Raw genomic sequence first — 144,179 nt, forward strand, 5'->3', positions numbered from 1 at the left:
CTAGGAGGGCTCTGTTATAGATTTTGCACTGGGGCCCAGAATCTTCAAGTTACACCTCTGGCTGGAGGGAAGGGGTTAGGTCAAGAATTTGGCATGGGGGAGTGCTATTTCAATTATTACCTCAGGCAGCAGGAGGGCTATGTGCTCCCCTGCCTCTTGCCACAAAGCGCTGAAGGATGGGGGCGCAAGTTGAACTCTTGCACGAGGGACCATGAGCCTTTAGCTACTCCCCTGGCAGAAAGTATGTGAAAGGACCATAAATCACATTTCCATTGCACTAGCACTTATTACACAGTACAGTTATTCCAATGGAAAAGCAACTATTTATGGCCACTGAGTTAGTGAGGGTACGGCCACACATGCAGATTGTATGGATTATAAAAGGAGAAAAAATATAAGACCCCTTGCAGATGAACGTGTCTGGATTAGGTCCGGATGCTTTGCGTCTGTGTTCAGTGAAAACAGTTTTGCCTGCGTTCTCATTTAGTTTTTATCGCACGGATGCAATGCAAAAACTGAATGTGGTACCCAGACCCGAACCCGGACTTCTTCACTAAAGTTCGGGTTTGGTGTTCTGTAGATTTTATTACTTTCCATTATAACATGGTTATAATGGAAAATAATAGCATTCTTTAATACAGAATGCTAAGTATAATGTCAATTGTGGGTAAAAACATAATAAAAACATTACTCACCCCATCCACTTGATCTCGCAGCCGGGATCCTCTTCTTTGATCTTCTTGAAGAACCTTCTTCATTCATCAGGACCTGCGCTGACGTCACCTGGTGGTGAGCTCAATGATGTCAGAGAAGGTCCTTTTGCAGGTCCTTCAAGAAGAACAAAGAACAGGATCCCAACTGCGCGATCAAGTGGATGGGGTGAGTAATGCTTTTATAATTTTTTTACCCTCAATTGACATTTGACTTAGCATTCTGTTTTAAAGAATGCTATTATTTTCCATTATAACCATGTTATAATGGAAAATAACAAAGTAATTGGGGTCCTGGGTCGCTCATCCCTCGTCTCCTTAGCAACCAGGCGAGCCTCCTTCTCTCAGAGCGCCTGCGCCGAATCAACACAGGCGCGCGATTTTTGAAATGCTGACAGGGCCGGCCGGAAGAGGAGACCGCTGCTGGCCCTGTCAATCAACACACGGAGGGGGTGGTTTTCTGCGGCTGCTACCAGCAAGTAGACGCCCTACTTGCTGGTAGAAAGGTAATTAAATGGAATAAATTGAAATGATATATTGAATATACGCCTATAAATACAATAGAGCAAATAACATGGGGATAGGCGCTAAAACAAAATAATAATGTCTTTATTAATTGTCTGATTAAGAAATAAGGGGTATCAACCGTCAGTATAATGTGCAAAACTGACTTTAACAATTGTGAAAACACTGATACATACCAAATAGCACCACCATCTGGATTGCCAGTGTAGTCTCACAAGCTACTAGCATAAGGGGCTCATTCAACCACAGGGTTCAAGATGTGTATCCCAGGGTGAAAGGTATCAAGGGGATGTATTGGTATGGGAATTTCACCAAACACCACTCCAAAACAGTGAGAGCCAGCGCGCAGACTCTCACTGCACTAATAATCACAGGTGCTGGACTATGGCAGAGCAATAGCATTCACTCCAGGTGGATTAAAGGAGCAATGGTTGCCCTGACATGTCCCTTATTTGCAACAGCTCAACGCTGCGTTTCCATGCATTGGGAATGCATTTCATCAGGAGCTATGTGCACCAGGTTAATACTAGAGCCCAGAGCCTCAGTGTTGTTTTAATAACCGAGGTAATGGACAAACAAACAGTCAGTGATAGAGATCCCTGCCTAGCACCGTTTTCCTCTAGTGTGAGGTACGGAGCTTTACAAACAGTCACTATCCTGCCTGAGCTAGCAACCTCTAGGCTGAGGTGCTGCGTGCTAGTGTGCATGTAATCCGGCACTGTGATGGCCGCAAAGCGGCCCACAGAACACCGAGCTTTACAGGGTGAAACCCCGCCCTGTTAGACACGCCTCCGTCAATCAGCCAATCCGGCCAGGAGGCACGGCACAAGGCAAACTAAAGGCTGAAGGGTGGAGGAACAAGGTGAGTCACAGGGAAAGCGCAGCAAGCGCCACATAAACAAAGCAAGGAATTTACAAAGCGGCTTTATATATTTATCGCAGCATGGACATCTTTATTGTAATATACAGTGAAGGAGAGTCACTCCAAGAGAAGTGTGTAAAAACGGACAGACACATAGATTCATGTGTGTAGCCACTTGTATCAATGATCACACACATGAATCCACTTCTCATAGTGCATTGTACAGTAACACAAAGAAATCAGCCTGGTCACTAGATGAACGGGACGTATGAGATCGCATCATTGAGGCCGGATGGTTTGATGGTATTCAGAGAAAAAATCCATCTCGCCTCTTTTTGCAACAATATGCGATCATAATCACCGCCCCTTGGTGACAGCTTCACAGAGTCGATCACTTGAAATTTGACCGAAGATGTATCCCCCCTGTGAAGGTCAAGAACATGACGAGCAATTGGCGTATCTTTGAGATTGGTAATATCCAAAATATGCTCCCCAATCCGTCTTCTTAGCTCTCTGATGGTTTTACCCACATATTTGATGCTGCATATACATGTCATTAAATACACAACACCAACTGACTTGCAATTGTGGAAAGACTTAATGAAGAACGTTTTATCCGCAGTGCTGTTAGTGAAGCTTTTGGATTTTTTAATGAACCCACAAAATTTACAGGATCCACAAGGAAACGTACCTGTAAGTGGGTTTCGCAGCCATGACTGCGGACGGGGGCTGATTATCAATTGCAAAACGTTCTTCATTAAGTCTTTCCACAATTGCAAGTCAGTTGGTGTTGTGTATTTAATGACATGTATATGCAGCATCAAATATGTGGGTAAAACCATCAGAGAGCTAAGAAGACGGATTGGGGAGCATATTTTGGATATTACCAATCTCAAAGATACGCCAATTGCTCGTCATGTTCTTGACCTTCACAGGGGGGATACATCTTCAGGTCAAATTTCAAGTGATCGACTCTGTGAAGCTGTCACCAAGGGGCGGTGATTATGATCGCATATTGTTGCAAAAAGAGGCGAGATGGATTTTTTCTCTGAATACCATCAAACCATCCGGCCTCAATGATGCGATCTCATACGTCCCGTTCATCTAGTGACCAGGCTGATTTCTTTGTGTTACTGTACAATGCACTATGAGAAGTGGATTCATGTGTGTGATCATTGATACAAGTGGCTACACACATGAATCTATGTGTCTGTCCGTTTTTACACACTTCTCTTGGAGTGACTCTCCTTCACTGTATATTACAATAAAGATGTCCATGCTGCGATAAATATATAAAGCCGCTTTGTAAATTCCTTGCTTTGTTTATGTGGCGCTTGCTGCGCTTTCCCTGTGACTCACCTTGTTCCTCCACCCTTCAGCCTTTAGTTTGCCTTGTGCCGTGCCTCCTGGCCGGATTGGCTGATTGACGGAGGCGTGTCTAACAGGGCGGGGTTTCACCCTGTAAAGCTCGGTGTTCTGTGGGCCGCTTTGCGGCCATCACAGTGCCGGATTACATGCACACTAGCACGCAGCACCTCAGCCTAGAGGTTGCTAGCTCAGGCAGGATAGTGACTGTTTGTAAAGCTCCGTACCTCACACTAGAGGAAAACGGTGCTAGGCAGGGATCTCTATCACTGACTGTTTGTTTGTCCATTACCTCGGTTATTAAAACAACACTGAGGCTCTGGGCTCTAGTATTAACCTGGTGCACATAGCTCCTGATGAAATGCATTCCCAATGCATGGAAACGCAGCGTTGAGCTGTTGCAAATAAGGGACATGTCAGGGCAACCATTGCTCCTTTAATCCACCTGGAGTGAATGCTATTGCTCTGCCATAGTCCAGCACCTGTGATTATTAGTGCAGTGAGAGTCTGCGCGCTGGCTCTCACTGTTTTGGAGTGGTGTTTGGTGAAATTCCCATACCAATACATCCCCTTGATACCTTTCACCCTGGGATACACATCTTGAACCCTGTGGTTGAATGAGCCCCTTATGCTAGTAGCTTGTGAGACTACACTGGCAATCCAGATGGTGGTGCTATTTGGTATGTATCAGTGTTTTCACAATTGTTAAAGTCAGTTTTGCACATTATACTGACGGTTGATACCCCTTATTTCTTAATCAGACAATTAATAAAGACATTATTATTTTGTTTTAGCGCCTATCCCCATGTTATTTGCTAGAAAGGTAATTAGCCTATCATAAAAGTACGTTTTTGGCTAAATCTACTGAACGAAAATTATTACTAACATAATGTATGGCAATATGGCAGGATAGGGATTATAAATAGACAAAAAAAAAAAATGCGTTTAGTGGGGTGACAGAAGCCCTTTAACACCAGCCAGGCTGGAAGCAAGCTCCTTTGACAGGACGACTACCTGCGGGGAGGCTGAGCTTCTTACCTACAACAAAAGAACCCCCCCAGACATTATGGAACCGTGAGTTTATGAGGAATTATGAAATGAACGCACATCTTGGCCATACACACCGGTCACCTTTCTGAGACCCTGGGTCTGAGATGGACGTTCTCATGGACTTTGCACTTTTGTGTGACGTAGGGAAGGGGAGATACGGAGAACTCCTAGTAGGAACCAAATAGCAACGCAGTTTTTGTTCTCCAAATACACCAGATATCCGGGCGGATCCGTTGGCACCAGAACCATCTCTCTATAACCTTCCTGTGAGGAGCTATGATCCATAATTGGTTTATGGATTTTTGGCAACCAGGCCAAAGGCAGGGGGAGTGGGATCCTTCCAGGGGGAGGAAGGGACATGACTAACTAAAGGTTAACTGTCCTTGCAAGGCAGTGGCCATGGTCTTTCTCTGAAGGGAGGTCACGCCAGGTATTGTGTTTGGAGGGTCCTGGAAATCCTGCTTACATCGCTGCCTCCCATGTGACTATAGCATCCAAGACTATAGTCTCCAATATTACAGCCTCCACGACTACAGCATATCCAGTAACTGATTTTAATCTGTTAACTTTGACTGTACCATCACCTGTATTTGCATATCTGACCATTGTATACAGTATATCCTGTGTGTGTATAATGTTGTGTCTAGTGTGACCTTAAGGCAATTAAATATATACTTTAATCTTGCGTTGTTCTTTTGTCTCAATCCATGAATCCACACGTCCCCGTTAATCGACCAGACTTATATCTAACGAGGAACTGGTGGCAGTCTACCAGGCTACTATGGCAGTGAAAGGGCTCTCTCAGCGTGTCAGGGTTGTGAGCGAGTGTTGTGCCATGTCAAAGGTTGCTTGGGTCACCCTCTCTCACTCCCAGTGCATCACTGTGCCTGTGTGGTCTGTGTACAATTGTGCCAAGCTGACAATACATACTCCCAGGAAGTGCTGAACGTCTCATCTTGGTAACCAGTGACGAAACCACACCGCGTGAGCCCGACCTACAGTGATGTCAGGCCGGTCTAAAAGGTGTGGTTCCTCACATGAGCTATAGCATTTTATACTATATATGATCTGTGTGTGTTATACATTTACTGTATATATACAGTACACACATGGAAAGGAGAAGTTATTTGTTAGATCATGGAAGAGTAAGTGATATATGTCACGTGTATGTCAAAAGGCAATCCCCGTTACACCACTTAGTGCCTATTTCATGATGGGTACACCTAGTGTGGTGCAGATGATTAATAATTACAGTAATTAGGTTTGTCCGACAATTGTTAACCTTCACGTGCCAGATTAATGGCTTTTACTATAAATTCTTTATTTAATCACCAACAGTAAAGCAACCCAACGGGTTACCATTTTCATATGACGTCATCATAAAGAGAATGAACAATATAAAACATGTGAAGGGACATTTAGCGAAAAAGTTGTCCCATATAAGTGTTTTCGTAAACATGACACCATAAAGTACAAGCGCTAGGCGTGTTCCATCGAAACAGATCAGATATACTATTAGGAGCGCTCCATCAATATTTGACAGTATTTGGATTAACCAAACAAACAGAAGAAGCAGACAAAGACAGAACAACAAGGGGGAAGATTAGACAGAAGGGGGGGAGGAAGGGTCAGTGGGGGGAAAAAGTGCCTATTGTGTCAGTAGGTCTTGGTACTCCTGTGTACCTTGGAAGGTAAGCCACGAGATTCATGACTTGACATGGGCAATAGTAGTATGCCATAAAGCCGACGTGAGCTCCTCCATTCTCCGTATTTCCTCAACCTTCTGAATCCAGTAACTAATCTGTGGGGGTGAGGACAACTTCCATCTCGCCGGGATGCAGGCCCTTGCGGCTATGACTAGGGAGCGCAAACAGGATTTACGCAACACCGTCAGCGGGAGTTCTGAGTAAAATAGCAAGAAGAATCCCGGTGTATTCGGTATAGCGATTCATGGCTTTTAATGAGTTATGACTAACATAACTAGATTACTGCCTTCGCAAAGTATATACACACTTCCTGTACCGGTATGAAAACCTCTAGTGAATTCTGACTGGTTTTGTTATACATTTGTTTTATACATTTGCATACTGCAGTTGTACAGTTGGCTTTCAGAATATTAACAAGGCAAAAATAGTGGATGTGGACTAATGGACTAAAAAGCTGTGGTGCCCTTAATGGAGTAGGTTCAAGACTCCTTAATGCAAAATAGAACAAGGTACGGATACCGCGCTAAAACTAGAGCGATGTATGGAAGTGATTATTACTAAGAACCAAAAAGACAAGGAGCCAAATTTACTTATGATAGCCATTTTGTAGCAGACTATAAATTTGGCTCCTTGTCTTTTTGGTTCTTAGTAATAATCACTTCCATACATCGCTCTAGTTTTAGCGTGGTATCCGTACCTTGTTCTATTCAGAATATTGATGACCTATCCTTAGGATACCAGCGCCCCTGATGCTGTTTGAAGATGAGCAGTTGTTTTTACACTGCATTGCCGCTGGTGCAGCATCCACATGAGTGCGATAACACCTTCAGCATATTTTTTGTATCTCACAAAAGTGTACTCACTTTTGTGACATATTGTATATTTAATAGGTAACTTATATAAATATAAAAATTAATATATCCCCACAACTATTATAGAGAAAATAAATATATAGTTTTTCTCATCATGATCAATCCTACCAGACAGTATGTCTGGTTTAATAGAGTTGATTATGTTGACAGATGATCATTAAGCCATCATAGAATCAATCAAATTGATATGAATATGTACTTTATGAGAGACTATAGTTGATACCTTGACTTGGTTTCAACACACTTAAAGGGAGTCTGTCACCACATTTTAGCATGTTAGACCGTTAAAATAGGGTTATGTGATCCAGCCAGAACATAAAAACGGTACCTTTATGGTAGAAAACTGACTTTTCAATTTGCAGAAAACGAACTTATAAGATTATCTTCTGAGCCCTCTCAAGTGCCCAGGGCGGTCTCTCAATCCTCGGAGCCCAGGCAGGCACCTCCTAAATGGCTGATAACTCCGCCCTCCGTGCGCCTCTGCCCGCCCGTTTACTCCCCTCCCCTGTCCCTTTCCACTGCGGCTGTGCGTTACAAATCGTAGCGGGCGCATGCGCAATGCGATGCCCGCTCCTGGCAGGGCATCGCAATACCTATTGCGCATGCGCCGGCTAAACGGCGCGAAATCTGCAGGATTAGCCGGCGCATGCGCAATAGGTATTGCGATGCCCTGCCAGGAGCGGGCATCGCATTGCGCATGCGCCCGCTACGATTTGTAACGCACAGCCGCAGTGGAAAGGGACAGGGAGGGGAGTAAACGGGCGGGCAGAGGCGCACGGAGGGCGGAGTTATCAGCCGTTTAGGAGGTGCCTGCCTGAGCTCCGAGGATTGAGAGACCGCTCTGGGCACTTGAGAGGGCTCAGAAGATAATCTTATAAGTTTGTTTTCTGCAAATTGAAAAGTCAGTTTTCTACCACAAAGGTACCGTTTTTATGTTCTGGCTGGATCACATAACCCTATTTTAACGGTCTAACATGCTAAAATGTGGTGACAGACTCCCTTTAAAGGAAATGTGTCACCAAAAATATTATCTGCCAGTTAAAACCAGATAACTGGTAAGTGGCTGAGGGACAGACAACAGAGGGTTGTAGTCAATGGAGTATATTCAGACCATGGTCTTGTTACCAGTGGGGTACCTCAGGGATCTGTTCTGGGACCCATATAGTTTAATATCTTTATCAGCGAAATTGCAGAAGGCCTCGATGGTAAGGTGTGTCTTTTTGCTGATGACACCAAGATTTGTAACTAGAGGAATAGTCAAAAATCTGGAAACTAAAATTTAATGTTGATAAGTGCAAGATAATGCACCTGGGACGTAAAAACCCAAGAGCAGAATATAAAATCTGTGATACAGTCCTAACCTCAGTATCTGAGGAAAAGGTCAATATAAGAAGACTTAAAGGTAGACAGACAATGTCATAGAGCAGCAGGAAATGCTAGCAGAATGCTTGGGTGTATAGGGAGAGGAATTACCAGTAGAAAGAGGGAGGTGCTCATGCCGCTCTACAGAGCACTAGTGAGACCTCATTTGGAGTATTGTGCTCAGTACTGGAGACCATATCTCCAGAAGGATATTGATACTTTGGAGAGAGTTCAGAGAAGAGCTACTAAACTAGTACATGGATTGCAGGATAAAACTTACCAGGAAAGATTAAAGGACCTTAAAGGGAATCTGTCACCACTAGCATATTAGCAAAAAAAATTTTTTTTATGAATTCATGTGTAATAAAGTACCTTATTTCCATATGTCTTGTTCTTTTTATTCTGTGTCTTGTAATTTCTTTAAAAAAAACGCTTTTTATGATATTCAAATGAAGCTGTAAGGAGCCCAGAGGAGCGTTATTCTTTGTCCACGGTGCACAGGAACGCCCCTCTGACGTGCCGTGCCTGCCTAAATTTGAAAACTAAGAACTCCTGCAAGATCGCCTAAATCGCCTCCCAGAGGCGAGGCTAAGCCCCCCCCCCCCCCCCCAGCGCCGTGCTCTGCGGCAAACACCCCTGATCCTCCTCTCGCCCGCATCCGAAAACCCGCGCAGGAGCAGTGCCGGCGATTGCCTGCGCAATGATAAGACGACTAAGGGGAACAGCTTCAACAGCGTCACCGGCACTGCGCCTGCGCGGGATTTCAAATGCGGGCGAGAGGCGGATCGGGGGTGTTTGCCACAGAGCACGGCGCTGGGGGGGGGGGCACTTAGCCTTGCCTCTGGGAGGCGATTTAGGTGATCTTGGAGGAGTTCTTAGTTTTCAAATTTAGGCGGGCACGGTACTTCAGAGGGGCGTTCCTGGGCACCGTGGACAAAGAATAAAGCCCCTCTGGGCTCCTTACAGCTTCATTTGAATATCATAAAAAGCGTTTTCTTGAAGAAATGACAAGACACAGAATAAAAAGAACAAGACATATGGAAATAAGGTACTTTATTACACATGGATTCATAAAAAAAAAAATTTGCTAATATGCTAGTGACAGATTCCCTTTAACATGTATAGCTTGGAAGAAAGACGAGACAGAGGGGCTATGATAGAAACTTTTAAATACATAAAGAGAATCAACAAGGTAAAATAGGAGATAATATTTAAAAGAAGAAAAACTGCTACAGGAGGACATCGTTTTAAATTAGAGGGGCAAAGGTTTAAAAGTAATATCAGGAAGTATTACTTTACTGAGAGAGTAGTGGACGCATGGAATAGCCTTCCTGCAGAAGTGGTAGCTGCAAATACAGTGAAGGAGTTAAAGCATGCATGGGATAGTCATAAGGCCATCCTTCATATAAGATAGGGCCAGGGGCTATCCATAGTATTCAGTATATTGGGCCAAATGGTTCTTATCTGCCGACACATTCTATGTTTCTATGTAACACATCTCCTTTTTAAGAATGTTTTTATTTGCTGATTGCAGATTTTTTAAAATGGGAAATATGTTAAACATAAATAAGTGATTTAACCCATTAACGCCCAGCGCCCTAAGCGCCATACATGTATGGCGCAACCGGAAGTGACTTAACGCCCAGCACCGAACATGTACGGCACGCTGATTGAGTGGGTGCAGGAGCTGTGCCCACCTGATCAGCAGCAGGGGTCTGGCAGCAGGGCCGGACTGGCCTACCGGGATACCGAGAAAATTCCCGTTAGGCCGATAGGCTTGACTGCCGCACGGCCGGCCATGCCGACAGCGAGGAGGCTCCTTGGCTGGTGCAGTATTATGCAGAGTGAGGAGCCCATCCCCGCCCCCAAAAGTAGGCTGCGGCACAGACATTGCCCGGAGCCTGACTCATCCCACACATGTGACTGATCACATGATCATGACATCACGGAGGGTCCTTTAGCCTGGTAGCTGCTGTTTGTGCAGAGCTGTCGTCCGGCTGTTCAGGGCTGTGTGTCAGGTAGGAGGCTGAGTACAGAGAGGCTGGTGATTTTCAATATCAATAGGAGTTTCAATAGGAGAGAGATTGTTTCAGCAGTAAAGAAAGACTTTGCATACAAAGACAGTTATGTGTGCTGTTTAGGACACATGAGGGGACATTAATAAAGTAATTCTGTGACACATAGGGCCATGAGATGGGCCAGCATAATATGCTATATGTGTGTCATTCACACATATAGCATCTTATGCTGGTCCCCCTCGTGGCCCTATGTGTCATAGCACACATCCCCCATAACAGTGCATCATCCATAGGTCCCCCATAACAGTGCAATCTACAGATCCTCATAACAGTGCCATCCACAGATCCCCATAACAGTGCCACTCACAGATCCCCTCCATAACAGTGCCATCCACAGATCCCCCATAACAGTGCCACCCACAGATCCCCTCCATAACAGTGTCATCCACAGATCCCCTCCATAACAGTGTCATCCACAGATCCCCTCCATAGCAGTGTCATCCACAGATCCCCTCCATAGCAGTGTCATCCACAGATCCCCTCCATAACAGTGTTATCCAACAGATCCCCTCCATAACAGTGCCATCCACAGATCCTTCATAACAGTGCCATCCACAGATCCCCCATAACAGTGCCATCCACATATCCTCCATAAGAGTGTCATCCACAGATCCCCTCCAGACCAGTGTCATCCACAGATCCCCCATAACAGTGTCATCCACAGATCCCCTCCATAACAGTGTCATTCACAGGTCTCCTCCATAACAGTGTCATCCACAGATCCCCTCCATAACAGTGTCATCCACAGATCCCCTCCATACCAGTGTCATCCACAGATCCCCTCCATACCAGTGTCATCCACAGATCCCCATAACAGTGCCATCCACAGATCCTTCATAACAGTGCCAACCACAGATCCCCATAACAGTGCCATCGACAGATCCTTCATAACAGTGCCATCCACAGATCCCCTCCATAACAGTGCCATCCACAGATCCCCTCCATAACAGTGCCATCCACAGATCCCCTCCATAACAGTGCCATCCACAGATCCCCCATAACAGTGCCATCCACAGATCCGCCATACCAGTGTCATCCATAGATCCCTTACATAACAGTGTCATCCACGGATCCCCTCCATAACAGTGTCATCCACAGATCCCCCATAACAGTGCCATTTACAGATGCCCAATAACAGTGCCATCCACAGATCCCCCATAACAGTGCAAATAGACATCTAACACAATTCCCATTAAATATTGCATTGCATATCGTTATCGCATCCTGGTTGGGAAAAACTGGTCTACTGTGATAATATAAACAATGGGGTTTCTACAAAAGAGCTATTGTGGGGCAAAATTCATATTCGTGTTTACACACGTGTTTTAAAATTAATGCTTTAGCCTTTTATAAACAAGTAAATAATGACGCAATGATGTGGGGCTGGTATGCAACTTTTTCCACGGCTGTTTTTTATCCCCAGTCCGGCCCTGTCCGGCAGTCACTGATAGCCGGACCGCTGCTGTATGCGCTGGCATCAGTGAAAACACCGCTGCCGGTGCATTAACCCTTGATATGCCGCTGTCAGCACTGGCTGTGGCATGAGCGATGTCCTTGTGGGGATCAGAGCTTCCATTGGGTCCCCGTGCTACTGTGATGGGGACCCGATGGCAGGGAAGGCAGCCTGATGCCTTCCTTAGGCATTGTAGCTGCCTTCCGGGAGAGCCTGTGAGAGTCTGTAATACCCTTACAGCCAATACATCACAATAAAGAAGTATTGTGATGCATTGTAAAGGGGATCAGACCCCCAAAAGTTGAAGTCCCAGAGTGGGACAAAAAGAAAAGTGTAAAAAAAAGTTTAAAAAATTAAAAGTTTTACAAAAAAATAAAAGTTTTAGGTAAAAAAAAAGCGTCCTTTTCCCAAAATAAAGTAAAAAATTAAATGTTACAAAAGTATCAGATGACCTAACCTCAGGTGAACACTATAAAAAAATAAAAATAACAACTGTGCTAAAAAAAACATTTTTTGGGCACTTTACATCACTAAAAGTGCAACACCAAGCGATCAAAAAGACGGATGCCCCCCAAAATAGTACCAATCTAACCGTCCCCTCATCCTGCAAAAAATGAGCCCCTACCTAAGACAATCGACCAAAAAATGTTATAATGGAAAATAATAGCATTCTTTAATTCAGAATGCTAAGTAAAAGGTCCCTTCTGGGGTTTAAAAAAATATATAAATGTAACTCACCTCACCCACTTGATCACGCAGCCGGGCTCGTCTTCTTTCTTCTTCTTCTTGAAGGACCTGGCTGGAGAAGGACCTTCGGTGACGTCATCGCGCTCACCAAGATATTTTTTGTTACCTTACATCATAAAAAGTGCAATAGCAAGCGATCAAAAGGTCATACGCACCCCAAAATTGTAACAATAAAACAGTCATCCTAAGACAATCGCCCAAAAACTAAAAAAAACTATGGTTCTCAGACTATGGAGACACTAAAACATGATTTTTTTTGTTGCAAAAATGAAATTATTGTGTAAAACTTACATAAATAAAAAAAGGATACATATTAGGTATTGCCACGTCCGTAACGACCTGCTCTATAAAAATACCACATGACCTAACCCCTCATGTGAATACCATAAAAAAAAGTGTCAAAAAAGGCATTTTTTGTCACTTTACATCACAAAGTGTAATACCAAGCAATCAAAAAGTCATATGCACCCTAAAATAGGAACAATCAAACCTTCATCTCATACCGCAAATAAACAGGAGAAATGTATTTTGGGGTTCAAGAAATATTATATCTCAGGTATGTTCTCACTCCTCACGCTTTTAAAATGGATCCTAGCAAGGTATTAGCAATTATGGATTGGGTAAGGCCATCTTCCTTAAAGACCTTACAATGCTTTTTGGGGTTCGCAAATTATTACCGTAGATTTATAAATAATTTTTCAGTAATTGCTAGACTCTTGACTGACCTCACCAAAAAAGGGGCGGACCTGGATAACTGGTCTGTTGAAGCTACTGAAGCATTTGAAACTCTTAAAAAGGCCTTTAGTAGCGGTCCTGTTTTGATTCAGCCGGATCAAGAAAGACCTTTCATTGTGGAGGTGGATGCCTCCGAAGACGGAGTAGGGTCGGTCCTCTCACAAGGCCCTGCTACTCTTACCAATTTAAGGCCTTGCGCCTTCTTTTCCAGAAAATTTTCTCCCACCGAGAGAGATTATGATGTGGGGTATCGGGAATTGCTGCCCATTAAATGGGCGTTTGAGGAGTGGAGACATTTTCTTGAAGGGACTAAACATTGTGTCACTGTTGTCACCGATCACAAAAATCTAATGTTTCTTGATTCTGCTAAGAGGTTGAATCCCCGTCAAGCCAGATGGGCGTTGTTTTTTACGAGTTTTAATTTCTCCATCAATTTCAGACCAGGAAGTAAGAATGTGAAGGCCGATGCCTTATCTCTGAGTTTTTGCGCGTTTTAGCCTACGGACGCACCGCCTGAAACCATACTGCCAGCTAATGTCTTTTTAGCAGCTTTGTCTGAAGATCTTACGGCCCTTATTAAGGCAGAACAATATTTGGCCCCGACACCCACATCAACAGATAAGTTGTTTGTTCCCGAACAATTCCGTCTCCAGCTGTTGGGTGAGTGTCATGATTCTGTTTTGTGTGGACATCCTGGTATCGAGAGTTTTAAAGAGTGTGTATTAAGGTCTTTTTGGTGGCCCACACTATTCAAGGATGTCAAGTCCTATGTGTCAGCCTGCGAGGTTTGTGCAAAGTCTAAATCCCCTAGAACTCGTCCTGCTGGTGAGTTGCGACCCCTACCCATTTCCAGTAGACCCTGGTCTCATATTTAGATGGATTTCATCATGGATCTGCCACCTGCGGAGGGTAAAACTGTGGTTTGGGTAGTGGTCGATAGGTTCAGCAAGATGGTACATTTTGTTCCTCTTTCTAAGCTTGCCAATGCTAAGACTCTGGCTTCTGTATTTGTAGAACAAATTGTACGTTTTGCACGGTATTCCTGAGAACATTGTATCCGATAGGGGGGTCCAGTTTGTGTCTAGATTTTGGAGAGCCTTCTGTCTGAGGTGTCAAATCTCTTTGTCTTTCTCGTCTGCCAATCATCCTGAGAGTAATGGGCAGACTGAACGACTTAATCAGTCTGTGGAACAGTTTCTCAGGTCATACGTCTCTGATGATCAACAATTATGGGTTAAGTACCTTCCTTTGGCAGAATTTGCTATAAACAACCTCTTCTAAAATTTGCATCTTAAGGTGGCCTCCAAAACCAGTATCTTTTAGGTTGAAACTGCCTGAGTCTTTCCACATCCATGATGTCTTCCACAAATCTCTGCTTAAGAGACATTTGTGGTTTCCAAGATATTAGATGTTAGGAGAGTCTGTAACTCTTTACAGTACCTGGTGCACTGGAAAGGTTATGGACTGGAGGAAAGGTCTTGGGTACCAGCTTGGGATGTTCATGCCTCTAGACTGAGAAGCTGTCATCTGGGGCCTTGGGTCCAGTGGCCACGCATAAAAAGGGGGGTACTGTCACGGTGCGGGGACAGCCGGGACACGCTCACATCCTCAGCACGCCCGGCGTCATTAGTTTCCGTGGCAACCACATGGTTACGGGGCGCTCTGTGCGGGGACGGCCAGTGTGCGCTCGCATAATCAGCGCGCCCGGCGTCGCCCGTTCCCGGGGCAACCACGATGGGACTGAGCACCGAGCTGCTCACTTGGCGCTCGGCTGTATTGGTATTCTGTAGTCATGTGACGCTGGCCACGTCACCTGACCCCTCTAGCGCCCTATTTAAAAATTAGAAGATGGAGAAGGAGGACCACATGACCCCATCCCTGTGGACTTGAGCATCATGCCTTGCCTCAGCCAATCATGAGGGATCTGCAATATTTTTCTGGGCTTGTACATTGGAGGGATAGCACATCAGTTACAATAGAGGAAAGAAAGCTTAAAGCACAGAATAGGCTATTTTGACATATGCAATTTGAACTCCTGCAGCCTGATTCAGCAGAGGTATAGACTGCTGGATGGAGTTCACTGTATCAGGCATAGCTGAAACCACTGGATCCCTATTGATTACAATGGGATTTGAAGGGGATCTGGCAGCTTTCCAGCATAAACATTGGTTTCCAGACAGACATAAAAGTCATGCATGCAGGACTTTTTGTCTAAAGGAAATCTAACATTTATGCTGGAAGGCATCCAGATTCCATTCAAAACCAATTGTAGTTAATGGGGATCCGATAGTGCAGGTCTGCATGGTCTGCAAATGAAATAAGTGTTAACTGGTTGCTGATTGTTCATCGCTACATTAACATAATTCATCAGCAAACCTTGTGGACTTTAGGCTTTTGGCCGCACCACAACCCTAATGTAATGGCTTGGCCTTACAGGGGCCGCTACATAGGACACTGCCTGTATAGTTTAATGGCATTCCTAATATGGAAAAGGCATCTTACATTACAACTCAAGATGAGATCTATATTTTGCAACGTGAATTCCTAAGGGTACTTTCACACTAGCATTTTTCTGTTCCGGCGCTGAGTTCCGTCCTAGGGGCTCAAATCCGGAAAAGAACTGATCAGTTTTATTCTAATGCATTCTGAATGGAGAGTAATCCGTTCAGGATGCATCAGGATGTCTTCAGTTCAGTCTTTTCGACTGATCAGGCTTTTCAGAAAACTGTAGCATGTTGTATTTTTACCTCCGGCCAAAAATCCGGAACACTTTGACTGAACGCTGGATCCGGCCTTTTTACCATTGACTTGCATTAACGCCGGCGCCGTGTGTTCAGTCAAACCGGATACAGCTTTTGCATGTTAAACCCGAAAAATGTGAAAACAAAGTTAAAGTCCATAAATGGTGGATCCGTTTTTTCCAATGCATTTTTTCATTGTGATCAAAATCCTGATCAGGATTCAAATGTAATCCGTTTTCACACGTTTTTTCCGGATCCGGCGGGCAGTTTCGGTGTCGGAATTGAACGCCGGATTTAAACAACGCTAGTGTGAAAGTAGCCTAATAGTTCAATGTGAAATATTTATAGAAAATTGTGAATGTTATTATGCAATTATTAAATAAGATGTATAAATAAATGGTACCATAATGCAGGGCAATAAAAGTACTGGGCATGATGAAAATATACCAGTTTGTAAACTTCCCTTTTTAACCAAATAAAATGTTCAGATAGCACAAGACATCTGTCAGAGATCCTACAACTTCCTGTTTAAGTGTTAACCTCCTGTATGAACATGCGACCATGTTGTTAGACTTTATGAGGAAGAAAGTTTAACCTTCATTCTCTTCATTATTGCTGTCCATTGCACGGTAAAAGTAGCACTGGTCTGAATTCCACCATAGCTCAGAGGTGCCTCAGATATGGTAAGTCACTTTTAAGTCTTTTTAATATATTGTTTAGACTGTGTTATGTATAAACTAATATACTAGTATACTTTTGTGGTAATAGTAAATTAGGTAATTTCCATGTGACAATGTGATAGGAAAACCATTCTTATATTGGTGTTTCTTCTTGTAGTAAACTACATGCAGTTATTAATAGTCCAAAGTTACTACACGTGCTTTATCATTCAGCGATGAGAGTGACAGTGATTTAGCAGATATTTTATTTAGAAAATAATATCTAGATTTATAATATCTCATGTATAGGCACTTGATGTTTTTGTCTAATGCGCTCATAAAGCTGTATTGACCACATAAATTTGATATATACAGGTGAAACTCGAAAAATTTGAATATTGTGCAAAAGTTCATTTATTTCAGTAAAGCAACTTAAAAGCAGTTGCATTAATGCAACTTAAAATTAGAATATTGTGAAAAGGTTCAATATTCTAGGCTCAAAGTGTCACACTCTAGTCAGCTAATTAATCCATACCCCCTGAGCAAAGGGGACCTGAGATTGAGACTTTGGGGTTTCATAAACTGTAAGCCATAATCATCCAAATTATAGCAAATAAAGGCTTGAAATATCTCGCTTTGCATGTAATGAGTCTCTCATATGTTAGTTTCACCTTTTAAGTTGCATTACTGGAATAAATTAACTTTGCACAATATTCTAATTTTTCAAGTTTCACCTGTATATGTTTGGTTGGTATATATTTGTGTATCTTTTTTCAGAAGTACTAAAAATCATAGCCTGCTGCAATGTTTGATTTTATCTGGATGCCAAATAAATATTCAGTGTTCATTTTCTACAGTGGGAGTCAATGGCAGATGTATGCAACTGTATAGGCACCCACTAGCATATGCCTTAGGCATAATGTAGTTCTCAGACATAACGTTAACAGTGTCTACTGTATGTGCTGTTTCAGATTTTTTCAGTATTTTCATCTCGTAGCAAAGATATATTATATACCTTCTATGTTTAACCTATTAAGGACACAGCATGGTTTGGTACTTAAGGGCACATCAGTTATTTCATTTTATGTGCACATTTCAAAAGCCATAACTTTTTTTGTTTTGCTCTCAGCATAGCCATATTAAGGCCTGTTTTTACGATAAAAACTTTTACTTGAAAACATTTTTTGTATCACTGCGTTCAAAGACCCATAACATTTTAATAATTTGAGATGTGGAATGCTAAAAAAAAGACAATAATTTTGTCTTTTTTCTGTTCACCATATAGAATAAGAAAATGTGATCATTTTATTGTATGGGTCATTACGGACAAGGTAATACCAGTTACGTAAATGTTTTAAAATATTTTTGCCTAAATAAACCTGCAAGTGATGGCTCAGGCTTAGCTTCTAAGCCCATGCCATCCCAGTATCTGTAATAGTATGTCGCTGAGTCTTTACTATATACTTGCAACAACGTACTTTGCTGTGGCTTAAAAGGGATAAACAATATTTTTGAGAAATGTTAAAAAGGGTGCATATGCTGTCTGTACATTACTTTACATGACTAATTAATTGAATTATGTTTATTACAACCACTGATCATGAAAATACAATACCACATGGTTTTTCTTTTTTATTGTATATATTGTAGATTCCTATTAACCTCTTTAGGACCCTGCCATTTTTCACCTTAAGGACAAGGCAATTTTTTGAAAATCTGACATGTGTCACTGTATGCGGTTATAACTTTAAAACGCTTTTATTCATTCAAGCCATTCTGAGATTCTTTTCTTGTCACATATTGTACTTCATGACAGTGGTAAATTATTTCATTTTTATTTATAAAAAATACAAAATTTACCCAAAATTTGGAAAAATGCGCAATTTTCAAAATTTCTTTGCTTTTAAACAGATAGTGACACCTAATAAAATAGTTTTTACTTTACATTTCCCATATGTCTACTTCATGTTTGGATCATTTTGTAAATTACATTTTCTTTTTTGGGACGTTAGAAGGCTTAGAAGTTTAGAAGCAAATCAAAACCCAATTTTTAAAGACAAGTTCAGGTCTGAAGTCACTTTGTGGGGCCTACATAATAGAAACCACCCATAAATGGTCCCATTTTAGAAACTACAGAAAACTGATTTTACAAACGTTGTTAACCCTTTAGGTGCTCCACAAGAATTAAAGGAAAATGTAGATGAAATTTCTGAATTTCAGAACATGTTCTATCTTTTTTGCGGGGCTACAGAATGGACATATAGATGTGGACAGCACATGGTGTGAATGGGTCCACATCCTATCCGCAAAAAAAATGGAACGGACAGTGACATAAAAAGCTGCACAGAGAGAATGCCCCTAAAAATAAAAATAAACAAGTTAGTTAATACACTATATGTACAGTGCCTTGCAAAAGTATTCACCCCCTTGACTTTTTTCATATTTTGTTACATTACAGCCTTAAGTTCAATGTTTTGTTAATCTGAATTTTATGTGATGGATTAGAACACAATAGTCTAAGTTTGTGAAGTGAAATGAGAAAAATATATAAATAAAACTATTGTTTAGAAATAGAAAATTGCCACGTGCGTATGTATTCACCCTCTTTGTTAGGAAGCCAGAAAAAGCTCTGGTGCAACCTATTACCTTCAGAAGTCAAATTATTAGCGAATTGATGTCCACCTGTGTGCAATCTAAGTATCACATGATCTGCCATTACATATACGTACCTGTTTTGAAAGGCCCCAGAGGCTGCAACACCTAAGCAAGAGGCATCACTAACCAAACACTGCCATGAAGACCAAGGAACTCTCCAAACAAGTAAGGGACAATGTTTTTGAGAAGTACAAGTCAGGGTTAGGTTATAAAAAAAAAAATCAAAATCTTTGATGATCCCCAGGAGCACCATCAAATCTATCATAACCAAATGGAAAAGAACATGGCACAACAGCAAACCTGCCAAGTGATGGCTGCCCATTAATCAGAGAGGCAGCACAGAGACCTAAGGTAACCCTGGAGTAGCTGCAGAGTTCCACAGCAGAGACTGGCGTATCTGTACATAGGACAACAGTAAGCCGTACGCTCCATAGAGTTGGGCTTTATGGCAGAGTGGCTAGAAAAAAAGCCATAACTTTCAGCTAAAAACAAAAAGGCACATTGTGAGTTGGCGAAAAGGCATGTGGGAGACTCCAAAATATATGGAGGAAGGTGTTCTGGTCTCATGAGACTAAAATTGAACTTTTCGGCCATCAAAGAAAACGTTATGTCTGGCGCAAACCCAACACATCACATCAGCCAAAGACCACCATCCCTACAGTGAAACATGGTGGTGGCAGCATCATGCTGTGGGGATGTTTTTCGGCAGCTGGGACTGGGAATCTGGTCAAAGTTGAGGAAAAGATGGATGGTGCTAAATACAGGGATATTCTTGAGCACAACCTGTAGCACTCTGCGCGTGAATTGAGGCTAGGACGGAGGTTCACCTTCCAGCAGGACAATGACCCCAAACACACTGCTAAAGCAACACTTGAGTGATTTATGGGGAAACATGTAAATGTGTTGGAATGGCCTAGTCAAAGCCCAGATCTTAATCCAATAGAAAATCTGTGTTGGCTAAAAGCAGAGAAAAAAAAGTATGCATATCAGATAAAGTACAATAATGGCATACACGTATCACAAAAAAAAATTATAGTGCCAATTCTGCGCTTATTTATAAAGTAAGTTGCTTGGCAAATGCATTTTGTACAAAACCATCTGAGCCCATCTGCCGAACATCAAGGCAATCTCTGTAATACAGGTCCTAACATTAAATACTACTTATTATGCGCCATAATGGCCGCCATAAAGTTCAGGAAGTGTTGGATCCACATGCATGCTGGGTCCATTCTGCCTTTTACCATTTTTGGTGCCATAATGGCCTCCATTACTTCCAAGGGATGCAGGTACCAACATGCATGCTGAGCCCCCCCCCATCTTTCCTTGTGCCAGACGGCTTCCAATGAATGTAATGAATTCCCACTAATCTGATATATATTGTACCACTAATCTGATGTGCAGGGTGCTGTTGCATTGCCCATTTTTTTCTTTTGAGCTGTGATTGCCACAAAAGGTGGCTCTACAAAGTACTGACTTTAGGGAGGTGAATAGTTATGCACATTGACTTTTTCTGTAATTTTTATCCTATTTGTTTTTTGCTTCACAATAAAAAAAAAAACTACTTCATAGTTGTGGGCATTTTCTGTACATTAAATGATGCAAATCCTCAAACAATCCATGTTAATTCCAGGTTGTGAGGCACCAAAATACGAAAAAAAGTCAAGGTGGTTGAATACTTTTGCAAGGCACTGTACCTCAAAATGGTTCCTAAAAAACTGCAACTCTCCCCATAAAATTCAAGGTCTCATACAGCTAAATAAAAAATATAAAAAAGTTATCACTGTTGGAGCAAAAAGGGGGAAAAAGGTAGCATTTTTGTGAGAGTTTTTCATAATTTAAAGGTAATCTGTTACCAGCAGCCTCCTACATAACTAATTACATAGACTCATAGCTCGAGTTCACCTGATTAAAACTGCGGAAACCAACTCCATCCACTACACAGTGGGTGAAGCTGTGTCATTCTGGTGCCTACTTCTGGCAGGTGGGGGTGCGTGCTGTTGAATCCCCACTAATCTGATATAATACTAAATTTTTAATATAGTGTAGGGACAAGGATGTTAAACATTTTTGTAATATACTTTATTAAAGAAAGATTTTTCTTTCTACTAGAAAACAGCATGTAAGGTGTCTTTTTAGCAAAGCTCTAACCTTTCGCTAAGGAGAATCTGTGTTTAGTCTTCATTCTACAGAAGATGCCTGTGTGTAACATGCAGGAGCTTCCAGTCGCCTCTTGTCACTACCCCAATGCCTGACTATGGACATGGGGCCTATCACTGTCCTTCACCCTGCCTATCTGACTTGTTACACACAGGCATATTTAGTGCTCAGTAAACCACAGAAAACTGAATACAGACACTCCTTAGTAACGTGCAGTCATAGCTTTGATAGAAGACTCTTTAAACCGAAACAACAGTTACACTTTAATGCTTATATTTAAATAACCATGGGGAGATAATGGTCACTCTTAATAACCAACAAATGGGTACCCAATTATAAATACAAGAAAAACTAAATTCATGGGTGACCTCAATTAAGACTTAACTTTTAATACATCATTAAAATAATATGACCAAAAAAGAAGCGGAAGACCGCCCGCCAGGGTGTAACACACATCACAAATCTCTCAGTGGTGAATAAATACAGTATTGTTACAAACCGGATTCCCAAAAAGTTGGGACACTATACAAATCGTGAATAAAAACTGAACGCAATGATGTGGAGGTGCCAAATTCTAATATTTTATTCAGAATAGAACATAAATCACGGAACAAAAGTTTAAACTGAGAAAATGTACAATTTTAAGGGAAAAATATGTTGAATCAGAATTTCATGGTGTCAACAAATCCCCAAAAAGTTGGGACAAGGCCATTTTCACCACTGTGTGGCATCTCCCCTTCTTCTTACAACACTCAACAGACGTCTGGGGACCGAGGAGACCAGTTTCTCAAGTTTAGAAATAGGAATGCTCTCCCATTCTTGTCTAATACAGGCCTCTAACTGTTCAATCGTCTTGGGCCTTCTTTGTTGCACCTTCCTCTTTATGATGCGCCAAATGTCCTCTATAGGTGAAAGATCTGGACTGCAGACTGGCCATTTCAGTACCCGGATCCTTCTCCTACGCAGCCATGATGTTGTGTTTGATGCAGAATGTGGTCTGGCATTATCTTGTTGAAAAATGCAGGGTCTTCCCTGAAAGAGATGACGTCTGGATGGGAGCATATGTTCTAGAACCTGAATATATTTTTCTGCATTGATGGTGCCTTTCCAGACATGCAAGCTGCCCACGCCACACGCACTCATGCAACCCCATACCATCAGAGATGCAGGCTTCTGAACTGAGCGTTGATAACAACTTGGGTTGTCCTTGTCTTCTTTGGTCCGGATGACATGGCGTCCCAGATTTCCAAAAAGAACTTTGAATCGTGACTCGTCTGACCACAGAACAGTCTTCCATTTTGCCACACTCCATTTTAAATGATCCCCGGCCCAGTGAAAACGCCTGAGCTTGTGGATCTTGCTTAGAAATGGCTTCTTCTTTGCACTGTAGAGTTTCCGCTGGCAACGGCAGATTGCACGGTGGATTGTGTTCACTGACAATGGTTTCTGGAAGTATTCCTGAGCCCATTCTGTGATTTCCTTTACAGTAGCATTCCTGTTTGTGGTGCAGTGTCGTTTAAGGGCCCGGAGATCACGGACATCCAGTATGGTTTTACGGCCTTGACCCTTACGCACAGAGATTGTTCCAGATTCTCTGAATCTTCGGATGATGTTATGCACAGTTGATGATGATAGATGCAAAGTGTTTGCAATTTTTCGCTGGGTAACACCTTTCTGATATTGCTCCACTATCTTTCTGCGCAACATTGTGGGAATTGGTGATCCTCTACCCATCTTGGCTTCTGAGAGACACTGCCACTCTGAGAAGCTCTTTTTATACTCAATCAAGTTGCCAATTGACCTAATTAGTGTTGATTGGTCTTCCAGCTCTTCGTTATGTTCAAATTTACTTTTTCTAGCCTCTTATTGCTAACTGTCCCAACTGTTTTGGGATTTGTTGACACCGTGAAAATTTGAATCAATGTATTTTTCCTTTAAAATGATACATTTACTCGGATTAAACGTTTGATCTGTCATCTACATTCTATTACAAATAAAATATTGACATTGGCCATCTCCACATCATTTCATTCAGTTTTTATTCACAATTTGTTTAGTGTCCCAACTTTTTGGGAATCCGGTTTGTATATTAGTGCAAGGAGACATACAGAGGGAATGGGGGGTTATGGAGGGGAATGGAAAACGGGATCTCTTCTTCCTAGTAAGCCCTCCTCTAATGATCCTAAATGCTGGGGATCAACAAGCTCACCCTAAACAGAGCGATCCCACTGCGTGTCTCCTTCCTCCTAGTATAACCCTTAATGTCCCTATGCAGTGCCAATTGACTGCCCAGCTTCGTCAGGGAAAAGGAGCAAGGGGAGGAACTGACAACTGGCACAATAGAAGAAAACACAAAGATATACTATTATGGGGGATCTGTTGAGGACACTGCTATGGGGGATCTGTGGGTGACACTGTTATGGGGGATCTGTGGATGACACTGTTATGGGGGGGATTTGTAGATGACACATATATAGCATATGTGTCATCCACAGATCCCCTCCATAACAGTGTCCCTGTAGTGTGAATGACCCCTTATACAGGGGGTGGCATCTGGTTTTATAATGACAGCAGGGCCCGTGCAGTGACTGTATTCTACTACACAGGCCCAACTCACTGTATATAATCGTATCTGTAATTGTAGGCATTGTTAATGTCTACAAATTCTGGGTATCAGCGCCTGTATTACGGTACTTACAAGTGCTCGGTAGCAGAGAGGAGGGAGGAGGCAGGCCGGGAGGACGGGCGCTGGCAGCGTGAGTCACTACTTCATGCACCCACGTCGGCTGCTTCATTCATAAAGTGGGCGGCGCAGGCGCGTGACGTAGTGACTCACGCTGCCAGCGCCTGTCCTCCCGGCCTGCCTCCTCCCTCCTCTCTGCTACCGAGCGCTTGTAAGTACCGTAATACAGGTGCTGATACCCAGAATTTGTAGACATTAACAATGCCTACAATTACAGATACGATTATATACAGTGAGTTGAGCCTGTGTAGTAGAATACAGTCACTGCACGGGCCCTGCTGTCATTATAAAACCAGATGCCGGCCCCCAGCCCCTCCTCCCTCTCAGCTGATACACCCGCAGCGCGGCGTATCATTGAAAAGTGGGCAAAATGCAGCATTCACCCCATAAGACGCACTGCTATTTTCCCCCCACTTTCAGGGGGGAAGGGAAAGTGCGTCTTATAGGGTGAAAAATACGGTATCTACATAAACCAAATACGCAGGTATATGATGTACTTCCCAGGCATCAACATGTAATTATGCACAGAAAATCAAGCAGTATATAGCTATGTCCCAATATCACTCTTCCCTACGTGTTTCCCTAAGCTAATAGTCATCCAGCCAGGCTTGTGGCGGCCACCACAAGCCTGGCCGGATGACTAAAAGCTTCAGAGAAAGTAGAGGGCTGTGCTTTGAGGGCAAAGTACTCCATTAGATGGACCAGATGGAGCTTCTGCCATTGCTGTTAAGCTAAGTTTTACCTGTTATTTGCACTTTATTTATTGCTTAATCTTTTATTTTGTTACTCTAAGTCCCCTGAATGAGTTGGCCTCAAGCCAATGAAACGCGTTCATTAACAAAGCCGGGTTCAGATACAGCAATCCGAACCCGATTAGTTTAACCCAAATTATAATGATGTAATGAATCAGCTAGTAAGTTGAGTCCCAGGTGATAGTGTGGATGGCTCAGTCACACCTTCAATTCCACAGAACCTAAATGATGACAAATTGTCTTGTTGACAGGATGCACAATGTCTAGCTGGCCGTGAAACATTCCAATACATAACTTTGGATTTATTTGTGATGTACTCTAATATTGTTACTTTTAATTTTCTAATGTGCACAAATTTATTTTCACAATATAATGAGGTTACTGATGTTGCAATTATGCATACTGAAATTGTATCTGTAGTGTATTTGTTCTGCAAAAGGGTTGCAGTGAAGTAACAAATTTGTCAATCCACCAAGACATTAAAAAAATCTGTAAGAGAAGGAGAGAATCTCACACACATGAGGTTCCCTAAATCTGAAAAAATGAATTCTCCATGTAAAGAAAAATAATTGGATTTCAGGAGACATCTAGTGACATTTATATTGTATTCATACAAGCCCTCAGTACAATATTTGTAAAGATGATATGTCAAGGCCATAAGTGCCATCATGTAAAATGTGAGTAAAGAGTACAAATATGGCAGATTACCCAGTGTCAGCCCAGCGGTCCGCTCCGGCGCTGCTGCCCCTACCCGCGGGCACGGATGCCGGGCTCCCTCTTACTCTCCTGCTGCCATGCACCGTGCTGACAAGCGCAGGCATCAGGTAGCTTAACTGTTGCATCTGAGTTCCATGCCAGAGTTTACTTCCTGCTGAAGACCTGTACTGTTGTTAGGGCTTGCATGGGTGTGTCTCTCCTCACTTGTGAGGCAGCACGTACACGCCCTCTGTCTCACCAGCCTATGGCTGGATTGCAGGAAGTATTTAAAGGCGCTTCTTACTACAGGAGGATGCCTGAGCAACTCATGGTCACTAGCTTGCCTAGTTCCAAGTGTGAAGTTGTTTTTCAAGTTCTGCTTTGCTGTGTGTGTACCGAACCCTGCTTTTGGAATTATCGGATTTTGCCTGTTTGCTGCCTGCCTCTCACCTCGGACTTCGTTTACGGACCTTGCTTGTTTGCCGCCTGCCTCTGACCTCGGACTTCGTTTACGGACTTCGCTTCCACTGACTCTGGGACTGCTCTGGAGTGGCGCTTCGCAACTACCATAACAGCCCAAGCCTATCCTCACCATCAGAGGCTGAAGACCAGGTAGTTGCTTAGTCACGCCCCTCCAGAGTATAGCCAGTAAGTGGCGCACTGGGTCCACACCTGCTTGCATAACACCCAGGGAAAGCTACAAAGAATTCTCATGTATATAAACTAATGTTGAAATGACTACTGGCTGGCTAATAGGGCATTTTGAGGCATATTTGTTTGTTGAGTTAGGAGACAAAAGTAGAGAGTAGTGGGGACCCATGCAGTATCAGAACAGTAGCAGCAGAGGACTGGTGGAGGTGAGTATATCTTATTTCTATGCTTTCATAAACCTCTGACCCCACTGCCAACTTTTTTTATTTATTAGCTGGAACAATCACTTAAGCCCTTATAGGGTGTCACTGATGATCTAGATTTTAGAATACAAAAAGATCCTACTTTGGCTAATTTTAGGTGTGACGTGTGTTTGTGTGTATGTCTGACACTGTCAATTGTGTAAGGTAATATGTGTGAGACTGACATACATGGTGTGGGCAAACATGCAGCTAAGGCTACTTTCACATCTGCGCTTTACCTTTCCGCTACTGAGATCCGTCATAGGATCTCAAAAGCGGATAGAAACACTTGCGTTTTGTCCCCATTCATTGTCAACGGGGACAAAACTGAACTGAATGAAATGGAATACATCAGAGTGCATTCCGTTCTGTTTGGCTGCGTCCCCATCGTGGACAGAATAACGCTGCAAGCAGTGTTTTACTGTCTGCGATGTGGTGCAGAGCAAGACTGATCCGTCCTGACACACAATGTAAGTCAATGGGGACGGATCCGTTTTCTCAGACACAATAGAAAACGGATCCGTCCCCCATTGACTTTGAATGCTGTTCATGACTGATCTGTCATGGCTACTGTATTTTAAAGATAATACAACTGGATCCGTTCAGAACGGATGCAGGCAGTTGTATTATCATGACGAAAGTGTTTTTGCTGATCCATGACGGATCCAGCAAAAACACTAGTGTGAAAGTAGCCTTAAATGTAGAAACCATACTTTAACATTAAATATGAAATGCAGAAAGCTTTTACAATGTGTAATTATAGAACACACTGTATTATAGCTGAACTTTTAAAAATATTATTTTTTTTTTTTATGGGTTTTCCAGGAGTACAGTATTGGTGGCCTGTCCTCAGGATTGGTCATTAAGCTCTGATCAGTAGGAGTCAGACTCCCGGCACCCACACGATCAGCGTTTTGAAGAGGTTGTGGCACTCTGTTGAATGCTGTGGTCTCCTCACAGCTTACCAAGCACAGCACCATACATTATATACTGTAGTTGCTGTGTTTAGTTTTGATTTAGTTTTGGTTTAAAAGTTGCGCATAGACCATGTTACCGATGAATGTTCTATTAATGACCTAGGAAGCGGCCTCTTCAAACAGCTAATTGGAGGAGTTGCCAGGATTTGGACCCCCACTGATCAGATATTGATGACTAGTGTTGAGCAAAGCAAGCTTTGGATCAAACTTGTTTTGAATGTTGTACTAAGATCCGTATGGGCTCCTGCAAGGTGAAAATTGTTATCTCCGAACTCTCGCGAGACTTCTGTGAACAACTTGGGCATTCGGTTTGACAATTTGGAAACAGTTTTAAAACTTGAATCCGAAGTCAGCTTCAGTACTGAGTTATCTCTGACTTTGGCTATAATCAATTCCACCTCATACATAATACATTTGATCGCTGTACAGCATTCAAACAAAGTTTTGACTGTAGCCACTTCAGATCTATGATCCGAAAGTCAGTTTGCTCAACACTATTAATGACCTAGAAAATAGAAGAAAATAGTTCCAGCACTTGAAATAAAACTCAGTTGCTTCTTGTAGCAGATGACTCACATAGACACAAACCTTCACCCGAGCATGGTCAACACGTTTCGAACACAGGTGTGTTCTCTTCAGCCTAAGAATCCAGAATGCCTCTCTCTGTAGAATATTTTTTTTAATATCTCCACCTCTAGGGGGGCCACCACTTTTTCTATTGCAAATGTTTGGAAGCTCTTCAAACTGCGGTCATGTAAAGATATAAAGTGTTTTTCTGCGTTCAATGTACCCAGGCAGGAAGGATTAGTTATATAATTAATAGGTTTGAATATTCTGGTTTTAAATTTCCTAGAACTGCCTACGTACATCAGATCGCAGACAACATACCGTATAATATTGACTATGCCCATTGTATTACAATTGATGTAACTTTTAATTGGAAACTCCAAGGTATGTTTTGAATCATGAAAACTTTTGACAGTCACACTATATTTACATGCTTTACATGGATGACTTCCACATCTTGAAAAACCCATGTATTTCAACCAAATATTGGTTGTGGTTTTGGTCACATTAGAGAAAAATGAGGGGGAATGAGTATTAGATAATTGTGTTTGTGTCTGTATTTCGCCATAGCAATCTGCACCTGCTAGGGGTTGTGCGGGCTGAATCCCCCAATATTTTTTCTTTGTAGTATATATTGGAGGCGTGGCGATCTCCAAGCAGTTATGCACACCTGACCAGCTAGTATGCCCTGGAGGCTGGTTTTAAAGTCAGTATAAAACTGAGTCTGCTTATATAGCACCTACCAGTAGCCATTAGGCTCCAGGAGAAGTATATAGTGGGCTCAGCATGCATGTTGGTACTTGGCATCCCTGGATCCGATGAAAGCTGTAATGGCACCGGATGGGGTTAAAAGCAGATTGTGCTTGGCGTGCATGCTGTACCTGCGCTCCCTGGACTTTGTGTGGCTGTCATGGCCCATAAAAGGTAGGAACTAGTGTTAGGGACCACTCATTAAGGCGACCTTGACGTGGTGAGTGGCTTATTACGCTTTGGCCAAAATGTACACCAATGCCTTATTCAACATCCAGCATAAAGGCAGGGCAGAGTGCTGGTTGCGTTTTTGAGTATTAGATAATGTTTGTGAACGTCTTGGTTGGTGTTGATCGAGCACCAAAGTGCTCGGGCCGAACACATTGGTATGCCCGTGTGCTCTACCGAGCACCAGAGCACAATGGAAGTCAATGGGAGAACCCCAGGCACCCCCTGCTTGGAAGAGAAGAGGGTGTCTGGTTCATAAAAAAAGATTAGAAATTGATGGAAACCCCATCAAAATGGTTTGAAAACAGCATTAAGAGGATGGCTGGATGCGTCTGGGACTCCTATTATCTATGACATACAATAGACAACCACACAAAGGCTATATACCAAAAGCCAGGTAAGTGGAAGCCAACAATCTATCCATGAGACAGATAACAGCATATCTTACAATGGTAGCCTTGTGCACTATGAGACATTCCAAACCAGCCCTCATCTGACTGAAAGCTAGTAAGCCTCAAAGTTGCTTCACATCTGTTGGATGGCTTGGGTGGACTTGCACACCTAGATCAATATCATTAGGGTGACAAAAAAAAATATGATTGTCCTAACATAATATTCAATAACCTTTCTATACAGTTTTGTCATGTAACCTCATTTGCATAAACATGGGCATATGGGAAAGACATGCTGAAAAACCATTTGCATGGAAAATTCGCGATCTACACTACTGATAAACAGCGCCATCTATTGGATTCATTGTCTTGTCATAAGACTATGAATCCAATAGATGGCGCTGTTCATGAGTCATGAACAGCACCATCTATTGGTTTCATAGTCTTGTGACAAGACTATTAGTCTTGTCATAAGACTATGAAACCAATAGATGGCACTGTTCATCTTGTTGGGGCCCTAGTAAGTGGGGCACCATGCTCAACAGAGTCCACATACCATGTAGCACTCAGCCTATAATAGCCTGCGCTAACACTGAGGTGTATATCGGATTGCTGCTATCATTCACACATCTTCTAGCACTTTATCTGTGGTAATATAAGCTTGCTAGGGTGTATCTGATGACTATTGCCCTGCTTGTAATGACTCATGAACAGCACCATCTATTGGTTTCATAGTCTTATGACAAGACTATGAATCCAATAGATGGCTCTGTTCATGAGTAGTGTAGATCGCGGATATTCCAATCGTGAATTTTCCATGCAAAAGGCGGTGTGGTACACGGTATATGAACTCTGTTGAGCAGGGTTCCCCACTTACTAGCGCCATCTATTGGTTCCACAGTCTTATGACAAAACTAATAGTCTTGTCATAAGACTCATTGTCTAATAGTATTGTCATAAGACTATGAAACCAATAAATGGCGCTGTTCATGACTCATGAACAGCGCCATCTATTCGTTTCATAGTCCTATGACAATACTATGAAACCAATAGATGGCGCTGTTCATGAGTAGTGTAGATCGTGAATCTTCAATGCAAATGGTTTTTCAGCTGAAAAACACAGCATATTCTGCTCATTCCCATATGTCTTTCCCATATGCCGATGTTTATGCGAATGAGTTTTTACATGAAATTTGTTTAAAATTAGTTATACCAGCGCACAACGTAGTGTGTGGCGGTATATAATCACACCCAAATATTACTGAAGGAGCACCCCAGCATCACCTATAGGCGTGGCAGAAGTATTCATGATCTTATGGTGCATAGCCACTATACACCAGTGGCCCAAAAGAAAACATGGCTTGAAAGAGGCATCAGTGGCAACTTTAAATGCGGAGGTTGCGTGGCGTGCCCCTTTATGACCAAGACAAAAATATTTAGGAGTAACAACACCGGCAAAATCTAAACAATAAAGGATTTCATCAATTGTAGAAGCATGGGAGTAATCTATAAAATCACATGTATTTGTGGAATAGAATATATTGGCAAGACAATCAGAGAACTGAGGAGGAGGATAGGAGAGCATGTCGGTGACGTAAAAAATCGGAGAGACACACCTGTGTCACGACATGTAAATACTGAACATGACGGAAAGCCTGACTGCCTCTCCTTCACGGGAATTGAAAGAATTAAGCCGGGAGTTAGACGGGGGGGATGTGGACAGGAGGATCCTCCAATGTGAAGCAAAATGGATCTTTTACTTGAAAACTGTCCACCCCTCCGGTCTAAACGAACAAGAAAATTATAGTTGCTTCATATGACTGCAGAGGTGCCATAATACAAGATAGCATACCTTTCCTGCTCTGTAGGGTTAATCCATGCGTACACCAAGCGTAGGGTAGGTATAGGCTATTTTTAATAGGAATCATTAACATTGAATTGCCAGTAAAAACATAGTTTTCCCTGGATTTTGTCGGCGCGACTGTACCGGGATCGGGGCATGTGCTTGGTCATCCTGTCAGATTAATATCCTAGTTTTATCAATACTTGCGATTGAGCAATAATAAAATAGCAGGCAAGTTATCAATTGCAGCTTATGGGCCATGCTGATGTGAGCTGGGCAGTTGCCAAGCAACTGGTGACGCTCAGACGCAGGTCCTTACCTCACTTCCGGTGAGCCTGCACCATGTGATGCCAGATTCCGGTCCGGTGGAACGCACGCGAGCGGCGTGCGTTCCACAGGCTATTTCAGACACTACGGCCGTTGCGGACAGGTGAGAGGGGTAATCAGGGGGGCGCACATGTACCGGGAGGTGGGGTATATTAAGAGGTGGACAGCAACCAACAATTGCTCACCCAGAGGACCATTTTTGGGTGAGACAAACAACTTACATGGGACACTTCTCATGTCATGGCCTGGATACGACCCATTGAATATCCAGAGTGAAAGTACGAGGCTAAACATTACCTTCTTCTTTCAGTAAGTATTCTGAGTCTTTATTATACCTATTTAAAGATGACACTCAGAATATTTAGTGATCTATATTTAGTATATATTTGTAATTTGTTTCTAGTTACCCTTGAATACATTGTTGAAGTCCCCTGATGAGGTCTGGATACTGAGACCGAAACATGGCATGTAGGGCTGTGCAATTAGGGTATTAATAGGATTAGGCCCCTACTGAGGGCAAGGTTCGGTATGGGGTCGCCCCTGTCGGGGCGGGTGCTCCATGTGTGCTAGGCAGGTGTTTGACTAGCCCCCAGCCCATCTGTAGGTAGGAAAGACACAATAGGGCTATACAGGAGTACCAACACTGCCATAGACACCAGCACCCAGGTCACGCAGATTCTGGTAATCATCGAATACCTGAACCGCCCTCCACAGGCCGTGGCATCCACCAGACGTGGTAAGACCAAACCATTTACTTACCTCAATGTGAGACACTATCTGTGAAGGTATATGTAATCATTGTTTGCTTGTGGAGGTACATGTAATTATTGTTGTAATAATTGTTGTTTTTCACCCAGTAGTAATTCTTTATTTTAAATGACTTAGTAAATGTTATATTTTAATAATCCTCATTCACATAAATAATTCAATGAAATTTGTTTATCAAGTACTACTACCGAACCTCCCTTGTCTGCCATTTTAATTACCACGTCATTAAGACCAGTTAGTTCTTTTAAAGAGGACCTTTCATGGTTTTAATTAATTTAGATAAATACCTTTACTTGCAGGGTACTGATGGCTCATGCTGCCATCCTGCCTGATTTTTTAAATATCGCTCCAACACCCCGCTGTGTCCCCCTATATTTTTCCGACTCAGTATGCTAATACTGAGCATAGGTACAGGGAGGAGGAGATGCCAGGGTTTCTCAATAAGCGCCTCCTTCTCCCTGGCTGTGCCGCGATCCTATCACAGTGGAGAGCGTTACAGCCAGGGAGATAAAAAAAAAAGCTCACCTTCTCCCTGCCTGTGACACTCTCCTCTGTGATTGGATCGTGGCACAGCCAGGGAGGAGACGCCCATTGAGAAACCCTGGCATCTCCTCCTCCCTGTACCAATGTTCAGTATTAGCATACTGAGCGGGAAAAATACAGGGGGGCACAGCAGGGCGTAGGAGCAATATTTTAAAAAATCTGGCAGGGTGGCAGCAGTAGCAGGGGGTGCCCCGCAAGTTACGGTCCATTCACACATCCGCAAATGGGTCCGTATCCGTTCCGCAATATCGGGAACGGGTGCAGACCCATTCATTCTCTATGGGGCCGGAAAAGATGCAGAGAGCTATGTGCTCTTCGCATTTCCGGAGCGCGGCCCCGAACTTTCGGGCTTCGGCTCCGAACTTCCGGGACGCAGCTCCGCAAAAAAATAGAACATGTCCTATTCTTTTACGCAATTGCGGATAAGAATAGGCAGTTCTATGGGGGTGCCAGCCGGGTGTATTGCGGATCAGCAATACACTACAGACATGTGAATGGACCCTAAAGGTATTTATCGCAATTAATTAAAAACCATGAATGGTCCTCTTTAAAGCAAATTTTTGTTTTGTCAATAGATATTTCTATGATGCTGAGGATTCAGCTGGACACTCGTGTACACACAGTGAGACTAAAAATAATTTTATGGAATTTTCCTTTAAAGAACAAGTCTCGCTAGTGTGTCTTACAAGTCTACAGCATGAAAATGAGGATTCAGCTGAGGGTAATATGACAAGCGATCATTTTAAGGTGTTAAACCCTCAGTTTTATTCTCTAAAATCTCGCACCCACAGTATGGATGTCTTTCAAGAAACTATAGAAAAGGAACTAGCTGCCATACATGATACACAATGTCATATAGTTACTCGTGATAATTTAACACATAAACAAAAATTAGCTTTAAAGGGAACCTGTCACCAGTTTTATGGTGTCCTAACTAAGGGCAACATAAATAAGTGACTGATTCTCTTAGCAAAATGCTGGGTCACTTTCTTTAATTGACCCAGTCAATCTGCCAACATCTTGTATTGAAAAGCTCCAGCTGATAATGATGAGTCATGACTATTTATGAGCTCCTGACTCTTCCCACCTACCCGCTGCTGATTGACAGTTATTTTTCATATGAATCAGCAGCAGGTGGGCAGGGGAGTGGCTATATCTCTGAATAAAAAAAAAAAGCTGGACTCACTGACATCACACTGGACTCAAATCAGCTCATTAGTATGTGGCATCTTTGTGTGTATATTATGAGGTAACCATCTGTCACACCAGTAAGTGAATACATCTAAGGCACTTTTTAGTAGTTAATGATTGTATATAATTAGTTAGATTATAATCAAATATCCACATGACAGGTTCCCTTTAAAAGAACTAGCTGGTCTTAATGACGTGGTAATTAAAATGGCAGACAAGGGAGGTTCGGTAGTAGTACTTGATGAACAAATTTATCATCAACAGATGATGGGTATATTATCGGATATCTCCAAATATCAAAAATTGTATAGTAATCCTTTGAATCAATACAAACATGAATATATTAAAATTCTCTGCAAAGGCAGAGATTTAGGATTTATAACAGACAGTTTGCTTTTTTGAATCCATGCTTTACCTAAAGTACAAAAAGGTTCTAATCCGGCTCCCCTATTACCTATAGTTTCAGGCATAGGTTCACTAACTGAAAGGCTAGGAGAGTGGTTGGATTCCCTTTTGCAACCATTGGTAAAAAGAGTCCCTGGTTATATAAAAGATACTTCGGACATGTTGAGATGCTTTTGTGATGTTAAATGAAGAATCAAATCTACATGGATAGCCAGCGACGTTGTTTCATTGTACCCATCAACTCCACATAATGTGGCCATTTTAGCGTTAGAGTATCATCTTTGACAATGCAAACTAAGAAAATTAATTGTATAATTTTTCCTTTTTATTTTGTTCACATTGTGCATTTTTCATACTGTGAACCTAATTTTTAGTAGGGATTATGTATTTGTTGCTATCTTACAGCCTGTCGCATTTGATGTAATTTTATGTGGATTCTATTTGTTATGTGTGGCAAGATCATGAGCATTCCTTGGCAGGGGGTGTGTATATTCCTACCCCCAATCTGATTGGGGGTGAGAAGTATATTTAAAGCCCTGCAAGGATAATCTCATTAGGTTACAACTAAGAACACACCTGTGTTCGAAACGTGTCAACCATGCTGGGGTGAAGGTTTGTGTCCATGTGAGACATATGCTACAAGAAGTGACTTGATTGGCACATTCCGTGCACAGGGCTGTGGATTATGAGGTGAGCTGGATTCTCTATAATGGATATTAATGACCTACCCTGAGGATAGATCATCAAACAGCAGGGAATCGTACTCACAGAATAGTGTACAAAAAGAGCAGCAAATGCAATGTTTCGGCTATGAAATAGCCTTTATCAAGCATATCAACAAGTGATAAATCACATACATATATAGTGCATGTGGCACCTCCCAATACTTCTAGGAGGCCAATCAGACATCCACCAAATACCTCAATTCACCATCAGCGTGCCATTGATGCTATTGCGCATGTCTGAGGCGTCATCACAGGGTGCCATGTATATCTCCAAGTGCCCAACTGCGCATCACTCATTGCTGATATGCTTAGGGGACAAACAGCTGCAGAGCTGACCAGACTGAACTGTGGCTCTCACCATTCAACCTAGAACCAGGCATGGTTGTGTCTAATAATGTCCGGAACTTGGTGGAGGCTTAGGAGTTCGGCAAGCTCAGACACATCCCATGCCTAGCCCATGTGTTCAACCTTGTGGTTCAGTGGTATCTCAATACCTACCCCAATTTGCCTGAGTTCAGCCGGTCTGTCAACTCTGCAGCAGCTCACCGGCTGTTGTGCGACGTGAGCACGTGCTGGAACTCCACGTTCCACATGTTGGCCAGGCTTTGTGAACAGCAGAGGGCAGTAGTGGAATACCAGCTGCAACAGTATCGTAGCTTTTCCAGTCAGCTTCCGCTAATCAAATGCGAGGAGTGGGCATGGATTTCTGACCTCTGTGAGGATTAAATACATTTTGAGGAATCAACACAGATGGTGAGCGGCAATAACGCTATCAGCGTAACCATCTTACTTCTGTGTCTACTCAAACACTTGATGCTCACAATTAAGGATGACGCTTTGCATGTGGAAGAGGTGTAAATGGGGGAAGACATTACACAGGGTGATAGCCAGACCACCCTCAGTTCGTCTTCTCAGCGTGAATTGGACAATCAAGAGGAGGAGGAGAAGGAGCAGGAGACGGTTGCCTCTGCTACAGAATTTTAATTCCATCTGTTCTGCGTGGGTGGGCATATCATTTTTTAGAGGGTCAGGCTCACCAGCAGACCTTCACCTACAATATTTTACTGGGTCAGCTCACCAGCAGGCCCGCACAGAAAATCTTTAATATTTTAGACCGCTCAAATCATGATTTAGCACAGTTACCCAATGTAAAAATAGTACCTGTATTGTGTTTTTCACATGTCCACAAACTGAAAAATACATTTTATAACTATATGCAAATTAGGGCCTGTAAGTGCCCAGGCCCCTCTCTGGTGTGCCCAGATAACCGAACCCTTTGGATTTCTTTGACCCGTCCTCCTCTGGTTTAGATCTCATGTGAGCGCCGGTCACGCGTATGTGCACTGCTCTGCCCACTATGAATGGTCCTTAAACACATAAAGTAGGTGACAGACTCCCTTTAAAGCAAAGTATAACTAAACATTTGCATACAACATTGTCATAACAAAATCATACTTACTGAAAATTTGCTCATGAGAGTATAATAAAGAACATGAGAAAACCAACAGTTTTAGTTGACGTTTTCAGTCAAGCTGGATTTCTTTTGGTGTTAAGACCTTTTTACATATACTGAGGATCACAGTAAATTTAAAGAGGACCTTTCATGGGTCTAGAATTTATAAACTAAGTATCAGGGTATGTAGGGCATACAGCGGGGATCTAATAGCACTAACTATTTTTTTTTCTGGGTGGCTGCTCCGTTCGCCCGCTGTGGTCCCCGTTTAATTCTCCCACCCTGTATGCTAATTTTTGCATCGGAACAGGTAGGAGGAGATAGCCCTGTTTTCTCTCTGGCTGTGACGCTCTCCGCTGCGATTGGACCGCTCACAGCCAGAGAGAAGGAGGCAGTGTACTGCAGAAATTTGCATACTGGGAGGTAGAATTTAATGGTGGCCACAGCAGGCGAACGGAACGGTGCCCAGAAAAAATAATAAGTGCTATTAGATCCCCGATGTATGCCCTACATACCCTGATACTTAGTTTATAAAGTCTGGACCCATGAAAGGTCCTCTTTAAGCATGAGCATTCCTACCAACTCTTGTTCCTGATCAATGAGCAAACCAATGTTCATAAGGTGATCACATCTTTTATGTGGCACATAAAATCATCGTTTGCTAGTAGCAGATCATCATGTGTACACAGAGATCTGTTGCCGGCAGATAATGAATCTGTATAGGGATGGATGATATAAGTAGGGACTGCTCATTCCTATACAGAGGAGATGATTGGTGCATATAAATGCAGCTCTCCCCTCTACCCAATGAAAAGCAATTATCAGGAACAACTGGTTTATTCCAGATAATTGCCTATCAACCGACCAGTGCCAAAAGCCCACTGTGTTTTTCAAAGCTACACTATAACAGTTTTAGTACCCTGTGATTTATTTTTGCATACTGAGTACAATTTCAGGGAGGAAAGCCAATAATCACTCTTTGTATGTGTTCTGTAATTGTTAGTACAATGTATCACAGATTATCAGCTTCACAATACCACAAAAAGCAACTCCAAAATAAAAAATATAGGCACGATTACATCAAAAATAGATCATTTAGAATTGCATAAGCCCTTTGTGCAAGATTAGCAACAGTGCTCATTCACGGAACTGACAAGCTGACAAACACTTTTATAGAAGCATATCCTTAATCAGGCTTGGTGAAGGCAAATCCATCAGGAGATTTAAAGGGGTTGTGCCAGTAGTATAAATATATCCCACCCAACAGATATTGCTGTTATATCACTTTACCCACATACCACCATTTAGCAAAGCTGCCTTATTCTAAACTTATTAGCCTACTATTGTACCCTGCGGCACATCTGTTTTGATATTCAGTTGTTGTAGGATACATCCTGCATTGGAACCTAGAAGCAATAAAACATAGGAAATGTCATTGGTAAGAACAAATGGCGTTGTTAGTGTCATATGATCTTCTCAGGACACATCTAACTGTCCTAAGGCATGATGGGACAGCAGACATTTGACAAATGATAAAGTAGGATTTAAGCAAAAGAAAACTGAAAACAAGGTACATTTGTAAAAAATAAAATCTAAGGAGGAATTGAAGCTAGAGTAATTAAAGGAGTTGGCCACCTTCTGGTTACTAATGTAGTCTTTGTTGAAATTCTGCACCAATTTTGCACTATTTTCTATATTTCATGAGGTATACTCCCTTATTTACTAAATCTTGTGTGCTGTCCACATAGAGGTCCTGTCCATAAAATGGCTGCTTATGGAGGGTCAGGTTACCAGCACCTTCCTTCTGCACTTGTTCTGCTGTGATTTTAGAGTAGGTGGAGTGTGTTTGAATGCAGTTTCTCCTTCACTTGTGTAAACTATATCCAGGTGCCTAGACTTTTGTACAATGAGAACTAGCGTTTCTTCAATCACACACATTCTGTTGTAATAATGTAATTGAGGATTTCGTTATTATATTCTTATAACCCTTTATAATAATTATTTGTTCACACAGGTTTCGTAGATGATTAAGCAGGTTAGATCTACAATTGATCCGCTGTAAATTCTTGCTTGCTGTGACATCTACAGTACAACCCCCAACCTTAGATCCTTTTGCAATAACAAGCAGTCAACGGAATGAAGCACTGAGGGACAACTTTTAAGAGTATTTCGAAAACTCAAGCACTGGGTATAGAATCTTTATCTTACCTTGAATAAGTGCTTTCTGATACACCGTGTAAGACTTGTGAATTCACTGTAAGTATTTTTTGTTTGTTACATCAATTAGTCATAATTGGCCTACTTAATATTGTGTAGGTGTCCCTTATGGTGCCGAAACATGGAAGCATGGACTTAACCTTTGAAGGTGGCATGTGGCACCAACTGTTAGCAACAGGTCCTGATCACTTCAGGTGACTTTCCAAAATAAGCTCTCATGTGACCAGATGGTCTAGCCTTCACTCTCATGTGCATAAGTGAGCTTTGGGTACCATGACCCTGGTGCAGGTTCAAGAGTTGCCCCATCTTTGACCACTATTAGTAGGTACAATACTAACCACCACAGCATAGGGGATAACTAGCAGATCTCTGTGGGTCCGACTGCTGGGTCCCCTACCAATCCTGAAAACAGGGATCCTGTTCCTCCCATCTGAGATCTGATGAAAAACCTTGCAAACTTGGCACAACCCCTTTAATGTCACAAACTGATTGTTCATTTGCTGTGGAATGAAAGGTATTAAGTAAAAAGTGGGAGCAAAATGAAAAAGTCCACTTTTTGCTGTAAATTAGACTGGGTGTGGCTGTGGCCTCTCTATTAAGCCTCATGCACACAATAGTATCCTTATTTCAGTCCGCCAACCACAGTTTCACAAGATACGGATACCTTCCGTATGCATACCACTTTTTTTTACTCCCATCAGTAGAAATGGCTATTCTCGTCTACAAAATGGACCAGAATAAGACATGTTTTAAAATTTGTAGAAAGACCGCATGGATCTGCCAGAAATACGTGTGCATGGCCCCAAAGTAATGAAAAGATCTGTCTGCTATCCACCAAAAATGCAGATAGTGCACTGAAGAAGGCAAAAAATTTCCAATTTTTGTAAAGATTTGTAAGAGGAATAGTCTATAGAGACATTAAAACTTGGCTGATGGAGGATACAAATGTAATGTTGTTTGTATTGTTTGCGGTAAGAAAGTGAAGAAGGTTAATATTGGAAGGAATCGTGCTTTCATGCTTTGTGATATTTTTCTTATATTTGGTATTATTCATATTATTGCATAGTAAGGGAAAGGAGGGAAAACGATAAATTCATTTAGGTGTTTGGAGTGGGTGTGGAATGAGGATATGCTGCCTTTATTAGCTATTGTTATTATTAGTTATTCCATGTATTATGTTTTATTTATTGTGTTATTGTTTTATATGTATTATTAGTAGTGATGAGCGAATCTCAGGATAAATTAGATTTGCCACAAAGCTGAATTTCCTTGTGCTTCATGGTAGAGAATCGATTTAACCTGAAATAGTGTAAAGTACAAAAAAATAAATCATACTTACCCTATCCATTTGCTCGCAATGGGATGGCCGCTGGCATCTTGCTTTAATATCTTGCACGAAATACCATGCACAGGAACGTATGACGTCACCATGCAAGCCGGCATGATGACGTCATCTTGGGCCGCGCAAGTTTTCACTGTTAGATCTTCTGGGGCAAATGGATCAGGTAAGTATGATTTATTAGTATTTTTTATAAATTTTACACTCTGTTATTTTTATCAGATGCTGCGATCATGTATGAACGCGGCATCTGAGATGTACAATAATGGAGAGTGGCGCAATCGCCATTCCTGTCATTGCACCCATTACTTACAAAGAAATGTGCTTTGTAGCGAAGTAATTCGTCAAAAAGGTGATTTTATTTATTTTTTATTAGTTAACTTTTCCAATTATTCGCTCATCTCTACTTATTAGGTTTGTTGTATGCTTTCTGTTTGGTGTGAAGTTGTGCGGTGAGGGGAGATGAATGAGGTAAGAGATACAGATGTAGCAGTTCTGAACTTGATTGTGATATCATCTCACAGCATGATATTAACTGATAGTAGCTATTATGACAATTAGCCACTTTATTAACAGACCATTTTCAGTTTTCGTGTTTTCATTTTTTTACTCCTGGCCTTCCCGGAGCCGTAACTTTTTTATTTTTACATTCACATAGCTGTAAGGCGGCTTGCTGTTTGGAGGATAAGTTTCTAATGGCAAACAATGTATTGGGATGCTGGAAAAAATTCCAAATGGTTTGAAATAAAAAAAATAAAAAAACAAGACGATGCAATTTTTATAGTTTTTCTTGTGTTTTAATACTTAAAAAAATTACAAAAATGTTTTTTGATTTGTATCGTCATATTCTGACCTCCATAACTTTTTTATAGTTACATCTACGGAGCTGTGTGAGGGCTCAATTTTTGTAGATGCAGTGGTGCCTATTTTATTTTTTTAAATGGATAATGGGGAGTAATTCAAATTTTATATATTTTATTTTAATTCTTTTGTATATTTTTAAAAACTTTTTTCACTTTTTTAAAGTTTCCCAAGGAGACTTGAATACACGCTCTTCAAATCTCTTCTCCCGTAGACTCCAATGAATAACAAAATATTCCTATGGAGCACAGCACTCTTGGGCAAAGCAACTCATAAGTCATGGTCACAATTGACCATGGTATCTGAGGGCTACATTTTGGAGATTAGCGTTATTGCTAATCAAAGACATTTCCTCCAGTTGTCTGCTGTTATTCTAAAACAGCATAAACCTCGTGGCTCTGGCACCTGTTCCACTCCAGAGCAGGCGCCATCTTTAACCCTTTCCTGACTGCCATACGCCTATATACATGCTATTTGCACATGCCCCGTGCAGCTAGCACATATATACATGTGCTGGCAGCGCTTTAATCCCAGCGCTAATCAGCACTGGGATTAAAGCTCCTGCTCCTGCAATCTAGCAGGAGCAGTTCGGGTCCCGGCTGACAGACGCAGCAGGGACCCTGAGGAGAAGACAGGAGCAGTTTATTACCACTTCTGTCTTCTCCTGTGTCGGCAGGAGGACATCACTGCATTAGCACAGGGGGAGGAAGCAGGAAGCTTCCTCTGTTAGTCCCGGCGGTCACGTGAGCGCCAGGGGTGTCTAGAGCAGGGGCAGGAACAGAGCTGCAGGATCTAAGGACACCCTGATCAGCTCTGCCTGTGTGTCATTCCCCTCTCAGGGGGCTGTTTTCCCCTGTAACTGGGGCTTCTGTGGATGCCCCAGTTACAGTGGAAACACTGAAAAAAAAAGTAAAAAAAAAAAAGTCAGTGTCCTCCAGAGGTCTTTTAATGACCTCCTGGGGGACAGATTATGTGCCAAAAATTTAAAATATAAGTTAAAAATAATAATAAAAAATACTAATAAAAAAATGGGAAAAAAATAAAAAATGCAGTTGCTAACAGAAACCGTCACCATAGTCATCCCGTTCTCTCAAACCTATATATGTTATATATGAAAATGATCGCCACAAAATCCATTGCAATAATTAATTTTTGTCAGTTTTAATATTTGAGAAATAAAAAGCTATTTTCAAAAATTACTTTAATAACAGTTAGCAGTTTTCCTCCAAATTAAACCTAAAAAAAGAAAAAAAAACTCTAAAAAAAACATTCTAATAAAAAGTCCTAAGTGTCAAGTAAAAAAATAAAAATTGCAAAAATGATTTTTGTAGTCAAACAAATAAAAAAATCTTTGGTCACTTAACCACCAGGTGCACAAAATCACAAAAAGTTGCCTGGACATTCAGGCCTTTTTGGACACGATCAGGAAAGGGTTAAAGACCCTACCAAGATATATAATCGTACTGAGGTAGAGAAGCGGTTAAAAATTCTTGTCATTGTTTATTTAAGATGAGGATTGCTATATCTGAAGCAAGGTTTGGTCACTACTGGATAGGATTGCTTTGACTGTGTTATCGTGTGTTGATGTAGAGTTAATGTTTTGTTTTCATTGTATACAAGAATAACAAAATACTTGGGTGTGAATGTGGTGTATGTGATTTATAGTATGGATGCCATTGTATATTAATGTGTGTTATTTTAATGTGATTTTATTTTATCAGTTGATAGATTAATGTAAATATTTATGGACACAGGGATCTTCTATGGCCGTTCTGAATATAGTTTTTCATTGGACTGATTTGTATTCATTTGTTAATTCTATTTTAATGTCTGCATACAATCCCAATTCCCAAACAGTTGTGACGTTGTGCAAAATTTAAATAAATGAAAAAAATAAAAAAGGACCAGCCTGCCTAAAGTCCAGACCTTTAACCAATAGAAAACATCATGAAACAAAAAATCTGCAAAGAAGACCAAGGACTGTTGAGCAGCTAGAATCCTACATCAGACAAGAAGGGGACAACATCCCTCTCCTAAAACTTCAGAAATTGGTCTCCTCACTTCCCTGACAATTACAGACTGTTGTTAAAAGAAGAAGAGATATTACACAATAGTAGACATGGCCCTGTCCCAACTTTTTTAGATGCTTTGCTGAGATCAAATTCTAAATTAGTTTTTTTCATGAAATGTCTCACTTTCAACATCTTATATGTATATTCTATGATCTAGTGTGAATAAAATATAGGCCTATGAGATTTTGAAATTATTGCATTCTGTTTTTTTTTTTTTTACATTTATTTACATTATACATAGTGACCCAACTTTTTGGGAATTGGGGTTGTATATGGGCAGTGCAGCAGCACAATGCAGGCTCCAACAAGCACGAGATATCCACCAGGTCAGGTGAGTGATTAGAGGTAGAGTTGCATGACATATTTCCTCCTCCTAATCTCCTCCTCCTAGGTCAGGAAATGGGTTTCTGAGTTTTAGAAGGCAGGGATAAAATATCACATCAGGAATTCTCAGTATGAAAATATTGTAGCATTCCAATATCATGGTATTACTAGCATACCATCAGTATGCCACGCAGCCTTAGTTCTGGAATAGGAGTATACAGCATTTTTTATTTTTTTGCTGTTCCTAGCAGTGTAAAAATACAAGCATTACAATTCTGGGTGATTTGGTAGCAAGGAGCCATTATGTTCCACCCAGTTTCAAATATTTATTGGGCCTATGTTGGGGCTCATTTTTTATGTCAGTTGTTCAGTATACAACTTGACTGCATGAATACTTTTTATTATATTACGCAGGGGCGGACTGGCCATACACCCTACAGGGAAATCTCCCCACGGGCCGATGCCGTCTGAGCCCTCCTCATGGCACCAGGTCAGGTACATAACAATCTGATGCTCTCAGCATTTAATTAATGATAGGAGCGTCAGGTACTTATGCACCTGGCAAGCAGCTGCAGATGCCCACCTGAATTCAACTGTATCACTGTCCTTAGTATGGTGATAGGGCAGTATGTCATGCTGCAATGTGGTATTTCATTTTACAGGGGCGATATTTTGTGCTGAACTATGGTATTACTGGCTCCACCTACTTTTGTTGTCCCAGTTCACCCCTGATATTACAGATCACAACACACTGCATATTTTGTCAACCCCCTGGAGTCATTTATTATGCCACTTGTTTTTGCGATCTGATTTATATTGGTATCACGACATAAAGGTGTATTCCTATCTTGGACTTTCATGGTAAAGATGCTAATAACCTGTGTAAGCTTTGGTTGGGATTGTGGATGGAATTATGGAAAAATCCCAGCTGGCTACACGTTGTTGTCTCCATAATTCCCATAGCAATGAATAGCAAGCTATGCAGTTTCTGGTAACTTGGGAAATATAGCTAGCTGTGTAATGCTGTTTGCATAGCTCCCATTCATTGCAATGGGAATTATGAAAACAGTGGAGCACAGCTAGCTCAAATGTTTCCATGACTCCACTGACCCCTGCCTAGAACTTATTCTGGTTATTCCTGTCTTGGCTATGAAAGTCCAAGCTTGAGAATACCCTTTTAATAATTAGATTCCAGGAACACACTTGGAAACATTACAGCAACATGGGATAAATATGATGAAAGATAGCAGCATTGGAGAGTTTGTGAGATTGGAAAGGTTTCCTTGGCATCCTTGATTTCTATATTTATTTATTGTAAGTTTGTTTAGTCATTTTGTATTTAGGCATCACTTTTTCCACACTTCTGTGCACAATGGGGGAAATTATTGAAGCCCTGAAAAGAGGGTGGGAAAGTGGACATGGTTAGCTTGTCATATTGATTTAAGCCAGATTTATAGTATCAACTGCAACTTTTTAAAACAGTTTAAAAAATTGTTGACATAAAAAGTGGAGTAACATCTCAAAACACAAGTATTAGACATAAAGAGGCACCAAATTTATCAAACGTGATAAATTTGGCACATATTATGGCAATGCAGACTAATGCAAAACTGACTGTAAAGACAATTATACCTTCAGGGGGCCCTTCATCCAGATTCCCTCTACACATGTGGCTGGACCTGTGGTGAGAAGCATACTGATATGCTCCCTTCTGCTGTCTGTATGATGTCGGACACATGGCCACTGCAGCTAATAGCAGCAGTGATGGTCACTATGCGTCATGTGACCCAGTGACATGACACATGGGCGACATTTTCACCACTTCGGCCATCTATTGGCTGCATCAGCCACATGACCTCATTAAACAGGAAGTTTACCAGTGGAGATCGGAGTGCTGCAGTACCAGCAGGGGAGTGAAGGAGCTGGAACCCAGCGGCAGGGAGCAGGTATGTACGTTTCCCTCTGTAGGTTCAGCCATGTGGGTGGGTCTGGCAGAAAGGCCACTTAAGGTGGACAACCCCTCATGCTAAGTCTTTATATAAAATACATTTGAAAAGTCTTTGGACACTTTCACTTTTTTCACAGAATATTTTTTTTTAAATCAAGTTTTCCCCGCATCAGTCTACACTCAGTACCCCATTATTAAGAAAGTAAAAACATAATTTTTTGAAAATTTAGCTAATTTCTTAAAAGGAAAAAACACCTGAAATGTAGCTCTGGGGAGCCTTCCATTTCTCTTGATCATCCCTCAGATGTTTCTACACTTTAATTGGAGTCCACCTGTAGTAAATTCATTTGACTGGAAGTGATTTGAACATCCCTGTCTATACAAGCTCTCACAGCTGACAATGTATATTAAAGCAAAAATCAAGCCATGAGGAGGAAAGAACTGCTTGTGGAGCTCAGAGACGGGATTAGAGAAGGGTACAAAAACATTTCTGCTGCACTAAAAATTACTAAGAGCACAATGGCCCTTCATAATTTTTAAATGGAAGAGGTTTGGAATAACCAGGACTCTTTCTAGAGCTGGCCTACCCATCAAACTAAGTAATAAGGAGAGAAGGTTCTTGTTAAGAGAGGTAATTAAGAACCAAATGGTTACTCTGGCTGAAGATACCGTGCACAAATGGGATAAACCTCCAGAAGGTCAACCCTCACTGCAGCACTCCACCAATCTGGGCTTTATGACAGAGTGGGCAGGAAAAAGATTCTCCTCAAACAAAGACACATGAAAGCCTGTCTGGAGTTTGCCCAAAAATATCTAACAGACTCTTAGACTCAAGATTTTCTAGTTTGATAAAAACTAAGACTAACATTTTTGGCTTCAATTTTAAGTGTTATTTCTGGAGGAAACTAGGGACTGCTCACCATCTGTCCAATACCATTGCTACAATGAAGCATGGTGGTGGCAGTATCATGGTTTAGGAGCGTTTTTCAGGCACTGGGACAAGAAGACTGGTCAGGGTTGAGAGAAAGCTGAATGAAGCAAACTACAAATATTGTTAAAGGGGTTATCCTGGAAAAGATAATGATGACATCTTCAGGATAGGTCATCATTATCACATCAGCAAGGGTCCAAGTTCCGGCATCCCTGCGATCAGCTGTTTCAGGGTGCTGCTGCACTCACCAAAGCTAGGGTGAGCGATTCAGGTTACTGGCAGTTTTCTAAGGACAGTGCTGTACATTGTATAGTTGCAGTGCTTGTTATTGCAACTCAGCCTCATTGACTTGAATAAGGGCTAAGTTGAAACTAGGCCATGTGATCAAACTACAGGGATGTCACTGGCCTAGGAAGAGTCTTTGCTGCTCAAGGTCTTTCCTATCAGAAGATCAGCAGGGGTTCCAGATGTCACACCCACACAGATCTGATATCGATCATCTATCCCAGTGATGGGCAAACTGCGGCTCTCCAGATGTTGTAAAACTACAAATCCCATAATTCCGTGCTGTAGGCTGATAGCTGTAGACAGACTGGGCATACTGGGAGTTGTAGTTTTACATCAGCTGGAGAGCCGCAGTTTGCCCATTCTATTCTGAGGATGAGTCATAAATATCTATTCCTGGATAACCCCTTCAATGAAAACCTCATCCAGAGTGCTCTGGACATGAGACTGCGCTCTTTCAATAAGACAATGACGCTAAACACACAACCAGGACAACACAGGAGTGACTTAGGTGCAAGTCTGTGAATGTCTTTGAGTGGTCCTGACTTGAACCTAATTGAACATCACTGGAGATACCTGAAAGTGTCTGTCCATCGACGGTCCCCATTCGACCTGACAAAGCTTGAGAGGACCTACAGAGAAGAATGGTTGAAAATTACAGGGTTACAGTCTGTTTAGAAAGTGTCATAAAAATCGGAGGATGAGTTCGTCTTTCCACACTATGGAAAGATATAAGTGAGGGAAATGAACATGTGGAGTTCCTGCAGGTAGAAATACATGGAGGCAGAAACAATAATAAAATACTGATAGGGGTTTGATATAAGCCACCTAATATATTAACAGAGTCCACAGAAAATCTACTACTAATGGTAGTAGATGAGATGGCAAATCATAATAAGGTTGTTATTATTCAACCACCCAAATATAGACTCGGAAACAAACCTGTAGACCTTATAAAGGAAACATGTTCTTGGCAATAACCAAAGAAAATTACCTCTCCCAACTGGTTCAGAACCAGACTAGAGGGACGGTCATACTGGACTTAGTATTAAGCAATAGACCTGACAGAACAACAGATGTGCAGGTTGTGGGACACCTGGGAAATAATAACCATAAATTAATAACCTTCCAATTCTCATTCAAAAGAGTGTTTCTTCAGGGAAGCACAAAAACACAAAACTTTAAAAAGTACAATTTGACCAGCTAAGAGAGGTTATTAGCCTCACTAATGTTCTCAGAAATAAGAATGCAGCCACAAAATGGGATATTTTTAAAGGCATCCTAAAATAGAACTGTGATAGGTACATACTGTATGGTATAAACAGGGGAGGAACAAGAAAAAACTATGTAGATGAATAGAAATATGCAAAGGGAGCAATGAATGACAAAAATAAATAATTTAAATTGCTAAAACAAGAAGGTAGTGAAGAAGCATTGAAAAACTATAATGAAAAAAATAGAATATGTAAAAGACAGATAAAAGCGGCCAAGCTGGAGACAGGGGGATTAGGAGGGGGCTAAGGAGAGTAAAATGTTTTTCAGTTATATAAATGGTAAAATGTTTAAACCAGAGAGTGTTGTCCCATGCAGAGTGATGAGGGAGGAGTTTTAGAGAGGGATGAGGAGAAAGTGAACACTCCTATATTCTAAGAGAACTAAGTAGTTTAATAGACTGACCTTTATTTATGACATTTACTGACTCTACAATGACAGGGAGTGTTCTATAGGATAGGTGCTTAGCAAATCTGGTGCTAATATTAAAAAGGGGTCAAAAATAGAGCTTGAAAACTCTATGCTGGTAGTATACTGCTACAGATATGGATAGACTGGAGGCTTAGGCAGAAACATGGTGGATGAGGTTTAACACTAAAAATTGTAAAATTATGCACATGGGAAGGAAAAATACATATTGTACATACTAAATTGTAAAACACTGTGTAACAGTGACATGGAAAAAGACAACTGTAGAAACCAGTGCCAGGCAGCTGCTTCCAAGGCCAATAAGACAATGGGTTGCATCAAAAGGGGCATAGATGCACTAGTCAAACTGGACATGAAATACGGTGTAGAATTCTGGGCTCCTGTGAACAAGACAGACATAGCAGAGCTGGAGAGGGTTCAGAGGAGGACAACTAAAGTAATTACTGGAATGGGTGGACTACAACTACATGAAACTGGAATCCTAGCCTGCAAATGGTCCAGTTGCCTATGCAACAGTGCAATGCCAGAGGCTTCTCTTGAAAGTGAGTTAACAGATGGGGAAGGGGTGGATGGATTTATAGGGACGCTAAAAATAAAATAACAAACCAACTTTATTCTGTTATTTAATTAAAATGGTAGACACCATAGAGGGATGATTTATTACCCAATATTGCACACAAGAGCTATATATGCGTAACTACTCAACTGAATGCATGTGTGTGAACATGACAACCTTTGCTCTAGTGTCTATTATTGAGCGTAACTAATAGTAACTGTTCAACCCACACTATGCGTCAGTGATATGCAGCTCTGGTGTAATATCACTAGTGAGGCTCAGTGGTGCCGAGGTATGGTATATCTCTTAGTATTAGGCCTCTTGTCAAGTAAATTACTAATACTCCACACCCCTACTACCTTACTAAAGAAGCCTCACTAACAATAAGCATTAAAAACAAAATAATGTTGTCTGGTATATCTCATTAGATCTACTGCCACTGGCTGTAGCTAGATACTGGTTCGATGCGTTTCTGGTATTCTAACCTCTTCAGGAACCCCGTCGCTACTCCTGTCACTAAAAATTATTATCAGTACAACAGACAAACAAACATATAGCGAGCGCACCACCTCTCACATGTGGCAGCACTCCCGGCACTGGTGCGGCAATGAAGTGGCCGCCGAAAGCCGAATGCTGTAACAGAGTGGCTCCTCCCACCACCATCTGGCGCATCCAGCCAACCGCTGCTCCGGAGGCAGGAGCGCCTCTCCGAGACACTCTCCCGGGCAGATGTCAGCTGCACCATATGAAGGCCAGTCTTACGTGTACAGGTACAATACCTGTTTTTTACAGGCGAATTTTATTGTATGTCAGGCAGTCAAAAACCCATGAATAAGGGCAATGCAAAACCAGATAGACAGAAACATGGAAAGGAAAGGAAAAATTGCATATCCTATATTCCATATGTCTATTGATGCACACATAATCTAAAAAACATTATCATAAGGGCATTGTATTAGAATCAGGGGCAACACGTAAACCTCAGAAAAAAGGTGTTAAGACATTGTTGTTGCACAGAGGCAGAAGATACAAACAGCCTCTGTCACTCAAATATGTATTCCCTGCACTACTGAGGTCAAATACGATCATGGTCCTCATTTAATTCATTAACATATGCATATGGTTATTATAGTTAATGCGATTCCGCAATTATGGATAAATGATACAAAAGCACTACAGCAAAACTGCACTGCTACATCTACATGATAAATCGCATGTCATCCATAGTCTGGATGATACCTAAAACAATTGATACCTGTAGTCCGCATACGTTCTCCCGAGTTCCTCAAAAAGTGGGAAAAGGAGTTGATTGACTCCTCTCTGCACTTAATGTTCCTACTGATAGAGGAGGAGTGTATAGTGTATGAAAAAAATACAACCGCTTTGAGGGAACAGATTGAAGGCATAAAGCAATTCACTATCAATCCTGAGTTTCAGAGGAAAGAGCAAACACTCCAACAAACAGTGGAGAGATTCACTGCTCAAATCAAGGAGCATAAGCATTTCCAATATGTAAGGGGTTCCACCGATTTCAAAGAGGGTGTAATGACCGGTGTCACGCACAGGGAGGAAAACAGGGAAAGCCCTGCCCAAGGGAGAGGGAAAGGTGGTGATCCCTAACTCACCTTGCGGCTGGCACCTGACTGCCCTGACGTCCCTAGACGGGTTCCTCACCCGTGCGGCGATCACGTGCCTAAACCCTGGCTTTCCCTGAAATGAGCCCTAGATAGTGAACGGGCCGGTGGGATCGCTAGTCCGCACCACTGCACTAAGAGGGAAACACCAGGGAGAGGACAGACAAATACAGACAAACACAAACACCCAGGTGGACGACCACAGCAGTCCACAAAGGTCCAACAGGGATCCGGAGGGTAGCGTTCTGAATCAACAGTCAGAGAACGCAGCAACACAGCTCCAGTGGGTCAGGATAGATGTCCAGGCAGGAAGCTCTATCTCTGGCAACCAGAGAAGTGTGAGAGGGGAATATAAGGAGGTTTGGGAGTGCTGGACAAGGAACAGCTGAGGAGAAGGAGCTACGGATCCCTGAGTGAGCCAAAAGGGTTTGCAAAGCAAACTCAGAAAGCTACCATAAGGAAAACAGCCCTATCTTAAATAGAGCGTGCAGCCAACCGCTGCGACTTCCTGACCCCGGGTATAACGGAGTCAGGCGTAGTTCTCGATACCCTCGTGACAGTACCCCCCTCTCTACGAGGGGCCTCCGGACACTCAGGACCAGGACTCTCAGGATGAGAGGCATAAAAAACCCGAACTAACCTGTCGGCGTTTACCTCAGACACAGGAACCCACGTTCTTTCCTCGGGACCGTAACCTCACCAATGCACCAGATATTGAAGAGAGCGGCGGACCCGACGAGAATTAAAAATTTTGGATATCTGAAATTCTAGATTACCATCCACGACAACAGGAGGGGGTGGCAGCGGTGATGGTTCTAGAGGTGGAACATATTTTTTGAGTAACGACTTATGAAAAACATTATAAATTTTAAAAGTCTGAGGTAACTCCAGGCGAAAAGCCACGGGGTTGATGATGGCTACAATTTTGTAAGGGACAATAAACCTAGGACCCAGTTTCCAAGAGGGAACCTTCAATTTAATATTCCTAGTAGACAACCACACATAGTCATTCACTCCTAGGTCCGGACCTGGCGACCTTCTGCCATACCGATGAAAGAGATGACGAAAAACGTTCCTCTTCGGGAACCCCAGAAGACCCCCCCTCTTTGAAAGTACAGAATTGGGGATGAAAACCATATGCACCAAGAAATGGTGACTTGCCAGTGGATTCCTGACGACGATTATTTATGGCAAACTCAGCTAACGGTAAATATGATGACCACAACTCTTGGTTTTCAGACACAAAACATCTTAGATATGTCTCAAGGTTTTGGTTGGTACGCTCAGTCTGTCCATTCGACTGAGGATGGAAAGCTGAGGAAAAGGACAAGTGTACCCCCAAACGGGAACAAAAAGCTTTCCAAAATTTAGAAATAAACTGGGTACCCCGATCCGAAACAACATCGGAGGGGACCCCGTGAAGCTTCACGATTTCACTGACGAATACCTGAGCAAGAGTCTTAGCATTAGGTAGTGCGGGTAACGCAATGAAGTGTACCATTTTGCTAAACCTGTCCACTACTACCAAAATAACTATTTTACCCGCAGACAAAGGTAAGTCAGTGATAAAATCCATTGACAGATGTGTCCACGGTCTATTGGGAATGACTAGTGGTAATAGAGACCCTGCAGGACGTGTATGTGAAACTTTTGCGCGAGCACAGGTAGAACAAGAAGACACAAAATCCAATACATCCTGACGCAACCTTGGCCACCAAAAACGACGAGACAATAGCTCCAAGGTTGCTTTACTACCCGGGTGCCCAGCAAGTGCCGAATTATGATGTTCCTTTAATAATTCGAAACGTAGGTTCAACGGTACAAACAATTTCTCTGAGGGGCAAGAGACCGGGGCGTCCCCCTGGGCCTCTAACACCTTCCCCTCCAAAACAGAGTGTACCGCAGAGACAACCACTCCTCTTTGTAGAATGGGCACCGGATCACTCACATTACCCCCTCCAGGGAAACAACGAGATAGTGCATCAGCCTTGGTGTTCTTTGCCCCAGGACGATAGGTAATCACAAAGTTAAACCTGGTAAAAAATAGCGACCACCTAGCCTGTCTAGGGGTGAGACGCTTAGCTGATTCGAGGTACAGGAGATTTTTGTGGTCCGTAATCACAGTGACGGGGTGGACTGCCCCCTCTAAGAAGTGACGCCACTCCTCAAACGCAAGTTTAATAGCTAATAGTTCCCTATTGCCAATATCGTAGTTCTTTTCTGCTGCAGATAGTTTTTTCAAAAAGAAAGCACAAGGACGCCATTTGCCAGGAGACGGACCCTGAGACAGCACCGCCCCCACTCCCACCTCTGACGCATCGACTTCAACAATAAAAGGCTGAGAGACATCAGGTTGGACTAGTACAGGTGCTGAAGTAAACCTCTCTTTTAGAGAAGAAAAAGCAACTTTAGCGGCGTCAGACCATTTAGAAAAATCAGACCCCTTCCTAGTCATGTCAGTAAGCGGTTTTACAATAAGTGAATAATTTTTAATGAATTTCCTATAGAAATTCGCGAAGCCCAAGAACCGTTGTAGTGCTTTGAGGTTCTCAGGAAGATCCCAATCTAAAATTGCCTGGACCTTCCTAGGATCCATACGGAAACCTGAAGCAGATAAAAAATAACCCAGGAATTGTATTTCCTGAACGGCGAAGACACATTTTTCAATCTTAGCATATAATTCATTCGTCCGTAGGACCTGCAGTACTTGTCTGACATGCACCTCATGTGTTTTCAGATCAGACGAATAAATTAAAATATCATCTAGGTATATTACCACAAACCTGCCGATTAGATGACTAAAAATGTCATTAACGAAATGTTGAAAGACGGCAGGAGCATTGGTCAGACCGAAAGGCATAACTAGATTATCATAATGCCCCTCAGGGGTGTTAAACGCTGTCTTCCACTCATCCCCCTCCTTAATACGAATCAGATTGTGGGCCCCCCTAAGATCAAGATCAAGTTTGTAGGCCCCCCTAATCCAAGCAAGGACGCAGGCCCCCATCTTTCTTTTTAACAAAGAAAAACCCTGCAGCCACGGGTGAAGAAGAGGGCCTGATGTGTCCCTTAGCCAAGCTCTCGGAGATATAATCTTTCATGGCTTGTCTCTCTGGACCCGAAAGATTATATAACCTGGTCTTGGGTAATTTTGCGCCGGGAATAAGGTTAACCGGGCAATCATAAGGACGATGAGGTGGTAACTTCTGACAACCCTTTTCAGAAAAAACATCCTCAAAATCAGAAATAAATGTAGGTAGGGTAGTTATGGAGGCGACTAAGCAATTGCTATTTAAGCAATTTTCTCTGCACTGCTCACTCCACTCCAATATCTCCCTGGCCTGCCAATCCACTACTGGATTGTGCGCTACCAATCAGGGAAGACCCAGCACCACCGGAGTGGGAAGCCCCTCCAGAACATAACCTGAAAGCATCTCGTTATGGTGGTCCCCTACCCGAAGGTGTAAATTATGAACAATGTGGGTGAGGTTTCTCTGAGACAGGGGAGCAGAATCAATAGCGAATATGGGAATGGGTCTCGGTAACGTACAGAGAGACAAACCCAAAGTGCGGGCAAAATGGGCATCTATCAAATTTACCCCTGCTCCACTGTCTAAAAAGAAAGAAATAGTCTCCGTCTTATCACCAAAAATAATAACCGCTGGCAACACAAATTGCGATGTACGTATGGAGGAGACGTATACCCCCCGGCTGACATCCTCCACGCAGCCTGGGGTTAGTAGTTTTTCCGACGGTCTTTTGTTTCTGAGGAAAGAAGGACAGACATTAATGAAATGATCCCTCTCCCCACAAAAAAAACAAACCCCACGCCTACGGCGAGCCTCAGGAGGACGGACCTGACGAGTAGTTCCTCCTAGCTGCATAGGCTCGTCTAAGTCCGTACAGACTAACTGCTGCTTGGGAGGAGTTACCAATTTCTCCGATTCTTTCAACCTGTCCCTAAGGCGTCTCTCTATATGGATAGAAAGGGACATAACCGCATCAAGGGAAAAGGGGGTCTCATATAATGCAAGCGCATCCTTAACCCTTTCGGATAACCCAGAGCAGAACTGACTCCTGAGAGCCGGGTCGTTCCATTGGGTATCCGTAGCCCACCTACGGAATTCAGAGCAATACTCCTCTACCGGCCGTTCTCCTTGTAAGAGTCTCCGTAATCTTGATTCAGCCAGTGCTACTCGGTCAGGGTCGTCATATATGAGACCCAAGGCCCCGAAAAACTCATCCACTGACCGAAGAGCCTGGGAATCAGTAAGTAAAGAGAACGCCCAGGACTGCGGGTCCCCCTGCAGCAGGGAAATAACAACCCCCACCCGCTGATCTTCATTACCAGAGGAGTAAGGGCGCAGTTTAAAATATAACTTACAGGCCTCACGGAATGTCAAAAACTTGTCCCTTCCCCCAGAAAATCTGTCAGGGAGAGGGACCTTGGGTTCCGCAACAACCTGGTTACCAGTAGCAACCGCTGGGCTTGCGGTCAGTTGTAATTGCTGCTGTTGCTGGAGGACCGACGCCTTCAATCCTACCACCTCCAAAGACAGGCCATGAAATTGTTTGGACAGAGCAGCAATTTGATCCATACTGGATTCTAAGTAGGTAAAAAAAATTTTTTTTTTTAACCTACACAAAATAAGGGCCAGAGATAATGTAATGACCGGTGTCACGCACAGGGAGGAAAACAGGGAAAGCCCTGCCCAAGGGAGAGGGAAAGGTGGTGACCCCTAACTCACCTTGCGGCTGGCACCTGACTGCCCTGACGTCCCTAGACGGGTTCCTCACCTGTGCGGCGATCACGTGCCTAAACCCTGGCTTTCCCTGAAATGAGCCCTAGATAGTGAACGGGCCGGTGGGATCGCTAGTCCGCACCACTGCACTAAGAGGGAAACACCAGGGAGAGGACAGACAAATACAGACAAACACAAACACCCAGGTGGACGACCACAGCAGTCCACAAAGGTCCAACAGGGATCCGGAGGGTAGCGTTCTGAATCAACAGTCAGAGAACGCAGCAACACAGCTCCAGTGGGTCAGGATAGATGTCCAGGCAGGAAGCTCTATCTCTGGCAACCAGAGAAGTGTGAGAGGGGAATATAAGGAGGTTTGGGAGTGCTGGACAAGGAACAGCTGAGGAGAAGGAGCTACGGATCCCTGAGTGAGCCAAAAGGGTTTGCAAAGCAAACTCAGAAAGCTACCATAAGGAAAACAGCCCTATCTTAAATAGAGCGTGCAGCCAACCGCTGCGACTTCCTGACCCCGGGTATAACGGAGTCAGGCGTGGTTCTCGATACCCTCGTGACAGAGGGACATATATTTGACTACAGTCAAAAACAAAGTAAGGCGCGTGAACTTGAGACTGAGCCCTCATCTTCAGAGGGTGAGTCGGATTGTGGTTCAAACAAAGCACAATTTCTGATAAACCAATCAGCTCCATCCAGAAGTAAGGCCCATAATAGAGGCAGATGTGCAAGAAGCCCTCGTAATAGGGGTAATTTTTTCGGGAGAGGCCAACCAATGTCCGATTACCTGTTGAAAGACAGAAAATAGTACCCCAGAATAAGAGTGGGTCCCCTTCTGATGAAATGCGGATTATCAATCTGTCCCATAGATCCCTTAATAGTGATGAAATGAGTCTACTCAAAAAGGGTTTATCGTTCATTCCTACAAATACAATATAACCTATTTAACTGGGTTAAGGACCTCCATTTATTCATACGCAAGTTAAAATGGAGGAAATTCTTCATCACACACAATAAAGCACAATGGGAGGCATTGGGCATTGATATTGATGAATTGCCTGATGTCCAATTACTTGTGGATCTTTGGGAGGAGGGGAATAGAGGTCTGGGGGAAGGCCCATTTACAAAATTGAAACTCCCATTCTCAAAAAATCCCCCTATGGGTGACCATACACCATGTGACATTTTTTTGAGAATGCTGACGGACCAATTGAAGAAACTAGAGGGCCAGGGGTCGGGCATGAGAAATATGACCAGGGCAGAGATGACAGCGCTGAGGTCTTTGGAATCAGATCTTTCAATCGTAATGAAACCTTCTGATAAGGGAGGAAATATTGTGATTTTGGACTGTCAGCAATACACAGAGATGTGTATGAAGATCTTGAATGACTGACAATGCTATTCAGTTCTTCCATCCAACCCCATGGCTGCACATCGTCATGAATTGCAGACCATATTATCACGGGCTTTAGAACTTAGACTGATAAGCAGACCTGAGTTTGATTTTTTGCTGCCCAAAAATGCCCAAATGGCTTGTTTTTATGGCCTCCCTAAAATTCACAAGGGACTCAACCCTTTGAAGGGAAGACCCACTGTGTCAGGCACAAACAGCCTGATGCAGCCCATAAGCACGTATGTGGATCACATCCTCAGACCATTCATTACTGCCTTGCCCTCATATGCCAGGGATTCCATGGATGTCAATAAACGCATTAAGGGCATCCAGTTAAAAGATGATATGTTATTAGCAAGTCTGGACGTAGAGGCACTGTATAGTTCTATTCCCCATGACAAGAGATGCGAGGCAGTGGCGAATGTTCTATCGGAGCTTGGTACCTACCTCCAGATGCATAATACGTTTGTACTCCAATTGTGCTTCATTTATTTTGCAGCACAATACATTTCTCTTTAACAACAAGTTCTACCAGCAAATAAAAGGCGTGGCCATGGGGACCCCATGTGCCTCCACCTTTGCTAATATATATCTAGGCAGGTGGGAACGAGAGATTGTTATGGGAAAGGCATATAGGGAAAAAGCATCATCAATTGTAATATGGATCAGATACATTGATGAAGTGTTCATCCTGAGGAAGGGGGACAGTAACACCTTTGCATCATTTGTGGCCAAACTCAATGTGAATGACTGGGGCCTCTTTTTCACGTATGAAACTCATCCATCGAGTATTACATTCTTGGATCTGACCATCTACAGGAGAGAGGATGGTATTTTGGGCACCAAATGATTCTGAAAAAAGACATCCACTAATAGTCTCTTGGGTTGGAAGAGTTGTCACCCTGCACCGCTGAGACGTCACATCCCCAAGGGTCAATACTTAAGATTGAGATGTAACTGCTCAACCCTACGGGATTTTCAGAAGGCGGCTGCGGATTTGCGACAGAGGTTCACGTTTCAGGGATATCCTGACAGAGTTGTTAAACAGGCATATCAACATGCCTTAAGTCAGGATAGGGCATCTTTGCTAAATCCGCTAGTAAGAGATGCGTCATCTGAACGAATTTGCACTATAGGCAACTTTAATAATTCCCATGAGGCTGTGAGGGGAGTGATGTCAGAATTTTGGGGTATTTGGTGTGCCGATCCGGATGTTGGACATCTGGTTGGAGAGAGACCAGTGATCACGTATCGCAGAGGCCGCAACATCAGAGACCGTCTGGTGCATAGCTTTTTTCAACCGGCTGCAGCCGGTGGCAATTGGCTACAAAACCCATTGGCTACAAAACCCATTCAGATGTGGCAAGTGCATTGCCTGCAGTTCCATCAAAAAAGGTAGCACTTTTACAAGTACATCAACAGGCCGGTCTTACCACATTAGAACATTCATTAATTGTAAGACCATGGGACTGGTGTATCTTGATACCTGTATATGCGGTATGCAATATGTAGGCAAGACGCTGAGGGAGTTTAGGCGACGTATTGGGGAACACCTTGGGGATATACGTAAAGAGGCAGATACCCCCATTGCGCGCCATATGACTCAGTGGCAATCGGACTGCACCGCCACTCTGAGTTTCCAAGGCATTGAAGTGGTCAGAGCATCACCCAGAGGGGGTGATATGGACAAACTTTTGCTCCAAAAGGAGGCACAATGGACTTTACGACTTGGAACAGTATGCCCAGTTGGCCTCAATGATCATATTTCGTATAGCTGTTTCCTGTGATATCCTAGTGGTGGAGTAGTGAATTGTTTTAGGTATCATCCAGACTGTGGATGACTTGCGATTTATCATGTAGATGTAGCCATGCAGTTTTGCATAATGCTGTAGTGCTTTTGTATCATTTATCCATAATTGCAGAATAGCACTAACTATAATAACCATATTAATATGTTAAACATTGTTAATAAATTAAATGGGGTCCATGATCGTATTTGACCTCAGTAGTGCAGGGAATACATATTTGAGTGACAGAGGCTGTTTATATCTTCTGCCTCTGTGCAACAACAATGTCTTAACACCTTTTTTCTGAGGTTTACGTGTTGCCCCTGATTCTAATACAATGCCCTTATGATGATGGTTTTTAGATTATGTGTGCATCAATAGACATATGGAATATAGGATATGCAATTTTTCATTTCCTCTCCATGTTTCTGTCTATCTGGTTTTGCATTGCCCTTATTCATGGGTTTTTGACCGCCTGACATACAATAAAATTTGCCGGAGTATTCCTGTAATAAACAGGTATTGTACCTGTACACGTAAGACTGGCCTTCATATGGTGCAGCTGACGTCTGCCCAGGGGAGTGTCTCGGAGAGGCGCTCCTGCCTCTGGAGCAGCGGTCGGCTGATTGGATTCGCCGGATGGTGGTGGGAGGAGCCACTCTGTTATAGCATTCGGCTTTCGGCAGCCGCTTCATTGCCGCACCATTGCTGGGAGTGCTGCCACATGTGAGAGGTGATGCTCTTGCTATATATTTGTTCATCTGTTCTACTGATAATATTTTGTGGCAGGAGTAGCGACAGGGTTCCTAAAGAGGTTAGAATACCAGAAACGCATCAAACCAGTATCTAGCTACAGCCAGTGCCAGTAGATCTAATGAGATATACCAGACAACATTAGTTTGTTTTTAATGCTTATTGTTAAGCATTGAAAGATAGCATTTAGTAATTATAAAAAATATAAATAAAACGAGGATGACATGCAAATTTATAAGATTAGGCAGAGAGAGGCCAAACAAGTTATAAGAGCTTCTAAAGCACAGGCAGAAGAGAAATTAGCTCAGTCAGTGAAATAATGCGATAAACATTCATCAGATACATAAATTTAAAAAAAGGAAACTAAAAAAGGAATTAACAATTAAAAACAAAAGAAGGAAGGTATATGGAAGAATATAAAGAACTAGCTGACTGCCTCAATGAATACTTTTGTTCAGTTTTTACAAAGGAAAATGAAGGAAAAGGACTTAAGTTAGGAAGGAAGACTAATGAATCTTTTGATGCATGTGTCTTTACAGAGGAAGAGGTTCTAAGTCAGCTGTCTAAAATTAATACAAATAAGTCACAGGGGCCTGATGGGATACACCCAAAGCTATTAAAAGAGCTTAGCGGTGAACTAGGAAAACCATTAACAGATTTATTTAACCAATCACTGGTAACAGGAGTCATCCTAGAAGATTAGAAATTAGCAAATGTTGTGCCCATTCACAAGAAAGGTAGTAGGGAGGAATCAGGCAACTATAGACCAGTAAGCCTGATATCAATAGTGGGGGATTTAATGAAAACCATACTTAAGGAGAGAATTGAGGAACATCTAAAATCCCATGGATTGAAAGATGAAAAACAGCATGGGTTTACTTCAGGGAGATCATGTCAAACTAATCTTATAGATTTTTTTGATTGGGTGACTAAAATAATAGATGGCGGAGGTGCAGTAGACATCGCTTATCTAGACTTTAGTAAGGCTTTTGATACTGTCCCACATAGAAGGCTTATCAATAAATTGCAGTCTAGCTGAGGGACAGACAACAGAGGGTTGTAGTCAATGGAGTATATTCAGACCATGGTCTTGATACCAGTGGGGTACCTGAGGGATCTGTTCTGGGACCCATATTGTTTAATATCTTTATCAGCAAAATTGCAGGCCTTGATGGTATGGTGTGTCTTTTTGCTGATGACACAAAGATTTGTAACAGGGTTGATGTTCCTGGAGGGATACACCAAATGGAAAAGGATTTAGGAAAACTAGAGGAATGGTCAAATATCTGGCAACTAAAATGTAATGTTGATAAGTGCAAGATAATGCACCTGGGGCTTAAAAACCCAAGAGCAGAATATAAAATCAGTGATACAGTCCTAACCTCAGTATCTGAGGAAAGAGATTTAGGGGTCATTATTTCAGAAGACTTAAAGGTAGGCAGACAATGTCATAGAGCAGCAGGAAATGCTAGCAGAATTCTTGGGTGTATAGGGAGAGGCATTACCAGTAGAAAGAAGGAGGTGCTCATGCCGCTCTACAGAGCACTAGTGAGACCCCATTTGTAGTATTGTGCTCAGTACTGGAGACCATATCTCCAGAAGGATATTGATACTTTGGAGAGAGTTCAGAGAAGAGCTACTAAACTAGTACATGGATTGCAGGAAAAAACTTGCCAGGAAAAATTTAAGGACCTTAACATGTATAGCTTGGAAGAAAGACGAGACAGAGGGGATATGATAGAAACTTTTAAATACATAAAGGGAATCAAAAAGGTAAAAGAGAGAATATTTAAAAACAGAAAAACTGCTACAAGAGGACATAGTTTTAAATTAGAGGGGCAAAGGTTTAAAAGTAATATCAGGAAGTATTACTTTACTGACAGAGTAGTGGATGCATGGAATAGCCTTCCTGCAGAAGTGGTAGCTGCAAATACAGTGAAGGAGTTTAAGCATGCATGGGATAGGCATAGGGCCAAGGGCTATTCATAGTAATTAGTATATTGGGCAGACTAGATGGGCCAAATGGTTCTTGTCTGCCAACACATTCTATGTTTCTATGTTAGTGAGGCTTCTTCAGTAAGGTAGTAGGGGTGTGGAGTATTAGTGACCTACTTGACAAGAGGCCTAATACTAAGAGATATAACATACCTCGGCACCAATGAGCCTCACTAGTGATATTACACCAGAGCTGCATATTACTGACGCATAGTGTGGGTTGAACAGTTACTATTGGTTACGCTCAATAATAGACACTAGAGCAAAGGTTGTCATGTTCACACACATGCATTCAGTTGAGTAGTTACGCATATATAGCTCTTGTGTGTAATATTGGGTAATAAATCATCCCTTGAGGGTGTCCCCCATTTTAAGTAAATAACAGAATAAAGTTGGTTTGTTATTTTATTTTTAGCGTCCCTAAAAATACTGTGATCTGGAATTATTGGAGACGTAATTGTGAATAGCCATTAATAATTACGGTGAAATCAGAAGGGGTGGAGGAAGGTTAACTTTTCATTTGTTTTGCATTCTCATCTCTTGGCTAGATGAGAGAACACCTACAAAGAGCATCTCCACCGTGCAGGACCTACCCAAATCTGCATTACACAGAGAAACCACTGATTTAAAGGGCCAGTTTGTAATGATTAGTTTCTCCTGGGGTCATTACACAGGAAAATCGAACACTTACTGCTAAGTTTTCTCATAGGTTTGAGAGGCGATCGCTGAGACTTCATCGTCTCTTCAACACAACAGTGTCCAGAAGCTAATCTGATGGATTGGATTTATATTTACTTGCATTTTTGTTTCATATACTTTCTCTACAACCTGTCTTATTGTTTAAATATGTTTTCCTTTTTAAGATGATAGTCTTTTTAAACAGACATTTTAAAATGATTTGCTGTAACATGTAGCGAAATCTTATATTGCTGATTGCTAATTAATAATTTAGATCTAATAGGCCTTAATCATGCTCTGAAGAATTGTTGAGAGGAACACATTTTATTTTTAATCATAGAAATAGAAAAATGGCCATACACATAAGACAGCTGTCAGCCAGCGACTATAAACCTCAATCCCTTCATTCATATTCTTGCTTCGCTTGGCTGAGCATGCAAGTCTTCTGTACAACATACATCTAAAGTGTATGGCCAGCTTTTCTCGCCTACATTATTATGCATATCAGCGCATCCTGTGCTGTACATGGCATTTGTGTTTGGGCTGCTATTCACTGCAGTAACACATGCTCCAAATACAATACAGAACATCATTACATTAAATGGGTTGTTAAAAAAAAAAAAGTTTTCTTTTCTTGAACCAATAAAGTCTCTCTATAGGTTGTGTCTGGTATTGGAGTTCAGCCCTATTCACATATATGGGCATGAGTTTTAATATGGACTGAGACCATGAACTCTCTGCTTATGGAAAAAATATAATCCTGAGGCAGATCTTTAAATATACCACTACATTATATGTGAATCTATATACACTCCAAAGAGCATAATCCATGTTGTTGAGCTCAGTGAGAAATGATTTTGGAAACTTTATAGAAGATGGCCAACCACTCTAAATGCAACAAAACATAAAATGGAGACGATTAGCTGCATCGATATAAAGGGTGCAATGGTTGCAGTCACTTATAAAGCTACGGTGCCTAAGAGGGCCCAAATGTCACATAGGAAGACACCCGAATTATAATTGACAAATGGAAGTGGGTATCCGGTTACAGATATTGCATCGTGGTCCAGCAGCAATTCTGATAATCTTTTATGTGTTTGACTTGAGTTTATCAAGTCATCAAAATATGTTTTGTTTAAACATTTTACTACCTTAACCTCATGTATATTGATTTTCTCTTTCTTTCAGGATAAAATGTTAAACTATTTGAGGAACACATACATCAAATTAGTGATAATGGCTTGTTTTCTTGGAGTTGGTAGTTCTTTGCCAACCAACAAGACCATTCCATGCTCTATTACAGAACAGAACAACTCTGTTGTCTTTGACTGCAGTGCTCGTAGTCTGAAAACAGTGCCACATCCTAGCGACTATAATTCAAAATCTGTTGAGCTGTTATTAAAGCAAAACCTCATACAGAACATAGATCAATCATCTTTTCAAGAATGGCGAAATCTTACAAAAATAGACATGAGCGTAAATCACTATCCAAAGTCAAGACTTGACAATGTCAATAAATGTAAAAGAGGACTTGAGATAAGAAACGGAACATTTTCCAACTTGACAAAACTGGAGCAGTTAATCATAGACTCTAATTATTTATGTGAAATTCCTCCTGGATTGCCAGACAGTATAAGCATGTTGAGTTTTCAGTATAACTATATTTTCTCAATCAACAGGACAAGTTTCTCTAGCATTAAGCATCTGAGGAAACTAAATTTGGGACGTAACTGTTATTATGGTAATAAATGCCCTGGCAAATTGGACATTGAAAACGGAACATTTACAGACTTGAAGGAATTAAATGTGCTAAACCTGTCATTTAACAACATAACCAGTGTGCCACAGGACTTGCCTTCATCACTGAAAGAACTTCATTTAAGCAATAATAGGATAAAAGTCATTCACCGAGATGACTTTAAAAATCTAGTAAACTTAGAAATTCTTTATCTGAGTGGGAACTGTCCACGATGTTATAATGCTCCATATCCATGCTATGAATGTCCTGGAAAATCTTCTATTGAAATAGATGAGTTTGCTTTTCAAAACCTTGCAAACCTTAGTATACTTCACTTAGGCAGCACATCTCTGAGCTCCATTCCAAAAACATGGTTTCAGAACACAACTCGGTTGAAAATCCTAAATCTTGCATTAAATTACTTAGTGACTGAAATTTCAACAGGAGAATTTTTCCGTTATTTACCTTCCTTGGAAGTAATCAACTTAAACTTTAATTACAACTTTCGATCTTATCCCAAAAATATTAACATTTCTGAGAATTTTTCTAAATTAGTATCACTTAGGGAGTTGTACATAAGAGGTTATGTGTTTAAAGATATTACTGCAAAGAACTTGGCCCCACTCACAAAACTAAAGAAATTGACTATCTTGGACCTTGGAATAAATTTTATTAGAAATGTTGACTTTAATTTATTTAAGAACTTCCCAAGTCTTTCTATACTTTATTTATCTGAGAACAGAATATCTCCTTTTTCTGAAATCAGTAATAAAAGCAATACTATAGAGACCTTTTACAGTAGTTTCTCCAAACCAATACAGTCACAATTTTCTCTTCTTTTATGGTATGATACTGAAACTTCTCAAGCAATTATTACTCCAGAGACTCAACTTGTTAAACCCCAGTGTAGTAAATATGGCAAAACATTAGACCTAAGCTTAAATAGTATTTTTTTCATTGATCCAGAAGAATTTAGGGCATTTTCAGATATTGCTTGTTTAAACTTTTCTTCAAATGGGATCGGTCAGGATTTAAATGGATCAGAATTTATTTATTTTCCAAACCTAGCGTATTTAGATTTGTCATACAATAAACTAGATTTTGCTTCCTTTGGTGCTTTTCAAGAACTAAAACAGTTGGAAGTCTTGGATTTAAGTTATAACGAGCACTATTTTATTGTAGAAGGTGTAACTCATCATCTGCACTTCATTGAAAATCTTCACAAGCTTACCATTCTAAACTTAAGCAGTAATCAGATCTCTACTCTTACTGAGCCTGAAATTAAAAGCAATTCTTTGAAAGAATTGAGGTTTGCAGGAAATCGCTTGGATGTCTTATGGGGAAAGGGAGACACACGCTACTTAAATCTATTTAAGCAATGTGCAAATCTTTCACTGCTCGATATTTCACATAACAAGATCCTTATAATGCCCGATGAAGCATTAATTAACCTACCTACAAACCTTTCCGAGCTTTATTTAAATCAAAATGAATTACAGTTTTTTGATTGGAAGAATTTGAGATACTTTAAGAACCTGAAGATTCTTGACTTAAGTCACAATAGGCTAACAATGATAATTGCACATTTGAGCAATTATACACAATCTTTGCAAACACTTATAATCAGTCACAATTCAATCCAAACTTTAGCAGATGGCTTTCTTCTCAAAGCTGTAAGTCTTACTCACCTTGATTTAAGTTTCAATCTTATTCAGTCCATTAATAAGTCAATATTTTTGTCTGGGAATGATAATTATCTAAAGGTTTTAAAACTCAAAGGAAACCCATTTGATTGTACATGTGAAATCATTGACCTTGTGCAGTGGATCATAAAAAATAATGTCACCATTCCACGGCTAGTCACTGATGTTACTTGTGCCACACCTAATAACTGGAAGAAGAAAGGGATTATAACTTTTGACATACAGACCTGTAATGTGGACATGATAGCAATGCTGCTGTTTCTAACATCATCACTGGTAATTGTTCCACTAACTGCATTACCAGTTGTGAAACATTTGTTTTATTGGGATGTGTGGTATATATACCACTGGTGCAAGGCAAGATTCAAACGTTTCAAAGTTTGTTCTTCGGGGAGCGTGTATGATGCATTCATCACATATGACGAGACAGATCCAGCTGTTACTGACTGGGTTTATAATGAACTTTGCCACCAGATTGAGGACAAGGGAAACAAAAGCATACTTCTCTGCCTAGAAGAAAGAGACTGGGAGCCAGGAAAAGCTGTCATAGACAATATTGCACAAAGTATTAACCAAAGTAAAAAGACATTATTTGTGCTCACAAAAAAATACATAAGAAGAGGAAAGTTCCGGACAGCTTTCTACCTGGCCATGCAAAAGCTGATGGATGAGAATATGGACGTAATTGTCATTGTACTGTTACAGCCTGTTCTACAAAATTCCCAGTACCTGAGACTCAGGAAGAAAATCTGTAAGAGTTCTATTTTGGAATGGCCCAAAAATCCCAAAGCAAAACCCTTATTTTGGCAAAAAATGAAAAATGTTTTATTGACAGAAAACTATACCAGATACAATAATATGTATACTGATTATATTGCTATGTAGAAGTGAAATATCATTAAAATGTGGTATGTTGAATGCTGAAATGTACTCCTGTTGGTCCTATTAGCTGGGGTTCCTTAGACCCACCAGAGGAGAGGTGTCTGTTGAGGTGCCCCTTCTATCTATATAGAACATCTTTGTTGTTATAATTGTGCACACAAGACATATGTTATCAATCATACTATAAGAAATATACCCTAGTGACAATTGGTTGTCTCCAAAGCCATCTCCAAATGGGACAGTCTTCTGCTGGATCTTTGGGGTCCATTACTGGTATTTTTGTGGGTCAGTCTTACCATGGATGCTTGACTGGACATAATATCAGCTGACTGCCTCTGGATAAAGGATGTGGACTTGCAGTGAACAGCTGATTGACAGCTGTTCTGGTGAGACAATGCCTTTAAGTGGAAATCAATCTACATGTTACAAATACTAATTAATGAGACACTATGATTTTGTTTCATATCATTTTTCTGTTATATAGGTATTTTTTATTTGTATTGTTATTCCGGTTTTACATGCATCTTGTTGCATTCCCAAACTTAGATCTCATTCCTTCTAAAAATAAAATAAAACATATCATATAAAAGCTTTAAAGGGTTTGTTAATCATCGGGAGGACTTTCTACCAGGTTTCCCCATTTGGTCAGACCTGCTCCCCACCACTGGGCTCTGGCTCCTTCAGTCCCCGGCTATCGCTGCCTCGCTCTATTTTCCACGTGTCTACATCCTGTTTTACGAGAGTCACGTGGCCGCTGCAGCAATGACTGGCCGCAGCAGTGATAGGTTGCCCATATATCAAGTGAGCCAGTGACATGACACATCGGGGACACATCACCACTGCAGTTACATTACTTGCAAGGAGACTGAAGGAGACAGAATCCAGGTAAATATGCTTGCCTCTGCAGGTCCAATCATGATGAACCATCCTTTAATGCCCTTCATTCATCTGCTGTTCTAATACTGCCTTACCCTGGGCTAGGTAGCAACATTTACATACTGTCTTACTTCAGGTACCTTCCTCTTTCTCTTTGTAGCCTGTAACATATGGACAGGGCTCTACCCCAATGTATCTTGTTTACAAGGTTTGTACAATTGTCAGGTATGAATCATTGTATTGCCTGTAAAAAATGTATGATGTATATTGACATGGAAAATGATGGAGCAATATTAATAAACAACTAACTGTACTAACACTTAGGCTGAGCATTTTTCATGATCTCTTCTTTCTGTCATTGAATAGACACATTCATTGCCTAACATTGCTCATATTTCTGCTGTTTAAATTACAAGCATGTATAGATTTAGATTCGTTTTAATGCTGTACAGAGATTCATTTCCATACAGCATTAAAATGTATGGGCTCCTGCAAGGCAAATTCATTATGACCGAATGCAACTTGAAAACCATCTTAAACCTTGGTTCCGAAGTCGGCTTCAGTACCAAGGTATCAATCGGTACTGGAACTGACTTCGGATACCTGTTTTAAAATGTTTTTTAAGTTTAATAATCAAATGCCAAAAAGACTTTGGTGATAACTCATTTCGCCTCGCCGGAGCCCATACATTTTAATGCTATACGGAGATGGATCTCCGTACAGCATTAAAACAAAGTTTTGAGCGAAGCGACTTTGGATCCAGGATCATCCCTAGTTACAATGCAAATTCATTTGTCAGAAATATGTCCCATATAACAGAGATAATTCTTACAATTTCAGCTGATCATGAGTTGTATACGTTTTTAACAACCAAGCAAAACTTTAATGGTGAAAGAGCAGAGTTAGGGCTCATGCACATGACCGTTGTTTTTGTCCACAACCAATCCTCATATTTTATGGGTGGAATGCGGGCCCATTCACTTCAGTGGGGTCACAAAAGATGTGGACAGCACACAGAACATACCCTATTCTTGACTGTATTACGGACAAGCATAGGACAGTTCTATTATAGGCTGGAGCTGTTGGATGTTCCATTCCGCAAAATGTGGAACGCACTCAGCCTGTATCCGTGTTTTGTGGATCTTCAGTTTGCGGACGGAAAAGCAGGCAATGGTCGTGGGCATGAACCCTTATCCAGATGAAATAATATATAACAAACCAGATTTTACAAGTGATTATTTTGCTATCACTATGTGTTTTTTTTTACATTTTAAAACGACTTTTTCTGCTCTTTTCCATAAATTCTTGTGTTTCTCTTTGGGTGTCATGGAAGGGCCTCTCTGCCACCACAATGTGGGTGAGACTATAGGGTGTAAACACTATTCCTCTGCTCAGTCTAACACTGACCCCTCACTGACCCTGCTTATTGAATATGGCAGATAAGTCCCAATATCACACTCACCTGCACTCTAGCAGTAAACAGATGACCTGGATAAGTCACAACTTATACTCTACAGAGATGCTTAGGGTTCTGCAAAGGTACAGTGCTTTAAGGCATTTTACTTAAATATTGGCAAGACTTTCCTCATTTTCTGTGGGTGAGCAGCAGATCAAGCACCTGCATCTCTCATGATGCATTACAATTAGCTCCTCTTAATCCCTTTCTCCCCAACATAGGAAATTATTCTTCATTTAAAGGGGTAGGCCTATCTCATACATTGGGGGGCATATCGCTATGATCTCCATCTCTGAGACCTGTATCTATCTCAAAAACAGAGCCTGCAAAGTGAGCTGGATCAGCTATTTTCATCAGCCCATAGAAGTGAATGGAGGGGTGGCCATGCTTACGCGGTGCATTTCTTATTAATTTCCATGGGACTTCTGAAAATAACTGAGCACTCCTAGGACATACACTTATCTCTAAAACGGAGCCCGCAAAACTAGTTGGCTCAGCTATTCCCATCAACCCCAGAGAAGTGAGCGGTGCGCTTCCCATTAATTTCTATGATATTCTTAAAACAGCTGAGCGCGCTGCATAGCTATTTTTGGCACTCTCATAGAAATTTATGTATAGCAGCAGCGAGTGCGCATTCTGCTCTCCTTCATTTTGCAGGCACCGTCCTAGAGATAGGTGTGGGCCCCAGATATCTTAGCAATATAGCCCGAATGTATGAGATGTGCCAACTCCTTTAAAACCCCAGAGATGCATATTATATTTAATGCCCTTCCCCATTTCGTGACCCCATGAAAAGAGACGATCCCTTACAATTGGTGGAGGATGTGGGCAAGTTGTCCATGCTAGGGGCAACGACAAGACAGCAAGTGCTGCTGAAAGCTGTTTTGCCCGTTGTGGAGTTAAAGAGCCTGAAGTCTGTTTGTTCGGTGGAGCAGTTGCTGCTCGTGCTATTGTGGACTATTTTTGCTGTGGTGCAGAGATTTAAAGGGCCAGAAGCCCAGAGAAGAGACTGAAAAAAAAAAATATATATAGAGCCCAGTTCACACATGGACATTATATGTGGCTTTCCTCAGCCAACATCAATACAGCAGCCTCCAGGCTGTGGCAACTCCAGTACCTTTTGGGGGAGTGTGGCCCAGTTGTCCTCCAGATGCTGGCCGTGCAACCCTCGTTCTCTAGGCGTCGCTAGGTCCCCCAAACTTCAGGCTATTCAAAGCCTTGTGGCCCCTCAGTCCTCCTGACTGAGACCATACACAGAGCCTCTGCTTCACAAAACAGTCTTGACACACTGGGAGGCGCTTTATGCCAGACTGAGAAACTCCAGCTGGTCTCATCTGTGGTGGACTAGGGGTGTGGACCGGACTATCCACCCCTTCCTTGCAAATAACCTCTGTGACATATGTCACTATCTCATACCTTATATCTCTTAATATATTCCTAGACAGACTCAATTACCGCATTTTTTGCCCTATAAGACGCACCAGCCCATAAGACGCACATAGGTTTTAGAGAAGGACAATAAGAAAAAAATATTTTTAATTAGACCTCAGGTCAGACCACCAATCAGACCTCAGCTTAGACCCCAATGTGAATGACCCCTAATCAGACCCATTGCCTCATATCAGTCCCCAGCAGCCCCCATTGCCTCTCATATTAGCCCCCATTGCCTGAGATCAGAGCCCCAGCAGCCCCATATTGCCTCAGATTACCCCCACCAGCCCCATATTGCCTCAGATTACCCCCCTAGCAGCCCCATATTGCCTCAGATCAGCCCCATATTGCCTCAGATCAGCCCCATATTGCCATGTTTTATAAAATAAAAAAAAACACCTACCTCTCCTCCAGGAAGCCGCCGCTCCTCACTGCCCACGATCTGCTTCCTCCTGCTGTCAGCTGAGTGTACAGCGCGAGGTCACAGAGCGCCCTCACGCTGTGAGCAGACTTCACAGCCGACAGCCAGAGGACCAGGAAGCGGTGAGTACAGAGCCTTCACCGCTTCCTGGTCCTCTGTTACTAATGAGCACTTCCATAATGGAAGCGCTCATTAGTATTCGCCCCATAAGACGCAGGGGCATTTCCCCCTCACTTTTGGGGGAAAAAATGCGTCTTATGGGGAGAAAAATATGGTATGTTGAGATTAGGTGTCTGAGGGGGCCATATCAGCACTTTCTCCTTGTTTTTCTTTATGTTGAAGCTAGTAGTGTTGATCGCTAATATTCTAATTGTGAATTTTGTTTTGTGAATATCAGTACTTCGAGAATTCGCGAAGATGTAGAATATAGTGCTATATATTCGTAATCACGGAAATTCTAGATTTTTTTTCATCAGTAACCTCCCTTATTGCTTGTGGGCCAATAAGAAGGCTGCAATATCTTCGTCAGAGCTTACAACATCCCTAGCAACCAATAGGAATGTTGCCTACCCGTTTACTATATAAGAAACTCCCCAGCAGCCATTTTCTGCAGTTTTTTTTTTTTGCAGTTCTGAAAGAGATAGCAGTGTCATTGCTGTGCTCTGTGCTTTCATCTGGATCCTATTCCTTATCCAATTACATTAGATAGTTACTTAGCTCATATATATATATTGTGGTGTCTCACAGTGTGAAGTAATTGAGGGTATATACGTGTCTCCCAGGTTCTTAGCATATGCTGAATAAAGTTGTTTAGGAAAGGGTTAAGAAAAACCTAAGCCTGGGTCCTGATGAGCTGCACCTGGGGAGTTGCTAGAAAACTGGGCTGTCAACACACTTGCTCAGAACTCCCTGGGAGTGAGAGAAGCCACATCTCACTGAGGGACCCTGAAGGTCCAGAGCCTGCAAACTGCAAGTATCACAGGTTGCTGTACAGACAGCGTGCTTATTTTGCGTGGACTGAGGTTAGCTCATCCACGTCCTAGAGAGGGACCTATTGTTTAGTTAGAGCCTGGATAAGGCTAGGTCTTCCGTTTATGTTTTGTGTATTAAATGCAACCTGTGAAATAAAGCTGGCAGGACGCCAGTGGAAATGCACTTCTGTCTCCTGAGGTCTCCTTCAGCGAAATAATCTGACTAATCCCCCTACCTTTTCACCGCTGGAAGGGCGAGCTAAATAACTGACTGTCACAATTGGTGGAGGATGCTAAGGGCAATGACACCTCAGAAAAGCTGAATGCTGCAGTGCTGTGTGGGAATTTAAAGGGCCAGAAGCCCGTTTGCTCAGTGGAACTGGTGCTGCTGGAAATTTTTCTGGTCCTTGAACAGCTGGTTGCTAAGGGTAACGCCTGAATACAAATTGTTTCTGGACTTGGGAACAGGTATATGTCCTGGGTAAAACCTGCTACATTTCTGCAGAGAAAGACTCCTGACATGGAGGATATGTTAAAGGCTTTGCTGCAAGCCACCGCAGCCCAGCAACATGCAAACAAAGTGCAGCAAGAAGCTAATCGGCAGACAGAGGACCTCGCACGGTCTATGGCAATGCAACTTACCACTCTAACCGAGATGCAAAACAAAGATCGTGTTGCTTTGACTGAGGTGGTGCAGCGCTTTGCAGACCAGACCCCTTGGTCGACTGAAATTGGTCCCATGGGGAAGAAGGACATATGTGCTGGGAACTACCTACAAAAGATGGCTGCCACGGATGATGTGGAGGCTTATTTGATGACCTTCGAGCGCAGCGCTGAGTGTGAAAGATGGCCACTAGATCAGTGGGAGGGGTTGATAGCCCCCTTTCTGAGAGGAGAGGCTCAGAAGTCTTATTATGATTTTGATCCTGCCGACGCTCAGGATTACTGTAAGCTGAAAGCTGAGATTTTGGCCCGTCTGGGAGTCACTTTGTCGGTGCGGGCCCAAAGAGTGCACCATTGGGCTTTTCAGGCAGACAAACCAGCTCGCTCCCAAATGTACGACCTGGTACACTTAACCAAGAAGTGGTTACAACCAGATATTCTATCGGCTCCAGAGGTTGTCCAACGTGTGGTATCAGAGCCCTCCCACCTGAAATATGCAAGTGGGTTACCCACGGTGACCCTAACAGCGCAGATGAGTTGGTCTCTCTGGTAGAAAGATATGCTGCGGCAAAGGACCTGGTACAAAAGCCCCGCCTAACCCAGGAAAGTACCCGGCAGGGGGGTGCTCCTGCGAGGGGTGAGGCCCCTAACAGGGACACAAGGTCCAAAGCTGAACTCTGGCCGGAACGCCCCGAAAGGGCCAGGTCTGACTTTCTGAGACCAGAACCTATCAAATGCTTCCGGTGTAGGGGACCAGGACATATTGCTGCTAACTGTCCGTTAAACTCAGAACCCATGTAGTGTGATATGAGTGCTATGCCAAATACAAAATTGATGTTTGCCCAAGGGGTTTGTTCTATTGGGACCCCTGAAAAGGTCAATAAACATCTGTGTCCTGTTTAAGTGGAGGGGAGAGAGGTGCAGGCTCTCCTGGATACTGGCAGTATGATCACGTTAGTCAAAGCCAGTTTGGTAAACTCCGATAGCTTACAGACCCAGACAGTAGGGGTCACCTGTATTCATGGGGAAACTCGCGAGTATAATACGGCATGTGTTACCATAGGAACTGTGCTAAAATGGGTACCCTGTCAAGTAGCGATAATACCCACTCTCATGTATGACGTAATACTAGGGAGGGATTTTCCTTCTTTCTGGGAATTGTGGGAAAAAAGGGTTAAAGAGCCAACAGTCGTTACGGTCTCTGGAGAAAGGGCAACAGGAGTCACAGAACCTGAGCTTCTTCATGAGGTTCTGTCATCTCCTGATAAGGCCGTGTTTCCTTTTGATGTAATGTCGGGGGACACTGAAACCACTGATGTAAGTGGGGAGCCAGAGGAGAGGGTTGAAAATGTCTTAGCAGATATAAAGGTTTCACGCGACAATTTTGCCACAGCACAGCTGAATGACCCTACTTTGGCTCGGGTCCGGGAAAATGTAAAAATAATAAATGGTGTCCTGATTTACCCAGATGTCACGCTTGCTTATCCCCATATCGCGATGCAAAATAACTTACTATATCAGGTAGACAAGCAAGGTGAAGACATCGTAGAACAACTGATAGTTCCCAAGCCATTTAGGAAGATGGTCTTGGATCTAGCACATGGTCATTTGTTGGGGGGACACCTGGGGATGGAAAAAACAAAAGAACGAATTTTAATGCGTTTCTTTTGACCAGGGCTAGTAGCAGAGGTACAAGATTACTGTGCATCTTGTCCCGAGTGCCAATATACGTCTCCGCCCCCTAACTTTAGAAGCCCATTGGTACCCTTACCCATTGTGGAAGTGCCATTCAAATGAATAGCTATGGATCTGGTAGGCCCTATAGTGAAATCAGCTCGCGGACATCAGTACATACTGGTGATCCTAGACTACGCCACCAGATATCCAGAAGCTATTCCATTAAGAAATATGACGGCAAAGACCATAGCCAAGGAGTTGGTCCTGGTGTTCAGTAGGGTTGGGATCCCTAAAGAGATCTTAACGGATCAGGGCACCCCATTTATGTCCAGGGTGACCAAAGAATTATGTCGGCTATTCAGGGTGAAGCATATCCGAACCTCAGTCTACCATCCGCAAACGGATGGATTGGTGGAAAGATTCAATAAAACCCTTAAAAACATGTTGAGAAAGGTGATTGCCAAGGATGGTAGGGATTGGGATTGCCTACTTCCCTATTTACTGTTTGCCATACGAGAAGTACCACAATCGTCTACGGGGTTTTCACCCTTTGAACTTCTGTATGGCAGGCAGCCCCGAGGGCTACTCGACATAGCTAAAGAGACGTGGGAGCACGAATCTACCCCGTACCGCAGTGTAATTGAGCATGTTTCACAGATGCAGGGCCGGATTAAGGCAGTCATGCCCTTGGTTCGAGAACATATGCAACAAGCCCAACAGGCCCAAAGTAGAATATATAACCGGGGTGTGAAACTGCGTCATTTTAGTCCAGGGGACCGGGTGCTTGTGTTAATACCCACAGTAGAGAGCAAATTCTTAGCAAAATGGCAAGGGCCCTTCACAATTGTTAAAAAGATAAGCGAGGTGAACTATCTAGTTCATCAGCCCGGGAAGAGAAAATCCGAACAGAACTATCATATTAACTTGCTAAAGCCCTGGAAAGATAGGGAAACTCTGGTGGTAAACTCAGCACCACGAAGCTACACCGTACCTGAGGTTAGAATTACTGAGTCCCTGTTTCCCCATCAGAAACAGGAATCACAGGAATTCGTTATGAGAAATAACGATTTCTTCTCAGAACTCCCAGGCCTCACTCATGTGATAAAACACGATATTGTCACATAACCCAGTGTTAAGGTGAAGATTAAGCCCTACCGGGTCCCCGAAGCGAGGGGCGAGGTCATTACCCAAGAGATTAACAAGATGTTAGACCTAGGGGTAATAGAAGAGTCCGTAAGTGAGTGGTCTAGTCCCATCGTTTTAATTCCCAAACCTGATGGGTCCATAAGGTTCTGTAATGACTATCGCCAGTTAAACTTGGTCTCAAAGTTTGACGCCTACCCAATGGCGAGAGTAGACGAACTAATAGACAAACTGGGTAGTGCTCGGTACTTAACAACATTGGACTTAACTAAAGGGTACTGGCAAATTCCGCTAACTGAAAGGGTCAAGGAAAAGACGGCTTTTTCTGCACCCAGTGGTCATTTCCAATACACTAGGTTGCCATTTGGCCTCCATGGGGCCCCGGCGACTTTTCAGCGTATGATGGATAGGATCCTAAGGCCACATATTGGTTATACATCAGCATATCTGGATGATGTAATAATTTACAGTTGCGACTGGGAGTCTCACCTACCAAAAGTGCAGGCGGTCGTGGATTCACTAAGACAGGCGGGTCTCACCGCAAACCCTAAAAAGTGTGCCATCGGCTTGGAAGAAGCCAAGTATTTGGGATACACCATTGGGCGAGGTCTGATCAAACCACAGCTAAACAAAATAGACTCAATACAAAACTGGCCTAGACCCCTAAACAAGAAGCAAGTGAGATCGTTTTTGGGAATTGCAGGGTATTACAGAAGGTTTATCCCTAATTTTGCATCTATGGCGGTTCCCTTAACCGATCTTACAAAAGGGAAAAATTCAGTGATGATAAAATGGACCCCAGAGGCTGAGAGGGCGTTCCAATCCTTGAAACAAGCCCTGTGCTCCCAGCCGGTACTGGTATGTCCGGATTTTCATAAACCCTTCTCCCTGCAAACCGATGCTTCGGAGGCTGGGTTAGGAGCAGTGTTATCACAAATAATTGATGGGGAAGAACACCCTGTCTTATACATAAGTCGGAAACTGAATGACCATGAAAAGACCATCACAGACCATGCACCCCTAAAGTGGATGCAGAATAACAAGGAAAAGAATAGTAGGGTTACCAGGTGGTTTCTGTCCCTCCAGCCTTTTAGGTTCACAGTACAGCACCGAGCAGGCAGCCTCCAGGGGAATGTAGATGGTTTGTCTCGTACTTACTGTTTGTCAAGCCAGGATGCCCCAGCCCATAGGTTAGTGCAAAAGGGGGGGGAAATGTGGTGTCTCACAGGGTGAAGTAATTGAGGGTATATATGTGTCTCCCAGGTTCTTAGCATATGCTGAAGAAAGTTGTTTAGGAAAGGGTTAAGAAAAACCTAAGCCTGGGTCCTGATAAGCTGCACCTGGGGAGTTGCTAGAAAACTGGGCTGTCAACACACTTGCTCAGAACTCCCTGGGAGTGAGAGAAGCCACATCTCACTGAGGGACCCTGAAGGTCCAGAGCCTGCAAACTGCAAGTATCACAGGTTGCTGTACAGACAGCGGGCTTATTTTGCGTGAACTGAGGTTAGCTCATCCACGTCCTAGAGAGGGACCTATTGTTTAGTTAGAGCCTGGATAAGGCTAGGTCTTCCGTTTATGTTTTGTGTTTTAAATGCAACCTGTGAAATAAAGCTGGCAGGACGCCAGTGGAAATGCACTTCTGTCTCCTGAAGTCTCCTTCAGCAAAATAATCTGACTAATCCCCCTACCTTTTCACCGCTGGAAGGGCGAGCTAAATAACTGACTGTCACAATATATAATACAGATAGTTAGTGGGAGATAGTAAATGTAGGTTAGATCCTGATATAGTGTAGCTGATAGTTTCCAGTGCAGGGTGTTAGGTAGTGTAATAGGAATTACTGTTTCTCTGCTGTCCATACATACATAATACAGACATAGTGCTGTGATGTCTCAACAATACATAGTGTACCAATCAGTAATATCTACTCAGACCTGATAAAATGTGAAGTTGCATGTATTGCGCAAAAAATATGCGCATCATAAGTGCCGATTTGCGCAATCACAAAAATAATGACTGGAGATCACGAATTCTTGAATTCGCTAATTTATTGTGCATATTATGCGAAAAATTTGCAAAATATCACGAAAACGAATATTGCCTATGCCACTCCTCATTAGAAGCTAGTTCTTAATTACATTGGCTGTATGTTTGAGGTTGTTGTCCTGCAGCAGAATAGTTTTGGAGGCACTCAGATGCCTACCTGATGGTATTGCACTCAGCGTACCTGTCCATTCGAATATCTTGCAGTGAGTAAGCCGTTTATTAATTTTTGGATTGATTTCTCTCACGCTTGTTAACTACTCTTGAAAAGATGAACAGTTTCAGAACTATACACAGTGTTGTACTAAGGTCTGGAAGATTGTGTGCAGCATTACAAATCCTCCAGCTGCTCAAGTTGCTGCCATGGTGGCTGACGGCTCTCGCTTAAACCATTCATTACATATATTTGTCTAAGTGAGGCTACCACCAACCACAGCATGCTCCACCTAGTTGCTGTTCATGAGTTGCACCAGCCTAAAGTATGTAGATGCCCTAGCACTTCTGATAGTCAGGGAAACTGCTAGGCAACTAACTTTCTCAAGAATTACTTCTGACCATCCACAGCTGCTTATGTACAATGTATCTGACACCACATTTGTGTGTAAGTATAAATTTGAGTCCAAGGTTTATAATAAGGGTTATGTCATGGTTCGGTGTGGGAGGGAAACACTACACAGAGCATAGGAGGGAAGGGGGAAACAGGGAATACAATTGGAAGATGGACACCTCCTAGTGAAAACCCTTACCAAAATCCTGACTGACTACCAGTATGAACAGACCACAAAGGTAGGGTAGTTCATACGCAGGAATACCTAAAGTCCTATCTAGCCCTATAGGACCCTGGTACTAATGGCAGGGACAGGACTACCTGTTCCTCCAAAAGGAAGGACAAACAGGAGTCGACTCCAGGCCTAATACAAACAATAGGGAAATTCAAGACACAGAACCCAAACAAAATACTAAAGGGAAAGAAAAGACTTAACTTCAAAGAGGCTATGGAAGCACCAGGAACTCAGCCGAGATCCAACAACAAACATTCCACAGGCACAGAAGCTATAAACCGCACAGCATAGTGGGAGAAGCAACTATAAATAAGGAAGGTTAAATGACCACATAAGCAACACCTGGAGGCAAGGGGTGTGGCCATTACCAGAAAAAACACAGAAACCTATTGATATACAAGGAAAATCTGTCAGAACAAACCACGTGTTTCCAGTCTCAGAGATCTCCTGCCACTCACTGTCGCCGGGACGTCCGTATGTCTCGGTACGTCTGTGACAGGTTACCACCTTTTTAAGAGTACCATTGTAACCTCAAATTTTACAGCTCACAAGCAACTTGAATTAGATCACTTGAAAAAACTTTCATCCACTCTGACTAATTGGGTGCCACGTGCACTGTTTCCACTTGCAGGGGGTGGTTTGCTACAGATTCTGGTTTGAGTTAAAGTGTCCCATTGGTACGGCAACCTGTAGATGCACCCCTGTCTAGGCACGGACCTCTGTTCTGTCTCTTAGCACACACAAGCTTGATGTGCCAAAACTCATACTTTGACAAACCTCAGTTCTCAACTAAAGACGCTAAGGTGCAATGCTTCACAGCGTTCACAGTCAAATCAGCATAAGGCACTAGGTCAGTGGTACCCTCTTTCAGGATGAGATTCAAGAATAGTGTTCCCAATTCTGTAAAGGAAAGTTCATCCCCTCCCTCTTACAGGTTGGTAATTGGCTGCTCACACTTAAGTTCCTGAAGTGGAGTAGAAATCAGATGACAATTATGGAGATTATATATGTGTGAATATATGAAGCACAGTGGTTGGCACATTTGTAGGCCCACTGTCCTAGCTGGCACATTTTATATTTTATGTCATTGTGAGCAATTGTATGTCAGCAAAGCTGGCATTTTATGGATGCTGCTAGGTGGCTTGATTAATATTACAGGTACTTCTGTGGCAGGAGGAATGGCTAGATACACGCAACTTTGAGTGACGCTGTTATTGTCCCTACAGATCTTCATGGGACCAAAAGTAGCGGATAGCTAAGGAACAACATTTTGTTCCTTGGGTGGGGACAGACTGCTCTGCTGTTTGAAACATTTTACATATCTAGTCTAGACATCTGGGGGTATCCAAGTCTAGACATCTAGGGGTATTCGAACAAAAATAAAAGTTTGCCCCAGACTGCACATGCAGTAAAATAAATAATAAAATAGCAGAACTTTTACTCACCCTGCCCATTCACTGCTGCTGCCATTCTGATGGTGTTAGGATCACCGCTGCATTCCATGTCTTCCCTCTGCCTCAAGCCGTCAGGAAATGGCTGTAAATGCAGCTCAATCAATCACTGGATGCAAGTATTGTCCACCTAAGCAAGTGACTGGCTGAGGAGCAATCCCAGCCAGAAAGTGGAACGTAGCGGGGACACGGGCATCATTGCAATGGCAGTAGTGGGGGATGGGCAAGGTGAGTATAAGTTCTATTATTTTTTAATAACATGTGCAGCCCAGGGAAAAGCTTTTTGTGCCAAAATACCCCTTGGTAATTTGTTGATGATAATGATTATAGATGAGTTGGTCACCATGGTTACTCATTTATGATCTGAAAAACTTGCCTATGTTTCTTTGATTTCATCTCCTGATTGGCAATCAGCTGACGTGATCTGAACCGAACTGTATTATAGTAACAATAGCAACATGCACAAATTGAACTCATTTGACACAACTGTTTTGTCATGGCCAGTCGTAAAACAAGTGTTTTTGCATGTGTACATTAGAAGGTTCCCACACAATATAATTCTGTGCACATACATTCTAGACTGAAGCAAGGTGAAAAAGAGGAACCAAGCAATATGCCACAAAGTTATCTTCCCTTTTTAGGAGCATGTCTTAGTATTACGCAACTGTTTGAACATTTCCCTCAGACCATTGTTTGTTTAGTCTCTAAAAAATTGTAAGGGTACGATCACATGGCCAGGTTTCTGCATGCAGTTTTGGAAGACAAAACCTGGAGTGGATCATAAAGGGAGGGGAAAGTATAAAGGATAGATACAACATCTCTTCTGTTTTGCATTCTCTCGTGGATTCCAAAACTGCATGCAGAAACCAGAACGTGTGGCCATGACCTTAGAGTCACAAAATACCCAAATAATGTATTGTGGCTATTTATCTTCACTAACACGCACATGTAGCAATATACGCTATGGAGCAGATTTATTTATCCTGTGGATAAATAAACTGAGGCTGTCCAAACCTGAACCAAACTTATGACAGTGGCTCAGGTTGGATGAGAAATTTGTAACATGATTAGGACACTTTAGTCTCACTTTATAACACATATTGATTGGCTTACTTTGAGGAGAATTGCCTGAATTGTGCTGCAATTTTGGTGCAAAATGTTGTATCTTAGACCAGTGTTTCCGAACCAATGTGCCTCCAGCTGTTGCAAAACTACAACTCCCAGCATGTCCGGACAGCCTTGTGCGGGCATTATGGGAGTTGTAGTTTTTCAACAGCTGGAGGCACACTGGTTGGGAAACACTGTCTTAGACCCCACCCTTTCCAATGAAGCCACACCTCTTTTCCTTTAACCCACATCTTCTTGATGAGCTAGATACAGTGTATTTTTCTAAAGTTAGATGTGCCAAACTGTGCCAACATGCACAGTTTTTGTACAGTCCATGACAATGTCTAGGTGTACTCATATTACTATATGCATATGTCATAAGGGGGCTCACTGCATACTGATCTATAAGGCTAGTTTAACACTAGCGTTAAGACATCTCTGGCAGGATGTTCCAGTAGGGAGAAGCCTGACAAAGATGTCTGGATCCAGCACTGCTGGATGCTACCAGACACCTGCCAGCCCTATTCACTATAATGGGGACTGGTGGAGATCTCGACGAAAACTGCTGCATAAGTTTTGGACACTTGTGCAGAACAAGCTACTGTTTCTTATGATATTAAAATGAGTTTGTTATTTATTATTTTATGCACTTATATAGCACTAATATATTCCACAGCACTTTACATTAGCATCAAGCTGTCCCCAATGAGGCTTACAATCTAAGTTCCCTATCAGTATGTTTATGGAGTGTGAGATTAGAGTACCCGGAGGAATCCCACACAAACATGGGGAGAACATACAAACTCCATGCAGATGTTGTCCTTGGTCAGATTCAAACCTAGGACCCCAGCGCTGCAAGGCACCAGTGCTAACCACAGAGCCACCGTGCTGCCAATAAACAGGGCAGGGATCTGCCCCTGTTAAGACATAATTTTTGGATGGTTGATCGCAACAAGCCACAGTTTTTTCCCATAACACCATGTGTGTATTTAAACACCATCTTCCCCAATAAGGGACAATTCTCGGCAAAAGACAACTTTTCAAAAAAATTTATACAAAGTTGGCATTTGACCGAGACATTTATCTCACCCAGCATGGGTATATGTAAAATGGCACCCCAAAACACATTGCCCAACTTCTCCTGAGTACGGCGATACCACATGTGTGACACTTTTTTGCAGCCTAGGTGAGCAAAGGGGCCCACATTCCAAAGAGCACCTTTCGGATTTCACCGGCCATTTTTTTACTTCTCACACATTAGCGCCCCTAAAATGCCAGGGCAGTATAATTACCCCACAAGTGACCCCATTTTGGAAAGAAGACACCCCAAGGTATTTTGTGATAGGCATAGTGAGTTCATGGAAGTTTTTATTTTTTGTCACACATGTGGTATCGCCGTACTCAGAAGAAGTAGGGCAATGTGTTTTTGGGTGTCTTTTTACATATACCTATGCTGGGTGAGAGAAATATCTCGGCAAAAGACAACTTTTCCCCTTTTTTTTATACAAAGTTGGCATTTGACCAAGATATTTATCTCACCCAGCATGGGTATATGTAAAATGACACCCCAAAACACATTGCCCAACTTCTCCTGAGTACGGCGATACCACACGTGTGACACTTTTTTGCAGCCTTTTTTAGACATTTGGATCCCAGACTTCTTCTCACACTTTAGGGCCCCTAAGATTCCAGGGCAGTATAAATACCCCACATGTGACCCCATTTTGGAAAGAAGACACCTCAAGGTATTCAATGAGGGGCATGGCGAGTTCACAGAAAAAAAAATTTGGGGCACAAGTTAGCAGAAATTGATTTTTTTTTGTTTTTTTTCTCACAAAGTCTCCTTTTACGCTAACTTTGGACAAAAATTTCAATCTTTCATGGACTCAATATGCCCCTCAGCGAATACCTTGGGGTGTCTTCTTTCCAAAATGGGGTCATTTGTGGGGTGTTTCTTTTACTGCAGAGGAGAAATCTCGGCTTGCAGCGCCGCATACACCAACTTTTGTGTAATCTGACAGCAGCGCAATGCTTCTGTCAGAATGCACATCAGTGCTGCAGCTAGTCGATCGGTTGGTTCACCTGGAAGGTAAAAAAAACAAAACAAAAAAGAAAAAACCAGGCCGCAACGCAATAAATTTATTAACTTTATAATAACATTTGAACGGAACATATAAACTTTATTTAACTTTTTGAACAGAACGTAAACTCTTTGGCTTACCGGTGATTTTTATTTATTTTTTTTTTATTTTATTTTTACCTTTATAGGACAAACCTCTCCTTCCCCATGGAACAATGTGCAAAGCGAAAATCGCCTAGAGATGTGGCAAAGTACATTATGCACTTTGTCCCAGGTGAAAGGAGAGGTTTGCAGCAGCTCTGTGTGAATGGGCCCTAATAGCCCTGTGTGCCTGTCCTGGTGAGATGTGATCCCTATGCTAGGTGTACCTGTGTGTGGTACTTCCGGAAACACTCTCCAAAGCATAGGGCAGGGTGGTCAGGGCAGTCAGGACAGAAATAGCGGGTGTCACGCCTTATTCCACTCCTGCTACAGACACAACATCTTTTTCGGGGTGACGGTTGGGTTGAGGTACCAGCAACGACATTGGGGAAATGTCGCTCGTGTAGACGGCTCACTACACTGGTGGTTGGGGCCACGGAACCTCCTGGATACAGGAGGTTCTCAATGATCTCTTCCTGAAATTTGAGGAAGGATCCTGTTCTCCCAGCCTTACTGTAGAGAACAAAACTTTTATATACAGCCAATTGAATCAAATATACAGACACCTTCTTATCCCAGCGTCTGGTGCGTCGGGAAACTAAATAAGGAGCCAACATCTGGTCATTGAAGTCCACCCCTACCATGAGTGAATTATAGTCGTGGACACAGAGGGGTTTTCAATGACACTAGTTGCTATTTGTATTGTCGTGTCTGCGTGAATGGAGGAGAGCATGTAAACGTCACGCTTGTCTCTCCATTTCACCGCGAGCAGTTCTTCGTTACACAAGGCAGCCCTCTCCCCCCTTGCAAGATGGGTGGTAACGAGCCGTTGGGGGAAGCCCCGGCGACTAGGTCGCACGGTGCCACAGCAGCCAATCGGTTCTAGGAACAAATGCCTGAAGAGGGGCACACTTGTGTTCCAAATAAGGGTGACACCAAGTCCCAGACTGGCTTCCCACTGCTCCCCAGGTAGTCAGGGTAACCGACCGGCTCCAGGGTCTGATCTTTACCCTCATAGATCTGAAATTTGTGGGTATAGACTGTGACCCTTTCACAGAGCTTACACAATTTGACCCCATACTGGGCGCGCTTGCTTGGGATGTATTGTTTGAAGCCAAGGTGCCCGGTAAAATGTATAAGGGACTCTTCTACGCAGATGTTTTGCTCAGGGGTATATAAATCTGCTAATTTGTTGTTGAAGTGGTCTATGAGGGTCCGAATTTTGTGGAGCCAGTCAAAAGCTGGGTGGCCTCTGGGACGGGAGGTGGTGTTGTCGCTAAAGTGCAGGAAACGCAGGATGGCCTCAAATCGTGCCCTGGACATGGCAGCAGAGAACATGGGCATGTGATGAATTGGGTTTGTGGACCAATATGACCGCAATTCATGCTTTTTGTTTAGACCCATGTTGAGGAGAAGGCCCAGAAAAAAAAAATTCGAGCACTTGGACGGGTTTCCACCGGAAAGGCTGGGCATAATAGCTTCCCGGGTTGGCGGCTATAAATTGACTGGCATACCGATTTGTTTCTGCCACGACTATGTCCAAGAGCTCCGCAGTCAAGAACAGCTCAAAAAATCCCAGTGCCGAACCGATCTGAGCTGTCTCAACCCGAACTCCAGACTGGGCAGTGAAAGGGGGAACTAATGGTGCGGCTGAAGTTGGGGACTGCCAATCAGGGTTTGCCAGCACCTCAGGGACTCTAGGGGCTCTACGGGCCTGTCTGTGTGGTGGCTGCGATGGGGTAACTATTGCACGTGCCACTGTACCAGCTTCAACTGCCCTTCTGGTGCTCGCCACTTCACCATGTTGTACGGCAGTGCTGGTACTAGGTCCAGGGGGGGCTGCGCTGCTGGTGTATGCCTCACCACATAATCCAACAGCGCCAGCCCCACTCTGCTGCCCTTGAAGCGGATCCTGCGCAACCTGTGGTGTAGCAACACGGGGCCGGGTACGCCTGGTGGTATCAGGGACCTCAACCTCCTCGTCCAAACTTTGGGTCAGACTGCCACTGCTTTCTACAGGTTCATATTCTGACCCGCTGGATTTGGCAGATGAGGGTTCCCATTTCTCATCCGACTGGGTCAGAAGCCTGTAGGCCTCTTCAGAAGAATACCCCTTATTTGACATTTGGACTACTAAATTTAGGGGGTATTTCCTGAGACTACCCAAGAAAAAAAGCAAGCCTGTCTTACAAATGGGAGGCTAGCGAAGTACCGGAAGCCGCTGCGATTGATAAAAAATATCAAAACTGATTTTTTTTTTATCGCCGCAGCGCTTGTGAAGTGATTGTGCAGTGATCAAAAAATAAATAAAAAATTGTCACTGCGGCGGGGCGGGCGTGGGTGAACGCACGTGTGGGCGACCGATCAGGCCTGATCGGGCAAACACTGCGTTTTGGGTGGAGGGCGAACTAAGGTGACACTAATACTATTATAGATCTGACTGTGATCATTTTTGATCACTTACAGATACTATAACAGTACAAATGCTGATTAGCGATACGCTAATCAGTGAATCAGTGACTGCAGTGCGGTGGGCTGGGCGCTAAACGATCGCTAACTACCTAACCAAGGGGCCTAAACTATCCTAAAACCTAACAGTCAATACCAGTGGAAAAAAAAAGTGACAGTTTACACTGATCACTTTTTTCCCTTTCACTAGGTGACTGACAGGGGCGATGAAGGGGTGATCAAGGGGTTAATTGGGGTGATAGGGGGTGATCTGGGGCTATGTGTGGTGTTTGGTGTACTCACTGTGATGACTACTCCTCTGCTGGAACCAACCGACCAAAAGGAACAGCAGAGGAGCAGAGAAGCCATTTAACACCTTGTATTTATAAATATAAGGTGTTAAATGGCTTGTGATTCATTTTTTTGAAAATCATCAGCCTGCCAGCCACGATCATACCCCTCTAACTTTTGCCGGCCCGCGATACGCATGCGTGGGCCGGCTGTGAGCGTCATCTTGCGTCTCTCGAGATGACGCGCCAATGCGTGTCTCTGCCTAAGACTGCCGCCTCCGGACTGCGATCCTGCGTTAGGCGGTCTGGAGGCGGTTAAAACATACCTTTGGTATCCTTCTGTGCATTTTTGATCACAAGAAAATAAAGTTTGTTCCATATGGAAATGAGCCACAATTTGCCCAGCAGGGGCATTTACAGCTTTACATAAAGCCTATGCTTGCCTATTCAAAGAGCCCAGTACCTCCCCTGTGCACTAGTAACTCCCTGCAATGTCACCAATGCTCTTCACCTCTGCCGATAATGTTGCCCCACCGCTCTCTGCCTGGTCCTGCGCATAACAGTACATAGGCGCACACTGGCCTCACTATATGTACTGCACTTGCCTCTCCGCTCTCTGCCTGGGGCTGCGCACCACTGTGCATAGTGTGAGCATCGGCCACACTATATGTACTGCACATGCGAATTGCTGAAAGCGCAGTACAGATAATGAGGCCCCACTATGTAAAATGATGCACAGGCCCAGGCAGAGAGGAAAGGGACGACATTATCGGTAGAGGGGGAGAGAGTCGGTGATGTCAAAAATTAACAGAAATATGCCAAACATGGTATGTTTTAAAATCATGAGTTCAGAACATCCCTAGTTATATGGGTGAAATATAGCTGACAGATTCCTTTTAAAGACCATATAATTATAAGCAAATTGAGGGCAATAATTCTGGTTTGCATAGCCTCTAGGTGTCAGTATATCACTAAGAATAGCATCCAAGAATTAAAAGGGAAATGAAACAAAACTGTGAACTGACTGACAAAAAAGAAGACACAAACATTGTAGACACTGCCACAACACTGCTCTGAACATCTAAGACTCTAGCACGAAAGTAAGTGGATATTATATATATACTGAATGTATTGTTTTGCATTAGAAATAAGTCATTTTACAATGTTGATTTTGTTTTGTATCTTGTGATTCTTTGCAGTACAAAATGTTCAGCATGAGGGTTAATCTGCCATCTGTTCTAATAATCTGCTATTCTCTTGGAACTTGTACAGCAAATCTGGATATCAAAACTCACCCATGTACAATTAAGGAAAAAAATATATCAGTGGTTATTGATTGTAAGGCATGCCACTTAAAAACTGTTCCTTCACCGATCAACTACACAGCTAACTCTGCAGAGTTGCTGTTGTCCAAAAATCATATACATACAGTACATAAAACTGCATTCCATAAATGGCCTAATTTAACAAAAGTGGATTTAAGTTTTAATGCCTATCAACACCGCGGAGAAATGGCTGCAAGCGTTCTAACTATAGACAATGAAGCATTTGTCAAACAAACCAAACTTGAGGCGTTGTTCATCGTTAGCAATAATTTGCATACAATACCAAGTGGACTGCCCATTTCATTACATACTCTAGATTTAGGGAATAATAATATTTTATCAATCAGCAGAAAAAGTTTCTCTGAAATAAAACGCCTGAAGATACTGTATCTGGATCACAACTGTTACTATGGCAATAACTGTTCAGAAGAAGTGAATATTCAAGAAGGAGCATTTTTACTGTTACAAAATTTGACCACCTTGTCTCTATCATCTAATAACTTAAAGAGAGTTCCTCTGGGGCTACCTCCATCCTTAAGAGCACTTTATTTGAAGAACAATAATATAACCTCCATTGGAAAAGAAGACTTTATGGATCTAACTAACTTAAAAATACTTGATTTGAGTGGTAATTGTCCAAGATGCTTTAATGCTGCATTTTATTGCAAACCTTGTCCCGGACAGTCTTCACTAGACATACATCCCAATGCTTTTCAGTACCTTAAGAAACTGGTGAGTCTTAACCTTGGCAATTCTTCTCTTAAATCAGTTCCAAGAATGTGGTTTCAAAACCTAACACAACTGAAAGTTTTGAACTTAGAGAACAATTATCTGGTAACAGAAATGGCATCAGGTGATTTTTTACTTAGTTTATCTTCCCTTCAAAAACTTGATTTGTCTTTTAATTACGAGATAAGAACCTATTTCCGTAATTTGAATCTTTCAGAGAATTTTTCCAAATTAATATCTCTCCAAGAACTGCATGTGCAAGGTTATGTTTTTCAAATAATTACAAACACAACTTTTGCTCCATTACAGAAGATAAAAACATTGAATGTTATAAACTTTGGAACAAACTTCATTAGGCAAGTTAATTTAGATGTCTTTCATAATTTTCATAATTTAACAATGATATATTTATCTGAAAACAGAATTACTCCATTTATTGTAAGACCAAGGCAAGAAGAAAATTTTGGAAAAATTCCCAAAGTTTATAGAAGCTCCATCCATGATGATGCCGCACACAATACAGTAGATAATCCAGTTGATTACCATTTAGAAAATGATAGATGGTCTGATCAAATTATTAAACCCATATGTCTAACATATGGAAAAACTTTAGATCTTAGTTACAATCTCATGTTCTTTATTGCTGCAGAAGAATTTAGTTTGTTATCAGACATAGTATGTTTGAATTTGTCCCATAATAGCATTGATCAAGATTTAAATGGGACAGAATTTGTTCACATGCCAAATCTAACATACTTGGACTTGTCATATAATAAATTAGATTTTGATTCCTCCACAGCTTTTAAGGAACTGCCAAGACTACAAGTGTTAGACCTAAGTTACAATGCAAAGTACTTTATGGTTGAAGGTGTAACTCATAATTTGAATTTTATTGGTAATATCCCCAGTCTAAAAGTGTTAAATATAAGTTGGAATAAAATTTCAACTCTAACTGAATATCATATTAACGAAAGTGGAGTAGAGGAATTGAGGTTTTCAGGAAACCTTTTAAATATCATGTGGGCAAAATGGAACCCACGCTATGAGGATATTTTTAAGAATTTTACTAGTCTAAAAATACTAGATATATCGTTCAATGATCTTGAACAACTTTCTAACAAAATTCTTCTTAATTTACCTCAAAGTCTAACAAAGCTCTACCTATGCAAAAACAAATTAGAGTTATGGCATTGGAAAACACTGAAACACTTGAAAAATCTGAAATTGCTTGATCTTAGCCATAACAGAATAAAAGTGATAGAGTCTAATATGTACAAGTACACATCATCCTTGCAAAAACTTTCACTGCAGAATAATGTGATTTCCCAATTGTTACCTTCTTTTCTTTATAAAGCTACAAGCCTAACAAAACTTGATTTGAGCTCCAACCATATCCAGACAATAAACAAATTAGTGTTTTTGTGGGGAAATGATAACTTTTTAAAAGTTCTGTGGTTGGAAGGAAACCCATTTGATTGTACATGTGAAATCACTGACTTTGTGCAATGGATCATGAAAAACAATGTTACCATTCCACGGCTAGCCACTGATGTTACTTGTGCCACACCTAATAACTGGAAGAAGAGAGGGATTATAACTTTTGACATACAGACCTGTAATGTGGACATGATAGCAATGCTGCTGTTTCTAACATCATCACTGGTAATTATTCCACTAACCGCATTACCAGTTGTGAAACATTTGTTTTATTGGGATGTGTGGTATATATACCACTGGTGCAAGGCAAGACTCAAACGCTTCAAAGTTCATTCTTCAGGAAGCGTGTATGATGCTTTCATCACATATGACGAGACAGATCCAGCTGTTACTGACTGGGTTTATAATGAATTGTGTCATCAGATTGAGAACAAGGGGAAAAAAAGCATACTTCTCTGCCTAGAAGAAAGAGACTGGGAGCCAGGAAAAGCTGTCATAGACAATATTGCACAAAGTATTAACCAAAGTAAAAAGACATTATTTGTTCTCACAAAAAAATACGTAAGAAGCGGAAAGTTCCGGACAGCTTTCTACCTGGCCATGCAAAAGCTGATGGATGAGAATATGGACGTTATTGTCATTGTACTGTTACAGCCTGTTCTACAAAATTCCCAGTACCTGAGACTCAGGAAGGAAATCTGTGCAAGCTCAATTTTAGAGTGGCCCACAAATCCACATGCAGAATATTTTTTTTGGCAAAAAATGAAAAATGTTTTATTGACAGAAAACAGTAGTAGGTACAATAATTTATATACCAATTCTGTCACAACTTGGCAACATGGATAAAAATAGTACATACAGTATGATTTAATATTTAATCATATTATTCATATGCACCATTATAAGTGCCTATTCTCATGGTGGGGACAAATTATAGCTTTGTGGAAAGGAAAAGCCTATTAGATTGACTGGCAGTATACTACTGCCAAACAATAATGATTTTGTATACTGAATATACCAAAGCGTTGTTTGAACGATCAGAAGGCTGAAATGTGAGGTCCACTAGTGGGACTAAATAAATAATTAAAGGTTATCTGTCATCAAAGTCAACACTATCACATCAGGAACACTGTCTGGTAGGGCTGTCATTCATTGTGGCATTTAGAAAAAATCCAATTTAAAAACAAAAATGCAAATTCAGCCTAGGCCATGAGGGTGTGCCCTAGCCATCTCAGCAATTTCACTCTGCTCGCAAAGACAATATGGGGCAGTATTAAGACCAGCATTTTAGACACTGGTCTTAATAACCTATATCTGGCAGTGGATCCACCAGACTCATGAAGAAGCCTCCATTCACTGCTGTAGAACTTACTAATATAGCCTAGCTAGAATGCTCAGCAATTTTTGAAAATCCCATAATCAGTGAATAGAGAGGACATGACACATACACAGACAGCCCTCCAGTCACCGCTATAATACTTCCAAAAATAGCCAAGCTAGCTATATTCAGACGTCCTCTGGCAGTAAACAGAAAAATCTGCTTATGTATAGCTTGCTCTCAATTCATGGTGGCCCTTGTTCTTGAGATCGGAGAGGGACCAACTTGTATCAAACAATTATAGCATATCCTTTTGATATGCCATAAATGTTAAGATGAGACAATCCCTTGAAAGGAAATCTGTCACCCCAGCTGTCAGTGTTTAAAGGGACTCTGTTAACATGATCAACACTATTAAGCCAGCCATATTGCCTGGTAGGGTTGATCATGCTGATTAAAATGATACCCTGTTTTGTAGGTTGCAGTTCTCTATCTTTATGCAAATCAGATAGTTGGAGCACCAAGGGACAGGCTGTAGCGCTTGGAGCACCCCAACACCTACTCCGCTAGTGCTCATTACACTTCCCTCTCCCTTTTGATTGAAAAGTATATAGTCCTGTCTGATGGTGCCTTCGCTGTGACTAACTAATAATCATTAGTAGTCCAGTGTTAAAGGGATTCTGTCAGCAAGATTATGCGTATAGACCTCCAATAGCATGTCAGAAATATAGCAGTATCTATGTTATGAATGCTGTGGTTTTGCTGAAAATACGATTTTATATATATTCAAATCACCTGTGAAAAGTGCCCAAGGGGCTGTCCTAACCATCAGTGGAGTCTCACCATGCCCATTCCGAGTGAGCCCAGCACCTTCCCTCATCTTCAAGTCCCCTCCTAGGTCCTCTGACCTCATTCTGAGGCTGCACTGTAATCTCACATGAGCACTTTTACTTGTCCTTTAAATAAATGTTACTTAAAAGGCACATTTAAAAATGTAAAAATACATATACATGGTACTGCTATAAATGTAGTGGCCTTAACAATAAAGTTATTGCAGTATTTAACCACTTAAATGGGTTTTCTGAGATTTTATTACCAATGACCTATCCTTTGGATAGGTCTTCATTATTTTAATAAGTGGCGTGCAACATCCGGGACCCCCACTGATCAGCTATTTGAGAAGACAGCGCCGCTCGCAATGATATGAGTCTGATACCAAGCAAAACCGCTATACAATGTATGCCACTGTGCTTGGTAAGCTGCGAGAAGGCCGTGGCACTCACAGGTGCCAGTGCCATCTTAAAGAGCTGATTGGCAGGGTTCCTAGGTATCAGACCCCCACTGATCAGATACTGATGACCTATCCTGATGATAGATCATCAGTAGAGTTGAGCGAACACCTGGATGTTCGGGTTCGAGAAGTTCGGCCGAACTTCCCGGAAATGTTCGGGTTCGGGATCCGAACCCGATCCGAACTTCGTCCCGAACCCGAACCCCATTGAAGTCAATGGGGACCCGAACTTTTCGGCACTAAAACGGCTGTAAAACAGCCCAGGAAAGGGCTAGAGGGCTGCAAAAGGCAGCAACATGTAGGTAAATCCCCTGCAAACAAATGTGGATAGGGAAATGAATTAAAATAAAAATTAAATAAATAAAAATTAACCAAAATCAATTGGAGAGAGGTCCCATAGCAGAGAATCTGGCTTCCCGTCACCCACCACTGGAACAGTCCATTCTCAGATATTTAGGCCCCGGCACCCAGGCAGAGGAGAGAGGTCCCGTAACAGAGAATCTGGCTTCATGTCAGCAGAGAATCAGTCTTCATATCATAGCAGAGAATCAGGCTTCACGTCACCCACCACTGCAACAGTCCATTTTCATAAATTTAGGCCCAGCACCCAGGCAGAGGAGAGAGGTCCCGTAACAGAGGATCTGGCTTCATGTCAGCAGAGAATCAGTCTGCATGTCATAGCAGAGAATCAGGCTTCACGTCAGCCACCACTGCAACAGTCCATTGGCATATATTTAGGCCCAGCACCCAGGCAGAGGAGAGAGGTCCCGTAACAGACAATCTGGCTTCATGTCAGCAGAGAATCAGTCTGCATGTCATAGCAGAGAATGAGGCTTCACGTCACCCACCACTGCAACAGTCCATTTTCATAAATTTAGGCCCAGCACCCAGGCAGAGGAGAGAGGTCCCGTAACAGACAATCTGGCTTCATGTCAGCAGAGAATTAGTCTGCATGTCATAGCAGAGAATGAGGCTTCACGTCAGCCACCACTGCAACAGTCCATTGGCATATATTTAGGCCCTGGCACCCAGACAGAGGAGAGGTTCATTCAACTTTGGGTAGCCTCGCAATATAATGGTAAAATGAAAATAAAAATAGGATTGAATGAGGAAGTGCCCTGGAGTCCAATAATATATGGTTAAGGGGAGGTAGTTAATGTCTAATCTGGACAAGGGACGGACAGGTCCTGTAGGATCCATGCCTGGTTCATTTTTATGAACGTCAGCTTGTCCACATTGGCTGTAGACAGGCGGCTGCGTTTGTCTGTAATGACGCCCCCTGCCGTGCTGAATACACGTTCAGACAAAACGCTGGCTGCCGGGCAGGCCAGCACCTCCAAGGCATAAAAGGCTAGCTCTGGCCACGTGGACAATTTAGAGACCCAGAAGTTGAATGGGGCCGAACCATCAGTCAGTACGTGGAGGGGTGTGCACACGTACTGTTCCACCATGTTAGTGAAATGTTGCCTCCTGCTAACACGTTGCGTATCAGGTGGTGGTGCAGTTAGCTGTGGCATGTTGACAAAAGTTTTCCACATCTCTGCCATGCTAACCCTGCCCTCAGAGGAGCTGGCCGTGACACAGCTGCCTTGGCGACCTCTTGCTCCTCCTCTGCCTTGGCCTTGGGCTTCCACTTGTTCCCCTGTGACATTTGGGAATGCTCTCAGTAGCGCGTCTACCAACGTGCGCTTGTACTCGCGCATCTTCCTATCACGCTCCAGTGCAGGAAGTAAGGTGGGCACATTGTCTTTGTAGCGTGGATCCAGCAGGGTGGCAACCCAGTAGTCCGCACAGGTTAAAATGTGGGCAACTCTGCTGTCGTTGCGCAGGCACTGCAGCATGTAGTCGCTCATGTGTGCCAGGCTGCCCAGGGGTAAGGACAAGCTGTCCTCTGTGGGAGGCGTATCGTCATCGTCCTGCCTTTCCCCCCAGCCACGCACCAGTGATGGACCCGAGCTGCGTTGGGTGCCACCCCGCTGTGACCATGCTTCATCCTCATCCTCCTCCACCTCCTCCTCATCCTCGTCCTCCTCGTCCTCCAGTAGTGGGCCCTGGCTGGCCACATTTGTACCTGGCCTCTGCTGTTGCCAAAAACCTCCCTCTGAGTCACTTCGAAGAGACTGGCCTGAAAGTGCTAAAAATGACCCCTCTTCCTCCTCCTCCTCCTCCTCCTCCTCCTGGGCCACCTCCTCTTCCATCATCGCCCTAAGTGTTTTCTCAAGGAGACATAGAAGTGGTATTGTAACGCTGATAACGGTGTCATCGCCACTGGCCATGTTGGTGGAGTACTCGAAACAGCGCAACAGGGCACACAGGTCTCGCATGGAGGCCCAGTCATTGGTGGTGAAGTGGTGCTGTTCTGTAGTGTGACTGACCCGTGCGTGCTGCAGCTGAAACTCCACTATGGCCTGCTGCTGCTCGCACAGTCTGTCCAGCATGTGCAAGGTGGAGTTCCACCTGGTGGGCACGTCGCATATGAGGCGGTGAGCGGGAAGGCCGAAGTTACGCTGTAGCGCAGACAGGCGAGCAGCAGCAGGATGTGAACGCCGGAAGCGCGAACAGACGGCCCGCACTTTATGCAGCAGCTCTGACATGTCGGGGTAGTTGTGAATGAACTTCTGCACCACCAAATTCAGCACATGCGCCAAGCAAGGGATGTGCGTCAAATTGGCTAGTCCCAGAGCTGCAACGAGATTTCGCCCATTATCGCACACCACCAGGCCGGGCTTGAGGCTCACCGGCAGCAACCACTCGTCGGTCTGTTGTTCTATACCCCGCCACAACTCCTGTGCGGTGTGGGGCCTGTCCCCCAAACATATGAGTTTCAGAATGGCCTGCTGACGTTTACCCCGGGCTGTGCTGAAGTTGGTGGTGAAGGTGTGTGGCTGACTGGATGAGCAGGTGGAAGAAGAGGAGGAGGAAGCCGAGAAGGAGGAGGTGGCAACAGGAGGCAAAGAATGTTGCCCTGCGATCCTTGGCGGCGGAAGGACGTGCGCCAAACAGCTCTCCGCCTGGGGCCCAGCTGCCACTACATTTACCCAGTGTGCAGTTAGGGAGATATAGCGTCCCTGGCCGTGCTTACTGGTCCACGTATCTGTGGTTAGGTGGACCTTGCCACAGATGGCGTTGCGCAGTGCACACTTGATTTTATCGGATACTTGGTTGTGCAGGGAAGGCACGGCTCTCTTGGAGAAGTAGTGGCGGCTGGGAACAACATACTGTGGGACAGCAAGCGACATGAGCTGTTTGAAGCTGTCTGTGTCCACCAGCCTAAATGACAGCATTTCATAGGCCAGTAGTTTAGAAATGCTGGCATTCAGGGCCAGGGATCGAGGGTGGCTAGGTGGGAATTTACGCTTTCTCTCAAATGTTTGTGAGATGGAGAGCTGAACGCTGCCGTGTGACATGGTTGAGACGCTTGGTGACGGAGGTGGTGGTGGTGGTGTTGGTGGTACATCCCCTGTTTGCTGGGCGGCAGGTGCCAACGTTCCTCCAGAGGCGGAGGAAGAGGCCGAGGCGGCAGCAGCAGAAGAGGCCGAGGCGGCAGCAGCAGAAGAGGTAGCAGGGGGAGCCTGAGTGACTTCCTTGGTTTTAAGGTGTTTACTCCACTGCAGTTCATGCTTTGCATGCAGGTGCCTGGTCATGCAGGTTGTGCTCAGGTTCAGAACGTTAATGCCTCGCTTAAGGCTCTGATGGCACAGCGTGCAAACCACTCGGGTCTTGTCGTCAGCACATTGTTTGAAGAAGTGCCATGCCAGGGAACTCCTTGAAGCTGCCTTTGGGGTGCTCGGTCCCAGATGGCGGCGGGCAGTAGCAGGCGGAGTCTCTTGGCGGCGGGTGTTCTGCTTTTGCCCACTGCTCCCTCTTTTGCTACGCTGTTGGCTCGGTCTCACCACTGCCTCTTCCTCCGAACTGTGAAAGTCAGTGGCACGACCTTCATTCCATGTGGGGTCTAGGACCTCATCATCCCCTGCATCGTCTTCCACCCAGTCTTGATCCCTGACCTCCTGTTCAGTCTGCACACTGCAGAAAGACGCAGCAGTTGGCACCTGTGTTTCGTCATCATCAGAGACATGCTGAGGTGGTATTCCCATGTCCTCATCATCAGGAAACATAAGTGGTTGTGCGTCAGTGCATTCTATATCTTTCACTGCTGGGGAAGGGCTAGGTGGATGCCCTTGGGAAACCCTGCCAGCGGAGTCTTCAAACAGCATAAGAGACTGCTGCATAACTTGAGGCTGAGACAGTTTCCCTGGTATGCATGGGGGTGATGTGACAGACTGATGGGGTTGGTTTTCAGGCGCCATCTGTGCGCTTTCTGCAGAAGACTGGGTGGGAGATAATGTGAACGTGCTGGATCCACTGTCGGCCACCCAATTGACTAATGCCTGTACCTGCTCAGGCCTTACCATCCTTAGAACGGCATTGGGCCCCACCATATATCGCTGTAAATTCTGGCGGCTACTGGGACCTGAGGTAGTTGGTACACTAGGACGTGTGGATGTGGCAGAACGGCCACGTCCTCTCCCAGCACCAGAGGGTCCACTAACACCACCACGACCATGTCCACGTCCGCGTCCCTTACTAGATGTTTTTCTCATTGTTATGGTTCACCACAACAACAAAAATATTATTTGGCCCAATGTATTGTATTCAAATTCAGCGGGATATAAATTTGAGGCCTAGTATTTAGGCGCTGGGTGACCGGTATGGATTTAGTGACAGAATTAGACTTGGAAATGCACAGTAGCGTGTGTGTGAAGTTATTCTGAATGACCCTATGTGCACCTTGAATATTATATACCCTTTTAGGGATAGATTTCAAATAGCTCTGATATAGCAGAAACCACTAAATTATGAAATTGCTAAATTGGGAATTGTATTTCAACCCAGAACAAAAAATGTGCTTTGACGGACACTAAATAACTTTCCCAGCCACAACAGGACAGCGGTAACGAGAGATTTAGCGGGATATAAATTTGAGGCCTAGTATTTAGGCGCTGGGTGACCGGTATGGATTTAGTGACAGAATTAGACTTGGAAATGCACAGTAGCGTGTGTGTGAAGTTATTCTGAATGACCCTATGTGCACCTTGAATATTATATACCCTTTTAGGGATAGATTTCAAATAGCTCTGATATAGCAGGAACCACTAAATTATGAAATTGCTAAATTGGGAATTGTACTTCAACCCAGAACAAAAAATGTGCTTTGACGGACACTAAATAACTTTCCCAGCCACAACAGTACAGCGGTAACGAGAGATTTAGCGGGATATAAATTTGAGGCCTAGTATTTAGGCGCTGGGTGACCGGTATGGATTTAGCGACAGAATTAGACTTGGAAATGCACAGTAGCGTGTGTGTGAAGTTATTCTGAATGACCCTATGTGCACCTTGAATATTATATACCCTTTTAGGGATAGATTTCAAATAGCTCTGATATAGCAGGAACCACTAAATTATGAAATTGCTAAATTGGGAATTGTACTTCAACCCAGAACAAAAAATGTGCTTTGACGGACACTAAATAACTTTCCCAGCCACAACAGGACAGCGGTAACGAGAGATTTAGCGGGATATAAATTTGAGGCCTAGTATTTAGGCGCTGGGTGACCGGTATGGATTTAGTGACAGAATTAGACTTGGAAATGCACAGTAGCGTGTGTGTGAAGTTATTCTGAATGACCCTATGTGCACCTTGAATATTATATATCCTTTTAGGGATAGATTTCAAATAGCTCTGATATAGCAGAAACCACTAAATTATGAAATTGCTAAATTGGGAATTGTATTTCAACCCAGAACAAAAAATGTGCTTTGACGGACACTAAATAACTTTCCCAGCCACAACAGGACAGCGGTAACGAGAGATTTAGCGGGATATAAATTTGAGGCCTAGTATTTAGGCGCTGGGTGACCGGTATGGATTTAGTGACAGAATTAGACTTGGAAATGCACAGTAGCGTGTGTGTGAAGTTATTCTGAATGACCCTATGTGCACCTTGAATATTATATACCCTTTTAGGGATAGATTTCAAATAGCTCTGATATAGCAGAAACCACTAAATTATGAAATTGCTAAATTGGGAATTGTATTTCAACCCAGAACAAAAAATGTGCTTTGACGGACACTAAATAACTTTCCCAGCCACAACAGGACAGCGGTAACGAGAGATTTAGCGGGATATAAATTTGAGGCCTAGTATTTAGGCGCTGGGTGACCGGTATGGATTTAGTGACAGAATTAGACTTGGAAATGCACAGTAGCGTGTGTGTGAAGTTATTCTGAATGACCCTATGTGCACCTTGAATATTATATACCCTTTTAGGGATAGATTTCAAATAGCTCTGATATAGCAGAAACCACTAAATTATGAAATTGCTAAATTGGGAATTGTATTTCAACCCAGAACAAAAAATGTGCTTTGACAGACACTAAATAACTTTCCCAGCCACAACAGGACAGCGGTAACGAGAGATTTAGCGGGATATAAATTTGAGGCCTAGTATTTAGGCGCTGGGTGACCGGTATGGATTTAGTGACAGAATTAGACTTGGAAATGCACAGTAGCGTGTGTGTGAAGTTATTCTGAATGACCCTATGTGCACCTTGAATATTATATACCCTTTTAGGGATAGATTTCAAATAGCTCTGATATAGCAGGAACCACTAAATTATGAAATTGCTAAATTAGGAATTGTACTTCAACCCAGAACAAAAAATGTGCTTTGACGGACACTAAATAACTTTCCCAGCCACAACAGGACAGCGGTAACGAGAGATTTAGCGGGATATAAATTTGAGGCCTAGTATTTAGGCGCTGGGTGACCGGTATGGATTTAGTGACAGAATTAGACTGGGATATGGCCAAAAAATAACCACACTATTGCTGGTTAAATGCACTTGGTGACGGGCGCAGCTTGCCCCTGATGTAGTATATGGCCAAAAAATGAACAGACTATTGCTGGTTAAATGCACTTGGTGTCACAGCTTGACGAACCACGCTACTGAGGGTTAAATGCACTTGGTGACGGGCGCAGCTTGCCCCTGATGTAGTATATGGCCAAAAAATGAACAGACTATTGCTGGTTAAATGCACTTGGTGACGGGCGCAGCTTGCCCCTGATTTAGTATATGGCCAAAAAATGAACAGACTATTGCTGGTTAAATGCACTTGGTGTGATAGCTTGACCAACCACACTACTGAGGGTTAAATGCACTTGGTGACGGGCGCAGCTTGCCCCTGATGTAGTATATGGCCAAAAAATGAACAGACTATTGCTGGTTAAATGCACTTGGTGACGGGCGCAGCTTGCCCCTGATTTAGTATATGGCCAAAAAATGAACAGACTATTGCTGGTTAAATGCACTTGGTGTGATAGCTTGACCAACCACACTACTGAGGGTTAAATGCACTTGGTGACGGGCGCAGCTTGCCCCTGATGTAGTATATGGCCAAAAAATGAACAGACTATTGCTGGTTAAATGCACTTGGTGTCACAGCTTGACGAACCACACTACTGAGGGTTAAATGCACTTGGTGACGGGCGCAGCTTGCCCCTGATGTAGTATATGGCCAAAAAATAAACAGACTATTGCTGGTTAAATGCACTTGGTGTGACAGCTTCACCCTGATGTAGGCTTTAGCCAAAAAACAACCACACCATTGAGGGTTAAATGCACTTGGTGACAGGCGCAGCTTGCCCCTGATTTAGTATATGGCCAAAAAATGAACAGACTATTGCTGGTTAAATGCACTTGGTGTCACAGCTTCACCCTGATGTAGGCTTTAGCCAAAAAACAACCACACCATTGAGGGTTAATTGCACTTGGTCGCAGCTTGGATGCACTTGGTCGCAGCACCGCACAAGACACAAAATGGCCACCGATCACCCCAGAAAAAAGTGACTGACAAACGGTCTGGGCAGCCTAAAAACAGTGAGTGAGCATGTGAATTTCAGCAGCTCAATGATGCACAGCTGCAGATCGATCGATTAATAAAGTGAAGTCCTTTGGAGGAGTTAATCTGCCTAATCTCGCCCTACTGTCGCATCCGCAACCTCTCCCTACGCTAATCAGAGCAGAGTGACGGGCGGCGCTATGTGACTCCAGCTTAAATAGAGGCTGGGTCACATGGTGCTCTGGCCAATCACAGCCATGCCAATAGTAGGCATGGCTGTGACGGCCTCTTGGGGCAAGTAGTATGACGCTTGTTGATTGGCTGCTTTGCAGCCTTTCAAAAAGCGCCAAGAAAGCGTCACAAAAGCGCCAAGAAAGCGACGAACACCGAACCCGAACCCGGACTTTTACGAAAATTCGGTACGAACCCGAACTATACAGTTCGAGTTCGCTCATCCCTAATCATCAGTATTAAAATCTCAGAAAACCCCTTTAAGGGCCAATCAAATTTTGGGAGAAACTTTAAATTTTTCCCTCCCTATCTTTAAAGAGTCATACCTTTTTTTTTTTCCTGTTATAAATTGTACTGAGAATCTGTAAAAACAATTGGTGGATGGAGATTGTAGGAAAATGGAATTCCACTTTTGCTTTTTTGCGTTTCTTTTATAACATTCACACTGCCATAAAAAAATGTAAATAAGCACATTATATATAACCATGACATACTGTAAATAGTAATATAAAAGGATTATTCTGTTACCATATTTTCCCTGTGTAAAAGTATATATTTGCTTAAAAATCTCAGATATAACCTTGTTGTTGCATTTTCTAGGCTTTGCAATTTGTATCTGCACTATGCTCAGAAAGTACACACTTTGGTTCCTTCCTGACTAGGTGCAGACAGGCACCTAAAATGACAGGTGACAGTAGCAGACCAAGATGAATAAATGAACAGACCAGGTCAAAACCAGAAGACAGCAACAGAGCCAAATCAATAGACAATAGGAGTAGCAATGCCAAGCCAGGTCAAACACAGAAGGTGATGTCAAGGTCCAAATACAACCGGAGGAAGGGTCAAGATCCAGGCAGAAGTCAGACAACAGGATTCACAATGGCAAAATCGGCAGTCAGTGGCAGGCCCAGGAACACAGTCCAAAGTCCAAAACCCAGACAATAATAATAAGGCAAACAAGCAAGTAAGGCTTTGACAGACCAAATAACAGGAAACTATGGTCAGCAGTTGCATGATTAAATACTCCTCCCTGCAGGTCACATGATGCACCATGACTCACGTGACCCGCATGACCTCATCTGCATCTGATTGGCCAGCGCTTCGGACTGGCTGCTATTGAAACTGGACATTGGCACTGCCACTTGCTGGCAGTCATTGCTGCTGGCATCCAGGACTTAACAGTAATATAAGGACAGAGGCACAAGGAAATGCCCCCCCCCCCCCAATCCTTCTACAAAACACACTGCACACTGGTATTGACAGCAGGTACACTGGCAGGATCAGGTCAGACACAACATCGGACATACAGATTGGCAAGGACTGGACAGGCAAACAGAAGATGATTTAGAAACTGTTGATGTTGTTCAGTCAAGGGCAGCACAAACAGAAAGAGGTATTAACCCCTACAAGGTACACAAAAACACAGCAAGGAAGAGGCAATTAACCCCTGCCATACTGAACAGGGAAGGGATACATACATAATGATGACATTCACACCCTCTAGAAACTGGAACCAGGATACATGGAGCAGCAGCACCTGTAAGTAGCCATACTGAAACATGTCCCTAAAGCATTCCCACAAGCAGCCAGTGCTGGAATGCTCACAGCAATGACACCTGTTAACACCTTAGTAACAATATTAATGGAATGTTTGTGGTGAAAGTACATGGTCTGATGCAGTAATGCGTCTGCTAAAACAAATATTTTTGTAAAATGCGTTCAATTATATCACTGATATACCAATGCAATTTTAGCTGTGAAATGTCTTTAACCCCTCTTTCTGTTTGTGCGCCCCTTGACTGAACAAGTCTGGTCTTTAAAGATGGCGCCGCTTGTTTTTTTTGCTGTTTTCAACTGCAGAGCCCAGAGGCTAATGGCTGCAGAAATGAACAGTGCAGGAATATATTTAATCCTGCAGTAAGACAAATAACACAGGTGCAATCAGCTCACCACCACAATGTTCTCCTCAGTGCTTGGATGCAGGGGAATCAACTTTGATCCAAAATGGAGAAAAGAGCGATTCCAGCAATTGGAAGTTGAAAATAAAACATATCCTTTATTGAAGAAAATTAAAATGGTACATGTACAGCACAGGTAGATAAATTCCCATGGACAAGGTCTGCACATTTCAGACTAAGACTAGTCTTAGGCTTTGATAAGGATTAGGCATTGATCTATATCGCCTGATGCAGTAATGTGTCCACTAACACTGATATAATAATTCAATGTTTGCAGAAAAATGTCTTTGAACTACATGTTCAATTATTTCATGAATATAGGAATGCAATTTTTGTGGTGAAATGTCTGAACTACACGGGCATAATGCACTGAAATGGTATTTAGAAGAAAGAAATGCGCAGTTGTTCCACGTTTCCAGCAGAATACTGTCGAGGTGCTGCTGGCTTTAAAACCTATAAATTAGGATTTTTTTTATTTTTATTTTTTGAAAGCTGTGTTCATACACTGGGAAAATGACTTTCCTATGCAAGGGGTTTTGTATTGCAGAACTAGCTGCCAGCATACAACTTTCTGATAAATAAGTGGGTTTTGGGTTGCAGTTTGGGCACTCAGTCTCTAAAAGGTTCTCCGTCACTGCCCTATAGTGTCCCTATCATACTAATTTAGTTGCTTGTATAAGTAATAGCTTTTTGTCAAACACTGCCATAACAAAGTGGTTTCAGCAAAGTGTAGTTTACTGAGACAGTTTTGTCTAGATGTTGTTCTGGGCTGGATTTCATGTGGACTGGGGGATAGGTTTGGTAGTGGGATCTGCCAGTCCACACCCTGCCACTACATGTATTGTCTTTTGTCGGAGGTGATCGCAGGTGAGGCCTTCTGCTGTAATCACAGAGGGATAAAACAACCCTCTGTGTATGACTTGAAGGAAGAAAGGCTGAAGAGGCCTGAGAGAGAAAACTTTTAAGCAGAGGCTCTGTGTGGTCTCAGCCCTCCGGGCCACAAGGCTTTGTAAAGCCTGAACATTGGGGGGCCCAGCGATGCCTACAGAAAGAGGGTAACGCGGTCAGAGTCGGTAGGACTTCTGGACCATCTCCCCCCAAGGGTGCTGGTGTGGTTGCAGCCTGGAAGCTGCTGGACTGTATGTGGCTGAGGGGCCACGAGGCCATGTGAAGCCTGATCTCTTCCCGTATGGACTTGTGTCTGATGAGCAGACCTGCTAAGGCTTGGAGCCTGAGACCCTGTGCTTAGAGGTGGGTCAATATTAGGAAGTGCCTAGACGGGCAGGTGTTTATTTTGCTGTTATGTTTGTACTGAAGTGCCAAAATAAATAATTATTTGGACTTTAAATCCGCTGTGTGCGAAGTCTGTAATTGCGACCCACTGAGAGAGAGCCATAGCGCAGAGCCAATAAAAGTCAAAAATTTTTAGAGCAGTTTTACCAATTGCCCCAAAATTTGTGACCTTTTCCCTCCATTATTCAGATTTGAGCTAATGATAAATTTGGCCCTGTCAGTTTATTTTGTTCTGCTATATTGTTTCCGCTATTTCGAATTAGAAAATTTAATAAACAGATTTAAAAAAAAATTGAAAAGGTATCATTGAAAAGTACAGATTTCTCTGGAAAAAATGAGGCCTCACATAGCTCCATAAATGTAAATATAAAAAAATGGGGGTCAGAATATGGCATAAAAAGAAAAAAAAATCCCCAAAGTTTTTATTTTTATTATTGAAACACAAGAAAACACTATACAAATGTGATATCATTTTAATAGTACTGGCATAGGGAATTAGATAACAGGTCAGACTAACAGTCATTTTTTTTTCCAGCTCCACCCCATTTAGAATTTTCAGCTTCCTACTACATTGTATGCAATATACAATTGTGCCATTAGAAAGTACAACTTGTCACACAAAAAACAAGCCCTTATACAGCTATGTGAACAGAAAAAAGTTGTGGCTCTGGGAAGGCAGGGAGAAAAAACAAGAAACGCAAAATGAAAAAATCGCCTAGTCTTCCAAGGGCAAATACAAGGCACTTAAAAATGTATTGTGATTGTCCATATTGTCTCCTTTGCTGACTTTGTAAATCTCAGGAGTTACAACCAGGAGTTGCAACCACCCCGTAATCCAGCAGTGGTGGCCATGCTTGCATAAAATTGTAAAAAGAGACGGCCTCTCTGGTGGTGGGACCATAATTGTATGCATAGGCACGCATGTGCAGCAGCTCCTGTCCCAACCACCTTGTACCTGCTCTGCAGTGGTGGCTGTAACGAGGGGTGCACCTAGCCTTTCTGCTGTCTTAGGCGAAAATTTAAACGGCACCCCCTCAATGCCAATTTCTTAACCTAACCCCTTTGCCACAATAAAAGCGCTCATTGCCCATGGCCCTTCCGCTGCCCCCCTCTTGCCCCTAATTGGTGCTGCCTGAGGTGATCGCCTCACCTGGCCTCATTGGTGGTGCACCCCTGGCTGTAACCCCTGGAAACAAGCAGTGTATCATGCACTACTGCTGCACTAGGTGTCCCATATGTTATCTACTCTCTGGCAAACTTCCTGATGAGTCTATTTACTGGGCAAAATACATTGAAGGAAGAGTAAGGATTTGCTTGGCATAATGATGGGGCATAACGATGTGGGGCATTTAAGAGGGCATAGCTGTGTGTGTGTGGAGGGGTCACTAAAGGGGGCATAACTGTGATGGGAGCATTACAGTGGGGGCCATCTAAGGGGGGATAACTGCATGTGGGGGGCCACAAAAGGGGGCATAACTATGATAGGGGCATCATTATGTGGGGGACCATCTAAGGGGAAGTAACTGTGGTGGCGGCCGCTCAAGGGGGCATAACTATGATAGGGGTATCACTGTGTAGAAGGGCCGCCTAAGGTGGCATAACTCTGTCACTTAGAGGGCATCAATGTGTGGGGTACCACTTAAAGGGGTTGTCAGGGTTCAGAGCTGAACCCGGACATACCCATAATTTCACCCCAGCAGCCCCCCTGATTTGAGCATCAGAGCAGTTCATGCTCTGATGCTCTCCTTTGCCCTGTGCTAGATCACGTAGGGCAAGGGCTCTTTTGTTTACAATCACACACTGCCGTGTGTTCGGTGACATCACCGGCTATAATGGGCATGCTTTAGCGCTGCCCTAGCCGTATTTGCTAGGGCAGCGCTAAAGCCCGCCCATAAGTGCCAGTGATGTCACCGAGCTTCCTGGAAGCCCCATGGAGAGCCCGGTACATCATCGGAACTCCCAAAAATGCCTTTGCCCTGTGCGATTTAGCGCTGGGCAAAGTAGAGCATCGGAGCATGAACTGCTGCGATGCTCAAGTCAGGGGGGCTGCCTGGGTGAAAATCAAGGTATTTTCACCCCTTTAATGGGATATCATACTGTTTAAGAACCTCTTAAGGGGGCACTATACTGTGTGGGGGGCCACTTAAGCGGGCATAACTCTCTAAGGGGGCATTTAAGAGGGCTTCACTGTGAGAGGGGGAACTTAAGGGATAATTCTACCGTGATATGGGTACTAAGTATTGTACTGTTCAAAGAGCACTAGGGGAGCATCCTTATTGTTAGGTGGCATTAAGAGGGCATTCTTACTGTGTGGGGAAGCACTAAGGGGATACTATTTCTGTGTGGTTGTCAGAAAGGAGGATCAGGTTGGATTAGAGATGTGGCTACATGCCACTGGTGCCTGGTATGGATCTAAAGATAAGTATGCCTGAGGGAAAGACTGTGCAGAGACAGCATAGTGTTCCAGCATACAGAGAGAGAGAGGGCACTCAGGCGGAGGGATAGCCATCACTGCAGAACCCACCAAGTTAGCTGGAGTGAATCATCATGCCAGCTATTGTACCGTATTGTTTACTGACAGAGGAAGTGGTTAATTTCCCATACAGTGAAATATAATGTATTATAAGCAGAAATAAAATACGCTTGGTGAGCTTTTATAATATTTGACTTCCCCTAGCATTTTTCCAGAGGAAGTTGTACCCTTAAAAACTATGGGCCAGATTTATCATTAGCTCAGGTCAGAATAATGGAGTGAAAAAGTCCCAAACGCTAAAACTGCGCATTAATTTGCGACTTTTTTCTGCTCTGCACTATGCCAGTTTTCTGAAAGTGGGCGTGTTTTCTTATGTAAATGAATCTCTAGACAGATTTACTATTGGGACTATTTAAAAAAGTCGCAAAAAAGTCGCAAAAAAGTTGCAATTTCACTCCAGTGAGGACCATGCTTATCTTATGAGACTTTTTAATAGAACATGCGACTTTTTCATAAAAACGTGCGACTTTTTCGTAAAGATGTGCGACTTTTGTAAAGCTGCTTACTGATGGATAAACTGCTACCGTCAAACCACATTTATTACAGTCTTAAAGGGCCGATCATAAATCTGACTTGGCTAAAACTGACTTTAGCCATATGTGAAAGTGGAGTGAGCTGTCAGAGTAATGATAAATCTGGCCCTATAAGTGGTAGCGAGTCGTTATGACACCTGAAACTTAGAGAGGCTGGGGTTGGACTAGGAGCCATACAGCATTTTCTTTGCATGGGTTATTGATCCAATTTGTAAGCTCTAATAAGCATTAAACCTCTCAGTGAGATCCACTAACTTCTCTGCCCACCACTGTGAGAGTAACCAGTAAGAGTTGTGATACAGTTTCTGACTAACCGTAACAGTACCACTGAGAAGTACTGCCAAGAATTGTGCCTCTTGCGAGATAAATAAATCTTATGTTTTTGCATCAGAATCTGTGTTGCGACATTCCTTTTAGAGAAGTACCGCTCCCCTGCACTTTTACATTAGAATTGTGGTGTACTGCCATTGAGGGAAAGAAATGTTAGGGCGTTTCCTACTGTCAACTGTGGAAGAATAGAAGGTTACTTTATGTTATATTAGTCTTGAAGGTAGGTTAGCAGTGGGAAGCTGGAACAGGTGATGTTATTGCGTCAGGATGTTGGGCAAAATCTATAAGAGGTCTCCGACTGCCGAGCTATTTATGATGCTGCTGTCATTGTACTTGACGGACCTCTGTCACCTTGATACTGCAGCTATACCCTTGCTTTTTGATAGAAGCAGTTTCCATTTTTCCACAGTAGATGGCAGTATTGGCTAAAAGTTTGTCTCCAGAATCGGTTACACTAGCAACAATGTTATGCTGCTAAATTCATCTATACCTATGTAGTGTAATAAAAATGCCAAACAATTCCAAAGAGAATGTAAAAAGAACAGCACATATGGGGATAGGTAATGTAATAACATGCACTATATGGATAAAAGTATTGGGACACCTACAAACAGTGGCATAGCGTGGGTTGCCAGCACCCGGGGCAAGCCAAAAATTGTCCCCCCCCCAGCCTGTGGGCACGCCCATTTTAACAGATAATGTAGTAGATTCATCTGCAGTCCTATGTAACACCACAGATAACAGTAATAACTCTGTGAGTACAGATAATGTAGTAGATCTCACCTGCAGTCCTATGTAACACCTCAGATAACACAGTGATAACTCTGAGTACAGATAATGTAGTAGATGTCACTTGCAGTCCTATGTAACACTACAGATAACTCAGTGATAACTCTCTGAGTACAGATAATGTAGCAGATGGGTGTGAGCCCCCAGAATTCAGAACACGCACAGTGTGACCTGAAGTCTGGGCCAGGAAGGGGCAGGGTGGGTCAAATTCTCAATCTCCTCCCCCATGACCATATCTGTTACATCCAGTGACGCCTCCTGTTATATAGACTTTTCTCAACGTCTTCATTCAGAGATAAGACCGCCATGACACCTTCTTTCAGCGGCTTCTCGTCTCTGCAGAGTTTCACAGAAATTTTTTTAGGTTTCTCACTTTACTATCATCCTTTCCTTCCTGGTGTCTCAACAACTCCTCCTGCTGCCCCCCAATACTGTGCTAGAGCCACACAGATAGTCCCCCATTCCCCATAATATTATTCCCCCTGTATATTAAAATGGCCCCCTCTGTATTAGTATTATTATTAATATAATGGCCCCCTCTTTTTTCTATTAATATAATGGCCCCCTTTGTATTATTAATGTAATGGCCCCCTCTTTATTATTAATGTATTGGGCCCCTCTTTGTTATTAAAGGAGTTGTCCAAGTTATATTTATTCATCAATATCGGATCGGCTGGTCCGACACCCGGCGCCCTCGCCAATCAGCTGTTTGAAGAGAAGTTGCGTGCCTTGCCAGCGCTGTCTTCTCTTGACTGTTTACCTTCTCGCAGTTGCATCTGCAGCAGTGAGCAGGTGTAATTACACCCAAGCCGTCCCATTCATTTCAATGGTACGGATCGCTTGTATTGTACAACAGCCGATCTGATATTGATGACCTATCCTGAGGATAGGTCATCAATAAATATAACTTGGACAACCCCTTTAATGTATTGACCCCTCTTTATTATTAATGTATTCGCCCCCTCTTTATTATTAATGTATTGACCCCCTCTTTATTATTAATTTAATGGCCACTCCACTCTTATTAGTATGATGTCCTGGGTGGTCCTCCTCTTTCTGCTCCTCCCCCACCCCCATAGTGTCCCAAGTACCTCTGCACTTAGGGTAGGGTACATAAAAAAAAAAATTACTTACCAATCTTCATCACAGCTTGTGGCATCCCGGGACAGGTGGTCACGAATGCCTCAGTGTGCCTTCCCGCGCAGGAGGTCATAGTGAGGTGACCGTGACCGGGTCCTGCGTCGCTCTACTGCCTTATAGGCATAACGGAGGGGACGGGAGCCAAATGCTCCCATGGTCCTCATTGAAATTCCTGCTGTCTGGCGCCCCCTGCAATTTGGCACCCAGGGCAACGGCCCCCATGCCCCCCCCCCCACGCTACGCCACTGCCTACACATTACACCTACAGGAGTTTTTATGAAACCCCATTCTAAATCCATAGACTTTAATATGAAGTTGGTTTACTTTTTGCAGCTAAAACAGCTTCTACTATTCTCGGAAGACTTGTTTGTATGAATTTTCGTTCATTCATACAGAAGAGCATTTGTGATGTCAGACATTCATATTGAACAAGAGGGCATGGTTTGCAATCTCTTTTCTAGTTCAACTCAAAGGCATTCTATAGAGTTGTGTAGGGGCAGAAGTACCGCCATACAGAGGCGTATCTATCACGAGGCAAACAAGGCATTTGCCTAGGGCGGCACTTGCCGATGGGGCGGCAAAATGCCTTGTTTGCTTAGTGATAGTTACCCTGGCAGAGCCCCAAAAGCTCTTCTTTCTCCATTAGTATACATCCAGCCATGGAGCCTTCTCCCTGGTACAGGACAGCAGCCATGTGTGCCCGGCAGCCGCCCGGGGAGGGGTGAGCGCGGGTTGTCATGGAGAGTGGGAGGGGAGACATGACTGTCAGGGAGGGGAGAGGAAGTGTGCGGCACAAACCCCCCCTCCCCCGCCTGTCCCAGCACTGACACCGGGGCTGCCCGCACGTGATGGCTCCTCTCTAGCTCCAGCCGCCTCTACAAGGAGACACCAGAGACAGGTGACAGGATGAGCTGACCATGGACTCCTCATCCACCGGTGAGTGGGGCCGCCAGGGGACCTGTCACATGTGATTTCCTCACCCCAGGGTGATGCGTGTTGACAAACAGCCCTGCAGCTCATCATGGCCGCACGTGGGTCCCCAGTGTAAGCCCTGGAGATGACATTGTGTAGGCAGCCTGTGCCCTGTCCATGGTGGCCTGCCCAGGACTGTGGGGTTACTTTGCTGCTGCTGCCTCCTCTTCCATCTGCAGCCTAAACTATGGAGCCTCTGAAGGTCACACACAGGGGGGCACATGAGGGGAGATGCCCCCAGGAAGAGCCCTAACCTTCTACCCTGGCATGTAGATGCTGGGCTGCATGGTAGAGTCTGATGCTAGAAAGTCTGGTTGTGCCCACCTGCAGTAATATAGGAGAGCAATGAAATCAGTGCCCATCCCCGGGCACCTCAGGAAGTGCCCAGCGCCCATCACTTTACACAAAGCTCCTGGTCTGGCCTCTGGTCCGGCTAGGAGACACCATTGCTGAGTCCTCATTGCTATCTTCTGATGGGACGTGGTCATTGGGCATGGTAAATGTAGAACTGGATGGCTTTTTAGGTATCTTGGAAAGTTGGGCGATCAGTCTTTTTAGCGAAGGAACACAATTATCCTCAAAATGGTTATTGAGGAACGGAAGTGACAATCGTATGTCGTCTGGTTATTAGGACCAGGTAAGTGTAGACTTGGGGGGGGGAGGGGAGTATTACACAATCTTTATATATTTTTTTATACATATACAGATTGTGTAATACCGCCCCTCACCCCCATCCAACCAACACAGAAATTAGCACCAATGTATTAAATAAAATTGCTGCCTGTATCATTATTCTAAAAATTAAAAAAAAGCTCAACTTCTGACACACATACTTAGTATTTTACAATTTTTATATATGATTTTTATGGCCTTGACAGAAAGGGGTGGGTCAAATTTATATTAGGGGGGTGCCCGAGTTTAGTCTTGCCTAGGGCAGCATAAAACCAAGATACACCACTGCCGCCATAGCAGACATATCTTCCTCCCTCCACTGCCAAAACACACAGTAAAAATGATTACTGTGTGTGTGCCGAGGTAAGGCCTGGAATATAATGGATGTCTGTCACCCATTATGACCCAGGCCTAATTCTTCAGCTGTGCTGTCCCCAGCAGATGCGATGCCATAACTCAGGGACCAAGCTCCAAAAAACCCACCTAATTTTAATGTACATTTTAATGTAAATTTTATTGGAGTCTGTCTAAGGGTACTTTCACACTAGCAGTTTTCTTTTCCAGTATTGAGTTCCGTCCTAGGGGCTCAATACCGGAAAAAAACTGATCAGTTTTACCCTAATGCATTCTAAATGGATAGCAATCCGTTTCAGTATGCTTCAGGATGTCTTCAGTTCAGTCACTGTACAGTTTTTGTACAGAGAAAATACCGCAGCATGCTGCAGTATTTTCTCAGTCCAAAATTCCGGAACACTTGCCAGAATGCCTTTAAAAACGTGAAAAAGATAAATACCGGACCCGTTTTTCAGGATGACAACCAGAGAGACGGATCCGGTATTGCAATATATTTGTGAGACGGATCCGCATCCGGATACGTCTACAAATGGTATCCGTTTGCATACAGATTGCCAGATCCGGCAGGCAGTTCCAGTGCCATTTTTTTTCAATAAATATAATAAAAATGTTTTCCAAAACCTGAATGTATCAGAGTCGTGTGCCTGACCTAACGTACCTTGCCCCAGATTTACTTGCTTACTGTGGCACACCAAAAAGCTGTATAAAAAGTAGCACAAATTGCCACTATCTGCCGCAATTTGTAGCTCCTGTGAGGGGGGTGTCTATTTTTTACACTTTTTTCTCTACATGCTTGCCATTTAGCTCCAAAATTAAGCCTAAATTCTGCCAGATGAGAAGGTATGGTGGCAGGTAGAATAGTGTCATGATACTAGTGGAATACTGAAGGAATCCAGGGTGCATATGAAAGCAGGGATCCAGATGAGAGGTCAAGGGGAAAACCAGCGAGCAGTCAGCAGTTGTCCAAGAGTAGCAGGGTAAACCGCAAGGAGAAGGAACAAACCACAAGCAGGAACTAAAACACAGGCTTGAGAGGTTTATATCTGAAACAGGAAGTAACAGGAAGTAAGATGGCACCCAGCTGAGACACAATCCACCATCTTAACTGAGGGAAAACCTAAGGGCAAGACAGTCTGAACTAAACAGACATAACAGGATGATTCCTGACATTACTCCCACATCAACAGCGGCCTATGGAAGAGAGACCTGACTTGGTCTCCCAGGATGTCTTTGATGAAACTGTTTGATCAGTCGGGGAGCATTAATATTACTTACCGGTTCCCAAGAATTCTCTTCAGACCCATAACCCTGCCACTTAATGAGGTATTATAGATGGTTCCTGAAAATTCTAGAGTCCAAAATTTTCTCTACAACAAACTGTTCTTGCCCATCTCCACCGCATCGGGAGGAGGCACATGTTCTGGAAAAGTGTTGGGCACGGCAGGCTTTAGTAGAGACACATGAAAAACAGGATAAATCTTCATAGATCGTGGGAGCTTGAGCTGAACAGCTACTCGACTAATTATCCTGCTAATCTTAGAAGGCCCAACAAACTTCTGAACTAGTTTTGGTGAAGGAACCCTAAGTTTCAAATTTCTAGTGGAAAGCCATACTTTATCCCCTATTTTAAAAATTGGTTCTAGTCTACGAAATTTATCTGCCGCCTTCTAGTAATTTTCTTGAGCCCTCTCTAATGTTCCTTTTAGTAGCTCTAAATTTAGCTGTAATGCAGAGATCCTTTCTGCGACTGCTAGAATAGGTGAAACAGTGGGGAATTTTGGAAGAATATTTGGATATTGCCCCAAATTTGCAAAGAAAGGAGTTTGCTTGGTGGAGGCATTTTGGGAGTTAGTGTAAGAGAACTCAGCCACAGGAAGCAGATCGACCCAATCATCTTGTAAATGACAGATATAGCATCAAAGATACTGTTCCAGAGTCTGATTTGTGCGTTCATTTTGTCCATTAGATTGTTGGTGAAAGGTGATTGATAGATTAATATCAATCTCAAGTGCTTTGCAAAAACTACGCCAAAATTTAGATGTAAACTGCACCCCATGATCCGAGATAACTTCATCAGAAACTCCATGAAAACGAAACACATTCTGAACTACAAGGTCAGCGGTATCTGACCTTGTAGCGGCAGAAGGTAGGCCGGTACATGGAATAAAATGTGCAGCCTTGGTGAGCCGGTCAACTACTACCAGAATTGTATTTTTTCCCTAAGAGATAGGTAGATCTACAAAAAAGTCCATGGAAATAAAACCCTAGGGATAAGAGGGGATCGACCAAGGCTGTAATAAACTTATAGGTGAAGAACGTAGAGTCTTGCATCTAGCACAAACGTCACATGACATGACATATTTCCTTACATTCTGCTGATAATTGGGCCACCAAAAGAAACGGGATAAAAATTCCTGTGTCTTCTGCACTCCTTTGTGACCCGCAATCTTAGAATCATGGTGTCACAAGAAGGGGGTGGGGAAAGGTGCAAAACTGACTCCACCCCCACCTCTGTCCCTGCCTACTTGCACTTACCCGTCCTAGGTAACGGAGCGCAACTGGGCAGTGATCCCTAACCTGAGTAAGTGTGGGAGAAACAGACAATACAGACAAACACAGAGTAGTCAAACAAGCAAGGTCTAAACCAGGAGGTCAAGGCGGTACCAGGGGCAAGCAGAAGCAAAGTCGGGGCACAAACCGGGAGTAAATACCAGGAGAAGCAACTAGACAAAGGAAGCAGGCGAGGACAAGTCAAAGTCTTAGCAGGAGTTGATTAGACACAGGGAGCAGGCAAGGACAAGTCAAAGCCTTAGCAGGAGTCAAATACCAGGAGATTCAACCGAACATAAGGAGCAGCTCAGCGCTCAGCCTCCTCACAGTAACCATGGGAGCGGAGGACTCCGGCCACACTAAGGAGGCGTGCACAGCCGGGTCCTCCCTGCCCACATTGCTCTGGAAATGAGGACGCAGCGCACGTCCTCTCTCCGAACTTACCGCAGGACGCCGGCGGTGCTGAGGGGAAGGAGCTTGAAGCCGGCACGCTGTGACAGTACCCCCTCTTCTACGAGGGGCCACCAGGCCATCAGCTTCGTAGCATGAATTCTATTCACTGGCACCCAGGACCTTTCCTCGGGTCCATAACCCTTCCAATGGACAAAGTATTAAAATTTGTTACAAACTCTCCTAACATCAATGATTTTAGAAATAATGAATTCATTTTGATCATTCACCTGTATCGGGGAAGGGGCTGCCTGTGATGGAACTACGGGCGAAATATATTTTTTAAGCAATGATTTATGAAAAACTTTGTGAATCCGAAACGAGTCTAGTAGCTTCAACCTGAATGATACAGGATTAATAATGTCGAGAATTTCATATGGTCCAATAAATTGCGGAGCAAAATTCCTGGAAGACACCTTTTCTTGTGGACAACCAAACCTTTTCCCCAACCTTAAAATCTACCTCTTTGGAATGCTTCCTACTTTCACTTTCATTTTCTGAACCTCCTGATCTTTTTCCAGGTTTAACTGAACCTGAGTCCACAGACTGTGCACAGTTTGGAAGTTAGACTATCAGCTTCAGGGTTAGTTGAGGAAATCGATGAACAAGGATTGAGGATGGAAACCAGAATTACAGAAAAACGGAGACGCTCCAGTGGAAGAGTTAACACAGTTATTGATGGCGAACTCCGCCAAAGGAAGATATTTCACCCATAATTGTTGACTATCAGAGATGTAAGACCTTAAAAATTGCTCCACAACCTGATTCAACCGTTCAGTCTATCCTTTAGTCTCGGAATGAAAACCTGACCAAAAGGACAATGATATCTCACATCTCTGACAAAAGGCTCTCCAAAACTTAGAAACAAACTAAACACCTATGTCAGATACAATGTTCTCAGGAACTCCATGAAATCGTACCACTTGCTCAATAAAAACAGAAGCCAGAGTCTTGGCATTCGGGAGCTTGGCCAGAGAAATGAAATGTACCATTTTACTAAACCTATCGACCACTACCTAAACCACAGATTTACCCTCAGAGATTGGCAGGTCAATAATAAAATCCATACAAATATGTGACCAGGCTTTACTAGGAATGGTAGTGGTCGTAACCTACCCTCAGGACGAGTTCTAGGAGTCTTCGACCTGGCACATACCTCGCAAGCAGAGACAAATGAACAAACATCCCTCGATAACGTGGGCCACCAATAAGACCTGGACACCAGTTCCCTGGTGGTCTCAATACCTGGATGACCACATAAAACACAATCATGGCACTCACCCAGCAGCCGGAGACAGAAATGACCAGGAACAAATAACTTATTTGTGGGTGTCTGCGCTGGAGCTAGGTGTTGTGCTGCCTTAGTATCAGAAGCAAGATCCACTGATAATGAAGCCAAAATGATGTTAGCCGGTAAGATGGGTTCAGGAGGAGTGTCAGGAGGTGGAAACGCCCAAAAGCTTTGAGATAAAGCATCAGCTTTCGCATTCTTACTTCCTGGCCTGAAAGTAATAGAGAAGTTAAAATGCGTGAAGAATAGTGCCCATCTGGCTTGGCGAGGATTCCTCCCCACCCCCCGTTGCTCTGGAGACGAGGACGCAGCGCACTTCCTCGCTACGAACTTACCGCAGGGCACTAACAGCAATGAGGGGAAGGAGCACGAAGATGGCGCCCTGTGACACATGGACTAACTTTAGAATTTTCAGTCTTATTGTTTCAGGTATATATAGCTGCTGCTCATGGGTCCACACCTTATTCTTAAGCCTTAAATGCACATCATCAGGTGGTCGAGACAGCAAGGAGTTGGTGTCATAGGCCTTTTTCATCTCTTGAAGCAAGTCCTTATTATGGATTACTTCCACAAAATTAGACTCAGTAACAATAGTCTTGAGCGGAATCGTAGAAGTGGAATCATTGGAAAAGATTCTAGATAAAGCATCTGCCTTGCCGTTACGGGGAAACGGGCCTGTACAAGATTATAAAGTTGAATTGATTGAGGAAGAGACTCCAACGAGCTTGGCGAAGAGATAAACATTTGACAGATCTAACAAATCTCAAATTACAGTGATCAGTTAGAACTATTATTTGCTGTGAGGTTCTTTGAAGATGATGTTTCCATTCCTTAAAAGCTGCAATGATAGCTAACAGTTCTTTATTCCCCACATCATAATTCTATGATAAATGTGGGGAGAAAAAAGCACACGGATACAATAAACCCTTGTCTCCTGTTCTCTGAGACAGAATAGCCCCTATAGCCCAGTCTGAAGCATCTGCTACCACAATGAAGGCGAGTTCTGGGTTGGGATGAACTAATAAAGAGGCTGTAGTAAACTTGGACTAGGAGACAAAAGGATTCCTGTGCTTGGGGAGACCAGGCAAAAACTTTTTTTTTCTTAGTCAACTGTGTAATAGGAGTAATTATTTCTGAGTAATTCCTAATGAAGCGTCTATAAAAATTTGCAAAACCTATTAAACATTGAACATCTTTTATGCTCCTGGGGGTAGGCCAGTCCACTATTGCTTTAATCTTGCTCGAGTCCATGTGTAGACCATGAGGTGAAATTATATAGCCAAGGAATTGAATCTCAGTCTGGTGAAATTCACATTTTTAAATCTTAATGTAGAGTTGATTCTTTCTTAGACGTTCCAAAATGAGTCTCACAAGTCTCTGATTTTCTTCCATAGAGTTGGAGAAGATCAAGATATCATCCATATAGATAACTATGAACTGGTCCAGAAGATCTCTGAAGATATGAAGATGAAGATGTTGAAAAGTGGCCGGGGCATTGCAAAGACCAAAAGGCATAACAAGATATTCGAAATGTCCGTAACGTGACCTAAAAGCTCTCTTCCGTTTGTCTCCAGATCTCATACGGACCAGGTTATTGGCGCCTCGCAGGTCTAACTTGGTAAAAATGTTTGCATGTCGCACTCTCTATAAAAGCTCGGGGATCAATGGTAGAGGATTTTGATTGTAATTTTGTTTAGTTCTCGGTAATCAATGCAAGGTCTTAGAGAACCGTCCTTCTTCTTAACAAATCATATGGGAGCCCTCGCCGGTGAGGAACATGGGCAGATATACCCCTTAGCCCGATTTTCTTCTATGTACTCCACTGAGAGTTAATCAAGAACTTAATGGAAAGGAAGCAATGGGAGTCTTTTTTCTAGAAACATAGAAACATAGAATGTGTCAGCAGATAAGAACCATTTGGCCCATCTAGTCTGCCCAATATACTGAATACTATGAATAGCCCCTGGCCCTATCTTAGATGAAGGATGGCCTTATGCCTATCCCATGCATGCTTAAACTCCTTCACTGTATTTGCAGCTACCACTTCTGCAGGAAGGCTATTCCATGCATCCACTACTCTCTCAGTAAAGTAATACTTCCTGATATTACTTTTAAACCTTTGCCCCTCTAATTTAAAACTATGTCCTCTTGTAGCAGTTTTTCTTCTTTTAAATATTCTCTCCTCTTTTACCTTGTTGATTCCCTTTATGTATTTAAAAGTTTCTATCATATCCCCTCTGTCTCGTCTATCTTCCAAGCTATACATGTTAAGATCCTTTAATCTTTCCTGGTGAGTTTTATACTGCAATCCACGTACTAGTTAAGTAGCTCTTCTCTGAACTCTCTCCAAAGTATCAATATCCTTCTGGAGATATGGTCTCCAGTACTGCGCACAATACGCCAAATTAGGTCTCACTAGTGCTCTGTAGAGCGGCATGAGCACCTCCCTCTTTCTACTGGTAATGCCTCTCCCTATACACCCAAGCATTCTGCTAGCATTTCCTGCTGCTCTATGACATTGTCTGCCTACCTTTAAGTCTTCTGAAATAATGACCCCTAAATCCCTTTCCTCAGATACTGAGGTTAGGACTGTATCACTGATTTTATATTCTGCTCTTTTTTTGCGCCCGAGGTGCATTATCTTGCACTTATCAACATTACATTTCAGTTTGACCATTCCTCTAGTTTTCCTAAATCCTTTTCCATTTGGTGTATCCCTCCAGGAACATCAACCCTGTTACAAATGTTTGTGTCATCAGCAAAAAGACACACCTTACCATCGAGGCCTTGCAATTTCGCTGATAAAGATATTAAACAATATGGGTCCAAGAACAGATCCCTGAGGTACCCCACTGTTAACAAGACCATGGTCTGAATATACGCCATTGACTACAACCCTCTGTTGTCTCTCCCTCAGCTACTGCCTAATCCATTCAACAATATGGGAGTCCAAGCACAAAGACTGCAATTTATTGATAAGGGACAGTATCAAAAGCCTTACTAAAATCTAGATAAGCGATGTCTACTGCACCTCTGCCATATATTATTTTAGTCACCCAATCAAAAAAATCTATAAGATTAGTTTGACATGATCTCCCTGAAGTAAACCCATGCTGTTTTTCATCTTTCAATCCATTAGTTTTTAGATGTTCTACAATCCTCTCCTTAAGTATAGTTTCCATTAATTTCCCCACTATTGATGTCAGTCTTACTGGCCTATAGTTGCCCGATTCGTCCCTAATAACTTTCTTGTAAATGGGCACATTTGCTCATTTCCAATCTTTTGGGACGACACCTGTTACCAGTGATTGGTTAAATAAATCTCTTAATGGTTTTGCTAGTTCACTGCTAAGCTCTTTTAATAACTTTGGGTGTATCCCATCAGGCCCCTTGACTTATTTGTATTAATTTTAGACAGCTGACTTCCTCTGTAAAGACACATGCATCAAAATATTCATTAGTCTTCCTCCCTAACTGAGGTCCTTTCTCCTTTATTTTCCTTTGTAAAAACTGAACAGAAGTATTCATTGAGGCAGTCAGCTAGTTCTGTATCTTCTTCCATAAACCTTCCTTCCTTTTTTTTTATTTGGTAATTCCTTGTTTTAGTTTCCTTTTTTCATTTATGTATCTGAAGAATGTCTTATCGCCTTTTTTTTACTGACTGAGCTAATTTCTCATCTGCCTGTGCTTTAGAAGCTCTTACAATTTGCTTGGCCTCTCTCTGCCTAATCTTATAAATTTCCCTGTCATCCTCTTTTTTTTAATAATTATTAAATGCTATCTTCTTGTTTTTAATGATTTTGGCCACTTTTGCTGAGTACCTAGTGGTCTCTTCCTTTTTTTCCTTTTACTGACAAGCCTAATGCAATTATCTGTTGCCTTCTAGTGCCACTTTTAAGTAGTCCCATTTCTCCTGGACTCCATTGTTCCAATCTGATAGGGACTCGTATACCACTAATCTAATTTGAGAAAAGTCAGTTTTTCTCAAATCTAAAACTTTTGTTTTAATATGAGAGGCCACCGATGAAATGGAATGGATGATTGCTTTCTCAGATAATTCTGTTTCCGAAGCAATTGATTCTCCATTTGAAAAGTTAGGATCTGTAATAGCTGCCACCAACCTTTTCGGATGGCTAGGGCAGTTGATAAGGAAGTGGTCATACTTTCCACAGTAAAAGCATAGACTTTCCCAGAGCCTGTGCTCCCTTTGATCAACACTTTCACGTCTAAGTATGGAATCTACTTGCATAGGCTCACTTCCTGATTGTCTGTAAATCTTTCCTTGGGGTTCCTTGGAAATGGAGAAAGGAAAGGAGGGGACTGCTTACTATCACAATTCAAGGTAGCCCATTTCTCTTGTCGTCATTCAGACAGTCGGGTATCAATTCAAATGCAATGGTTAATAAAAGCATCCAAACCTAAAGAGGCCTCCGCACAGGCAAGTTTATCTTTTTAGATCAAGTAATTTTTATTGGTATTTTCATCATTGATAAAGAAACATATCTTGCATATATGTATACTAGAACAATAAAAATAAAAAAGTTTATCTTTTAATGGGCTGCACAGTCCTTTCCTAAAAAAAATACATTTTCGCTGCGTCATTCTAATCGGCGTCGACAGCCCACCTCTTGAACTCCATTGCATACTCTGTGACAGAGCATTTGCCCTGGCACAATGCTAGTAATGCTGCTTTAGCTGTAGCACCTCGATTGGGATCGTCCAACATTTGACTCATGGCATCAATAAAGTCCTCTAAGTGATTTAGCCGGGCGTCTTGAGTCTCAATCAATGGACTAGCCCAGGCAATGGCTTTATATGTCAGCAGCATAATAATACATAAGACTTTAGATCTATCAGTAGGAGTTGATTTTGCATCAAAGCCTACATTGATTGAGGAATCCCCGGAATTTGTCGCGATCTCCACCAAATCTGAATGGTGGCAACTTAGGGGTCATTGTAAATGTCAATTGTAGCGGGTGGTACAGAAACTCGATTCCACAAGTGCACTTTACGGTCAGATAATGTCTTCTCGGTACCACGTAGCTCTTGAATCGCTTGTCCATAAATTTGGATGTTGTGGGAAGTCTGTCCTTCAAAGGCGTCATATTTATTTTTAAAAATCTGAATCTCGGTGCGCATATTAGCCATAGCAGTCTGCAGTAGCTTAATGCGAACCTCTGAACTCCTAGTCCCGGCAGACTCCATTTTAGGCTTATTCTGTCACGATACTAGTGGAATACTGCTGTAATCCAATGGCAGGGACAAGGCTTAAACACAGGAGGTACCGGAGTCTTGAACAGAAGGTAGCAGGAATGCAGGTGAAGGCAGGGATCCAGCCGAGAGGTCAGGGGGAAACCGAGCGAGTAGGGCAGTAGGGTTGAGCAAACCCGAACTGTAAAGTTCGGGTTCTTACCGAACTTTAGGATTTTTGGAGCCCGAACCTGAACCCAAACATTTCAGTAAAAGTTTGGGTTTGGGTTAGGTGCTCAGCGATTTCTTAGAGCTTTTTGAAAGGCTGCAGAGCAGCCAATCAACAAGCGTTTAACAGTCTGACCTTAGAAGCCATCACAGCCATGCCTACTAATGGCATGGCTGTGATTGGCCAGTGCAGCATGTGACCCAGCCTCTATATAAGCTTGACTCACGTAGCACTGCACGTAACTCTGCTGTTACTAGTGTAGGCAGAGGATGCTGCTGGTGATTTCAGGGAGAGAATAGGACATACTATGTGATCAGAACTCAGATCTAACTCAGCGATTTACATACATTTAGTTGTGTAGGTGCAGTGCACAATCTTTTTACCCTGCCCTGAGCCCAGTGACAGAAAAAAAAACTTTTATCCATCTGTTAGTTATGTGGGCGGCGGCCATTTTATGCAAGCTCAGTGCACGAGCACTGCATCAGAGCTTTTGTGACATTCAAATCTAAGCTTGAAATACTGCACTAATAATCTTGTTTTAAAAAATCACCCTTTTTTGGGGAATATACAACATCTGGTGCATTTGCAGGATTAGTCAGTGTGCAATTAAAGCTAGAAATACAGCCATAATTATCTAGATTTTTAAAAACACCCTTTTTTTTTGCAAAATACACAATTTTACAGCCCTTGCAGCATCAGCATGTTTGAAATTCAAGGGTTATATAAAGCTTTCATACTCAGTTACTAAAAAAACACACTTTTTTGGCAATATCCAATATCTGGACTAGTCAGTGTGCAATTTAAGCTAGAAATACAGCCATAATTTTCTGGGTTTTTAAAAACACACGTTTTTTGCCAAAATACACTACTTTACAGCCCTTGCAGCATCAGCACGTGTGAAATTCAAGGGTTATATACTGCTGTCATATTCAGTTATTAAACAGACACCCGTTTTTGGGTTAAAAAAGTTTATTTTGCAGCCTTTGCTGCATATATCATTGTGAGATACACCCTTTACATACTGTAGTTTTATTCAGTTATTTGAAATACAGCCATTTTGGGCAAACAAATTCAATTGCGGCCTAGTCTGGATCAGTCAGTGTGAGATACACAATTTAGATACTGTGGTTATATTCTTCTATTAATAAAACACCCTTTTTTGGGCAGAATACACAATTTTTCTGCCCTTGCAGCATCAGCACGTGTGAAATTCAAGGGTTATATACAGCTGTCATATTCAGTTATAAAACAAACACCCGTTTTGGGTTAAAAAAGTTTATTTTACAGCCTTTGCTGCATATGTCATTGTGAGATACACCCTTTACATACTGTGGTTCTATTCAGTTATTTGAAATACAGCCATTTTGGGCAATAATCTTTAATTGCGGCCTAGTCTGGATCAGGGCGTGTAAGATACACTCTTTACATACTGTGGTTATATTCTATTAATAAAACACCCGTTTTGTCTGTTCTGAGGTGGGAGTGGTGGATATATGGGAATATCTTGGCGGAGGAAAGAGAGTATATTCCTGTGTCAGCAGGGGGGGCAGAGCAATGTCTAGGATCGATCTAGCATTCACTAATGAGAGCAACTTGAGTAATATCCGTAAGATGCGATACGGAGTAAGAACAGTTTCGGACCATTCACCCGTACTGGTTGAGGTTCGCAGCGGGAAGAATAAGGATACTAGGGGGCTCGGATTTAAGCTGAATCCATATTGGCTCACTATTTTGGACAATTTGCAGTCGATGAAACTACTGTTGTCCTCCTTTTGGGAGGTGAATCTTCCCTCTGCCAACATCAATACAGTATGGTATGCCTTGAAAGCATATTTGAGGGGGGTCTTTATAAGTGAGATTGCCGCAGCAAAGAGAACATTTAGGAAGAAAGAGGAGGAATTGGCTAAGATCGCTGCACTCACAGCTGAGCGATATGCTAGCCACCCTACTGAGCATAACAGGGAAGAGATGCAGAAGGCTAGCTGCTCTTTGGAGAAATACGTAACAGAGAAAGCAAACCATAGGGTATTCTTCAAGGGGCTCAATTATTTTATCGAGTCTGGACGTCCGGGTAAGCTTTTAGCTAGAATAATTACACAACAAGATAAGAAAAAACAATCTATTATTTCGATCCGTAATGCAGAGGGCGAAACCATAACAGATTTAGAGGGAATTGGGAATACCTTTCTACAATACTTTGCTCAGATATATAGATCCTCCCCTGGACTGTCATCTGAACTGGCGATGCGGTTCCTGGAGAAAATTCCACTTTCTACGTTAAATGAAGTTCAAAAAGAATATCTGGAGGAGGAGCTGTCTCTTACTGAGCTGCAGGAGGCCCTCGGGTCTGTTTCGGGGAGCTCATCGCCAGGAGCAGATGGCCTCCCATATGAGGTCTATCGCAAGTATAATGATGTGATCCTCCCCCAGCTGTTGGAGGTTCTCTCCCAAGCAGCACAGGGAGGGAGACTACCACACTCTATGATGGAGGCCCTCATTGTTTTAATTCCAAAAAAGGATAAAGACCCGGCAGAATTGAGCTCCTATAGACCAATATCCTTATTAAATACCGATGCTAAGCTACTATCAAAAGTTCTGGCTAGGAGGCTCTCGCCCCCACGATTATTCACCCAGATCAAAATGGCTTTATGCCAAACAGGGGCACCCAGCACAATTTGCACAGGCTATTTATGAATATTCAATCCCCGGGGCGTGGCGCCCGCTCCATCCTGTCGTTGGATGCCACTAAAGCCTTCGACAGGGTGGAGTGGATTTTTCTCTGGGAGGTAATGAAAAAAATGGGCTTTGGCCCAAGATTTATGGCGATGGTCCAGTTACTTTACAATTCCCCAGTTGCCAGGATTAGGATCAATGGTTCGACGACAGAGAGCTTCATTTTGGGAAGAGGCACCCGCCAAGGCTGTCCCCTTTCCCCCCTTTTATTCAATATTTATATAGAACCTTTAGCGGCCATGATACGACAAGATCCGGAGGTGGCTGGTTTTGGCATAATGGGGAAGCATGACCGTGTATCCCTTTACGCAGATGATATTCAGGTTTTTATTCATCAAACAGATACCACCCTCCCTCGCATAATGGACCTGGTTGGTCACTTTTCTGACTTATCTGGACTTGAGATCAACTGGGAGAAGACCGTCCTTCTTCCTATAGACAAGTTGCGAGGTGAATCTAATAATCAGTTAACGATCTCTGACTCAATAAAGTACCTGGGGATAACAGTTTCTGCTAAACCTCAGGAATATTTACAACTTAACTTGATTCCTTTGTTGATGAAGTTAAGAGCGAAAATTAAGATATGGCAAAAAATCCTGCTAGCAAGAGCGGATAGAATTTCATTAATAAAAATGGTAGTGCTGCCCCAGGTTCTTTATGTCCTGCGCAACTCGCCTATATGGATTACAGATAAGCATTTTAGATTGATAGAGCGGATGCTCAATGATTTACTATGGGGGAGGAAGCGTGTGAGACTGAAGGCACTCTATTTCTCCATGCCCTACAGTCGGGGAGGTCTTAACCTCCCCTACTTTAGGGGCTATTTTGTGGCCTCCCAACTCTGCCTTTTTAATGATTGGGAAAATAGTCCTTTCTGCAGTAAAGTGGTAAAAGATGCAGGTTTTTCCGATTTTTTCACCGTACTGGAATCTGAATACTTATTAAACACACTGAGCGGGTACACACTTTTCTGCAGAATGGCTATAAAGACTTGGTCGGTCATAAGGCGTTGGTGCGGAGTTAAGGCATCGCTTATCTGCACCCCATTATGGCATAACCCGAAACTTCTTAATCTAAATGACTTAAGCTGCCGCCAGTATTGGAGGACTAAAAATGTGCAGTACTTACATCAAGTAGTCAGTGGTGGACAAATTCTGCCCCTTATGGAATTAAGGGCAAATTTAGGTGAGGTGGCTTGGTTTGCATATTTTCAATTGAGGTCAGCACTTTTCAGCACTTTGAATAGTCGCCTTTCTATTATAGACACTCCTGTATTTTTACAGGATTTAATTTGTAAGAAAACTGCCACGAGAATTAAACTATCTCACTGTTAGGCTGAGTTCACACGAGCGTGACAGATTTGGTCCGGATGCGTTCAGGGTGCGTTCAGTTAAACTCGCACCATTTTGCAAGCAAGTTCAGTCAGTTTTGGCTGCAATTGCGTTTAGTTGTTCAGTTTTTTCCGCGCGGGTGCAATGCGTTTTGATGCCTTTTTCACGCGCGTGATAAAAAACTGAATGTTTACAAACAACATCTCCTAGCAACCATCAGTGAAAAACGCATTGCATCCGCACTTGCTTGCAGATGCAATGCGTTATTAACGCAGCCCCATTCACTTCTATGGAGCCAGGGCTGCGTGAAAAACGCAGAATATAGAACATGCTGCGATTTTAAAGCATTGCAGAAGTGATGCATGAAAAAAAATGCTCATGTGCACAGCCCCATTGAAATGAATGGGTCAGGATTCAGTGCAGGTGCAATGCGTTCACCTACTGCATTGCACCCGCGCGGAAATCTCGCCCGTGTGAACTCAGCCTTACAGACACTTAATGGATAACTTTTTTTTGGATGTTCTTTCTCCAGGACAGAGAGCCTGGTCTTCTCTCCTTTCAGAGGTGGGCCCCCCAAACTGGGAGAATATAGGGGAAAGTTTAAAATTGGTTTCACATAATTCTAACCACATTGTTGTACAATTTAATATTTTGCACAAAATTTATGCAACACCTATATGGTTATATAGAAGAGGACTCAGGGCCTCCTCTGACTACCCCCGCTGTGGCGATCCCGGGGCAGATCATTTACATCTGTTCTGGGACTGCCCAATGGTGAGTAGGTACTGGAGCCTGGTCCAAAAGAATCTGGCGCGCAAACTTAAAATTGTTGTTCCTTTGTCCCCCAGGATATGGGTCCTGTGAGATTTATCTGAGGTTAATTATCAACCTATAAAAAGCCATTTGTTGATTAAGGTGATGTTCTTAGCTAGGCTCCTGATTTCTAGATCTTGGTTTTGCTCTTCCGCCCCAGATTGTAATAACTGGCTGGGCCTGGTGGAGAAAATGAAAAGCTACGAGAAGATCCTGTATAAACAAAGAGGATCCTACTTAAAGTGGAACAGTTTATGGAAAGATTGGGATACGGCTAATTAATTAGGATCCTTCTTTCTTTTCTTTTCTTTTTTTTTTCCCTGCAAGGTGGGGGGGGGTTGCTGGGGTGAGTTGGGGAAAATTCTATTTGTCCGGCTTCTCTGTATGTATTCTATAGATGAAGAATGTGAAGGTATATCCGAGCACAGGAGGGTCTCTAGGACTGGTGGAGGGGGGGCTTCAAGGCACTAAATAATGGTGGGAATTCGCATCTATTTATAATATCGAGCGGTATATGGGCAGGGGACTGTGGCTTGGAACCCGGGGGCGTCCGGGTACCGGGCGCGGCTCGGGGTACAGCTCTTCCCGTCAGACATGGGGTTCGATTGCGGGCAGGGATGTGTCACTCGTGATGGGCACGCTATTATGTGTTCCTTTAAGGAGACAGAGCGGGTCTCTGGCTCTGCTTTCTGTTTATATTCTTCTCAACTGCCGGTGACTGCCGAGGGACACTCGATTTGAGTTCTCTGCTGCATGAAATATCTATGTGAATAAACGCGAGGCACGGCGAATCATGGTCCGGATATTCAATTTAATCATATGGGGATGAGGCAGTAAAATATGCGAGTGGGTTTTCCACCACTGTGGTAAAAGACTGCTGGACCCCCCCTTCCGGTATTTGCTTTATCAAACGCTTGCGATTAAAGATCACTGTAAGCTCGCCCCTTAGGCAGTATGGGAATATCAAGCGATCGGCCATATGGGTGCCAATCCTTCCGTTCGTACTTACCCGTGTCTGGGGGAGGGCGTGCGCGAGCGGCGCTCGCTGCTTGGCGGCTGACTGGACTTCAGGCCTCTTATCCCTGTAGTCTATATAGAATTTGGGCTAAAAGGGACTTTTAGTCCATCTGCTTTATTAAGCTTTCGATGTCGGGTGAGTCCTGTCACCCTCCCCAGTAAAAGACCTCCATTTGATTTTTAAATGTTGACACTATCATGTATACTTGTATGAAATTATTGCTAATTATGTTCACAGATTAGAATTGGCGGACTTATGGACTTTATAATATCAATTATGTAATATGGATTTAAATTTTTGTATTATAATAATAAAATATTAAAAAAAAAAAAAAAAAACACCAGTTTTGGGCAAAAATACACAATCGTTATGCCCTTGCAGCATCAGCACATGTGAAATTCAAGGGTTAGATACAGCTTCCATATTCTGTTATTAAACAAACACCCAGTTTGGGCAAAAAACTTAAATTGCGGCCTAGTCTGGATCTGTACGTGTGAGATACACCCTTTAAATACTTATAAATCACACTGAAAGAGTAACTACACATCCCATAAAATTAAAAATTTGTAGTCTTTATTCAAAATAATCACAATATAAACATGATCCAACAAACATTACGTATCACATATAATAAATAAGCATATAGTGAATATATCCAATTCATAACAACACCTATACTCAAAATAAGTATAACTCTTTAAAGGGGTAAAAAGTCAGTGGAAATTGCAGTTACAAGGGAGGGGAGGTGCTATAGACCTGTCTGATGAGGACTAACACCCTCATATATTGCTCAGCATTAAAGCATTATCTCCCCCTTTCCGCATAAAGGATGGCTAAGTAAAGTACAAGATATCCTAAAAGAGAAACCAGAGACTAAGTAAAATCATACCAGTAAGAGTCAGGATAGGTGTGTGTTATCTCCTCGACGTACGTTTCGCCGTTCTGCGTCCTCAGGAGGAGTAATTTTAATGGAGCCGAATGATCAGTATTTAACATAATGTGCTATCCAATGAACGATGTCCTTAATGATCACATGTGGTGAATGACGAGTTGTGGCTCATTGCTGCGCATGACCAATCAGTGACAGCCGCATCATTTCCACTTTCGCCCGTCTCCTGAGTCCGACGCCGGAGAGGACAGTCACGTGTCACCAACGGCACTGACTGACGTCACCGATGTCTAATTTCTTTGGAGACAGAGGGAAGCCTGCTAGCCGCCGGACCGTCATGCGCACTCGGCCATTCCCGTCTCGCTGAGTGCTAGATGTAATTACAGACTATACTCTGGTAAGTTATAATATATATTATAATAATGTCAGAAGGGGCCAATGACCAGAATAGAAATATTATAAAGATATTAAAACCATAGGGGTGTCAAAAACAGCCTCACTAAACTTAAAAAGGAAGGATTTTGGACTTTAAAAAAAAAATAAAAAATGATCTAAAGTACATTGATTTTAATATAGACAAGTTGATAGTTAGCAGCATCTCATAATAAAAACCATATTACTAATAAATAACATAAAAAAAAATATATATACTTTATATAACAGTGCTGAAGGTGATTAATATCCAAAGGTGCAAACACTAATTGCCCCGATTAATAAGGGGTAAATATAAAGTGCTAAGTGCGTACATAATTATAATAATAAATAATACCTAATACATTTCATTAGTGAACACATCATTAAATTACAGTTATGCGAACATACAGAAAAAAGGAAAAGCTGTGCATATAAAATGAATAGAATAAATACAGTGACGATATATCCTATAACATCGTGCATATAAATTTGGTGCTAAATAATTAATAAAACATATGCTAATGCTGCTTAATGCATCCTAAAGTCCATCCTAACATCTCGACATCCTAAAAGTCCTGACCTATATCATTATTTGGCTCTTATTAGGACTACTATCCCCGGACCCTGCAGCTGTTTATAGTCACCCCCCTTCCATCTAAATTCTCCTAAAAATATGAAACATTATGTCATTCACGTTCACCGTTTACTCAAGATTGTATAGATGTTCATGCGGTTATCTCCTGTAGAGAAGACCTGTGGTGGTAATACATCAACAAGCATTAATCAATTACTGATCAGAAAGATTCTTAATGTTTATACTATTCTACTATTTAAAACTATATATTACCTATGAACATATAAAAAATGTTAAACCTTATAATGTACTTCTACATATTTTTATTCCCCCCATAAAATTGTTAAAAGACACAGCATTTTACAGGAAGGAACTGAACCCTAAATTTTCATTCAACCCTATCGGTGCCAAGGTGTTCAATCTGAAAATCCACCTGCTTTCCAGTTCTGCTAATTTTTTGCCCTTATTGCCTCCTCTTGTTCCTAGATGGATCATATCGATACCTCAAAATTTAAATCCACTTGGATTCCCACCATGAAAGATTTTAAAATGTTTTGGTATGGTTTTCAAGTTATTTAAATCCTCCTCCTCATTGGCTTTCTCTATGTCCCTCACATGCTCTCTGACCCTTTTCCTCAACTCTCGTGTGGTCAGACCAACATATATTTTATCACAGGGGCAGGTGGCATAGTATACTACCCCTGTGGAGGAGCATGAAATGTACTCCCTAATTTGATAGGTTTTCTTTCTCTCTGCATCCAAGAATACATTGGTTCTTTCCATGTTTTTACAGGCCTTGCACGATCCCCAGGCGTATGAGCCTCCTCTTATCTCCTCACTCTTCCCTGCCCCATCTGGTATGTAATGGCTATGGATTAAGATGTCCTTAATATTCCTGGATCTTCTTGCAGTTATCAGAGGTATATTTATGACAATTTGCTTTAGCCTCATATCCGTGAGAAGTATTTCCCAATGCTTATTCAGAACGCTGTTAATCTGCCCCCACTGTCGGTTATAATTGGTTAAGAACCTTGGTTCCTGACTTTGATCTTTTTGTATCTTAGTATTTGGGTATAGCAATTTATCCCTTGTTCTTAATCTGGCTATATGCATGCTCTTTTTCATTTGTCTATTACTATACCCTCTTTCCAAGAATCTGTCTTTCAATATCCATGATTGTTTTTGATATAGATTTTTCTCTGCCATTTTCTCTGCCATTTTGGGCAATAATCTTTAATTGCGGCCTAGTCTGGATCAGGGCGTGTAAGATACACTCTTTACATACTGTGGTTATATTCTTCTATTAATAAAACACCCTTTTGGGGCAAAAATACACAATTGTTATGCCCTTGCAGCATCAGCACGTGTGAAATTCAAGGGTTATATACTGCTGTCATATTCTGTTATTAAACAAACACCCAGTTTGGGCAAAAAACTTAAATTGCGGCCTAGTCTGGATCTGTACATGTGAGATACACCCTTTAATTACTGTGGTTCTATTCAGTTATTTCAAATACAGCCATTTTGGGCAAAAAACATTAATTGCGGCCTAGTCTGGATCAGGGCATGTGAGATACACCCTTCAGATACTGTGGCTCTATTCAATAATTTGAAAAACAGCCATTTTTGGACAAAAATTTAATTGCGGCCTAGTCTGGATCAGGGCGTGTGAGATACAGCCTTCAGATACTGTGGTTTTATTCAGTTATTTGAAAAACACCCATTTTGGGCACAAATCTTTTATTGCGGCCTAGTCTGGATCAGGGCGTGTGAGATACACCCTTTAGATACTGTGGTTCTATTTAATAATTTGGAAAACAGCAATTTTTGGCCAAAAACTAATTGCAGCCTAGTCTGGATCTTGGCGTGTGAGATACACCCTTTACACACTGTGGTTCTATTCAGTTATTTGAAAAACAGCCATTTTGGTCGACAAACTTTAATTGCGGCCTAGTCTGTATCTGGACGTGTGAGATACACCCTTTACATACTGTGGTTCTATTAAGTTATTAAACAAACACCCATTTGGGGCAAAAAACTTTTATTGCGGACTAGTCTGCATCTGTACGTGTGAGATCCAACCTTTATATACTGTTGTTCTATTCTGCTATTAATTAAACACCCATTTAGGGCTAGATCCTAAATTTGAGAAATATGAGGAGAGCGTCAAATAAGTGACGTGGCCCAGGTCATGGTGGTGCTTCCTCAGGCGCGAGTAGGTGACAGAACCTGCAGCGGTATTTGGTCGGGCCTAGTGCAGCTCTACGAATGGTGAGGCCTGAACAAGTACAGGCGATAGTAGATTGGGTTGCTGACAGTGCCTCCAGTTCCTTCACATTGTCTCCCACCCAGTCTCCTGCCGAAAGATCAGAGTTGGCACCTGCAGCCGATGTCCATCAGTCTTTCACCCAACCCCCTTGCAAATCAGCCAAGCAGTCTGAGCCCCAAGTCATGCAGCAGTCTCTTCTGATTTTTGATGACTCTGTTAGCAGGGTTTCCCAGGGCCATCCACCTATCCCTGCCCCAGAGATTGAGTGCACCGATGCCCAACCACTTATCTTTCAAGATGAGTACATGGGAGGACCATTGCAGCACGTCTTGGATGATGACGAAACACAGGTGCAAACTGCTGGGGCTTTTTAAAGTGTGCAGACCGACAAGGAGGCCAGGGGTGAAGACTGGGTGGAAGATGATGTGGAGGACGATGAGGTCCTCGACCCCACATGGAATCAAGGTCATGCGAGGGATCTATGTAGTTTGGAGGAAGAGGCGGTGGTCACACAGAGCCACTAGCACAGCAGAAGAGGGAGCAGGGTGCTAAAGTGGAGTGGCCGTCCCCTAGACAGTACGCTTGCTACTGCCCACCGCAGCAAGGGACTGAGCACACCAAAGCCAGCTCCAAGGAGTTCCCTGGCGTGGCAGGTCTTCAGACAAAGTGCTGACGACAGGACATGAGTGGTTTGCATGCTGTGCAATCAGAGCCTGAAGCGAGGCATAAACGTTCTCAACCTGAGCACAACCTGCATGACCAGGCATTTAAGTGCTAAGCACGAGCTGCAGTGGAGTAGACACCTCAAAAACCAAGAAAGGTCTCTGGCTCCTCCTGCTTCCTCTTCTGCTGCAGTCTCAGGCTCTTCATCTACCTCTGGAGTGACAGTGCTACCTGCCACCCCGCACACAGAGGATCTGCCAGCAAAACCACCACCTGGGTCACCAAGCATCTCCACAATGTCCCACAGAAGCATTCAGCTCTCCATCTCCCAAACGCTGGAGAGGAAGAGGAAGTACCCCCCTACCTACCCGCGAATCCTAGCCCTGAATGCCAGCATTTCTAAATCACTGGCCTTTGAAATGCTGTCATTCCGTCTGGTGGAGACGGATAGTTTTAAAGGCCTTATGGCGGTGGCTGTCCCACAGTACATCGTGCACAGCCGCCACTACTTTTCCAGGTGAGCCATCCCTTCCCTGTACAACTAAGTGAGGGACAAAATCAAGTGTGCACTGCACAAAACCATCTGTGCCAAGGTGCACCTCACTACGCATATGTGGACCAGTAAGCATGGTCGGGGACATTTTATCTCCATAACAGCACACTCGGTAAATGCAGTGGCGGCTGGGCCTGAGGCGGATAGCAGTTTGGAGCATGTCCTTCCACCACCGAGGATTGCAGGGCGCTTCAATTTGCCTCCTGTTGCTTTTTCCTCCTCCTACTCATCCTCCACCAGCTCCTCATCCGGTCAGCATAACACCTTTACCACCAACTTCAGCACAGCCAGGGGTAAACGACAGCAGGCAGTTTTAAAACGTATCTGTTTGGGGGACAAACCCACAATGCGCAGGAGCTGTGGAAGGGCCTTGAACAACAGACCGATAAGTGGTTGGTGCTCGTGAGCCTCAAGCCCGGCCTAGTGGTGTGCGATAATGGGCGAAATCTCGTAGCAGCTCTGGGACTAGCCGGTTTGACGCACATCCCTTGCCTGGCGCATGTGCTGAATTTGGTGGTGCAGAGATTCCTTAAAAATTACCCCGATATGTCAGAGCTGGTGCATATAGTGCATGCCGTCTGTGCGCACTTTCGGCGTTCTCATCCTGCTGCTGATCGCCTGTCAGCGCTGCAGCGTAAATTCGGCCTTCCTACTCACCGCCTCATATGCGACATGCCCACAAGGTGGAACTCCACCTTGCACATGCTGGCCAGACTGCGTGAGCAGCAGCAGGCGATAGTGAAGTTTCAGCTGCAGCACGCACGGGTGAGTCGCTCTGCGGAACAGCACTACTTCACCACCAATGACTGGGCCTCCATGCGAAACCTGTGTTCCATGTTGCGCTGTTTCGAGTACTCCACCAACATGGCCAGTGCCGATAACGCCATTCTTAGCGTAACTATCCCACTTCTATGCCTCCTTGAAAAAACGCTGCTGGCGATGATGGTAGATGATGTGGCACAGGAGGAGGAAGAGGAAGAGGGATCATTTTGTAGGGTTTACGGACAGTAATTCCCAAGTGGCTCAGAGGGTGGGTTCCTGCACCCACAAACACCAGGTACACAAATGTCCAGCCAGGGCACAGTTCTGGAGGATGACAAGGTGGAGGATGAGGAGGAGGAGATGGAGGAGGAGGAACCATGGTCACAGCAGGGTGGCACCCAGACCAGCTCATGGCCATCACTGGTGCGTGGCTGGGGGGATACAGAGGACACAGACGATACACCTTTCACAGAGGACAGCTTTACGTTGCCTCTGGGCAGCCTGTCACACATGAACAATTACATGCTGCAGTGTCTCAGCAACGACCACCGAGTTGCCCACATTCTAACTTGTGCTGATTACTGGGTGGCCACGCTGCTGGATCCCCGTTACAAGGACAACGTACCATCCTTAATTCCTTTACTGGAGCGTGATCGTAATATGCGCTAGTACAAGCGCATGCTGGTAGACGCACTGCTGGTGGCATTCCCACCTGACAGCGGGGACACAGTGGAAGCACAATGCAAAGGCAGAGTTAGAGGTCGCCAACACAGCAGGGGCACCTCCAGCATCTCAGAAGGCAGGGTTAGCATGGCCGAAATGTGTAAAAGCTTTGTCAGCACTCCACAACAACTAGCACCACCAGCTGATATGGAATGTCTTAGCAGGAGGCAGCATTTCACCAACATGGTGGAGCAGTATGTGTGCAGACGCCTACACGTACTGACTGATGGGTCTGCCCCCTGCAACTTCTGGGTCTCCAGCCAGTGTATTATCTGAATGTGTGTTTAGCACGTCAGAGGGCGTCATCATAGACAAGCGAAGCCGCCTGTCTGGGTCTCCAGCCAGTGTATTATCTGAACGTGTGTTTAGCACGTCAGAGGGCGTCATTATAAACAAGCGCAGCCGCCTGTCCACAGCCAATGTGGACAACCTCACGTTCATTAAAATGAACCAGACATGGATCCCACAGGACTTGTCCGTACCTTGTGCAGAATAGACATATATACCGGCCTTAACCAGCCATTGTTATACTGCCACGCAATTGCTCATTCTTGTATTTTGGATATTTCACACTCTTTTGGAGTGTACCCTAATAAAAAAATAAAAATTAAATTAAAACCAAAAACCAGTGTTGGCTACCTCGTCGTCCTCCACCGCCGCTTCCACCTACACCGCTACGTCCACCGCCTCCTCAAACTCCTACTCCATATGGAACTCCACCTCATAAATCATTTTTTTTTATTTGTACGTATTTTATTTTATGTAATTTCACTACTTTGTCTGTTACATTTTAGGGTGAAATTCACCAATTTTTGGGTGTGATGTACCACTGCTATACCTAGTAGACAGGTAAAAAAACTATAAAAAATTTGACTGTTACATTTTTGGGGTGAAATTCACCAATTTTGGGGTGTAATATACCCCTCCTTTACCTAGTTGACAGCTTAATAAATTTCAATATTTTTTCTTTTACATTTTCGGGTGACAATAAACAATTTTTTTCTGTCATAGACCCCTGCTCTACCAAGTAGACAGGTTAATACATTTCCGTAATTTTTCTGTTACGTTATTTGGTTGACATTTTACAATTTTGGACATGAATAAACCCCTGCTCTGCATAGGTGACAGGGAATAGAATTTCAGAGATTCTTCTTTAATTGATGCACGCCACCTCCTTTCATTCAATGCGCTTCAATAATTTGTCCCACAATTGCGCTTTACTAATTGCCGCGCACCCCCTAATTTCCTCAAAATTCTTCCATTTTAATAGCTTCTCCCAAATTTCATCCATTGATCTCCCTTGGATGTGGTCTTTCTTTCTCACGCTCCCTCTCCGGGGTGGAACCCTGATTCGACGATAACCGTGATCACCATGGTAGGCGCAGAAAAGAACATCGAAAGTTGATAGAGCAGATATCCAATTGGATCGTGAACATCACGGGGACGTGCGACATGGTGGGGCAGTATGTTTGCACACTCCTACACAAATTGACTGATGGGTCTGCCCCCTGCAACTTTTGGGTCTCCAAATTGGGCACATGGCCTGAGCTTGCCCTTTACGCCTTGGAGGTGCTGGCCTGCCTTGCAGCCAGTGTATTGTCTGAACGTGTGTTTAGCACGACTGGAGGGGGTTATCACAGGTTATAATTCCCAATGTTTTGGGGTGTACCCTAATTTAAAAAAATAAAAATACATTTAAAACCAAAAAACTGTGTAAGCTACCTCCTCCTCTTCCTCCTCCACCGCCGCTTCCACCTACACCGCCACATCCACCGCCTCCTCAACCTCCTACTCAATATGGACCTTGTCTTCCTAGATCAAGATTATTATTTTTTATTTTTACGTATACCTCTAGCCCTTTCCATGACATTTTTACAGCCATTTTAGTACTCAAAAGTTGGGGTCCCCATTGACTTCAATGTGGTTCGGGTTTGGGGTCAAGTTCGGTCCAAGTTCGGGTCTTGAACTCGGCCGAACCTGAACATCCAGGTGTCCGCTCAACTCTAGTCGCCAGGTGTCCAGGAGTAGCAGGGTAAACCGCAAGGAGAAGGAACAAACCAAAGAGCATGTTCCAGGCGAGAGGTCTGCACAAGCAAGAGCTAAAACACAATACTCAAGCAATGAGTAACAGGCTTGAGAGGTTTATATCTGAAACAGGAAGTAAGATGGCACCCAGCTGAGACACAATCCACCATCTTAACTGAGGGAAAACTTAAGGGCAAGACAGTTTGAACTAAACAGACATAACAGGATGATTCTTGAAAGCTATTAATTAGCACTAGTAGGCACTTGTGGATATAGGTGTTGAATGTAATATTCAGGCTTGATATTTGTCTGGCCTAGTGGTGGTTTAGGTGATGGGTGTCCGAGCCGTAGTCCCTCACCTTGCATCAGTATCTGTAAAGTTGTATTTTGCTAATCACTCTGCTGGCTTGTCTCAGTGATCCTTTATGTAAGCAGAACTTGCTGATCTCTCTGGAGTGTTGGTCTCGCAGGAGAAAAATCCCTGGTTCCCAGGAGTAGGTGCTCGGACTTCTTCTTCCTCTCCCCTTTCTGTCCAGACTTGAACCTCCCCTTCCCCCCGGAATGGAGGCAGTGAGGAGGAACAGGGTGGTTAGATTTGTTCCTGCCATTCATTGCCAACCATTACCCCCTTTTGCTGGAACATACCGCAAATGCATGAAATACATAACATTACATATAAAAAAAACTATATACAATGGCAGATACCCCCAGGTCTAGGGTACTGCAGTACCTCTGCCAGCTGCTATATTTATTTTTCAAAAAAATAGTTTAAAATTGTTTTGTTCTCAAAAAAATCTTGAAAATTGTCTTGCAGTTCCAGGTCTTCACCTTAATTGATAATAACTATCTTGGCTTCCATTCACTTACTCAATAGAAAAACTCATGGCCCTTAATTTTCACAGACTGACCAGGATTAACAGAGATTGGAGACCTTTTGTTCAATATTTGAGCAATATGTATGCACCTATAGTTACTGCTCTTACTCTCTGATGCTCTTTTACATATGCATTACTCTGCAGGGTCTCGTGACTATGTGCGGAGGACTATATGACATTTATCTTGCAAACCTGGACTGCAACTCTGATTAACTAGTTGTCCCTCTTTACTGCTAACCTTCTGTACCTGTAGATGTTCGGATGGTGCTAATTAGTGTTGAGCGAATTGAAGCATCCGAAGTGGAATTCGATCCAAATTTTCTCAAGCTTTGTGGTAACAAATCGTATTTTCTCTAAAATGGCTGCTACACTTGTCAAAAAATGAAAGTAAAATGCCCAGGAATGCGATATGACCCATAATGCCGTGCAGGTAGCCAATCAGTAGATAGCCATCCCCTGTGATGTCACACCCCTATAAAAAGCCACATCCTGAACGGTTTCCCCATTTCACTGTGAGCTGAGCTTAGGGAGAGATGTGAGAAGTGTTCATGCACTAGGGACAGTGTTGCAAAAAAGAATATTGGAGGGGGAGAGCGCACGGACAGTGCAGGGAGATCGTAGGGAGGTTTTTTTGAGATTGTGGGAAGAGCATAGGGAGACTGCAGGGACAGTGCAGGTTGAGTGTAATTACCCTGTGCATCTTGGTCAGCTGCTGTGTCATACATACTTAATCTATTCTGTTATACATAAATGTACTGTGCATCATACTTAGTCTCAACAGGTGGTGTAATATATCGCCGCATTTCTCTTGTTCGCCTATTGCAGCATTTATACTTAAAGAGGTTGTCCAAGTTATATTTATTGATGACCTATCCTCAGGATAGGTCATCAATTTCAGATCGGCGGGGGTCCGACACCCGGAACCCCGCCGATCAGCTGTTTGAAGAGAAGGCTTGCGCCTTGCCATCGCTCTCTCCTCTTCATTGTTTACCTACTCTCCGTCGTATCTGCAGCGGTGAGCAGGTGTAATTACACCAAGCTGTCGCATTAATTTCAATGGGAACAGCTCGTTCCTATACACTTTTATAGGAGCGATCCATCCCATTGAAATGAATGGGACTGCTTGGGTGTGCGAGCAGGTAAACAATGAAGAGGAGGGAGCGCTGGCACAGCGCGCCTTCTCTTCAAACAGCTCATCGGCAGGGGGGGGGCGGGTGTCAGATAGGATAGGTCATCAATAAATATAACTTGGATAACCCCTTTAATCTGTTCTGTTATACATAGACTTCCTGTACGTTAGACTTAGTCTCAACAGGTGGTCTAATATATATCGCTGCATTTATCTTGTTCATCGGCCGTGCCATTCATACTTAATCTGCTACATTACTGATTCAGTTACTGTACACTTTGGCCAACAGACAGTTGCCTGGCCCTCCAAAGGAACAGAAATTGGCAAGTAGCTGGCACAAGTTACAGCAGAAGAAAGGTTGGTAGTAGCAGAAGCCGCAGCAACAGGCCAGAGCTTCCAATGTCATCCAGCGGTTGTGTTTTGATCCAGCTGTCCTTGAATAGTTGACTCGTTCTTCAACATCATCTCAGGTGACAACACATACACACAGCCAGGAATCAGTGGGTTCCTATGACACCACGCTTAGACCAGGAACTGCCTCTGTGCCCTCACCTCTGTCCTGAACCTGCCTCCTGCTTTTGCTGTTTCCTCTGCTAGTCAAGAAATGTATGCTGCTGGCTCTGCTCCGCTTTTTGGTGAGGATGAACTTTTAGAGGACAGTCAGCAGCTACAGGCCAGCATAAACTTCAAGGAGAGTTCCACTGCGCACTCCTCTAGGCGTGCTACTACCCATGAGGACAGTTGGGTGGGAGCACAAGTTAAGAGAGGTCAAAGACATGTTCAAGAGACAAGTGAGTGTGACATTAGTGAGGAACCAAATGATGTAGATGTAGTCGAACGCACATGGAAGCCAGGTGAAGAGAGGGCATCGTCATCAGGAGGTGAGGGTGGAAGCTTGCCATGAGACATCAGGGTGGAAGCAGTGGGAGATCTGACGCCAAACATTGGAGGGGGACAGTGTCTGCTACTCAGAAGTCTACTTGTGAGGAACCCACAAGCAGTGCACGGGTTCATAATCGCATCAACAGGCAAGCATCACGCAGTGGTGGAGGGAAAATGGCATACTCGGCAGTGTGGGAATTTTTCAGCAAGTAGCTGGGGGACATTAGCGTTGCGGTATGCAGGATGTGGGCAGGAGGTGAGGGAGGCCAGGGTCCTAATGTTGGCACGATGGCCCTGCACTAGTGTTGAGCAAATGGAAGCATCTGAAGTGAAAGTCAATCTGAAGCTTATGAAAAATTTTATTTTCCACAAATCCGAATTTCCTTGTGCTTCGTAATAACAAATCAGTTTTTCCTAAAATAGCAACTGCATTTGTTACAAAGTGAAAGTAAGAAGCCCTGGAACACAATATGGCCCAAAATGCTGTGCAGTTAGCCAATCAACTGTTACCCATCCCCCTATGATGTCACAGCCCTATAAAAGCCTCACCCTGTGTGGTTTCCACCATTTCATTGTGAGCTGAGCATAGGGAGAGATGTGGCAAGCGTTCATGCGCTAGGGACAGTGTTGCAGAAGACTGGTTTAAAAAATAATATAGGATAGGGATAGTGCAGGAACAGTGCAGGGAGACTGTTTTGAGACTGGAGGGAGACAGTAGGGAGACTGCAGGTTGAGTGTATCGCTTTGTGCAGCATGTTTTGAGACTGGAGGGAGACAGTAGGGAGACTGCATGTTGAGTGTATCGCTTTGTGCAGCATGTTCTACTGCACCCACATTCACAGTTAATCCATTATGCTAGTGAAACTGTTACGTTGTGTCCGTACCCAGGACAGTGAAATATTTCACCCTGTTTGACTGTGCAGTGGAGCCAAATTTATCCTAGCAAATGTATTCAGTTAGCTGTTGTGTTACATAGTGCCAGTATTAGGCCACGGTTAAATATTTTGCACTGTTCAATTGTGCAGTGGAGCAAAATTTATCACAACGAATGGCTTCTGTTAGCTGTTTCGTTACATAGCGTCAGTATTAGGCCACTGTTAAAGATCCAACTATATGCTTCTTACCTTCATGAATCTTTAATACACGCTGGAGCTTTAATTACTGCGGCTGCAAGTGTAATATATTGCCGTGTGCATCACATTCTACTGCACCAACATTCAGAGTTAGTCTTTTATTTTAATGATACAGTTAGTTAAATATTTCATCCTGTACAAGTGTGCGGTGGACCCAAAGTCATCATCGTTAATACGATCTGTTAGTGAAAAAATTATTCTGAATCCATATTGCAATCTCCAAACCCCATGACGAACAGTGTTGAGCAGATTACCCGCACCTGTTGGTGATCCCTTCAGTGTAGCACGTGTGCAGCCCCCGTACATCTAAAGGCATCACAGACCTGTTATTGCTGAACTCCACTTTGCCCTTCGAAGATGTTGGACACAGACCACCTGAAAACTAGCTGCCATATAAGATGATGACCAAACAGGGGCTGTTGTTGGTTATTTGACCGCCTGGGGTCAAATAACTACTTAGCACAGAGGAGTCTCGTCAGTTATAGTAATGAACCACACAAATAGCTCCACCAACTCAACTCAAATTCATTGTAACGAATATGTTCTTTAAGCGAAAAAATTAGACTGCGTCATTTATTGCAATGGTTTATAGTCAGAACTATGACGGTATTAAAAGACAAACTGCTCTACCAACTGGACCCAAATTCATCTTTGCTAAATAACATTCTGTTAGCGAAAATTTTATTCTGTGTCTCTCTGACAGCCACAACAGAAATTCTACTTCTTATGGCAGTGCAAAGAAATTTTAACACATGTGGATCCCTCCATAAAGTCTGCATCCCTCCATACTATGAACCTAATGGTATTTTGTTTTCAAAATGTATTAAGGTTAAAACCAAATGGGCCGAACATGGTGGATGGATCAAATAAGGCCACTGGATTATTGCCATAAGGGACAGGAGCCTGAAAACTAGCTGCCATATACGATGGTAACCAAACAGGGGCTGTTGCTGAAATGGGCTAATGGCATCTGAAGGGTTAAAAGTCTGCAACCGCCATTACAGCCAGTTGTGGACATTAGTGCTGGATGTCTACTCTTTAAAACTGCAGACATCTGGTGTCCATGTCTACTCTTTAAAACTGCAGACATCTGGCGGCTGCACATGCCAGTGGACGCCATTTTAAAATATACTGTCGTGGTTGGGAAAGGGTTAACTTCCAAGCCTTCACACTGAGTGGCCTGGGTGTACCTGATTTATAGCGATTAATGACTAATTAATTTGTAACGAATTGCATTTCTTGTTGAAGTTCGGTGAATCGACCAAATCAAATTTTTCAAAACTTTGCTCATCACTAGTGCTGATGATGCCTCTGTATAGCCAAATACTGTTTCATGTTATATTTTCCTTCAAATCTGAATAAAGATTTATGGAATAAAAAAATTGTCTTGCCTTCCATTATTTCTCAGTAAAGCAATCAATGCATTGTACTCTCACGTGGTAAAGAATGTGGCCTGCTCCTAGGATATGTCACAGCGCGGCAAGGTGAATCTGCAGTAAACTGGTGGTTCATGGTTAAAAAGGTTACTGGTGTTATCTAATGTGTTTATGCGATTATGCTTTAAATTCTGTGATCCCAAGAGCTGTACATGGGAGGGTATTTTCCAGCACTAGATTCAGTTGCCAGGTGTAGGCTGGTCCTAATATGACCCCTGCACAGACACATATCTCCTGTCTGTCGGGTTCCATGCTATACTGCTGCTGCCGACAAGGCTATTGCTGCCACTGCTACTACCCTAAGGCTACTTTCACACTAGCGTTTTAGTTTTCCGGTATTGAGATCCGTCATATGGGCTCAATACCGGAAAAAAAAATCCTTCAGTTTTGTCCCCATTCATTCAATGGGGACAAAACTGAACAGAATGCTCCAAAATGCATTCCGTTCCGTTTATTTGCGTTCCTATACCGGAGAGCAAACCGCAAAATGTTGTAGTTTGCTTTTCGTCCTTTGGATGTGAAGCAAGACGGCATAACACCCAACGCAAGTCAATAGGGACGGATCCATTTTTTCTGCCACAATAGAAAACTGATCAGTCCTCCATTTACTTTCAATGGAATGGCAATTGGCAATGTTAAAGCTAATACAACCGGATCCGTTCATAATGGATACAGGCGGTTGTATTATCAGTAACGGAACCGTTTTTGCTGAACCTTTACACAGTCACACATCTCCTGTAGAGTTGAGCGAACACCTGGATGTTCGGGTTCGAGAAGTTCGGCCGAACATCCCGGAAATGTTCGGGTTCGGGATCCGAACCCGATCCGAACTTCGTCCCGAACCCGAACCCCATTGAAGTCAATGGGGACCCGAACTTTTCGGCACTAAAACGGCTGTAAAACAGCCCAGGAAAGGGCTAGAGGGCTGCAAAAGGCAGCAACATGTAGGTAAATCCCCTGCAAACAAATGTGGATAGGGAAATTAATTAAAATAAAAATTAAATAAATAAAAATTAACCAAAATCAATTGGAGAGAGGTTCCATAGCAGAGAATCTGGCTTCCCGTCACCCACCACTGGAACAGTCCATTCTCAGATATTTAGGCCCCGGCACCCAGGCAGAGGAGAGAGGTCCCGTAACAGAGAATCTGTCTTCATGTCAGCAGAGAATTAGTCTGCATGTCATAGCAGAGAATGAGGCTTCACGTCAGCCACCACTGCAACAGTCCATTGGCATATATTTAGGCCTAGCACACAGGCAGAGGAGAGAGGTCCCGTAACAGAGAATCTGGCTTCATGTCAGCAGAGAATCAGTCTGCATGTCATAGCAGAGAATGAGGCTTCACGTCAGCCACCACTGCAACAGTCCATTGGCATATATTTAGGCCCAGCACCCAGGCAGAGGAGAGAGGTCCCGTAACAGAGAATCTGTCTTCATGTCAGCAGAGAATTAGTCTGCATGTCATAGCAGAGAATGAGGCTTCACGTCACCCACCACTGCAACAGTCCATTGGCATATATTTAGGCCTAGCACACAGGCAGAGCAGAGAGGTCCCGTAACAGACAATCTGGCTTCATGACAGCAGAGAATCAGTCTGCATGTCATAGCAGAGAATGAGGCTTCACGTCACCCACCACTGCAACAGTCCATTGGCATATATTTAGGCCTAGCACACAGGCAGAGGAGAGAGGTCCCGTAACAGAGAATCTGTCTTCATGTCAGCAGAGAATCAGTCTGCATGTCATAGCAGAGAATGAGGCTTCACGTCAGCCACCACTGCAACAGTCCATTGGCATATATTTAGGCCTAGCACACAGGCAGAGCAGAGAGGTCCCGTAACAGACAATCTGGCTTCATGACAGCAGAGAATCAGTCTGCATGTCATAGCAGAGAATGAGGCTTCACGTCACCCACCACTGCAACAGTCCATTGGCATATATTTAGGCCTAGCACACAGGCAGAGCAGAGAGGTCCCGTAACAGACAATCTGGCTTCATGTCAGCAGAGAATCAGTCTGCATGTCATAGCAGAGAATGAGGCTTCACGTCACCCACCACTGCAACAGTCCATTGGCATATATTTAGGCCTAGCACACAGGCAGAGCAGAGAGGTCCCGTAACAGACGATCTGGCTTCATGTCAGCAGAGAATCAGTCTGCATGTCATAGCAGAGAATCAGGCTTCACGTCAGCCACCACTGCAACAGTCCATTGTCATAAATTTAGGCCCAGCACCCAGGCAGAGGAGAGAGGTCCCGTAACAGACAATCTGGCTTCATGTCAGCAGAGAATTAGTCTGCATGTCATAGCAGAGAATCAGGCTTCATGTCAGCCACCACTGCAACAGTCCATTGGCATATATTTAGGCCTAGCACACAGGCAGAGGAGAGGTTCATTCAACTTTGGGTAGCATCGCAATATAATGGTAAAATGAAAATAAAAATAGGATTGAATGAGGAAGTGCCCTGGAGTCCAATAATATATGGTTATGGGGAGGTAGTTAATGTCTAATCTGGACAAGGGACGGACAGGTCCTGTGGGATCCATGCCTGGTTCATTTTTATGAACGTCAGCTTGTCCACATTGGCTGTAGACAGGCGGCTGCGTTTGTCTGTAATGACGCCCCCTGCCGTGCTGAATACACGTTCAGACAAAACGCTGGCTGCCGGGCAGGCCAGCACCTCCAAGGCATAAAAGGCTAGCTCTGGCCACGTGGACAATTTAGAGACCCAGAAGTTGAATGGGGCCGAACCATCAGTCAGTACGTGGAGGGGTGTGCACACGTACTGTTCCACCATGTTAGTGAAATGTTGCCTCCTGCTAACACGTTGCGTATCAGGTGGTGGTGCAGTTAGCTGTGGCGTGTTGACAAAAGTTTTCCACATCTCTGCCATGCTAACCCTGCCCTCAGAGGAGCTGGCCGTGACACAGCTGCCTTGGCGACCTCTTGCTCCTCCTCTGCCTTGGCCTTGGGCTTCCACTTGTTCCCCTGTGACATTTGGGAATGCTCTCAGTAGCGCGTCTACCAACGTGCGCTTGTACTCGCGCATCTTCCTATCACGCTCCAGTGCAGGAAGTAAGGTGGGCACATTGTCTTTGTAGCGTGGATCCAGCAGGGTGGCAACCCAGTAGTCCGCACAGGTTAAAATGTGGGCAACTCTGCTGTCGTTGCGCAGGCACTGCAGCATGTAGTCGCTCATGTGTGCCAGGCTGCCCAGGGGTAAGGACAAGCTGTCCTCTGTGGGAGGCGTATCGTCATCGTCCTGCCTTTCCCCCCAGCCACGCACCAGTGATGGACCCGAGCTGCGTTGGGTGCCACCCCGCTGTGACCATGCTTCATCCTCATCCTCCTCCACCTCCTCCTCATCCTCGTCCTCCTCGTCCTCCAGTAGTGGGCCCTGGCTGGCCACATTTGTACCTGGCCTCTGCTGTTGCAAAAAACCTCCCTCTGAGTCACTTCGAAGAGACTGGCCTGAAAGTGCTAAAAATGACCCCTCTTCCTCATCCTCCTCCTCCTCCTCCTGGGCCACCTCCTGTTCCATCATCGCCCTAAGTGTTTTCTCAAGGAGACATAGAAGTGGTATTGTAACGCTGATAACGGTGTCATCGCCACTGGCCATGTTGGTGGAGTACTCGAAACAGCGCAACAGGGCACACAGGTCTCGCATGGAGGCCCAGTCATTGGTGGTGAAGTGGTGCTGTTCTGTAGTGCGACTGACCCGTGCGTGCTGCAGCTGAAACTCCACTATGGCCTGCTGCTGCTCGCACAGTCTGTCCAGCATGTGCAAGGTGGAGTTCCACCTGGTGGGCACGTCGCATATGAGGCGGTGAGCGGGAAGGCCGAAGTTACGCTGTAGCGCAGACAGGCGAGCAGCGGCAGGATGTGAACGCCGGAAGCGCGAACAGACGGCCCGCACTTTATGCAGCAGCTCTGACATGTCGGGGTAGTTGTGAATGAACTTCTGCACCACCAAATTCAGC

The 144,179-nt window shown here is 43.1% G+C and overlaps 2 protein-coding genes across 5 annotated transcripts; both read left to right on the plus strand.

The window, feature by feature from the left end:
- The first annotated feature begins 16,735 nt into the window (after window positions 1-16,735).
- LOC122930967 (toll-like receptor 8) lies at window positions 16,736-67,676 on the plus strand. 4 transcript variants are annotated; one of them, XM_044284777.1, is made up of 4 exons: window positions 16,736-16,889; window positions 18,151-18,196; window positions 38,945-39,186; window positions 63,347-67,676. In XM_044284777.1, the coding sequence occupies exon 4, from the start codon at window positions 63,353-63,355 to the stop codon at window positions 66,482-66,484; it is 3,132 nt and encodes a 1,043-aa protein (XP_044140712.1). In that variant the 5' UTR covers window positions 16,736-16,889; window positions 18,151-18,196; window positions 38,945-39,186; window positions 63,347-63,352; the 3' UTR covers window positions 66,485-67,676. The 4 variants fall into 4 exon arrangements, 3 of the variants coding, with proteins under 3 accessions (XP_044140712.1, XP_044140713.1, XP_044140710.1); XR_006388196.1 differs by lacking the exons at window positions 18,151-18,196; window positions 63,347-67,676 and adding an exon at window positions 43,205-43,625; XM_044284778.1 differs by lacking the exon at window positions 38,945-39,186.
- An 18,825-nt stretch (window positions 67,677-86,501) lies between these two features.
- On the plus strand, window positions 86,502-89,813 carry LOC122930969 (toll-like receptor 8). Its single transcript, XM_044284780.1, has 2 exons — window positions 86,502-86,559; window positions 86,659-89,813. The coding sequence occupies exon 2, from the start codon at window positions 86,665-86,667 to the stop codon at window positions 89,794-89,796; it is 3,132 nt and encodes a 1,043-aa protein (XP_044140715.1). The 5' UTR covers window positions 86,502-86,559; window positions 86,659-86,664; the 3' UTR covers window positions 89,797-89,813.
- The last annotated feature ends 54,366 nt before the right edge of the window (window positions 89,814-144,179 follow it).

This window comes from Bufo gargarizans, chromosome 3 (assembly GCF_014858855.1).
Source record: "Bufo gargarizans isolate SCDJY-AF-19 chromosome 3, ASM1485885v1, whole genome shotgun sequence".
NCBI classification, from domain to species: domain Eukaryota; kingdom Metazoa; phylum Chordata; class Amphibia; order Anura; family Bufonidae; genus Bufo; species Bufo gargarizans.

Bases quoted from the DNA above. Each gene is read 5' to 3' on its own strand.
- LOC122930967 (XM_044284777.1), top strand. From the start codon at position 63,353: ATGTTAAACTATTTGAGGAACACATACATCAAATTAGTGATAATGGCT.
- LOC122930969 (XM_044284780.1), top strand. From the start codon at position 86,665: ATGTTCAGCATGAGGGTTAATCTGCCATCTGTTCTAATAATCTGCTAT.